General features: G+C 42.0%; 1 protein-coding gene across 8 annotated transcripts; it reads left to right on the top strand.

Annotated features, from left to right (window-relative positions):
• Nucleotides 1-11973: 11973 nt before the first annotated feature.
• HACD2 (3-hydroxyacyl-CoA dehydratase 2) lies at nucleotides 11974-107956 on the top strand. Of its 8 annotated transcripts, XR_002520298.2 has the most exons (8): nucleotides 11974-12174; nucleotides 14729-14846; nucleotides 29343-29361; nucleotides 69873-69961; nucleotides 96555-96676; nucleotides 98866-99044; nucleotides 99937-100067; nucleotides 104555-104658. XR_002520298.2 is itself a non-coding variant. In XM_003894022.3 (7 exons), exons 1-7 carry the CDS (start codon nucleotides 12020-12022, stop codon nucleotides 104635-104637), a joined length of 765 nt encoding a protein of 254 aa, XP_003894071.1. In that variant the 5' UTR covers nucleotides 11975-12019; the 3' UTR covers nucleotides 104638-107956. The 8 variants fall into 8 exon arrangements, 7 of the variants coding, with proteins under 7 accessions (XP_003894071.1, XP_017810704.1, XP_017810705.1 ...); XM_003894022.3 differs by lacking the exon at nucleotides 99937-100067 and having other exon boundaries at nucleotides 11975-12174; nucleotides 104555-107956; XM_017955215.3 differs by lacking the exons at nucleotides 99937-100067; nucleotides 104555-104658 and adding an exon at nucleotides 100087-104548 and having other exon boundaries at nucleotides 11975-12174.
• The last annotated feature ends 13940 nt before the right edge of the window (nucleotides 107957-121896 follow it).

Genomic DNA, 121896 nt, shown 5'->3' with positions numbered 1-121896 from the left:
TGCTTTGGCTGCTGCTTTTGCTATGAATGATTAATTGTTTTTGTTTTTGACTCAGAAGCCTCATTTAAAAGTAAGTTTCTGCAAAATCATTTTTAATGGCTGAATATACTATTTTAAGCTTCCATCATAATTTAGTCAGTCTATACTGCTGGACATTTAGATTGTTTCCAACAGTTTGGAAATATTCATATTGTAAATAGCATTGTGATGAGCTTTTATAACTAAATATTTTTTCACATCCTAAATTCTTTCTTTAGGATAAATTCCAATGGCTAGGTGCAGTGGCGTGTGCCTGTAGTCCCAGTTATCAGCAGGCTGAGGTGAGAGAATCACTTGAGCCCAGGAGTTTGAAGCCAGCCTGGGCAATAAAGCAAGATCCTATCTCTAAAACAGATAAAAATAAAAAAGTTCCAAGAAGTGTAATTGTTGGGTCAAAGGACACACATAATTTTAAAGTTTTGGTATGAATTTATGTATTTCCAAGCTCTCTTCCAGAAAGTTTATCAATCTATACTTTCAATAGCAAAGTGTAAGAACACAACTGTTCTTATACCCCTGCCAACAGTGTTACTGACATTTTGAATAAGGAAGAAGGAGGAGGAGGAGAAAGGAGGAGGAGGAGGAGGAGGAGAAGGAGAAGACATCTATCTCATTGTTTTAATCAGCATTTATTCATAAATGTGATCCGACTTCATTAGTGTGTTCATTAACTATTTGTAGGGAGACTATAGCCTGCAGCTGATCATAGAAAGTCATCAAATACCAAGGCAACTATCACACAGCCTTTCACATGTTTCTCTTCTCTCTCCACATCTGCTGAGGGCTCAGTTCTTCCAAGTTCAGATTCTCAAAGAGACGAATCTGACATAGCCATTTCATATTAGATTGTATCACCAGCCAGTCTAAGTGACCGCTAACTGGAAGTATAGGGTGGAATTTAGAGTCTGAATCCTATCACCTGTCCCTCTTTTCCTCCAGGGTTTTGCATGATAGAAAAACTAGATCACCAGCCAAACAATAATCCAAGTGTCGGCTGTCTTTTTTGGTTTGTTTTTTTTTTTTTGAGATGGGATCTTGCTCTGTTGCCTGCCCAAGTTGGAGTGCTGTGGTGCTACCACCACCTATTGCAACTTCAATCTCCCCAGCTCAAGCCATCCTCCTGCCTCAGCCTCTCACGTAGCTGTGACTATAGACATGCACCACTACATTCAGCTAATATTTTTATGTTTTGTAGAGACAAGGTCTTACTATGTTGCCCAGGCTGGCCTCGAACTTCTGAGCTCATGTGATCCTCCCACCTCGGCTTCCCAAAGTGTTGGGATTACACCGTGCCCGGCCCAAATGTCAGTTGTCTTCATGGTTTGTCATGCACCCAAAAACATACCCTTGAAAAGTTTTCTGATGCTGGCCAGTTTGGGGATGGCAGCAGGGTCACGCCTCACTTTCCTGAATTGAAGATAGCTTCCTGGCCTGGCAGGACTGATCAAAATTCCACCCCAGTTCCCACTGCCAATCACAGGCAGAAAAACTAGAAAAGAGAAAGACTGGTGCACTGCAAAGCAGAAGGAAGAGAAAGCCTGGCTGCCTTTCAGTTTAGTGACTATGCAGAATCCCTTGTCTCCAAGTAAAAGCGTGTCCCTGTGAATTTCACAGATCTTAATTGATCCTATTAATCTTTTCTCCTCCCTGTGAATAGGCAGAGGCCAGATATGTTTATTTCTAATATTCCCTGTGATAGAAGTTTTTCATTTTTGGCCTCCCAGTATCTAAACACACTTTCTATTTGGAAAAAATTCCAATAAAGAAGCTTAAGTGTGGACAAATAACCCCTTTCCCAGATCCCTTGTCTCTAGAATTTGGGCACGGGATCTTCCAATCAGACACTCCTACCTAAGACCTTGATTCTGGAATAACAGAAAGAAGCAAATGGCACTTAGAATCTTTCCAGAGGTGGAAGAGGAAGCAATAAGGGTACTGTCCAATGTCCAGTGGTGGCTGTGCCAATGACAGACGCAGTTGGATACTAACCAGATGCTTCCTGTGTATTGATTTGGTCTCTATTTCTGGCTGCTTAATTTCCCATGGCTCCTTTCCAAGTTCCAAGCCTCATTCTTCAGCTTTTCCATCAATTTTGTGAGCTATTCAATGTCCTTTCAATAAATTCATTTTCTCTCTAACTAACCAGAGTTAGTCTCCGTTATTTAGGAACCTGGAAATTTGGTTAGTACATACGTCTTTTCGTGCCTTTTCTATGAAGACAAAAAGATAAGAAACAGGAGTGCCCACCTTCAGTTCAGAAGTATCCACTATCCTGACTTTTGTGATAAACATTCCACGGTTTATAGTCTTAGCATCTATGTATGTAGTCAGGGGAATGAGAATAATATGGTAGAAAATATGGCCCCTGTCTGTCAACAGGGCTTCCCTGAAAGAGATGGCAGTGACTCCAGTCTCTAACATTCATTTGGCCTCATTTTGAACTTCAGATGAATGGATCATACTGTATATATTCTTTTGTGCCTTACTTCTGTCATTCAATATTTTGTTTATGAGATTCATCCATGTTGCTGAGTAGAACTGCAGTTTGTTCATTTGCATTGCTGTAAAGTATCCCATCATAGGAATGTACCATGATGTATTTACTTATTTTACTGTGGATAGACGTTGTGCTGTATTCAGTGTGGGGTATGATGAACAATGCTGCTTTGAATATCCAGATGGATGTATCCTAGGAGATCTTTAAGGTCATCGACCTGGCAGTTGAATAATCATCACAGGATATATGTGTCTTCAACTTTACTAGATAATGGCAAATTGTTTCCCAAACTGAATGCATCAATTAACCAACAGCAGTCTGCAGAGTTTCTGCCGCATCACACCCTTGCTAACAATTGGTGTTATCAAACTGTTGAATTTTAGCCAATCTAGAGGATAATTAATGGTATCTCACTGTGGTTATACTTGCATTTCCCTAATTAATAATGAGACTGAGCATATTTGTGTATGTTTATTGACCATTTATATTTTCTTCTGTTAAAGTCTTTGCTCATTTTTTTCCAATATGATTGTCTACTATTGATTTGAAAGCTTTTCATATATCCTGGAGGCTAATTCTTTATCAATTACACATGTGGCAAATATCTTCTACTCTCTACCTTGCTTTTTTGCTTATTTCATGCTATCTTTTGGCAAACAAAAGTTCTCTATTTTAATATAGTCAAATGTACGAATCTTCTCATTTATGGTGATATTGATAGTTTTAAAACTCTACACCTTTGAGGTCATATTCTTAGGTATTAATTTCTATTTCTTAAAAAATTAGATATGGGAGTTTTCACTATGTTGCAAATGCCAACACCCGTTCTGCGAATGAGAAGCTAAACCTGGAGCCATGGCAACTTGAGGAAGCTGAACCTCCAGGATCCTTGAAGGGCACACTAAAGATGCCTTCTGGCTTTTAGCAGAGGTATATAAAAGTCCTTCTGAAGGAAAGAATCCCAATGTAGGTCCTTGGAATTTCCGTTGATTTAAATTCAATAAAATAAACTTACAATAAAAAATTACAGGGAGATAAGCCACCATGAGTCAGTGAAAAACAACAACGACAACAACAAAATGATTTAGTCCCCTAGAAACTTCAAATATTGGAATTATCATATAGGGAAAATAAAATAAGTCTGTATAAAATATTTAAGAAAACAAAAGATGAAATACAAAACATAATTTATGTCCACATAAAAACCTGCACATGAATGTTCATAGGAACTTTATTCGTAAGTGCCAAAATTTAGAAGCAACCAAGATGTCCTTCAATTGGTGAATAGGTTAAAAAAAAAAAAAGAAGGTATATCCAGACAATGGGATATTATTCAGTGATTGAGAGAAGTAAGCTATCAAGCCATGAAAGACACAGACAAACCTTAAATGCATGTTGCTAAGTGAAAAAAAAAAAAGAAAAACAACGGAAAGGCAACATCCTGTGTAATTCCAACTATATGGCATTCTGGAAAAAGCAACACTGTAGAGACAATAAAAAATCAATGGTAACTATGGGTGTGGGAGGAGGCTGGTTTGGGATGAATGGGTAAAGCACAAATTTTTAGGGCAGTGAAACTATTATGTACAACGTGCCATGACAGATACATGGTATTATATATTCATAAAAACTCATATAGGCAAGGAACAAGGGATTATTAAAAATGACCAGGCAGATTTGAAAGGTTTGTGTATTGTTTAGGAAGATAATAAAGATACTGATTAATATTAGACTTTAATGAGTTAATGATCCATGCTGTAATTTCTATCGTAACCAATAAAAGAAGAGAAGCAAGATGTACAAATTCCAGTGAGTAGAGGGGGAAGAATTAGTGATTATAAATGCAAAAAAGGAGTGATATGGTTTAGCTCTGTGTCTCTACCCAAATCTCATCTCAAATTGTAATCATCACTTGTTGAGGGAGGGACTGGTGGGAGGTGATTGGACCATGGGGATGGTTTCCCTCATGCTGTTATAGTGATAGTGAGTTCTCACAAGGTCTGATGTTTATGTGTGTGTGGCAGTTCCCTCTTTACTCTCTCTCTCTCCTGCTGCCTTGTGGAGAAGGTGCTTGCTTCTCCTTCACTGTCCACCACTGTATTTGTCCCTTCTCACACAGCTATGAAGAAATATCTGAGACTAGGTAATTTATAAAGGAAAGAGGTTTAATGGACACAGTTCTGCATGGCTGGGGAGGCCTCAGGAAACTTACAATCATGTTGGAAAGGGAAGCCAACATACCTTCTTCACATGGCAGTAGGAGAGAGAAATGCAAGCAGGGGACGTGCCAGATGCTTATAAAACCATCAGAGCTTGTGAGTTTCACTCACTATCACAAGAATAGCATAGAGGTAACCACATCCACGATTCAATTACCTCCCACTGGGTCCCTCCCACAACACATGGGGATTATGGGAACTACAATTCAAGATGAGATGTGGGTGGAAACACAGCCTAATTGTATCAGCCATGATTGTAAATTTCCTGAGGCCTCCCAAGCAATGCAGAACTGTGAGTCAATTAAACATCTTTTCTTTATAAATTACCCAGTCTCAGGTAGTTCTTTATAGAGGTGTGAAACTGGACTAATACAGAAGATTGGTACTGGGAGTGGGGCACTGCTATAAAGATACCTGAATATGTTGAAGCAAGTGTGGAACTGGGAAACAGGTAGAGGTCACAACAGTTTGGAGGGCTCAGAAGAAGACATGAAGATATGGGGAAGTTTGGAACTTCCTGAAGAATTGTTAAATGATTTTGACCAAAATGCTGATAGTGACATGGACAATAAAGTCCAGGCTGAGGTGGTCTTAGATGGAGATGAAGAACTTATTGGGAACTGGAGGAAAGGTCACTCTTGCTATGTATGCTTTAGCAAAGAGACTGACAGCATTTTGCCCCTGCCCTAGAGATCTGTGGAACTTTAAGCTTGAGACAGATGATTTAGGGTATCTGGCAAAGAAATTTCTAAGCACCAAAGCATTCAAGATGTCACATGGCTTTTTCTGAAAGCAAACAGTCATATGCGTTCACAAGGAGATGATCTGAAATTAGAACTTATGTTTAAAAGGGAAGCAGAGCATAAAAGTTTGGAAAATTTGCAGCCTGACAATGCAGTAGAAAACAAAGACCCATTTTCCAGGGAGAAATTTGAGTCAGCTGCAGGAATTTGCATAAGTAACAAGGAGCTGAATGTTAATAGCTGAGACAATGGGGAAAATGTCTCCAGGGAATCTCAGAGATCTTCAGGACAGCCCCTCCCATCAAAGACCTAGAGGCCTAGGAGGGAAAAATGGTTTCCTGAGCTAGGCAGGCCCAGGGCTCTACTGCTGTGTGCAGCCTCAAGACATGGTTCCCTGTGTCCCAGCCACTCCAGCTCATGGCTAAAAGAGGCCAAGGTACAGCTTGGGCCATTGCTTCAGAGGATGCAAGCCCCAAGCTCTTGCAGCTTTTATGTGGTGTTGGGCCTACAAGTTTGCAGAAGCCAAGAGCTGAGGTTTAGAAACCCACGCCTAGATTTCAGAGGATGTATGGAAATGACTGGATGTCCAGTCAGAAGTCTGCTGCATGGGCGGAGCCCTCACAGAGAACCTCTACTAGGGCAGCAGAAAAGGGAAATGTGGGGTTGGAGTATCCATACAGAGTGCCCACTGGGGTACTACCTAGTGGATCTGTGAGAATAGGGCCACTGTCCTCCAGACCCCAGAATGGTAGATCCACCAACAGCTTGCACTCTGGACCTGGAAAAGCTGCAGGCATTCAACTCCAGCCCATGAAAGCAGCCTTGGGGGCTGTACCCTGCAGAGCTACAAGGACAGAGCTGCCCAAAGCCTTAGAAGCCCACCTCTTGAATCGGTATGCACTGGATATGAGACATGGAGTCAAAGGAGATTATTTAAGAGGTTTAATATTTAATGACTACCCAACCAGGTTTCAGACTTGCGTGGGCCCTTTGTTTTGGCCAATGTCTCCCATGTGGAAGGGGAACATTTACCCAATGCCTATACCCCCATTGTATCTTGGAAGTAACTAACTTGTTTTTGATTGTACAGGCTTGCAGGTGATAGGGACTTGCCTTGTCTCAGATCAGACTTTGAACTTGGACTTTTGAGTTAATGCTGGAATGAGTTAAAACTTTGGGGGACTATTGGGAAGGCATGACTGGAACAGCACATGCAAATTCCCTGAGGCAAAAAAGGAGTATTGCTTGATGGAAGACCTAAGATGAGGCCAGTATGACTAGGAGGGGCATGGTGAGTCTGAGGAGGCAGGTAGGCTCTAGCCTATGCAGATTTTTGTATACCACATTAAATATTATATGCTTTATCCTAAGTGTCATCAAAAGCCATTTAAATATCTTTAGGGGGTTGGGTAGAGGAAGGTAGTAGACATTAACAAGCTTGTATGTGAAAAAGATCACTCTGGCTATACTGTAGAGCATGGGTCCCCAACCCCTGGGCCACAGACTGGTACAGGTCCATGGCCTGTTAGGAATCCAGCCACACAGCAGGAGGTGAGCAGCAGGCAAGTGAGCATTACCACCTGAGCTCCACCTCCTGCCAGATCAACAGCAGCATTATATTCTCAGAGGAACACAAACCCTATCGTGAACTGTGCATGCAAGGGATCTAGGTTGCATGCTCCACTTAATGCCTGTTGATCTGAAGTGAAACAGTTTCATCCTGAAACCATTCCCTCTCCAGTACACAGAAAAATTGTCTTCCATGAAACCAGTCCCTGGTGCCAAAAAGGTTGGAGATCGCTGCTGTAAAGAACGGCCTGGAATTGGGCTGAAGTGACTGAAAGAAGATACATTGAGTTTTAAATTGACTTCCAACTGAACAGAACTGTATGCACTCCTGCCTCCTCCTACTTTCCCATTAAGTAGATTATATTGAAAAAAAATCAGTCAAATGAATGAAAGAAGCTTTCAGATGAATGATTATTTGGTTTTGTAAAATGGTTCACTTCTTTATTTCTTTTGCAAAGAAATTGTTTTGCCCTCTGATTACAGTGTGCAAGTTGGGCTCACCAACTTGCACTTTAAAAAATTCAGGAAGGTCGGGTGTGGTGGCTCATGCCTGTAATCCCAGCACTTTGGGAGGGTGAGGTGGGTGGATCACCTGAGGTCGGGACTTCGAAACCAGCCTGGCCAACATGGTGAAACCCCGTCTCTACTAAACATACAAAAATTAACCAGGCATTGGGGCAGGCACCTGTAATCCCAGCCACTTGGAAGGCTGAGGCAGGAGAATTGCCTGAACCCGGGAGGCGGAGGTTGCAGTGAGCTGAGATTGTGCCATCGCACTCCAGTCTGGGGGACAAGAGCAAGACTCTGTCTCCAAAAAAAAAAAAGAAAAAAGAAAAAAAAGAAAAAATTCAGGAAAACTGCCTTGTTTTCCTGAACAAGGAACAGAGGCAACAGAATCTCTAAACAATCTGCAACAATGGTGGAAAAGGATGGGACCCTGACAATTGTCAATTTATATCTCTCACTTCATCTCTTGAGGTCTTGAAACTGCTTTTGCAAGAATTGTAACAGTGAGAAAATTATGACTGAAAGAGATCTGATCTAACCAGCCCCCATCTTGCCTTTGCAAATCAAAGAACATGACCAAGGCAAGTCTCAATCATTTTAGGAGGTTTATTTGCCATAGTAAAGGATGCATGCCAGGGAAGCAGGTATATGCTTATCTCCAAAGATGATTTTGAGGGCTTCAGTACTTAAAGGGGAAAGGGTGGATATTGGGGGAAGATAAATTTTTTTTTTTTTTTTTTTTTTGAGATGGAGTCTTGCTCTGTCACCAGGCTGGAGTGCAGCGGCGCAATCTTGGCTCACTGCAACCTCCAACTCCCTGGATCAAGCGATTCTCTTGCCTTGGTCTCCCAAGTAGCTGGGACTACAGGTGTGCATCACCACGCCCAGCTAATTTTTGTATTTTTAGTAAAGATGGGGTTTCACCATACTGGCCAGGCTGTTCTCAAACTCCTGACCTCATGATCCCCCTGCCTGGCCTCCCAAAGTGCTGGGATTACAGGCATGAGCCACTGCACCCAGCTGAAAAATATTTTAAAATTGTGTCAGTAGATAAAAAGACAAAACAGTTGCATCCTTTTGAATACACAATTTTCATGTGAGGGTTGTGTGGAGGAAATATTCATGCCTTCATCTGGCTCAGTTAATCTGTATTTTTACATAAGATAACATAGACAATAGGGCAGAGGAAGCAATCAGATATGCATTTGTCTCAGGTGAGCAGAGGGAAAACCTTGAGTTCTGTCCTATGTCTCATGCCTGTGAAGACATCAACTTATATTGCCAGGTTGAAATTCAACAGAACTGTTTTAGAGTAAAGATCTTTGGGCCTAAAAGGAATTTACTTGTGGGCAAAATGTGAGGGAAGTATATAGCTTTTATCTTTGTAGCTATCTTATTTAGGAACCAAATGGGAGGCAGGTTTGTGTGACCCAGTTCCCAGCTTGACTTTTCCCTTTGGCTCAGTGAATCTGGCGTTTTCCTTTCTCACCTTTAACCTCCAATACTGCCCTTGGTCATTCCTGGGCTTGGACCAAGCTAACTTTGGAAGAAACTTAGTTTATAGTTTAAGTGATAATAGCCCCTCCCCAAAACTAAACCACTTTTGTAAAACTAATGAAAAGCCACCAGGTTAGAAGGATAAGAGGAGCTTGAATTCTGCTAAGACATAGGCTTCGTTAAGTTAAATAGATTACCAGCCACTATTGCAGAGGTCACAAGATTTGCAGCTCTCCCAATCCACTATTGTAGAACCTAAGATTGGCCTTTTGAGATAACCTTTCAGGCTTCTGCATTTCGGATGGCCTACGACCCCACTGGGACCTTTGACTCTTGGCTCAACCAGTCCTGTGGCCTCCACTCAGAAGCAGGCTCAGTGCAGGAGGACCATTTTCCACATCCCTATAATTGCATTCCCAACCAATCAGCAGCACCCATTCCTCCAGCTTCCTGTTTGCCAAACTGTTTGTGTGTGTGTGTGTTTGTTTTTTGACTATAGCTCTCAGATCTTAGCCAAACTATTCTTGGAAAACCCTAGCCTCTGACTTTTGGGGGAGATTTTGAGTAATAACTCCATCTCCATGACCAATCTCATGTCAATTAAACTCTTTATTGCAATGCCATGGTCTCCATGAATTGATTTTGTCTGTGCAGTGGGCAGGAAGAACGTATTGGGTGATTACAGTGTCATGGATTTAAATACCACCACCCCCCTCAGAACTCTGAGAAAAGATAAATGGCTCTAACAGCTTTGAGCTGTCTGAGCTATGTGAGGTATGCAAAAACTTATCAGGCCCAGAGAAACAGGAGTTTGCCTGGGGGCAATTGTTTAGACATTCTGTTCCTCACCTCACCCATTCTGAGCCTCACCCATTATCTTCATGTTCCTGGAATCTGTGATACAAATAATAGTTTATAGCCAATCAATAGCTAATGTAATTTTAATGTAAATTCTTAGTAAACAACTTAGAAATTGCCTCTTTTTCCTTTAAAAACCCACTCATAACTGCTGCTAATCAGAGTGTATATTTACGGTAACTTGAATCTACACTCCCAGGTAGCCATCTTCAACGTTTACGCTTGAATAAACTTCCTTTCAACTAGATTCTTACCTTTTTTATTATTTTAGGTTGACAACTCTCAAATTTATATTTCCAGCCCATTGGACTTCCTTCCCGAACCTCAGGGTCTAAATCTAATTGTCTATCCAGCCTCTCCACTTGGATGTTTAATAAGGATTTCAAATTCAACATATAAAAAACAAAATTCCTGACTTCCGCCTTAAAAACAGTTTCTTACAAGTTGCTCAAAATGCCTTTGACCTCACACTCCAAAACTAATATAGCCACAAATCTTATGATTCTACTTCTAAAATATGCCCAGAATTCATTGTTGTTGTCATCACATCGATCTCCACCACTCTGGCCCACACCACTATCACCATAGCTGGATTATTGTAATAACTTCCTGATACCACTTCTCACCAACTAATACGAGCATTTTCGTCTGGTTCCCTCAGGGGTCCTTAAGCCCCAGGCTGCGGATAGTACCAGTCCGTGGCCTGTTAGGAACCAGGAGGCACAGCAGGAGGTGAGCAGCAAGCAAGGGAGCATTACCTCCTGAGCTCCGCCTCCCTCAGATCAGCGGTGGCATCACATTCTCAGAGGGGAGCGAACCCTATTGTGAACTGCGCATTGGAGAGATCTAAGTTGTATGCTCCTTATGAGAATCTAATGATAAATGTAATGCCTTTGAACCATCCTGAAACCATCATCCACCCCCCACCACGAAACCGGTCCCTGGTGCCCAAAAAGTTAGGGGCCGCTGCTCTATATAATCCCTGGGAGACTGATGACTTTGTCTCTTTCACTTAGTGCAATGAACTCCAGGGCAACTTTGTGGACGCTCCATAAATACTTGCTGGAATGAACCCATATATATTTTATACTACCACATATACAGTAATACATTTAAGGAGCTGCTTGGGTGTGTAAAAAATTGCAGGGGACGTTTACAAATAAAGAACCTCCTGAAACAAAGCAATGAATGGAAAGTGGGGTCAGCTGGTTGAAGCAGTGCCCACAAGCTGCTCCAGCTTCCCAAAGCAGACAGGTTTTCCACCTAAGCCAACATCCTTTTATTTTTAGTCACTATATCTATAAATCTACTCCCTTACCCCGCACCTCACTCTCAGCCGACAGCCCAATGGGCTTATCCTCTTCTCGCCCTCACGATGAGCGAGTCCATGTGGTCTCAGGCTGGAAGATGCACTTGAACACCTGCCCAAACCTCACGGACGACACTGGATTCTAGGCCTCCTGGGCTTCTCCACTGTACTAGGAATGTAAAATCAAAAGTCAGAAAGAAAACTTCGGAGGTGGAATCTCCAACCCGGCTACGGGTTGGAAGTAAAGCGCACCTAGCAAAGGGCTGGTCCATGCAGCCTCAAGGATTGATGGGAAGTGAATCCACCGTCAACCGCCCTGATTCAAAATGGCAGGATACCGGAGCGATAGTGTTTAGGTGTGAAGGGAGGGCCATTGAAGAAGGGAGAACGAAAGCACAATTGTTTTGATTCAACATGGAGGCGGTGATTACAGGAGGGCGAATAGCGAGAGACGACGCAACATCCAGCTGGCAGAGGCAGCAGGCCTGGCGAGGGTGGCCACATTGAACTAATCCAAGATGGCGCCGAGGTTGTAACCGGGAGCGCGCAAGAGGCGGGAATTACCCTGATCCAAAATGGCAGTGGCAATTGAGGCAAGCCGAGGGACGGAAGCGCCAGGAGCGTCTTTGCCCTCAGCCAAGATGGCGGCTGCCGTGGACCTGTCCCGGCTCCGCCCCGCGGCCCCGGCCCCGCCTCCCCCTCGTCCCTCCCTCCGCCCCCTCGCCTCGTACAGTCCGGCCAGAGCCGCTCGCGCTGCGAGAGCGGGCTTCGGGCACTTGACATGGCGGCAGCGGCGGCGATTGCAGCGGCGAAGGGGAATGGGGGCGGCGGTGGCAGGGCCGGGGCCGGGGACGCCAGCGGCACGCGGAAGAAGAAGGGCCCGGGGCCCCTGGCCACGGCGTACCTGGTTATCTACAATGTGGTGATGACAGCCGGGTGAGTCTGGGGCTCGGGGAGGCGGGGAGGCGGGGAGCCAACGCGGCCGGGGAGGGAGCGCTGCGGCCAGCGGCGCGGCCCGCCGCAGGCAGTGCATCCCGGGCGGGCGGTGCCCGGGACCCGGCACCTGGTCGCTGAGGGCGGCCGAGCGCTGAATCGGCCCCGGTGGCTGCCCGCGAGCTCCCTCCTGCGCTGGGGGTCGAGCCAAGTTCCCAGGCACTGGGGCGCGGGGACGGCTGCCGGGCGCTGGCTCGCGAGGGCCGCGGGAGAAAAGGTGGGGCTGGCCACAGGTGCGGGGCCCGGGGCGGCGGCCGGATGACCTGCCTCGCGGAGCCCATCCCGGGCGACCAGGCTCGGATGGTGAACGGCGCCAGCCTAGGGAGTGGAGGAGCTGTGGCTGCAGGGTGACCATTCATTTGGGCGGCTGTTTTCAAAATCTGGACTGCGCTTTAATCCGAAAGGTATTGGGAAAGAGTTCAAAGTTTTTGGCCAGCGACATAAGCAGAGCTGAGTTTTAGATGAGTTCAGACTTTCAGGATGGGTTGGGGTGGAGAAGAAGCTGGGGAGTAGAAGGCAGAGTTACTGGGGAGGGGGAGAATAGACCCTCGAAACGGTTTTACCCATCTTCTGTCTCCCTCATTTTAGTCCATCCCTTATCCCGGCGGGTTTTTAGTTCAAGCTCTGCCACTAACTAGCTGTGTGACTTTGGATAAATCATCTTATTTCTCTAGCCTCCGTGTTTTCATCTGTAAAACTGAAGGGTTGGGCTGGGTGATGAAGGTTCCTTCAGCTCTGCAATTCTTTATCTCGTCATTTTGGTGAGGAGGATCACAGGATCAGACAATTTGTTATATATTTTTTAAGTTATCTTCATTTGTAATTTTTAAAGAAGTCCTAACATTTTATGAAAAATTTCAAACATACAGAAGAGTTGAAAGAATTGTATAGTGAATATCCATTTTTATTTAGTTTTAAAGTAGGTGATACATTGGCAGGGTTCAAAATGAAAAACATAAGGGAATACAGTGAAAATCTTTCCTCCCACCTTTCCCTTCTACCCAGATCCCCTCCCTCGAGGCAGTTAATTTTGTATATCCTTAAGATGCTGATGCAAGCAAATATGTTTATACATCCCCCTACCCCTTTTTAAAATAAGACAAATGCCAATATATTATTATTTTTACAATTCAGCACCTTGCTTTTTTTTTCAAAAAAAAAGAAAATACATCGTGGGAGGATCATACATGTATTGCTAGTATTAGAAATGGTAAGTGTTGAAACCTAGGCTCAGAGAAGTTGTGACTTGCATGAGATCATAGAACTTGTTAGTAGAAGTTCAGGATCTGGAAATCATTTCTCTTGACTCACAGGTCAATGAAGAACTAGTACAGATACAAGCTTTATATCACATCAGTGGTCACATAGATTGATTTTTAAAAGAACATCCAGGAATCTCTCTGTGTGTATTAATATTTATATATGTAATTCTTGTTGTCTTAGCAAGGGCTGGTGAGGGCATTGGACTGGAGAGGGATTTTAAGGTACATTGGTAAGAAGAAAGAAGTCTATTCCTGAGCAATGAACATAGAGAATGGGGTGGAGGGTAAGGAGTGGTGTCTTAAACCAGGAAGATAAATTGGGATTGTGAGAGCAAAGTAAGCTTTTTTTTTTTTAAAAGGCTGTTAATGGTTATACCAGTTACACCATTAAATAATTTCTTCTTTTACAAACTCTTATTTGATGTCCTTATATGATAGTTTTTGGAAATAGCATAGACCACACACACCCCATTGCCTAGTTGATACTATACATTGATCTAAATCCTTCCAGGAGACATACCTTAATAAAAAGGTCCATTTGTTTTATTATGGAACTTAACAAAACATTATGTTTATTTTTGAGAAGGACAGTGGAACAAAAATATAACATTCATGGCTGTATGCTTAAGTGCTTTCCTGTTTTATGATTTGTATTGATCTGGCTTTCATTTCTGAGTTGATTTGGGGAAATTTGGCTAAAAAACTTTTTTTTTTTTTTTTAACAAGAGCCCTTTATTCTTAATTTTAAAAGGATAGATTTTAAGGTATGGGTAATTGTTCCAGTGAGACAATTATAAAAATAGTTTAAAGGATCTTCTTTCTACCCTATAATTATTAAAAACCCTTTAATTGCACAGGCTGTTTAAAATTTTCCTTTAACTATTTTTTTCTCGTCTTAGATTTTCTTGGCACCTAATTTAGTAGCACAAGGACCATTTTAGCTTATTCCTTTCCTTTTGGCCTTGTTCTCAATAGCAAAGTTGCCAAAAAAAATGAGCTCCAGATGGGTGAGGTGCCACTATGCTTTCACTGAGCCCTCTTGGTAAGGTGCTGTTGGTGTTGCAACATTTCAGTGCATTACAGCTTGGCATTTGAGAGCTATCATCCATAAATCCAGATTACTGATGCTTGAGGTCACCTTTAGCAATATCTTTTATTGCCACAGCTGTTTATTAACCTAAATCCTACTTTTTTTATTTTTATTTTTTCCTGATTGCTCTTTTCTCTTTTACTAGGTGGCTGGTTATAGCGGTTGGTCTGGTCCGAGCATACCTGGCTAAGGGTAGCTACCATAGCCTTTATTATTCAATTGAAAAGCCTTTGAAATTCTTTCAAACTGGAGCCTTATTGGAGGTAGGTCCTGAGATTTATTGTTGTTATTGATTTCCATTGGTATAAAGAGAAACATGCAACTAAATTATATTGAAGTAGCATACCTCCATTGGATTCGTGTTAAATTTTGAAATTTTGCCTCCTCACGTACTAAAGTGTTGATACCTAGGCTTTTTGATGTTCTAGATTGGGTAAAATCTCATTTAACTTATATTACCTTGAATATATTTTATATTCGACTTTGGAAAATCAACTGAAACAAGCTTGTATTAGGATTTTAAAAAATTCTAGGGACATCCTGAGGAAGCACTGGCAAAATCAGATGCTTTCAGGGTTTATGTAATAGAAATAGTGAAGTTGGTGGGTGTAGGATATTGGGAGTGATAGATAGAAGACATAATAGAGAGCCTGTCTAAAGGCATCCAAATTTTAAAAATTTAACAAAAATGTATTGATTTCCCTGCATTAAGGGCAATGTATATCCAGCCCTCTCTCTTGGGGTAAGTATAGATTAGCATTTTGGAATTGCAAGGGACAAAAACCAATTCAAACTATTTTAAGCAAAAAAGGAATTTTCTGGCCTCTGTAGTTGATACAGATACAGGATTAATTTACAAAGAAACTAGCTCAGGAATGAGAACCAAGGAGTTGACGCTGCCAGATTCTCTTGCTTTCTCTCATCTCTGCTTGTCTGTTTCTCTTTGAATGTTGGTCTTGGGCTCTCCACATGGTGGGAAACAGGGAGGGTGTTTATTTTTCTCAGCATTTGTGTCACATAGTTCCCAGGGAGGATTCTGGTTGGCCCTACTTAGACTGTGCCAGTGATGTGAGGTGCTTGATTAGCCAATCTTAGGACATATGCCCATTCTTCTGTCTGAGGGACTATAGACTTTGTTTATGGAAAAGAGGAATGGGGATAGCTTTGGGCTATCAATAGCCGCAGTAGTTCATTATGGTGAAAAACCTTCAGATTGCGGGGAAGATCTGGTTCATTTTGCTTAGCCTCCAGGCAAGACCATCTTGACATTTATACTTTACTGGCAACTTTTAAAACCTGAACTATCGAATGATACTTAAGAAAAAGTCGTTTATCTCGCTGGGCATGGTGGCTCACGCCTGTAATCCCAGCACTTTGGGAGGCCGAGGCAGGCGGATAACGAGGTCAGGAGATTGAGACCATCCTGGCTAACATAGCGAAAACCCGTCTCTACTAAAAATACAAAACTTAGCAGGGTATGGTGGCACACGCATGTAGTCCCAGCTACTGGGGATTCTGAGGCAGGAGAATCGCTTTGAACCGGGAGGCAGAGGTTGCAGTGAGCCGAGATCACGCCACTTGTACTCCAGACTGGGCGACAGAACCAGACTCTGTCTCAAAAAAAAAAAAGAAAAAAGAAAAAAAGAAAAAATCGTTTATCTCATGAAATGAAATGTGATACCTCTACCTTTCATTCTCACTCTTTTTTATTTTCTTGAGACAGGGTCTTGCTCTGTCGCCCAGGCTGGAGTGCAGTGGTGCAATCATGGCCATGGCTCACTGCAGCCTTGAACTCCTGGGATCAAGCAGTCCTCCCACCTCAGCTTCCAGAGTAGCTGGGCCCACAGGCGTACACCACCATACATGGCTAATTTTTAAAACTTCGTGGAGACAGAGTCTCCCTGTGTTGTCCAAGCTGGTTTCAAACTCCTCAGCTCAAGCAGTCTTCCCATCTCAGCCTCTCAAAGCACTGGGATTACAGGCGTGAACCACTGCACCCAGCCCACTCTCACTTTATTTATTTATTTTTTTGAGAGAGGGTCACTCTGTCACCCAGGCTGAAGTGCAGTGGTGTGATCACTGCTAACTGCAGCCTCGACTTCCCAGGCCCCAGCCATCCTCCCACCTTATCCTCCCAAGTAGCTGGGACCACAGGCATGCACCACTGTGCCTGGCTCATTTGTATATTTTTGGTAGAGATGAGGTTTGGCTGTGTCACCCAGGTGGGATCCACTCTCACTTTCTAAATCAGAAAGTTATCCATTTTGCTTTTGTTTTTTTCTCTTAGAAGGCAGAGGAGTTTCTTTTTTTCTTTCTTTCTTTTCTTTTCTTTTCTTTTCTTTTTTTTTTTTTTTTCCTTTGAGACAGGGCCTTACTCTGTTGCCCAGGCAGGAGTGCAGTGGTGGGATCTCGGCTCACTGCAACACAGAGGAATTTCAATAGTGTCCATACTTAGACATTTTAAGTAGGTGGTATGATGAAATGCGCTTCCAGCTGGAAGCCTGAGTACCTTTTTTATTTTAAGTATAATAGTTTTCCCAACTGACTCTAGAGATTTGGGCGAGTCTTTTCTCTCTTATCTACCTCCTTTTCATTTGTAAAATAATTAGGTTAAAGTAGATTTCTAAAGTCCCTTACTACCCTAACCATTTGAGTCTGAGGAAATTTTAACAAATCCTAATGTGAACCATTTTTTAAACTTAGAGGCTTGAACTTTTTTTGGAAGGGGACACTAGTAAATAAGTAGTACTTTCTATCTCAGAGCCTTGGCCAGTATAGTTCCCTCAAGCTACAGAGAAGCAAATTTGGAGTCAAGACCATCAGACTCCCAGTACTTGATATAGTAGGGGGTTGTCCCCAATTGGAATACTTCAATAATTTAAAGGGGTTTCTATCTCTTTAAGACATCATAATATTAGGGCTGAGCACAGTGGCTTATCCTTATCATCCCAGCAATCCCAGAGCTTTGGGAGGCCAAGGCAGCAGGATCGCTTGAGGGCAAGAGTTCGAGACCAACTTGGGCAACATAGCAAGACCTCGTCTCTACAAAAAAAAATTTTTTTTTTTTTTAGCTGGGCTGGGTGGTGGGTACCTGTAGTCCCAGCTACTTGGGAGGCTGAAATGGGAGGCTTGAGCTTGAGCCCAGGAGTTTGAGGCTGCAGCGAACTATGATTGCATCACTACAGTCCAGCCTGGATGACAGAGTGAGACCTTGTCTCAAAAAAAAAAAAAAACCAGCAAAAAAAAAACACTTGGTAATGTTAGAAGTATAATGTTTAAAATTTAAGTATATCTTATGGAAGGTAGGGACATTAAACAGTGTCATACTTTAAAATCCACTCAGGAACCAAGTCTTAGACTTTGAAGGATTAGCCTGTTTATCCTTATAGAATTTTTAATAGGGATTTAGGAAAATATCTTGGATTTTTGGTTTTATCTCTGTTATCCCCGCTAAGAACCAATTAAGTGACAAATCCTGGATTTGATTTTGGGAAAAAGTCTGCATAAGGAAGTGACGACTCCCAGGAACATGCAGGCAATTAACATTGCAAAGGTCAGTGATGGAAGTAATCCCTTGGACTGCGCGTTAGAGCAGGCTTGCTGAAACAACAGTTTCTGTGGTTGAGGAGCTTTTCATTGCCTACCCCATCTATGCTGTGTAATAATTAGATGTGTATGATATTGTTTAATTACACATAAGTTATCCCGATGGGAATTATTAGTGTTGACAGTATATCCTGTTTACAGGAGGAGAAAATGAATCCAGGGAAGGCAGCTACTCATTTATATCTCTTTATGCTAAATGTTATTCTTTATTAGGTTCTGTGGGAGTTTACTTAAAAAGGAAATCGAAATTACTTGTTCTCCAATTTCAAATCTTCTTAGGAAAATAATAACACTTTGCTTTTTAAAAGCCATAAAAACATTTACCAAGCAAGTACAAAGGAGCATGTAGTAGTGAGGTACAAAAGGAAGCCTGGCTGAGTGCCGTGGCTCACACCTGTAATCCCAGCACTTTGGGAGGCTGACATGGGGGGACTGCTTGAGGCCAGGAATTCAAGACCAACCTGAGAAACATAGCGAGACCCCATCTCTACAAAAAATTTAAAAATTAGCCAGGCATGGTAGCATATGCCTGTAGTCCCAGCTAATCAGGAGACTGAGGCCGGAGGATCACTTGTGCCCAGGAGTTCAAGGCTACAGTGAGCCATGATCGTGCCACTGCACTCCAGCCTGGGTAACAGAGCAAGACCCCATTTCCAAAAAAAACAGTATATATAAATAAAATGCTACTCATGGATAAAATGGGATCTATGGATATAAACATTCATAAAATTAATAAAAGCAAATGAATTACTGATATATGTTATGCCTGGATAAATCTTGAAAAAAAGGCATGTGAAAGGAGGCAGATACAAAAAGTCACAAATAGTATGATATCATTTATATGAAATATCCAGAAAGGCAAATCCATAGCGACAGAAAGTAGAGGAATTATTAGGGGATGTGGGAAGAGAGAATGGGGAGTGACTGCTAATGGTACAGGATTTCCTGTTAAGGTGATGATATTGTTCTTGAAATAGTGGTGGTGGGTGCACAACTCTGTGAACATATTAAAAACCACTGGATTGTACAGTTTAAAATTGTGAATTTTGTGGCATGTGAAGTATATGTCAGTTTTTAAAAAACGAGTTCCTCTGTAATGAGCTGTGGATGTTTTCTACTTTATTCATTTTTTGGAGTCCGTGATAGTCATTGATAAGGCAGATGTTATCTTTGCGTATTTGTCAAGTATAGTTAGATTAAAAATTAGTAGATTGATGCAGTTATGGCAGTTTAAAATTGTGTCTGAGAGTATTTGGGTTTCTCAATATCTTTGGTTAACATAAGACTGTAATTATAGCAAAGACACTTTCAAATACTCATGATTGGATATACCTCTGCGATTGACAGTGAGATTTCAAATGGGTTAAAGATTGCTCTGCAAAGAGGTTAACTGTTGAGATTGATACAGACTATCTTCAACGTATTTACATTGCTGTATATGTCATTTACCTACTATTGTGCATCTGGGACTGCCTGATGGACCACAGGAACTCCCTTTCCTTCCCATTCTCTTACAGATCTTTCTTCTACTTAAAATCCCTTATCTACAAAAATGAATAAACAACCCAATCTCATTTCTGATCGTGTTGAATTGATCTAGGACAGGGTCTGGAAAAGTGGTGAGAGACAGCAGACAGCTTTTGTTAGTCTTCTAACCCCACCACCACTTTCTGAGCCCCATCTGTGTGTTCCGGTCTCACTCTTCAGACCTCACCTCACAATGCTCTTCAGATCCTTTAATGAATAGGAAACTGATTTGGGGTATTTCTCTAAAATATATCAAAGTCTTAGGAACTTGCAGTGTCCTTAAGAAGAAAGATCCCTTCTTATCTCCCTGCCAGTTTTTCTTTCTTTATGGCTCAAACACTAACTGATTTTTGCCATGGAGGTATAGCGCTTCAGACTGCTTTTGTAAACTGGTTTGAGGACATAACCATTGTCTGTTATATTTTTCCTTCTTGTGGAAACATTCTGATTTCCCAATAATAATCTCAAAAAGGAACTTCTAAAAAGCAAGCTACATGCATATGTTAGGCTTCTTTTATTCTGGACCCATTTTGAGGAGACACATCTCTAAAAGAGGCTTTTGAAAAGCTAGCAAGAGCAAGTCATAGTGGAGATATCTAACACAAATAGGAATGACAACAAATCCCAGAAAAACCAACTTCTCAAACAGTGTGAAAACCAGAGGAAAACGCTAACTTGATTAAAATTAATAAGTGTCACAACATTAGAAGGGAATAGGGAGCCGGAAGGAAACAGGAACCCACCCACACAGAACTCACTGCTTGGTGACTCAAGCAAATAGAAGCAAATTGATGTGGTATTCAAGAGGTGCAATAGCTAACATCTGTAGAAAGGAGTGTGCTGAAATTAAAAAAAAAAACAACAACTAAAAATATCAGTGGTGGCAATGTAGGGCAGGAAGGAGCCACAGTGCAAGAAATAGGTGATACTGAAGATTCAAAAAAGGCAGGAGTTTCCAATCGCATTCTCATATAAAATCAATTGCAGAACAGAAGTCATAGGGAAATTTTCACAGTTCACCATGTAAAAGAAACGTTACAAAACATTGTAACAGAAAAACAATATGTATAGAACCAGTGTATCTAGAAAACCTGATAAGGGTGTATAAGCTTTCAAAAAGTAAGACTACCAGAAGAAGTAGAAAAGGTTGGAATATACAGCTTATAAATAATCAGGGAGAAAAGTTACAGAAAACTTTGCTGAACTGAAAGGCCACCTCACTATGGTTAGTGAGAGTTTATGGTGTTCCACAACAAAAAAATTTCTTCCCTTCCTTAAACAATTTCCAGCATAAAAGAGCAGATTTTAAAATATAATAGTTAAAAACAACTTGGGACCTTAAACCTGAAAGAAGAAATAATCCCCGTGAAGCTAGTAGGAAACGTTAGGTTCCTGGATAACAGACCATGCAATTTCCTACAGTTGGAAACGTTTTGAAAACACTTAGAAAAACTAATGGAACTTTGTAAGCACCTTATCAAAGAGTATTTAACTTTAATCAGAGTAGTTAGCTGTTATCAAAGAATAACTGTTATATAAATAAATAAAATTAACCAAGTTTTCAAACTAGCACTGTCCAATAGGACTTTCTGCAGTGATAATGTTGGAACGCTGTTCAAAACAGTAGCCACTAGTCACTTAAAATGTGGCTAGTGGGTCTGAGGAACTGAGTTTTAAATTTTATTTACTTTTGGTCGGGAGTGGTGGCTGACACCTGTAATCCCAGCACTTTGGAAGGCCAAGGTGGGAGAATCGCTTCAGGCCAGGAGTTCAAGACCAGCTTGGGCAATATAGCAAGACCTCATCTCTGCAAAAAATTTCAAAAATTAGCCAGATACAGTGGCGCACATTAGTCCTAGCTACTCGGGAGGCTAAGACAGGAGAATCGCTTGAGCCCGGGAGTTTCAGGCTGAAGTAAGTTACGGTCACTCTACTGCACTCCAGTCTAGGGGACAGAGAAAGACCCTGTTTTACAAAAAAATAAAAATGAAAATTCTTTACTCTTTATTTAAGTTTAAATAGGCACATATGGCTAGTGGCCACTGCACAGCATAAGCCTTTAGACCACAGTACAGATTGCAGTGTGATCACGTGGAATCCCATAAGATATTTCAGATTTTACCAGGATAGAATCAAGTGGTAAGGAGGACAAACATAACAACGTAAATTTTGTATCACTCCAGAGTTTATAAATTTTTAAATCGATAATAACGAGAATAGTTATATGCTGATGTTTTCAAATTAGGAAAATCAATAGGGGATAAAAGCATAATTACAGATACTGAAAAAGGCATGGAAGAGTATATATCAAACTGTTACTTAGAGCTTACCTCTGGAGGGGCGTGGTATTTTGGGGCAAGGAGGGGAGTAAAAGATTACCACTTTTAATATACTTCAGTATGTATTTATCACTTACATGAAACATATAATTTTTAAAAATAAAATTCTATATTATATGTAATTGAAAACAAGATGAATGAGGAAAGTAAGATTTTAAAGTTTTTTGATAAAGGAAAACAATAGGTAGCTTAGTTTATTTTTCGATTTAAAGAGAAATAGAGTTTTACATCTACAAATCCTGTTAATTTTTTTAATGACAGGAGAATAATAATAAACCTATAGCATAATAGAGTATAGCAAAAATGCATCATTTTTTATGTTTATGCACATGGACTGATTAAATTTATCAACATAAAAAGATGAAATGATGGTTACTGGTTAAAAACTAAAGTCTTAACAATCTGTTGCTTATGAGGCTGACTTTTAAGTTTACTAAGGGACAAACCAGCTTGCCATGACCGAGTGTCAAGAAAAGCAGGACTACCCAGTTACAGCATGAGATAAAGTTGATTTCAGAGCAGAAGCTGAAAAGAACCTTAGTTCACAATTTGTCAGTAGCAAGAACATGGGAGACACATGTTGGTGAAATCATATGATGAATGAATGATTATCTGAACAGAGAAACAAAATATGTAAAAAGCCGGCAGAAATGCTATAGAAGTTAACAAATAGAATTGTTCTTAAGAGATGTCACAGTATATGTAAAAACACTAGAGACAAGAAATTTGGATATGAAGACTTGGTTTTGCCATTAATTAGCCCTGTGACCTTGATCTTAACCTCTCTCACCCTCAATTCATTATGTGCAGTGAATACACTGGATTAGATGACCTTACATTTTTCCCCACTTTTTTTTTTTTTTTTTTTTTTTTTTTTGAGACGGAGTCTCGTGCTGTGTCACCCAGGCTGGGGTGCAGTGGCGCGATCTCGGCTCACTGCAAGCTCCGCCTCCCAGATTCACGCCATTCTCCTGCCTCAGCCTCCGAGTAGCTGGGACTACAGGCGCCCGCCACCACGCCCGGCTAGTTTTTTGTATTTTTAGTAGAGACGGGGTTTCACCATGTTAGCCAGGATGGTCTCGATCTCCTGACCTCGTGATCCACCCGCCTCGGCCTCCCAAAGTGCTGGGATTACAGGCTTGAGCCACCGCGCCCGGCCCATTTTTCCCCACTTTTAAGTTCTGTGAGACTTCAACATTTCACTATCAGAATATGAAAATTAAGCACATAATGAATTAGTAAATTATAGGGCTGGAGATAGCAAGAAAAGTGAAATTAAGTGACAAAGGAAAAATACTGGTAATTGAGGAACCTTTTTACCTATTTCCTCCTTAAAAATTGGATGTAAAAGGATTTTGAAAACATGTTTGGAGTCTGAGGGAGCCCAATGAATAACCAACACCCCTTTGCTTGTTTATGTTCTAAACATTGAGCAATAACTCAAAGGAGTTACATAAGGATCCTAAAAATCACCTTTATTAGTGATAAGGCTGAGGACATGCTTTAGTGTGCCAGTCAAATGGGTTTGCTAACTGAACTCGACAGTTAGACTCACCACTCACCCTGTCCTGAGCAGCAGCAGACAGGCTGTCTTAGAAGAAACGATGAGAACTTAAGTTCTCTATGGAACCTCTCAGGTGGAGCTGAATTGAGCACACCCCATTTATTCCTCCCAAATTTACCCTCAAATGAGTCATCCTTTCCAGAGGTAAAGTAATTAAAGGAGACCAGTACTATGTGGTGGAAATCCATCCTCATAGAAACCAGAAGAGAGGGGAAAGGTGTTTTCTGCCAGTAATAAGTACTATATATTCATTGTAGAAAAAACTCAGATGCAGAAGAAAATGCATAGCAGTCATAATCTAAAGATAATCACTGTTAACATTTTGGTGTCTATCCTTGAAGACTATATATTATTATTATTGGTAAGTTTTAAGCAAGAATGGAATCATGTATGTGTAGAATACGATAATTCCTAAAACAAATCAAATACGGGTAAATGTAACTCAGATTGGTTATGGACTTCTGCACAGTAAATAAAACGAGTGTAGTGGACATGTCTGTGGAGCTGCCCAGCTCAGCGTGCCCTCTCTGGAATTTGTCTGGTTCTCAAGGCTGGACCCTTAGCAGCTACATCTCTATTCCCTGACTCTGCATCTTAGGCCATAGCTGGCTGATCCAGGAGTGCATAACTGACCCAAAGTGGGCTAGTCAGGTTTTTTTTTTCCTCCCAAGAATTTTGAATTTTGAATTGAAAGACAGAGATGGGGAATCACTATAGCTGGATCACATTAAGTCTGTGGGCTGCAGCTGAGGTCTTGAAAGCTGCTTGGGTTTCTATTCCTTTTGAGATTTGTTAAACTTTTTGGGGCTTTGTTGTTATTGTTTTACCTTGGATTAAAAATGAAATTGAACAGAATGGTTGGTAACCTACAAAAATAATTCCCCTAGTTCAAATTTTAGAAACTTTGAAAAGATGTTTCCAAGTAACCTATTGTGCAAATGGCATTTTGACATTGAGGTTAAATTTTAAAACTAAAATCAGTTTATTGCCAATGGAAATGGAAAGGACGCAAGAGGAGAGAGGAGTTTATGGTGCATGTTTTCTTCTCTTTTTTTGAGACAGGGTCTTGCTCTGTTGCCCAGGATGGAGTGTAGTGGCATGATTGTAGCTCATTGCAGCCTCAACCTCTTGGGCTCAAGTGATCCTCCTGCCTCAGCCTTCCAAATAGCTAGGACTACAGGCACATGCCACCATGCACAGCTAGTTTTAAATATTTTTTGTAGAGATGGGGTCTCACTATGTTGCACAGGCTGGTCTTGAACTCCTGACCTCAAGTGATCCTCCTGCTTTGGCCTCCCAAAGTGTTGAGATTACAGGCATGAGCCACTGTGCCTGGTCCAACATGTATTTTCAAGGAAGATTTTGAATATGGCAAGTCATCTTAAAATTTTTTTTGATGAAATGTGCTTATTCTTGTCCAGTGATTCTTAGTGGACCTCAACAAAGCAGTGCCAGCACTTCACTTCACCACTTCAGGGTGCATTTTGGAAAATTGTGAGGGTATTTCAATTGCCACAATGACTGGAGATACTACTGGCTAGATGTCCTACGGTATGTGAGACAGTCCAACTTCAAGAAGATTTGTTCTGCATCCTCCTTGGCTTCCGCATATCTCCCCAGGCCAACCCCTCTACAAATATAAATGGACAACTTTTTAGTACGTATTAATACTGAAAGATCTTCAGGAGAAACTAAAAAGCTTATTAAGTTAGAAGAAGGTTGTGGTCTTAGTTTTTTGTTGCTGCATAACAAAAATACCACAAACCTAGCGGCTGAAAACAACACTCATCGATTAGCTCACGGTTCTCTAAGTCAGAAGCTGGGCTTGACTGGGTTCTTTGCTCGGGGGTCTCATAAGACTGAAATCAAGGTGTCAGGCAGGCTGGATGATTTCTTATCTGGAGGTTCCAGGGGAAGAATCTGCATTCAAGCTCATCCAGGTTATTGGCTGAATCTAGTTGTAGGTGTGAGGTCTGCATTTCCTTGCTAGCTGTCAGCAGGCGGTCACTCCTTACTCCTAGAGGCTGCTCTCCAGGCCTTGTACATGACCCCCCTGCAGCTTCAAAGCCAGATTGGCCTGCTGAATCCCTCTTGTTCTTTGAATATCTTTGACTTCCCCTTCTGCCACCAGCCAGAGGAAAGTGCTTTTAAAGGGCTCATCTGGTTGGTCGGGTCCACCCACATAATATCTCTATCTTCAAATCACTTGACTTGAAACTTTAATTATGCTTGCAAAGTCCCTACACTGCAGTACCTAGATTAGTGTTTGATTGAATAGCCAAGGAACAGTAATTGTGGGGGATCGCCTTAAGAATGCTGCCCTACCACCATCATTGGTATGAAGCAAGAAGCTTAAGTGAAATGAAGGTATTGTCTCAAAATAATTAAGTAATTTATTCTCTCTGCACATTCTGTTCTGTAAGCATTACAGCATTTCTAGTTTGCATATTTAGTTGAAAAGGATTTCAGCGCAGTAGTGAAAATCATTGAAAATCAGTTTTGAGATTCCTGTTTAGATTTCAATTATTAAATTATTGGAGACACATGAAATGCAGGGATTTCATTGGATTTCTTTAATATAGACTAATATTTCATATTATTGCCTGTGTGTGTGTGTAATGGTATGAAATCTAGGTTGTGAAATGTAAATTTTATTTTGGGATAGCTTGTCTTCTGTTTTGTCCTAAAAGTATCCTCTGTTACACAACGGCTTTATTGCCTCTTGCATTACAGTTTTTTTACATCTAATTCCTCTTCTGTTCCTTATTGCACCATTTAAAGAATATATTTTCAAGATCTTTTTACAGATTGTACACTGATTATATGTCTCAATAGGATTTCAAGGCAGAAGGATGGATTTTCTGTGATACTCTCTTCCGACCCTATCCCATGACATAACCTAGGAGATTATTTAGATTATTTTGACACTTTATAAATAAATAAGACCTAGCTGATTTGAAATAGTATTGTACTCCTTCAATTTCTCTACTTTGACTTTTACTTACTTTAGCATATTATTCCAACTTTGTATAAGGTTACTTCTTTATTTCTATTGTTATCTTAATACTCTTTTTTCCAAGTATGAGTCTGTACCTCTACCTCTGCCCTTTTATTTTCCTATACTTGCCCACAGTGGTTTCTGTTACTCTTATTTTTAAATCCAGACTTTTTTATTATAACTTACTATGTACATCTGACTGCATCATTATGTCCCCATTTACAAGTTGAAATACATATTTTGAAAAATAAATTACTTTTTATTTCTTCTTTGCATATCAATTGGGACATTGTATTTATTTGCTTTTGAAAATTTTGTATAGGTAGGTCATTTTATCTATGAATTTTTTTTCAGAATGGTAGAGGAGGTGTTATAAAAATATATGTGATTAAAAAGGGGAGAGTGCATCTGAGGACTGAGACCTACTACTGCTCTGTCATGCAAAGAAGACATGCTAGCCATTCATTGCTGTGTGTCCTCTCCTGCAGTGTCCTGTTGCTAATCAGCAGCCTGGATGTCTTTTTTTTTTTTGAGACAGAATCTTGCTCTGTCGCCCATGCTGGAGTGCAGTGGCGCGATCTCAGCTCCCTGCAACCTCTGTCTCCTGGGTTCAAGCGATTCTCCTGCCTCAGCCTCCCGAATAGCTGAGACTGCAGGCATGTGCCACTATGCCCAGCTGATTTTTTGTATTTTTAGTAAACATAGGGTTTCACCATGTTGGCCAGGCTGGTCTCAAACTCCTGACCTCAGGTCATCCGCCCCCCTCGGCCTACCAAAGTGCTGAGATTGTAGGCGTGAGCCATCATGCCCGGCCAGTCTGGGCATCTTGCTGCATACATGGATAGACTAGGTTTTCTGGGCCGGGTGCGGTGGCTCATGCCTGTAATCCCAGCACTTTGGGAGGCCATGGCTGGTGGATCACTTGAGCCCAGGAGTTCAAGACCACCCTGGGCAACATGGCAAAAGCCTGTCTATACAAAAAATACAAAAATTAGCCAGGCGTGGTGGCAATTGCCTGTAGTCCCAGCTTCTCAGGAGGCTGAGGTGGGAGGATTGCTTGAGTCCAAGGAAGTTGAGGTTGCAGGGAGCTGTAAGTGCACCACTGCACTCTGCCTGGGTGGCAGAACAAGGTCCTGTGTCCAAAAAAAAAGAGCAGGTTTTCTGTCTAGGCACTGTCATCTGTCTTCTTGTTTCAAAGAATGTTTTTCATTCCTCATTTTGATCTAGATCTTTTAGTTTTCCTCAACTTTGCAGCAGGAGGTGTAGCTTATCATATTTACACTTTAGTATTTACTTAACAGTGTTTTCTGTTGAAAAAGATTGTAAGATTTGCAATGTGGTAGTTATTTTGTTCTCGTGTCAGTTACCAGTAACATTGTGCAGCTTGGTTTGGTTTTTTAATCCAATCTCCCCACTTCCCTCCCCCCAAAATTGAGTGAAATAGTTTTTGAGCACAGAGTCTTATCAGGCTCAGGCATGTTTTAGATAAGCTAAGTCTTGTCAAGTTCTGACTCTGTAGATCTCATAACTAATGCACAATGAAATAATGTGGTACAATGGAAATAAAACCTAAGTTCTTGGTCCTGACCATCATTTACTGCCCTGGGCAAGTTGTGTGGCTTCTCTGAGCCTTGGTTTTCTTGTCTACAAGTAGAGATTTTCTGTCCTGCCTATCTGCCAGGTAATTGTTAGGATCAAACAATATAAAGACTGCTAGAGAAATGTAAAAATTCTGAAATGCCCTACAATAGCTGTTAGGTTATATCATCTAGAAAAGCTTTGGTCATTAAATCAATTTTAGAAGTGGCTTCAAATTACTTTTTTGCCACCACCACTGCCAGAGTTAAAACACTGCTATATAAAGGATGAGTTGGAAGGGGATTTAGAAGGACCTAATTTGCCAGTTTCATGGCCATTGAGATGGAGTGGAGATGGCAGTCTCACTCAAGGCACTGGAAATAAAAATGGAGCAGACAGACCCCAGAATCATCAGCAGGACTTAGAAACTGGTTGTACTTGAGGATGAGGGGAAGGAAGGACTGTTGAACCCCAAAGACCGGGAGGTTGGTTATCAAGAGGCATAATAGGCGTGATGGAAGAAAAGTGTGTGCTTCCCACTGAGGCTGTGTTTGAGTCTCTGCTGTGACTCCCAGATGGAGCTGTCCAGAGGCAGCTTGGCATGTAGGCCCAGATCCCCAGGAGACAGGATTGGATTGGACCACGGAGCCCCTCTGCAGTGAGATCATTGAATGAGGCAAGATGGGAACTGAGGGTGGAACTTAGTAGAATGAATGTCTGCATTGAAGGGCCTGCAAGGCAAGAAGGGCCAACAAAGGCTCTTCTTACCCTGTGTTCCAGAGTCCATGGCCATTCTGTTCTATAGCGTATGGGACATGGAGATGCTGTACACTTACTGCTCTTACAAGTTTGTGCATTTTAAAAGAGCCCTTGGTGTCTGATAAACCACTGAGTGGAAAGAGTAAATCTTCCTCAGAAAATCCTTCAAAGATGCACAAACTAAAAATGAACAAACAAAACTAGCAAGAATTTACATTTTGTTAAATAGCCTGTAACCAAGTTTAAAAATGGAATGTTCGTTTTTCATATTTAATACTGCTGGCAGATGCTGCTCTATTCTTACTGAAACATTAGTTTATACTAAATAAAACTTTAATACTATTGATTCTTACTAATTCTCCTCTTTTTTTCCCCTTTTTTCCTCTAGATTTTACATTGTGCTATAGGTAAGTATGGATTTTCCCCCCTACTACGTACAGTGAATTCTGCTTGTTTAAAAAGTCATAGATAATATGCTTGATTGATTTCTATTGAATATTGAAAAAATGAAATGATTTAGTCATCATATATGGAATTGCTAAAATTAGAGTGGCTTTCAGTTTCTGAAATCATAGGTACTATTTAGATGTTACGACTGAACACTTCATTAAAGGTCACAGCTATTTTGTTCTGTTAATTTAAAAGAGGTGTCTCCCACCTTCTCAGTGTAAGGGTAATAGAAACATTAGCATGTTTATGAAAATGTGGCTGGAATTCTGGTGCTGGGCTGTGTTGAAAAGTCGTTTCTGTGATCACTTAAATGGTATCATTCTCACTCCTTATCTTTCAAATGGGAGTCTTGTCTACCTCCCAGGTGAATATTACATATATGTGAGAGAGATTAGAAAAGTACTAAGTATAAAGAGTTACACAAATGTAGGGGATTTTTACTAAAAGCGAATACAGTATGTTTTCTTTTTCTTTTTGTGGGGAGGGGCGAGTCATCAAATTTTGCTGTGGAATAGAGGCATAACATCTAGTTTGGGGTGGCTAGACCCTTCTAATTGAATAAAAACCAGTGTTGAAAAGTTGATAGATCCCATAGAGCAAGCCCATAGTGATTGCTGTGCACTCCAGGTATGTCTGTCAAAGGGAGGATTTGAAGTTGATACTTATTCAGAAGCACTGAAGGTCTGAAAATTTGAGAACTGCAAATCTACACCATTATGGCCCATCAATTTAATCCACAACTAAAGTGGGTAGTTGCTATATTCAGGGAAACTTACAGTTCAGATGGGCACGCAGGTAGAGAACACCAAACTGTCCACTGTGGGTCTAGCAGAGGTCACTGTGGTATCTGGCTCCATTACCTTCTTTTTTTGTTATTGTTTTAGGGACAGGGTCCCAGGCTGGAGTGCATTGGTGCGATCATAGCTCAGCCTCCCAAGTAGCTGGGATTACAGGTGTGCACCACCATGCCTGGCTAATTTTTGTATTTTTAGTAGAGATGGGGTTTTTACCATGTTGGCCAGCCTGGTCTTAAACTCCTGGCCTTAAGTGATCCACCCACCTTGGCCTCCCAAAGTGCTGGGATTACAGGCATGAATCACCACGCCTGGCCAAGAACCTTGTTATAAAGAATTGCACCTTGGGCTGGGTGTGGTGGCTCATGCCTGTAATACCAGCACCTTGGGAGGCTGAGGCAGGAGGATCATTTGAGGCCAGGAGTTCGAGACCAGCCTGGGCAACACAGGGAGACTCCATCTCTACAAAAAAATAAAAAATGAGCCCCATATGGTGTTGCATGCCTGTGGTCCCAGCTACTCAGGAGGCTGAGGTGGGAGGATGGCTTGAGCCCAGGAGTTTGAGGCTTCAGTGAGCCATGATCACACCATTGCATTTTAGGTTGGGCAACAGAATGAGTCTCTGTTTAAAAAATTAAAAAAAAAAAAAAAAAGATTTGAAAGAATTGCACCTCTACTGGTTTCTCACTTCTTACCTGGGATTATGGGTAGAGCGTCCAGGGACCCCCTCAAATGATGTGCAAAATTTTTTATGTGTATTTCCATGTTTGTTTGGAGGGGCAGGTAGGGAGAGAATGCATAGCTTCAATTAGATTCTCCGAGGAGTTTGTGATTCCCAAAAGGCTAAGAAATGCTGTTTTGGAACCTTTGAATGGTAGATTTGAAAGCGGCTTGGGGGCTTATCTGTCCCGTGGTCTGCTTTCCCAGGAAGACTAGTGACTGGCCCAGGTCGTATAGTTGGTAAATAGGGAAGCTCATTTGGAGACAGGTCAGTCTGACACCTGCCTGATTTCATTTTATGATGAATGGGTTTTAACTTTTGTGCAGTCTTGCACACGTTTCCTTTTTAGTCCTTTATAATTTTGAAATGAAAAATTTTATCGTTTCATAAATGGTTAAATAAATCTTAAGCACAACCTAGCAGACTGGGGGATGTACTTGACCAGAGAGAGTTCTAGAACCTCTCAGGCCTTCTCCACATGACTGAACCCTGCCTCGTTCTTCCTCAACTCTCTTAACCTTCAGCTGTCTCTGTATAAAGCTCTCAGATGTATCTTTTCCAAGTATCTTAGCCGGTTCTGGCTGCTGTAACAAAATACCACAAATTGGGTAGCTTATAAATAACAAAAATTTATTTTTCACAGTTCTGGGGGCTGAGAATTCCAAGATCAAGGTGGTGCTGACAGATTCCCTGTCTGGTGAGGGTCTGTTCCTCGTAGACAGTAGCTTCTTACTGTGTCCTTGCATGGTGGAAGGAGCAAGTGAGCTCCCTTGGGCCTTTTATAAGGGCGCTAACCCTATTCATGAGATCCCTTGTAACCTAATCACCTCCTGAAGACCCCACCACTTAATACTATTGCACTGGGCATTAGGTTTCAACATAGGAATTTTGGAGGCACACAGACATTCAGGGTACAGCACCGAGCATGTGTACTATGATTTTTAGTTAATATTAGTTTTATTTTAATAACCCAAATCCTTTTATCTGTCTTAAAATATACCCTTATATGTCTTTATAAAATTTCTCTACCCCTGGAAATACAGTTTCTGACAAGTATATTTTTTCATTCACACCAAGAAAATTATCGAATGCCTAGCACGTGTGCATACCAGATGCTATTGGGCAGTGGGAGTAGAGAGGTGAGTGTACTCAGACTTAGGTCCAGGAAACCCACAGTCAGATGGGCGTCCCCTAAGTTCCTCTGGTATAGTGCATCCTGAGGACTGGTGTGCACATCACACTCTGCTCAGAGGGTTGGCAGGTTTGCTTCCCCCTCAGACTCTGAGCTCCTTGAGGGCAGATTCTGTTTAATTAAGCTCTGCATCCCCAGGGCCCAGCGGCAGAATCCTTCTTACATCCTCAAGTACCTTGTTCTGTCTGTGCATCTCTTGCTCCTGCCTCACCACCCTGTGCTATCTGCCTTTTCCTTCTCAGTACACAAAATGCTCAGATCGCTCTGTCTTAAAAATCTTTTAACCTGACCATTGACCCTGTATTTCCCTTATACTACTATATAACTGTTCTCCATCCCTTTTCCCAGATTTATGGTAGAGTCTTTCTGCTTCCTCATGCCCATCGATGCCTGAACCCTGCAGTCGAGCATCTGTTCCCCTTGTTCTACAAAAAATCACCCTCTGGTCTCAAGTCAGCAACAATTTCTACTGGATTCTGAGTACACTGTTGGAAGTTCTTGGACTTAGCTACATGGGGCACCGCTGATGATGATTCCTGGAGATCCTGCTCCTTCAGCCTTCATTGTATTGAGCCCCCCGGTATACCTTGTCCTCTGTGGTCCTTTTCTTTCTTTGGGTGCTTTTCTTTCTTTCCTTGTCCCTTAATCGTGAGTGTTTTTGGAGTTCTGTCCTAGCTCATTGCCCTTCTGACTGAATGTACCCTCTGTGGGTGATCCCTTCTCATGGCATAAGATATGCAGACTTCCAATTCCAAACCACACCTGCATCCCAAACACCAGCCCTGTCCACTGATTTCCTGGACTTCTGTTCCTGGGTACACACAGGCACCTCCTCAGCATGACCCACACTCCCAGACTCGTTCTGCCTCCGTATTCTGTTTGTCAGGGCTGCCGCCAGCCACCAGCCGTTCATTCATTCATCCTAGAAGAGAGCTGGTCCATGGTGTCTCCTCCTCTCTCACTGGCATTCCTGTAGCCAGGCAGTCATCAAGTTTTGTCAGTTCAGTTTCCTAAATGTCTTTCAGGTTGTCTTGTTTCTTCATCCCTACTTGGGACCTCAGTATGTCTCATCTGGATTCCCATGTATCTTCCTGAACTTCTGGGCTTATAGCAATAATAATAATAATAATAAGAGCCACCATTTCTTGAATACTTACTGTATTCTAGTGCTTTACATTCATTATCTCATTTATTTCTCATTTTCCAGCTGAGACTGAGGCTTAGAAGGTTTCCTCTCTTTGTTCTTACCACAAATAAATGTGTGAGGTGATGCATATGTTAATTAGCTTGATTTAGTCATTCCACAGTATATTCATATTTCATAACATCACGTTGTACAGCATAAGTATGTGTGTGTGTCAATTTAAAAAAGAAATGTATCATGCCTTGCCAAAGGTCACACAGCACTAAGCCCTAGCCCAGGAGTTGAACCTATGGTTGTGTGGCTCCAAGTCCATGCTCTACACTGCTCTTGTGGGTTTAGTTATAGTACCATTCTGAGCATGTCATTTGCCTACTTAAAACCTTTTGCTGGCTTAAATTGCTTCATGATCTGGGCCCTGCCCACCTCTCCAGTCTTTCCAGTGCCCACTCCCTGCCTCCCACTCCATGCTTGTCTGCACTGTGCCCAGGCTCTGCTCTCTGCCTGGAATGAGCAGCCCAGCCCCTTCAGCTGGCCAGCTCTGTGCGTCTCTTCCAGTAAACTTCCCTACCACCCACAGCCAGAGTAGGGACCCTTCCTCACTCTTCCGTAATACCTTGTACCTCACTCGGTATTATACCTTCCACATTGTATTATGTGTGGTCTGGCATGGCACCCATGTCCCCACCAGCACCGCTGAATATTTTTTAGAGCGAGAGCTGTTCCTTATTGATCTCTGTATCCTAGTACCTAACAGTAAGTACATAGTACCTAGCAGGAGTTTGGTGAACATTTGATCATTATCTTACCAAATTCTAGTGGGAATTTCCAAAACTTATTTCAAAATGATTTCCGTTCCTTAAAGGAATTAGAGAGAACAATAATGAGTAAGCTGTTTCTAGCATTAAGCTAAAGGCAGTGCTTCATTTTTACTTAGATCACTTAAGTTTTGTGGAATGATGGTTTATTTTTCTGTAGCATTCTGAAAGTTTTCATTAAAACAACTTAGTCTTTCAGAAACTTATTTTATAATAAGCCTTGAGATATCTTTAGTTTACATATTGTTGATGAAAAGTATAGACCTGAGTCAGACTTGGGTAACTCACTAGCTGTGTGATTCCAAGAAGTAACTCAATTTTTGTGCTCATTTAATTCTTCATCAGTAAAAGGGGGATAAGAATACCTACCTCACAGGTTGCTGTGAAAATTAAATGGAAAAATGCAGGAAGAACACTCGGCACAATGTCTGAAACATGGCTGTATGGAAAATTGCCCAATAAAATGGTAGCTGTTGTTATTACTTAAGCAACATAATGTCATAGAATATTAAAAGATTATTGTGCCTCTAATGTTCAATATTTAGATATATATAAGTGTAACTCTTTCATATTCTTAATTTTCTTAAATTTTGATTTCTTTGCAAGTGAGCACTTCAGGGCCCTTCATTCTTAGTGTGAGTTGGAGTTGCATCTTGCTCACGGTTGTGGCAATGCAACTTGGCAAATACGGCCTCCAGAAACAATCAACTAAAATCCATGTGAGGGGCTAATTTCTGTGAGGGGGGTCAAGCCATTTGTAGCTGTAAATGAGTTTCCACACCTCAACTTTTTCAAAGTAGGTGGTTTGTTTTTTATTGATAATAGAAGGATGGGATTTCTGAAATGCTGTGGCTGCAGGCCTCAACCTAAGATTTGTAATGCTTTTATAGTTTTATATTCAGTGTTTTTCCTTTTAGAAATGAGAATTTTAAAAAATAGGCCAGTCATGGTGACTCACACCTGTAATCCCAGTACTTTGGGAAGCTGAGGCGGGCGGATCACCTGAGGTCAGGGGTTCGAGACCAGCCTGGCCAAGATGGTGAAACCCCGTCTCTATAAAAAGTACAAAAATTAGCTGATGTGGTGGCAGGTGCCTATAGTCCCAGCTACTTGGGAGGCTGAGGCGGGAGAATCACCTGAACCTGGGAGGCGGAGGTTGCAACGAGCCAAGATCGTGCCACTGCACTCCAGCCTGGACGACACAGTGAGACCCCATCTCAGAAAATAAACAGACACCAAAACCCACCTTGAGATATGTTCCCCCCCACCTCCCCGCATAATACTGCAAAGAAGAGTTGTGGTTTTTTATTCATGTGGTGTGATTTGTGTTGAATGAAGTATTAGGAAGTATTATCTCTTTTCTGTGTTGTCTTCAGGATTCGATTGTGGAAGAGGCATGGGGGCTATGGTTCTCAGCTGATTCTGCAATATGGTTCCCCTCTTTATGGATGGGAATTAGAGGTGGAGGTAGTGGAGCTGAAGATACTCTTGGTAAGATATAACACTGTGCATTTAGTAAACTTTCGTGTCAGAAATTATGCTACCAACATAAATAACTCTAGAAGTTTTCTTTTGATAGAAAATTGTAGCTCAGTCACAGCCCAGAGAGTTATATCTGAAGTTTAGTATTAGCACTTTAATTTCATCAACAGGCAGGGACAAAAGACCTTTCACTTAGGATATCCTGGATTTGTGGTTTCAGATATTTGCTATGTGTGCCAGCTTGCACTCCTCCCTCAAACAGAAGACACTTTATTAAAAATTTTTAAGTGAATTCCAAAAAAAACACAATCACCTTAATATTCATTGGTAGCGTATGGCTCCAGACTGATTTTATTAGGTAACAAAGGTTGCCAGGTAGGAAGCAGAGCAGCCGCTGGGGAGACCCACGTCACTTCCTACCAAAAAAATCTTTCTAGCCCACTAATTAGAGCTGACTAAATCCTCCCTTGAACTGTAACACTCCCTCCTCTGCCCCGCTACTTTGAGAGGGCCAAGCTTTTATCAGTCATTCACAAAGCAATATTGTAAAGGAACTGCCATCACTTATTTTTAAAACCAGACACAGAACCCACCAAATTTTAACAGAAGAGAACTCTGGAAGGAGAGCATCTTGGAGGGAACGGGTGAATTCCTCTAAATTTCTCTCACCTGGAATTCTGCTTTCACACCTGTGCCCAGCCTTCAGCAGCGTGGCTGGGCACAGAAACATTACTGCGTTGTTTCCACTTAGCTGACATTTTAAAAATGAACCTTACCAAATTGTAAGAAAGAGACAAAAGGGAATAATTACCTAAAATACAGACAGTACAGTATAATAACCACTGTCCCCAAAGAAAAGTTTCTGATCCAAAACTCTTAACTCCCATTTAGTTTCTAGGGGCTGGCGCAGCTTCACGTGCCTTACTGGCTCTCTTTGTCTTTTTTTTTTTTTTCCTTTTTGTGGAGAACGGGGTCTCGCTGTATTACCCAGGCAGGTCTCGAACTCCTAGGCTCAAGCTATCCTCCTGCCTCTGCCTCCCTGAGACTTACTGGCTCTCTTTAAGCCTTGTTCTTACCGGGACCCCTGTCACAAATATGGATAACAAACTTTCTTATTCAGATTTTAATACTGTTTTCTGCCTGAGGGCATATTTAGTGGTGGTGATGGCAGGGGGATGGGAGAGAAAGGGATGTAGCCAGGCAAGCAAGCCTGTCTCCCCTGCTTAGAGGCTTCTAAGGCTCACCCCTGGAAAGCCCCTGGGAAGATTGGAGGCCTGGGTGGGAGGTTGCCAAAACCAACCTTCTCCTCCTTTGCAATTAATTCTGCCTTTGTCATTTATTCAAATGTAGTAGTTTTCCAGCATCCTGACAATGGAGCGCTAAAGGTCAAGACCATAAGTGGTCATCTTCTAACTTTAATCTTTCCCAAATCAGTTGCCAGACCAGCTTAGTAGCCTCCCTCTGCCTTGGCTCTGGTTCATTCTGTTGCCTCCTGATCAAATGTTCCCTGCTCCCCTCCAGACAAGGAGAGAATAAGATGCACCTGCATCTTGTGCTCCTGACACACAAAACTTCAGCCCTGTTCTCTGAATAAATCCTGCTTTTTCACACCTCCATAATTTTGTACATATGGTTTCCTTGGCCTGGAACACCAAGCTCTGTTAGTTGTTCCCTGCTCTGTGTGAATGTAACTGAGATGAAGGAAAGAAAGAGAGAAATAGAGCATGCTCATTTGTAGCCTAAGGAGCCTGAGTAGGGAGGGTGGAAGACTTACCCAGGTATACACCACCTGGTACCTCGCACTGTGCAAGCACTCAGTGAGCAGCACCCAAGTACGAGGCAAAAACAATCCCCAAGGATTTCTGTGCCTAGTTGGAGTTCAGAAGGGAAAGCTATGAAGAGAGCCCAGATCAGGGAATTTTATCCTGTGCTGTCCCTGCAGGAACAACTAAGTGTTTCTTTTGAATGGAAACCTATTATTGAGACATTAAGTGCCTTCTCTATAAGATAATATTAACTGGCTGTCCAGTCCATCAGAAATCAACCAAGGGCACACCCTGTTGGAAACATTACTAGTTGTTTGACAAGTCAGGCATCTTCCATCTGGGCCTAGTTTCCACATGTGAAAAACAAGGGTGTTGGACTGAATACATGATGATCTCTATCATTCCTTACAGCTGCTCGTTCTGAAATTCTGTGAACCTGTAAATGTGATGTTGCTTCAGAAATGAATGTCAGTGATCTGAGTTGTAAAAGTGATCTGAGTGATGTAAAAGGAGGGTATGCTAGATGTTTAAATGTGCCGAAGTATCAGTGTTTGGAAATTTCAAGTACAGTAGTTCTACTACTTTTTTCCCTGTAGGTAAATTTTGAAAGTCCCATCAGAATGCAGAATTGAGAGAGGACGCACACACGCACGTTTTCTGTAACAGACATTTACTATGGTCACCACTAGATGGCACCCTTGTATTAGTAAGGAGATTTTTCTCTTAGAACGGGCTTCGGGATGACTTCTAATAAAAACAGATAGTAATGAGTCAATAGCCGAAACTGAGGAATGAGCAAGTTAACCAGAGGAAATAGAAATGGGTGTTTTTCTATCACTGTCTGATGACTTGATCCATAAGATTCGAGGTAAGGAAAAGCTGGAGGTAAGGAAAAACATTGCCCTGAGGAAGATTATTTTATAAATATTTCTTAATTGTAAAGCATAAGATACCTTTAAATCCAAGATGAGTATTATTTGCTTGATGAAAAGGGGTGCCATATTTCAGCAGTTCTTTGGTGCGTTGGTTTGTGTTAGTCTGAAGTCAACCTTCCATCTATTGTTAGCTTCAAAAGCAAGGTTAGTCCTGCAAAGTTGGAAACACCAAGTAGTTACCAAGTTGAGTAAATCCCGTTGAACCAAAAAGTGAAAGCTTGAGTCATCTTTTAGCCAAGGAATCATTTGATTTATGCTTCTGTGGCAGGAGTTGAATGGTTACAATGTGTTAAAAGGGAGCAAGAAAGCTTCGGAAAATTTGTAAAAATTTGTATGACCGTGGTATGTCATTTTTATGGTTCTGTTTCCTTTTCTTGGGAGAGGATTTTTTTTCTCTTCATTCACTGTAAACATCTTTCCATTAACTTTTAAAAATGTGGTTTTTTTTTAAAGCAGTTTCAGGTTCACAGCAAAATTGAGAGGAAGGTACAGACATGTCCCATACGCCCCCTTACACCGCACATGCATAGTCCGCCATTATCAACATCCCCAACCAGAGTAGTACATTTGTTACAATTGATTAATGTACATTGACACATCATTATTGTCCAAAGCCCATAGTTCACTCTTAGCATTGTACAATCGTTGGGTTTGGACAAATTTATAGTGACATATATCTAACATTATACTGTCATACAGAGTGTTTTCACTGTCTTAAAAATCTTCTGTGCTCTACCTGTTCATCTCCCAAATCCCTGGAAGCCATTTATCTTTTCACTGTCTCTATAGTTTTGCCTTTTCCAGAATGTCATACAGTATGCAGCCTTTTCAGACTGACTTCTTTGACTTAGTAATACATGTTTAAGTTTCCTCCATGTCTTTTCATGGCTTGATAGCCCATTTCATTTTAGCACTGAATAATACTCTGTTGTCTAGATATACCACAATTTACCCATTCTCCTAGCAGAGGACATCTTGGTTGCTACCAGGTTTTGCCAATTATGAATAAAGCTGCTATGAACATTTGTGTGCAGGTTTTTATGCGGATGCAAGTTTTCAGCTCCTTTGGATAAATACTAAAGAGCACGATTGCTGGATTATATGCTAAGAGTATGTTTAGTTTTGTAAGAATCTGCCAAACAGTCTTCCAAAGTGTCTGTACAGTTTTGCTTTCCCAAGAGTAATGAATGAGTTTCTTATTCTACATCCTCTGCCGCATTTGGTGGTGTCAGTGCTCTGGATTTTGACCCTTCTAATAGGTGTGTAGTGGTGTATTGATTATACATGACGTAGAGCATCTTTTAATATGCTTATTTGCATCTGTAGGTCTTCTTTGATGAGGTGTTTTGTTGTTGTTGTTTGTTTGTTTTTTTGAGACAGTCTCACTCTGTCACCTGGGCTGGAGTGCAGTGGAGCAATCATAGCTCACTGTAGCCTTGAACTCCTGGGCTCAAGTGATCTTCATGCCCCAGCCTCCCAAGTAGCTGGGACTACAGGTGTGAACCACCATGCCCAGCTAAATTTTTTAATTTTTTGTAGAAACAGGATCTTGCTATGTTTCTCAGGCTGGTGTTGAACTCTTGGCCTCAAGTGATCCTCCCACCTCAGCCTGGTAAAGTATCTTTTAAGGCAGCAGTCCCCAACCTCTTTGGCACCAGGGACTGGTTTCGTGGAAGACATTTTTTCCATGCACTGGGGGTAAGGGGAGGGGGTGGTTTTGGGATGAAATTGTTTCTTTTCAGATCGTCAGGCATTAATTCTCATAAGGAGCACTCAGCCTAGATCCCTTGAATATACAGTTCGCAATAGGGTTCGAGCTCCTATGAGAATCTTAACACTGCTGCTGATCTGACAGGAGGTGGAGCTCAGGCGGTGCTGCTCACTCACCTGCTGCTCTCCTGCTATGCAGCCCAGGGACTGGGGCACCCTATTTTAAGGTCTTTGTAAGTTTAGAATAACAGTCCTTTGTCAGATACTATCTTTTGCAGATATTTTCTCCTGGTCTGAAGCTTGTCTTTTTATTCTCTTTACAGTATCTTTTGCAGAGCAGAATTTTTTTTTTTTTTTTTTTTTTTGAGACATAGTCTTGCTGTATCACCCAGGCTGGAGTGCAGTGGCATGATCTCAGCTCACTGCAAGCTCCGCCTCCCGGGTTCACACCATTCTCCTGCCTCAGCCTCCTGAGTAACTGGGACTACAGGCACCTGCCACCATGCCCCGCTAATTTTGTTTGGCGTTTTTAGTAGAGATAGGGTTTCACCGTGTTAGCCAGGATGGTCTTGATCTCCTGACCTTGTGATCTGCCCGCCTCAACCTCCCAAAGTGCTGGGATTACAGGCATAAGCCACTGCGCCCGGCCAGAGCAGACATTTTTAATGTTAGTCAAGTCTAGTTTGCCGGTTTGTTGGACTTCAGATATTTCAGTAGGTGTATAGTGGTAGTTGTTGTTTTAATTTTTATTTCTCTAATGACAAATGCTATGGCACATCTTTTCATATGCTCATTTGTCATCTTTTGGGGCAAGGTGTCTATTCAAGTCTTCTCATTTTTCAGTTGGATTGTTTTCTTGTTGAGATTTAAGAATTCTTTCTATATTTTGGATACAAATTCTTTATCAGACAGGTGTTTAGCAAATATTTTATCTTGCTCTGGGGCTTGTCTTTTGATTTTCTTAATAGTGTCTTTGAGGAAGCACAGATTTTTAAATTTAATAATGTACAACTTAACCAGATTTCGCTTTCATGGATTGTGCTTTGGTATTGTGTCTAAAAACTTGTTACTGTAGATATTTCGATTACCCTGATTTGATCTTTACACATTACATGAATATATAAAAATATCACGTGTGCCCTGAAAATATGCACATCTATTGTATATCAATTTTTATAAATATTTATTTAGAGACAGGGTCTCGCTTTGTCACCCAGGCTGGAGTGCAGTGTCATGATCATGGCTCACTGCAGCCTTGATCTGTAGGGCTCAAGTGATCCTCCCACCTCAGCTTCCCAAGCAGCTGGGACTACAGGTGCACACCACCACACTTGGCTAGTTTTTGTGCTTTTTGTAGAGATGGGACTTCTCTGTGTCGCGGAGGATGGTCTTGAACTCCTGGGGTCAATAGATCTGCCTGCCTTGGCCTCCCGAAGTGCTGGAATTACAGGCATGAGCCACTGTACCCGGCCTCAATTTATTTTTTAGAGATGGGGTCTTGCTGTGTTGCCCACACCAGTTTCAAACTCCTGGCCTCAGGTGATCCTCCCGCCTCAGTCTGTGATCCATTTTGAGTTAATTTTTGTGAAAGGTGTCAGGTCTGTGTCTAGTTTTATGGGTTTTTTTTTTAACATATAGTCATCCAGTTGTTCGGCACCCTTTGTTGAAAAGTCTTATTCTTTCTCCGTTTAGTTGTCTTTATGCCATTGTCAAAGATCAGGTATTGCTGGATCTATTTCTGGCCCGTCTGTTCTATTGATGTATGTGTTTATTATTTTGCCAATACCAGGGCTACTTTGATTATAAGTCTTAAAATCTGGTAGTAGAAGTCCTCTAACTTTATTCCTTCTTTTTTCAGTTTCGTATGGGTCTTTTGCCTTTCCATACAAACTTTGGAATCTTTTTGTCAACATCTACAAAATAGCTTCCTGGGATTTTGAGTGGAATTGTGTTGAACCTATAGAGCAAGTCGGGAATAACTGACATCTTAACAATATTGAATCTTTCAATCCACAGGCATGCAATATTTCTCTACTTATTTAGATCTTGGATTTCTTTTATTGTTGTTTTGCAGTTTTTCACATAGCAATTATCTGTTTTGTTAGATTTATATGTGTTTTCATTTGGTGTTAGTATAAATGGTATTTTTTTAACTTTGAAATTTTAGTGGTTCATTGCTAGTATAGAAAAAGGCAATTGACTTTCATATATTGACCTTATCTCCTGTGACCTTGCTATACTTGCTTATTAGTTCTAGGATTTTGTGTGTGTATGTTTGTAGATTCTTTGAGATCTTCCATATAGATAATCATGTCATCTTTGAACAAAGACAGTTTTATTTCTTCCTTTTCTTTTTTTTTTGTTTTTTTGTTTGTTTTTTGAGACGGAGTCTCGCTCTGTCGCCGGGGCTGGAGTGCAGTGGCCGGATCTCAGCTCACTGCAAGCTCCGCCTCCTGGGTTTACACCATTTTCCTGCCTCAGCCTCCCAAGTAGCTGGGACTACAGGAGCCTGCCACCGCGCCCGGCTAGTTTTTTGTATTTTTTTAGTAGAGACGGGGTTTCACCGTGTTCGCCAGGATGGTCTCGATCTCCGGACCTCGTGATCCGCCCGTCTCGGCCTCCCAAAGTGCTGGGGTTACAGGCTTGAGCCACCGCGCCCGGCCCCTTTTCAATTTAGTTACCTTTTATTTCTTTTTCTTGTCTAACTGCATTGGCTAGGACTTCCAGTATGACATTCTTCATATTCTTTACTCAATAAGATAGAATTGTTCCCAGCTCAATTTTCTCCCCAACCAATTTTGAAGGCATATACAATTTGTACTTCATTTTTACTATCAGGGTATAAAATTTTTTTTTTTTTTTTTTTTTTTTTTTGAGACTGAGTCTGGCTCTGTCGCCCAGGCTGGAGTGCGGTGGCCGGATCTCAGCTCACTGCATGCTCCGCCGCCCGGGTTCACGCCATTCTCCTGCCTCAGCCTCCCGAGTAGCTGGGACCACAGGCGCCCGCCACTTCGCCCGGCTAGTTTTTTGTATTTTTTAGTAGAGACGGGGTTTCACCATGTTAGCCAGGATGGTCTCGATCTCCTGACCTCGTGATCCGCCCGTCTCGGCCTCCCAAAGTGCTGGGATTACAGGCTTGAGCCACCGCGCCCGGCCTAGGGTATAAAATTTAATGTCTTTTTTTTTTTTTTTTTAAGTTCTTCTATATCCTTACTTATTTTTTGTCTGCTTGACCTGTCTTGCACTTAGAATGATAATGTTGTCAGCATCTCTAATTATTAATGTGTTTCTAATTTTCCTTGCATCTTCTATAGCATTTGCTTTAGCAAAAGTTGTTGCTATGTTATTTGATGCATAGATATTTATAACTGTTATTTCTTCATTGTCAGTTGTGGCTTTGGCATTTAGAAAAGTCTTTGTCAGATTTAATGCTTTTTTTGTCTTAAATCTTACTTTATCTGAATCAAAATCATGACCCCCTACTTTCTTTTGGTTTCTATTTGCCTGATATGCCATTGTACATTCTTTTATTTTGTGTCCCTAAATCATTTTAATATTAGCATAGAGTTGGGTTTTGTTTTGTGAGCCAGTTTGAAAATCTTTCATATAATAGGTGAGGTAAGCCCATTCATAGTTTTTGATATGACAGATATGTTTATCTTACTCTGTTACTTTTATGTTATAATTGCTACATACTCTGTTATGTTTGCTGTATTTGCCTACCTGATGTGTTTTCTTTATTTTCTTTTTTTTTTTTTTCAAAAGATCGGGTCTCGCTGTGTTGCCCAGGCTGGAGTGCAGTGGCTATTCACAGAAGTGATCATAGCACACTTTAGCCTTGGACTCCTGGGCTCAAGCGATTCTCCTGCCTCAGCCTCTCAAGCATCTGGAACTACAGATGTGTACCACCATGTCCAGCTAGTGAAACGTCTTTATATCTTTTTAAATGCCCTTAGTCCTCTGTTATTTAATTTTTTACTCTCAAGCTTGTCAGTTTTTAAAGGTTGTCTTTTAACTCCCACCTATTGCCAATACAACAGTGAGCTTATTCTACTTTCCTCTTTCCCTTCTCCCATTTTTAAACTTATGTTATTTTTAGCTTGTCAGAACATATAACATTTATATATTATTATTCTGCCCTATCTCAACCTTTGTTTTAGTCTTAAGACCACATTTAAATATATTAACTGTTCACTGTGTGTCCTTTTGCCCAAATTTCTCATCACTTTTTCGTTGGATGAAGCTCATTCTCTAGTAGTGTCAGGAACTGTGACATATTGGAGATGTTACCTTACTCACAAGCTAGTAAGTTTGCTTGTTAGCGTTTCATGGATCCTGACAGAAAACATGAGACTCTTGGGCCATATTCAAATATATTGCCATATTACTCATGGCAGAAACAATAGCCAGAACACCCTCTTCATTTGCATCAGTTCTCTATGTCCCACAAATCCCATGGGGATGACACATGTGTGTCTAGATGAATATCTAGATATGCAGTGGTTTGTGTTAGAACACTTGAGGAATCTAGTGTTTTTATAGTAAACAAACGCTCTTTGGGAATCAATGCTACCTTATCCCTCCAGGTTGCTCCTTGAAAACACAAGCCTACGAAATGACCTGGGAAAAGAGCAGTCAGGATCTTGCCTTTTTGGCATACGTAGTAGGAATTAGCAGGAATGCCCAGGGCCCATGGCAGAATGCCTCTCCCCAAAAGAAGATTCCCAAGAAGGGCTGTGAGCATAGTATTCTCTGAGTCCATCCATGTTTAAGACGTTTTCTGTAGCCTTGATATTTAAAGGACTGATTTGCTAGATACAAAATCCTTTTTTTTTTTTTTTTTTTTTTTTTTTTTGAGGCGGAGTCTCGCTCTGCCGCCCAGGCTGGAGTGCAGTGGCCAGATCTCTGCTCACTGCAAGCTCCGCCTCCCGGGTTCACGCCATTCTCCTGCCTCAGCCTCCCGAGTAGCTGGGACCCCAGGCGCCGCCACCGCGCCCGGCTAGTTTTTTTGTATTTTTTAGTAGAGACGGGGTTTCACCGTGTTAGTCAGGATGGTCTCGATCTCCTGACCTCGTGATCCGCCCATCTCGGCCTCCCAAAGTGCTGGGATTACAGGCTTGAGCCACCGCGCCCGGCCAAAATCCTTAGTTGACTTTTTCTTCCCTTAAATTTCTTGAAAATGCTGCTCTATTCTCACCTTGTTTTTATGTTTCCCTTGGGGAGTCTGGTGGAGAACCTAGTTGTCTTGATTATGTGGTCTTTTTATCATAAAACTCTTTTGAGATATGTGGTCTTTTTATCATAAAACTCCAAGGTCTTCCTCTGTCTCTCTCTGTAAATACACATACTTTTTAAAGTCTAATAGTTTTACTAGGATATGCCTCAATTGAGCTTTAGAGGGTGATTTTCCCAGGTACCCAGTAGGCCCTTTCAGTATGTAGATTTGGGCTTTCTTTTGTTTCTGAAAGTGTTATTAGACTATAGTTTTAAATTTTAGTTCTGTTTCATTATTTTGTTTCTCTTTTAATTTAGGGATTTCAAACATGTGTGTTGGATCTTCTTTGCCTCCTTCCCTTTCAACTACTTTATCGCTGATCCCTCTTTGTTTATCATATTTTCATTCTCATGGTTATTTTGCTTTTATTATTCAATTTTCTTTATTACATTTTTATTTGAATCTGTTCTCCTTTGGACACTTTGATATTTAGTCTTCATTTCAGATATAATTTTATCTTTTTCTTTTTTTTTACTGAATTCAATCAGTTTTTCTTTCAGTTCTGCCCACTTTTAGTCCACTTCTATTTTCAGTTTTTGAATTGATTAAACATATAGTTTTTCATAGCCCAAATGCCTATTTAAGGATATTTAATTCAGTTTGGGTTATTGTGTTAAAGTTTACTTTGTGATTGTTTTTTTGGAGGGCATTTTCATTAGCCGAAATGTTTGATCTTCTTTTTCTATTATCTCCTGAAAATGGTTTTGTGTAGTTGTAAACTACTTGCATCTGTTCCTTTTGTAGACAGGATTGGAAGTTTGGGTTGGTTTATAAGATCCCTAGTTTGCAAACTCTGTAATCCTTAAATGCAGTGAAGTATAGTGTCTTTAGTGGATGGCTTTTTGCTTGAAGAGGTCAGTGGGGGAGGAATTACATGCCCCTGATTGTTTTACCTCGCCTTTGTGTTACAGGAATCTGAATTTCCTCCTGCCTCTTTCTCCTTTCCCATCCAGTCACTAGAGGGCACCTCCTCTCCCTTCTTTTTTACTCATTTCTTCCTGAGAAGCAATGCCTTTTTCAGAATGCCATAGCATCCCACAGACTCTGTCTCTTCCCTGTGGTTAGTGCTCCAAATAAGATGTTTTTCAGTGTTTTTATAATTAAGGTAGACTGTCTCTTTCAGGGATGATTTTGGCTCAGATTTAGGCCTTCTGCTCTGTTCTTCTCTCTTCCGTGCCATTTTCCCAAATTCTCCTCACTTTCCACAAAGATTTGCAGTGGGACCTCAGGAGATAGCTGTGCTTAGAATTTGCTGTTTATTGTTTTTACTTATAGGTGTATTGAGTCTGTGTAGTCTGTGTCAATTAATTGTGCTGAAGATGTGGGGTTTGTATGCTTGTATTTGTTACTGTTGATCTGTATAGATTTTCAGAGGATTTCACATATTCAGCTATGTAGATATATTGTGATTTTTAACCAGTGCTCTATTTGTTAAATATATTGGTGGTTTTAAAGTGTGCAGATTATAACCATACTTGTAGCTTAATGTTTATACAGCTGTGATTAATCTCTGGATAAATTTCCGGAAATAGATCAAAAGTTACATATTTCAGAACTTTTACTAATATAGACTTCCCAGTGTCCCTCCAGAAAACCCACAAGTATTTATTATTGATTTTTCTTTTTTTTTCTTTTTTTGAGACAGAGTCTCACTCTGTCGCCCAGGCTGGAGTGCAATGGCACGATCTTGGCTTACTGTAACTTCTGCCTCTCAGGTTCAAGGGATTCTCCTGCTTCAGCCTCCCGAGTTGCTGGGATTACAGGCACCCGCCCCCAAGCCTGGCTAATTTTTGTATTTTTTTTCTAGTAGAGATGGGAATTCACCATGTTGGCCAGGCTGGTCTCGAACTCCTGACTTCCAGTGATCCACCCACCTTGGCCTCCCAAAGTGCTGGGATTACAAGTGTGAGCCACCGTGCCGGACCTATATTTATTATTTATCGGGTTTCTGCTGGGTGGCAGGTGTGGCACTGACAAAGCACTGAGGATACAAAACTCAGTCCAACCCATGCCTGCCCTTAAGCCCAGGAGGTAAACATGAAGCACAGAGGGACAGTGTGACAAATGTTTCGCCCAAAGGGTAAGTTCGAAGAGGTATACGAACACAGAAGGAAGGCCGTAGGGCTTTCTGGAACCCTTTTCCATGATAAACAAGGTCACCTCTGTCCTCCCAGAGTACGAACATCCACAGTTTCTTACCTTACTGAAAACCTGACTCTCCTTGAAGACAGTGCCACCCTTGCTGCCACTCAAGGTGAGTCAGGCTGTTCACTCTGCCACCCCACCAGTCTCTCTCCCAGCTCTCATCCTGCGCCTTAGGCACCTGCATTTGTCCTGAGATTCCCTCACGGATTCTTCTTTCTCCCTGCATCCCGCAAATGGTGCTCCATGGGCTCTGGCCCATAACCTTTCTCTTCCCCTCTGCAGTCTCCCTGTGTGGTCCCACTGTACCTTCCCACGGCTTCAGTGGCTCCCACATGCCACTTCTGGGCCACATCCTTCTCCTGCATCTCTGTCCCAACTGCCCACCTGGACATCTCCACATGGTTCCTCTGCAGACACTGCAGACTCAGCATGTGCAAAAGCCACCTCATCATTGTTCCCTGACCTGCTTTTCTCTGTACTCTGGATCTGCTAGTTGCACTACCAGTTTCCACCTCGTTCCTAATCAGGAACCTACAGCGTCAGCCTTTGTCTTCTTCACCATTTGCCCTCTGCTTCTCTGTCTATCTCTTTTCCTTTCAGGGAATATCATTTCTCTGCCACTTTGTGTTTCTATTCTTTAAAACAAAAAACAAAACCTCTTTTGCCTTCATCCCCTACTTTAAATCTCCCCCTTTTCTCTTCCCTCTTGCCTTTTCTTTCTCTGTATTTTTCTAGCCACTTCATTGTTGCTCATTTTCTCCATTTCTCTTTTTCCTCTTGCTTCTCTAGTGGTTCCTTCTCATTCCCTGTTCACACTCTCCTGAGTCCTCACTGCCCAGATACCAATCTTGATCTTGTTCCTGTTCTTTTTCCTTTAGGGGATTTGAGTTTGGATGGGACAGCTTGAGTCTGGCCATTTGTAAAGCCTGGGGCATGGGAGAATGGGGTAAGCAATGTATCAAATACTTTTTTTTTTTTTAGAAATAGGGTCTCACTATGTTGCCCAGGCTGGTCTGGAACTCCTGGCCTCAATTAATTCTCCTGCGTCAGCCTCCCAAAGTGTTGGGATTACAGCCTTAAATACTTCTAAACTACAATCCAACTTACTGTTTTCTCTTTCCCTTCTACACCAAGAGGTAGACCAGTATTCGTCCTCTGAGCATACCTGGATTCCCAAATGACAACTCTGGGGTGCCTTGAAGACTACAGTTATAATTTTGGGGCAGACCCCCAGAAATCCTCAAACCTGATCAAAGATACCTGAATGATCAGGAAGGAGGGCTTTAGAGGTATGTCAGTGTGCAAGCAGCAGCTGATCTTTGTGGTGTTTTTGTTGCTGTTGTTGTTTTTGGAGACAGGGTCTTGCTCTGTCACCCAGGTTTGAGTGCAGTGGTGTGATCACAGCTCACTGCAGCCTCAACTTCCCAGGTTCAAGCAATCTTCCCACCTCAGCCTCCCGAGCAGATGTGACCACCAGTGCATGCCACCACGCCCAGCTAATGTTTGTATTTTTAGTAGAGACAGGGTTTCGTTATGTTGCCCAGACTGGTCTCGAACTCCTGAGCTCAAGAAATGTGCCTGCCTTGACTTCCCAAAGTACTGGGATTACAGACATGAGCCACCGCTCCCAGCCCTGATCTTGGTGCTTTTCACGGTGGCTTTTCTTCACCGCCTTCTTGAGATGCGGTTCATCTTTATCACTTATCACACTGTAGCCTTGAGAAGTATGACTAATAACTTCAGGAGGCAGTTGAGTTCAGTAAAGAGTATTTTGAACTCCTAAATTGTTCTGTTAATGACGGCTGCTCAGAAAGGAGTCAAGGTCTATAAATAATGGCAGATTAGCACCTTGAATAGACAGCTTGTTCTTATAGATTTTTGGAGGTGGAATATATTGTTTTTTTATTGACTTAATAAAACGAGTATGTGACAATTTAAGGTAGGAATAATCTTTTAACCTTAATATACTCCTTGTTTAATTTTAATAAAGTAAGTAGGGTAGAATTTCAGATATTAATTAGTTCTATTCATAATGCTTTTGAAGGGACATAAAGGATATGTTGTTCCACCCTTCTGCAATGGTCAAAATGGTATTGCTTCCAGAGAGTGAACAAACATATGAGATCATTAAGTAATTACACAATTTATAGCTTATCTAAATATGATTTGATATTGAAAATTTTGGGCTGGGCATGGTAGCTCATGCCTGTAACCCCAGCACTTTGGGAGGCCAAAGCTGGAGGATCACTTGAGCCCAGGAGTTCAAGACCAGCCTGGGCAACATAGTGAGGCCCTATATATGCAAAAAATCAAAGAATTTAGCCAGGTGTGGTGACCCACACCTGTGGTTCCAGCTGCTCAGAGAGGCTGAGTCAGGAGGATTGCTTGAGTCCAGGAAGTGGAGGCTGCAGTGAGCTGTGACTGTACCATTTTACTTTAGCCTAACTGACACAGCGAGACCCCATCTCAAAAAGAAAAAAAAGGAAGTCTGGCTCTGATAAAAGGTTCTGCCTGTAGTAATCTATTTTTGGAGAGTAGTAGTAGTAGTAGTTTTCTATTGATACATTAAAACATATCTTACAACTTAGTTGCTTAAAACAAAATGTTTCCAATCTCTCAGTTTCTGTGGGTCAGGAATTTGGGAAGGGTTTAGTTGAGTAGTTCTGGCCCCATCTCTCATGCAGTTGCAGTCAAAGTGTTGGCTAGGACTGTAGTCATCTGCAGAGTGGACTGGAACTGGGGGATGGCTGTTGACAGGGGGTCCTGGCTCCTCACGACGTGCTAGAGTGTCCCTCGTGACATAGCAGCTGGTTTTCCTCAAGGAAGAGAAGAGACCTAAGAGAGGGCAAGGAGGAAGCTGCAGTGCCTTTTATGATCCAGTCTCTTAAGTCACATACCATTACTTCGGCTTGTTTTCTATTTGTTAGAAGCAAGTTACTAAGCCCACATCACGCCCTAGCGGAGAAGAATTAGGCTCTGCCTTGTGAAGGGAGGACTATCAAAGAGGTCATGGATGTATGTTAGCACCACCCACCACAGGCTTGTTTTTCCTGATTTTTTTCTTCCTAGGTTGAAGGTGGTACTGCTTAGTAGTTAAGAGCATGGTTCTGAAGCCAGACTGCCTGGCTTTGATTCTGGTTCTTCCACTTGCTTACTGTGTGCTTTAGTAAGTGAGTTGCCTTCTCTGGACCTCAGTTCCCACATGTATGCATTGAGGAAACTGGCACCTATCTCACAGAAGTGTGTGAGAAGTAAATTAATTAATATAAGTAAAGGATGTAGATCTGGGCCTGATGCATAGAATGCTCTTAATAGATGTCAACTTTTAGTATTGTTATTGTCATTTGAACAGCAATATAGGCCAGTTTGTTTCTCCCTTTATTTCTGTGTAATCTGACGTAATGCTTGGTCTAACATATCCCGCCTTATACAGGCTCTGGTCATCCTAGTAGGTTGTCCATGGTAGGAGCCAAGTGGGCTGATGACTCTCAGTGCAGACTCCACTTGTAGTGGTACAGCATGCAAGGGCTCTTAGCTTCTTGTTGATACATGATAAGGAATATCCCTTTCCCTTCCAGAACTCCCTCTTGGAAAGGGCTTCCTCCTAAACTTGACAGGAACGTGGTCTGGGACCTGTGAGCTGTGTTCAGTGTTCTTCAGGTTCAGTCACACTTTCAGTCCATAAATATTTATGAAACTTGCTTGGAATTCAAAGCAAAGTAATTCTTCACAGTACTTTATCTACTGTGAAGAATCAAGGGAAATACATATTTCCTAGCTCTTTAGAGTTTATTCACATAACATTTTATCTTAGATCTGGGACTGATTTGCTTAGTTGGTTAGAGTATAATGCTTATGGGTGGGAAATTTTTCCTTAAAATAATCTGTGTGGAGGAAGGCGGTAATCACAATTCCAACACTTTTAAAGGAAAATTATTTATTAAAGGGCAATCGACTATTTATAATAGTTAAGTACGTTCATTAAATACTGCATTTATATCTGGTAGATCTTGACCTGGCATTGAGTTGCCACATTCTTGGCTCTAGAAAGATGTTTTTAAAAGATGTTCATGAATACCACATGTCAAAATGGTAAGAGAAAGCAGATTTTTAAAATTTTTGGACATAATATACTAGTGAATTTTTTTATGAACTCTGTTTTATAGATGATTCAGAAGATTTTTTACCAGAAAAAAATTATTACACCAAATTTCCACCGTATTTTTTTTTATTGATGTCATTAGTTTCCATGACTGGAAAGTGTACTTGAAATAGCTTCTTTTAAAAGTGTTGCCTTGGCCGGGCGCGGTGGCTCAAGCCTGTAATCCCAGCACTTTGGGAGGCCGAGATGGGCGGATCACGAGGTCAGGAGATGGAGACCATCCTGGCTAACACGGTGAAACCCCGTCTCTACTAAGAAATACAAAAAATAGCCGGGCAAGGTGGCAGCGCCTGTAGTCCCAGCTACTCGGGAGGCTGAGGGCGGAGAATGGCGTGAAGCCGGGAGGCGGAGCTTGCAGTGAGCTGAGATCCGGCCACTGCACTCCAGCCTGGGCGACAGTGCGAGACTCCGTCTCAAAAAAAAAAGTGTTGCCTTGTCCTGCACTCTGTGATAGTTTGACTTCTTAAGTCCACCGAGATTCTCTTCAGATATTAAGTTCATTTTCTCAACAATAAAAGGATAAGTAGGATTGCATTTGGTTATGCATACCAGAATTCTGACTACTGTGGCTTTAATCAAATAGGGATTTAATTTCCCTATATAACAAGAAGTCTATCTTTCTGCTCTACTATCCTTAGTGTGGGACTTCTGTCTTTGTACTTGTAGTCTCATAGTTATAAGATGTCTATGATGAGATAATATGATGTCATGTTTACATTCCAAGCAGAAAGTGCAAGGCTTTCCAGAAACTTGGTTTATGTTTCCTTGGTCAGAACTGTGGTAGGTGGCTTCCTCAAGTTGCAAGGCATCCCAAGAAAGCTAGTGTTTTAGCAGGGTACATTGCTAACCCAAATGAGATCAGTGTTCTGTTAGTGAGGCAGAAAGGGACATTGTATAGTGGGTAAGCAACTGGTATTGTCTGCCACAAGGGTTTGGATGGTTGCTCAAGTCCTGAGCCGATAGAGCAATCCATGAGTCCATCCACTTGGCAGTAGCACATAGTGATAGTACAGTACTCAGTGTAAGTAATGAATCGGTTCTATATCTTTAGTGTTGGAATCCAGAAGCAAAAACACAGAGTAGTTTACCCCTAGGTAATATATGTGGTCATAAATCTCAGTAATGACCTTGTACGTGATCATGTTTTCCTCCCATCGAAGTCCTCATTAGTAATAAGGAGTATTGAATAAATAAACTCTTCCAAAAGCTGTTTCCATTTAGATTTTTTAATTATATCTGAGCCAGACACGGTGGTTCATGCCTATAATCCCAGCACTTTGGGAGGCTGAGGCATGCAGATTGCTTGAGGTCAGGAGTTTGAGACCAGCCTGGGCAACATGGTGAAACTCCGTCTCTACTAAAATACAAAAGTTAGCTGGGCATGGTGGTGTGCACCTGTAATCCCAACTACTTGGGAGACTGAGGCAGGAGAATCACTTGAACTCGGGAAGTGGAGGTTGCAGTGAGCTACGATCGTACCACTGCACTCCAGGATGAGCGACAAAGGGAGACTGTCTCAAAAAAAAAAAAAAAAAAAAAGATATTTTTATTATATATATTTTTGGTAAAATGATTATAAATTAGTTGTGTATGAAAATGATTGTTGTATGTTGTTTCAGTGGAAATTGTACCCATTTTTATTTTTAGTGGAATTGGCAATATGGTGGCTATTAAATCAAGTTGTGCTCTTTTTGTTAAAAGTAAAAAGACTTTATTTCTATTTATTTATTTATTTATTTTTATTGAGACTGAGTCTTGCTCTGTTGCCCATGCCGGAGTGCAGTGGCATGATCTTGGCTCACTGCAACCTCTACCTCCTGGGTTCAAGCAATTTTCCTACCTCAGCCTCCTGAGTAGCTGGGATTACAGGCATGTGCCACCATGCACAGCTAATTTTTGTATTTTTAGTAGACATGGGGTTTCGCCATGTTGGCCAGGCCAGTCTTGAACTCCTGACCTCAAGTGATCCGCCGGCCTTGGCCTCCCAAAGTGCTGGGATTACAGGCGTGAGCCACTGCGCCTGGCCAAAAGACTTTCTTTCTAATATAAAGTAACACACGTTGTTTAAAAAAAAAAAAGATAATCAACTAGTACCAAAGTACTAAAGAAGAAGATAAAAAACACCCTTGATCCTATAACCCAGAAATAATTATATTGTTACCATCTTTTTCTTTTTTTTTTTGAGGCAGCGTCTTGCTTACTACAGCTTCGACCTCCTGGGCTCAAGCAATCCTCCCACAGAAGCCTCCCGAGTAGCTGGGACCACAAGCATGCACCACCACACGCTGCTAATTTTTGTATTTTTTGTAGAGACAGGGTTTGCCATGTTCCCCAGGCTGGTCTCAAACTCCTGAGCTCAAGCATTCCTCCTACCTCTGTTACCATCTTGAAATACATTTCTGTGCATAAAAAAAAAAAAATGGCATTTGAAATTTAGAAATTGTATTTGGAATTATTTGTGAACATAGTTTAGTATGAATTAGTATATTGGCTGAGATATCTCTTGACATAAAAATTTGGAAAACTTTAGATAAATAATTCGATTTAAACCTTCAAAAAGTAAATAAAAGTTTACATTTGATTCCCATTATTTATAGGTGGAAATTTTTAAAGTAGCATTTCTGAAAAAAACCTGACATTGATAAATTCTTATTTATTTTGATTTAGCTTCTAACAAGAAATAAAAGCTTTTGCTCTGAGCCTAGGATTTCCTTATTCCTTCTTGAGGCCATTTATTTATTTTGGGGCATGACAATGGAAATATCAGAATAATTGGAGATGATTGATATGAAAAAATATCTTTTTTTACAATGACCATTTAATGTTCTGTGTGGGTTGGGTCTTCTTGTACCTGAAAATTCATTTGCCTATCGCTTTCTAGCTGCAGATATATTCCACCTCTCTAGTTAAATTTAGCTGAGGAATTGTTAGGTGCGGGCTATAATTGCTCTTTCTCTTCTCTTCACTTTCCCAGCCTCTGCAGTACTTTGACAAGCTTCACTCCTCCTGCAAGCAGTGTTTTCAGTGTGTGTCTTTTATGTGCTGTCGACAGGCTCTTCCCATGTTCTGCAGGCCTCCTACTCGGGGAACGCCACCACTGCCACCACCCCCGTATTAGTACAGGGATGGGAAAGCAGAGCTGGGCAAAGTCATTTGTACTTTTAACATCTGTGTGAACAGCCCTCAAGAGGCCCTTTCTTTTATCTTTCTTGGATCTTTTGCCTACACTCAGAGTTGTTACCCCCAAACAGTTCTTGGTGCCTTGATTATGGACTCAAGATTGAAAAAGCCAAGCTTTCCTAAAAGTATGGATGACAGAAAGGGAAAAAAACTGTATTTTTCTATTTAAATACCACTTTAACATTACTTATTAGACAAATAAATTATAAATATAGCAATGGAATTCTTTTTAATAAAAAGAAAAAATGCCCCTATATTCTGCAATTCTGGTCAATAATTTTTATTTTTCTGTGTTTCCTTTTAGACCTGGTCTGTATGCATATCCAGTGTCTACATTGTTATAATTCGAGTGGCTATCATTTGGATTCTGACAGTTTTTTTCCTTTAATATAATTGTTTTTCCATTTTGTTACGTGATCCTTTATAGTGACGCTTTAAATGAGTTTATTTTTTCAATAAGCAATTCATTCACTTGGTATAAAATGCAAAAGCTATAAAAAGGTATGCAGTGGAAAGTGAGTCTCTCTCCCGCCCCAGTGCCCTAGCCATCCAGTGCCCTTCCCCAGAGGTAACAGTTTGTCCTCATTTCTTGTGATATAGTAATATTCTTTTTTTTTTTTTTTTTTTTTTTTTACTTTGATTCTTTCCCTTGATTTACCAGTTTTCGGGATAATGTGTTGGTTTCCCAGAATCCTCTAAAGAAGACCGCTGAAAGTGTGTAGGGTTTCTTTTTCCATGTAAAATGTGTTTTATTGTTTTTTCAAAAAAAAAGTTCAGGGTTTAGTTTGAAATCAGACAGCAATATCTCTCATCCGTTGGTTGTCAAATTGGCTTCAGCTACCAATACTTCATTAACTCTAAAAGAAAATAGCTGTTTCCATTTTGAGGGGGGGGGGAAATCCAGTTTAAATTCGTTTTACATTGGTCTGTAATTTAAAACAGAGTGAGGGCTGGTGTCCTGTTGCTTTATAGAGCCCTCTGTTCATACAGAACCTGGAATGTAATATTCCCAACTCAGGCAGGCACTAATACTGACACATACACACACCCTCCCCCCAAACAACAAGAATCAGAGTGGGTCAAAGGGACAGTGAAGGTTTTCATTTTATTATTTTGTCATCATAATCTCATAGATTTTAACATATTTGATGTGATTCCATCCATTTTAACGATTCTTTCTGATGCTCACATTAGCCCATTCTTGGCCAGTTGGAGCATCTTCAGATTCTCTTCTGAGTCTTTTTTGAAAGGACCCCAGTGATCTTTAATAATTTTCTGCTTTCTGGTATGACAGAATGGTTTGGCTCATCTTGTATTCACTAATACTTCTAAATTACTACAAAATACCTAATAATGAGGTGTATCATCATGTCTCTCTTGGTGAAGAACAGTTTGTTCTCATTTTTAAAATATTAGAAGTAATTTTTCAACCAATGTCTGTGTCGATATATACATTCTTTAGTCTTTGGCTTATGGCCTTAGCATCTCTGTTGATAGATAGATGTTTTAGTCTTTGGTTTATGCCTTTAGCATCCATCTTTATGTGTAATGACTAATTCAAAACATATGAATATTCTTTTAACTCTTAAATAATGTTACCAGTTTCAATTCCCAAAGGATTGTGCCCATTTGCAAAATGTGAGTATGGTTGTTTCAACATAATACCAGCATTTGGGTATTATGATTCTTTTTCAATATTTACTAAGTTACTCATAGTAAAATGTAATAGTTTCTTTGATTTGCTTTATTCCTAATTGCGGAGCTGAATGTAATTCCATATGTTTGTTTATTCTGGCCATTTTTATGGGTAGTGTCTATGTCCTTTGCTCATTTGCCTATTAGCATCTTGATTTTTTTTAAGATAAAAACAATTTGTATTCTCTGTATACTTTAAATGTTAATCTGTTGTCATATTGGTTGCAAGCATTTTACATTGTGAACATTTCAAACATCAGTTGCAAATATTTGATTTTGTCCTATTCATATAAAGACCATTAATTTACCTTCTTAGGGAGTGACCACCAAATGTTAAACGTAAATACCCATTTGTTGTATTGAACTATCTATGTAAGCTTGGCAAGTCACTTTACCTTCTCCCAACCTCACATCTATCACGTGTTGAACTGAACTTGATCGCTTGGATCCTTTCCAACTCTGACAGCCAACATTTTCTTAGTAAAAAAGCACCATATTTAAATAACCCCAGCAGTTCCTTGCTCTCTTACATAGAGAATCTTTCCCATGGATACCTTTTTTTCACAACCTTCTAGTACAGTTAAATATTATCTCCAGTCTTCTTTCCCTGCCCACACAGTATGTTAGAACTCTGAAGAAGGAGCATTACCAATAGGAGTATATTTCTTGGTTTGCTTAAGTGAAATCCTGTGATTGCTGGTTTAGTAGAGTCAAGAGAGAATGACTTATGACTTACTCGCTCAACCTTGTTGTTTATTAGATCTTGTGTTATTTCAACAAAGTGGCTATTGGATTGGGTTTAGCTTTTTTTTTTTTTTTTTTTTTCCCCCAACAGAGTCTCACTTTGTTGCCCAGGCTGGAGTGCAGTGGCGCAATCTTGGCTCACTGCAACATCTGCCTCTCGGGCTCAAGCGATTCTCCTGCCTCAGCCTCCTGAGTAGCTGGGATTACAGGTGCATACCTCCACACCTGGCTAATTTTTGTATTTTTAGCAGAGATGGGGTTTCATCATGTTGGCCAAGCTGGTCTCAAACTCCTAACCTCAGGTGATCCACCCATCTCAGCCTCCCAAAGTGCTGGGATTACAGACATGAGCCATTGTGCCCCGCTGGGTTTAGCTTTTTGAAAAGCTTTGCATAAAAACAATTTCAAAACTATATTGAAACAGTATTTGAAATACTAATTTTGTATTGAATTATGCAATATCAATTTTGTATTGAGTATATTGAAACAGTAATAGAAATACTAGTAAAGTGTTTTTTTTTAATCCAGCATTCAAGGTACTTAAGGATTATTAGTATAAGTTAGCAAAAATTGATGATATATATAATAGTTCAACTGTTTTTTAAAAGTTCAGTTTTGTTTGGCCCTGACAGTTCGACTAATTAAAAAAAAATAAAAAACTGTCTATGATGTGGTCTTGCTGGTGAAATACATATGAACCATTCATATTTCGAGGCTGCAATTAATCTGGTCTAAAACACCTGGTATTCTATAAACAATAAAAATAATAGGATGGGAATTTACTATTGGAATGCTAACTGTAATACAGAGATTTGATTGACTTATAATTGACTCACTGTGTCCTCTCGGAGAATGATGTCTGTTACCTTCACATTTTCATCTTTTTCAAAATGTGACACCCTTTTAAGTTATATTCAGAAAGGAAATATGTGTCATTTATTTCATGTCTATATTTTGCTCTCATTCTGAGGTTAGACTTTCAGAGTGGAGACCTCAAAAGTAAATAAGCGGCCAGGCGCGGTAGCTCAAGCCTGTAATCCCAGCACTTTGGGAGGCCGAGGCGGGTGGATCGCGAGGTCAGGAGATCGAGACCATCCTGGCTAACATGGTGAAACCCCGTCTCTACTAAAAATACAAAAAACTAGCCAGGCGTGGTGGAAGGCGCCTGTAGTCCCAGCTACTCGGAGGCTAAGGCAGGAGAATGGCGTGAACCTGGGAGGCGGAGCTTGCAGTGAGCCGAGATCTCGCCACTGCACTCCAGCCTGGGTGACACAGCGCGAGACTCCGTCTCAAAAAAAAAAAAAAAAAAAAAAAGTCATTCCCTTAAGAGGTCTCTGGGCCCTCTCTTGAAACCAATTTATTATTTTTTAACCGTAAGAACTTCAGTAAGTGGATGAGTAAGATGCTAGTGTGGGTATATGGACAGTTGGCCATCTGAAATGGAGGAAATAGAAGAGAAAATGAATACAGAACATCTAGTGAACTAGAAGACAGTACAGCAAATTCATTAATATATATGAACACGGCTCAAAAAAAACAAGCACCGGGATTTTTTTCCTTTCTTTTCTTTGACAGGGTCTCTGTCCCCCAGGCTGGAGTGCAGTGGCATAATCATGGCTCACTGTAGCCTCAGACTCGGCTCAGTGATCCTCCCATCTCAGCCTCCTGAGTAGCTGGGATTACAGGTATGCACCATTATGCCTGTCTTTTTTTTTTTTTTTTAAGTAGAGACAAGGTCTCGCCATGTTGCCCAGGCTGGTCTCGAACTCCTGAACTCAAGTGATCCTCCTGAAGTGTTGGGATTACAGGCGTGAGCCACCGTCTCCAGCCCAGGTTTTATTTCTTTCATGGGCACTATGAATTGTACAACTGGATTATTTTCTCTCATTGTATTGGTTGTAAAGGAGTTCAGAACCAAGTTTGTGGTCCACCTTGAACAAGTGCACAGGCCCTCTCTGCATTAGTTTAGGTATTAATTTCTCTCATGATTTTAAGTTATTGTTTCTACCATTATTTTCCCTGAGCCTAACTTCTACCATACTTTTTTAAATTTTGTTTTTCTTTGAGACCGAGTCTCGCTCTGTCACCCAGGCTGGAGTGCAGTGGCGCGATCTCGGCTCACTGCAACCTTGTCCTCCTGGGTTCAGGTGATTCTTGTGCCCCAGCCTCCTGAGTAACTGGGACTATAGGCACACACCACCATGCCCAGCTAGTTTTTGTATTTTTAGTGGAAACGGGGTTTCACCATGTTGGCCAGGCTTGTCTGAAACTCCTGACCTCAAGTGATCTGCCTGCCTCGGCCTCCCAAAGTGCTGGGATTACAGGCGTGAACCACTGAGCCCGGCCCCATATGTGTTTTTTATTATGTATTATAGTGCTCTTTCAGCTTTTCTTCCCAAGTTTTCTAAATACCAATGGGGAATATAGTTTCACCCCAGAAGGTTTTGAGAGTAAAGGCAAGGTAGCGTGCCATAAATGAAACACCTTTGGGTCCCCTTTTATCTATTTAATGTAAAAATGGATTTCCCCCAAAGTTTTCAGGGAAAATCAGTATTCCATGAAGATATAATGATATATATCCAATGGGTATATCTTCTGAAGTAGAATTGCTTATGTAGGGGTAAAATTCCTATGAAAAAATTCCTTAAATTTAAATTACTCATACATCACAGTGCAACTTAGTATCGGCTCCTAGTAAGTCTAGCACAGCTGCTTTATTCTCCAGTTGAAAGTGTTCATTCTTCCTTCATTTGAATGCCATATGATATAATTGGCTCTCATTAAGGAACTATGTTGTATTGAAACTACATTATCCAAAGGTAGTGTAAAGAACAGTAACATCACAATCATGCTGAGAGGCCAGGGAGCTAAGACCACCATTCATTCTGGTGCACATATTCACATCGTAAAATGCTGAGTGCAGTTGCCCACACTAAGTTATTTTTCCATTCATTTTGTTTTGGTTGAGTTCATATAGCTGAGTTTGAGTAAGTTGACCACTAGTAGGATGTCACTGGATTGGACACCACTATTAACATCTTTTGGGTATGCATGCCCTAGTTCAAGAAGCACTCTGTACTTAGTTTTGTCACTTAAATGGAAAAGATTTCAGTCTAACCCCACACTTCTTACCAATGATGACACATGAAGTATCAATATACTTGATTTCTTATGTTTCTCCTTTAATATTCATTTCTGTTTCATTACAATTAAGCATGAATATATGTAGTAACACTATCCTTTTAGCACAAAGGAAGTATAATGCCCTTTTAAAGTTTTGTACATATTTCAGAAATGCCAACTTCAGGTAAATCCACAGAACTTATAAATACCATAGTTTTGCTATTGGCTTCAGTCTAAGACAAATTTCTTTTGTCAGAACCCAGTAACCTAAATGTTATGTGAAATGTATTGAATATTGCTTTCTGGGGGTGGTCGGGAGCTGCAACCCCAAGAGACATGGCCAGTTTTCTATGTGCTGGGAAAAAAGAAAAGAGAATTGCCCTCTGTCAGTCCTCTGAAAACACTAGCCATCCTCTTCCCCTGAGTCCCATGGTGTTTGAATCTGCTCTGGCTCCTGTTTTATATCCCATCCTCTATTTTGGTCAGAAATATTTTCTGTTACCCTGAGATTAGCTTGTACTCTAGCAGAAAGTAAGAAAATTCCTGTTCAAGATTAGAAGTGGTTCACTTTTAGAATTATCTTTTTGCTAGTGCCAAAAGTTTAATTTATTGTTAAGAATAATGATTTTTTTTAATTTTGAAAATTTAATTTGTGTTGTTTAAAAGTTTAGGCAATGTGGAAAAGTACAAAGTGGAGTTTAAAATTATTCTAAATTCTATCAGTAGAGCTAATCTTCATTAGTACTAGTTAAATGTCATTCCAGAGAGCATTCTCTTCACATATATATTAATATGAGAAAGAAACAGTAGACAGACATAGCTTATACTATCATGAAAAAGACATTTTTTATTAAAAACGTTGTTCATCAAAAATAAATTATAAAACTTTTTTTTACTCTGTGTGTGTGTGTGTGTGCGTGTGTGTGTGTATTTGTTGTTTTGAGGTAGGGTCTCGCTCTGTCATCCAGGCTGGAGTGCAGTTGGTGCCATCATAGCTCAATGCAGCCTCAAACTCCTGAGTTCAAGCGTTCCTCCCACCTCAACCTGAGTAGCTGGGATTACCGACACACGCTACCACGCCTGGCTATTTTTTAAAAAAAGTTTTTGTAGATGTGGAGTCTCACTGTGTTATCCAGGCTGGTCTCAAACATCTGGACTCAAGTGATTGTCTCACATCAGCTTCCCAAAGCACCGGGATTGCCATGCTGGGCAGCACTATTTACTAAAATATCTGTCTAAGAAAAAAGTTATGAAAATTCTGGATTCCAATTGTGTTTACCTATATTTTCATTTTACATAACATCTCTTAACTCTATTAAGGATATTTAGGCAATACCTCTTAATTCTATTAAGGAAATTAGTATCTCTTCCCTCTCTCCTATTTTTAAATTGTTACTAATTTATTGTTCATAGCATTTATAATATAGTCTATGACCATAATTACCATAATTGTTTGGTCTTAATATTATATTTGAATGGATTTAGTGCCCACCATGGGCATTTTTATTATGACTTCTCCATTCCTGAGTTCTTTATTTTGATTTATTTCATTTGGCTGAGTTTCTGACAGCTTGTGTTTCTCAAGGTCACATAAACATTGTATGTGAAGTTCTTTCACATTTGGTGATGTCCACTTTTTGCCTTATTGTAATACTGAAATGACCTCTTGGGTGGGTATGATATCCTTGAACATACTCTCTTTGCCTCAGACCTTTATAGTGTTGCTTCATTGCCTTCTTACTTTGGATGTTGCTGTGGAGAAGTCTAAACTCAGGCTGAGTTTTTACTACTTTGTAGGTAATTTTTTTGGTCTGGATCTCTGAAGTATTTTTTTTGTAACCAAGCAATTTCTCAGTTTTAGTCATTCACTATCAGTTGTTATGTGGAACAACTGTGTGTTCTTTCAGTGCAGATTTAGTTTTTTCATTTCAGTTTTCTGTTCCATGTTACGTCCCCGACATTGGGGATAACAATTATCCTTATGTTGGTTTGTCTTTGTTTTCCATAATATCTTCCAGTTGCCTTAATCTTTGACTTTCCCCCTGGATGCAATGGGCAGTTTCCTTTTGTTTCCTTGTTTTCTTGTATTCCTTTTGTGTTGTTGCCATGTCTCTTCATCTTGCTGAAGTGTTAGCAGTTCTGTCCAGCAATTTTATTTGCTCTGACAGAGGTATTACCAAATTCTTCCTCCCTGCATTTCAGATTCAGTTGTTTTCTCCTCTGAGCTACAATTTAAGGATTTAAGTTTTTCTGTTTTACACATTTTTCTACACCTTGAGGACATGGGGGTACAGGTTAGGAGAGTGTATGGTTATGAAAGCATTATAAAGCCTCAGTCATTAAAATTTACATATTGATATAGGAAGATCTTCAGGATAGATTTTAAAGGAAGAAAAGCAGGGTATAGAAGAACGTGTATAAAATGCTTCGTTTATACAAAAAATTGAAAAAATGTATATAAATATGTCTTTATACATTCACCTACATATTTGATTTATATACTTTATCTCTGAATGCTAGACAAGGAATTAATAATCGGTGACCTGTGGAAAAGGGACCTGGGCAGTGACGGGATTGGGAGGGAGAATTTTCTCTGTGTATCTTTTTATACTTCTTGAATCTTAAGCAACATGAATGAGCTATGTATTAAATATGTGGGCACTGCTTTCTGTTCTGAGATTTAATTGCCCTGTTGTAGGATTCCTCAACCCTGAAGGAAGTGTCCCTGGTTTCCATAGAGAATTTTGTATCAGTCTCCAACTCAGTGTGGGGCCTGGAAGGCTCAGCATGGATGAGGTGGCTCCTAGTTAGTCACTTCCCCCACTTCGCCATTGCTGTTCAGCCTCCAGTTCTGTCACACTCTAGCCAGAAATTTGTATTTCTCTCCAAATATGGCTCATTAATGAACATTCAGGATTTTGTTGATTCACCAATATTACTTTTGGGGGAAGAGACTGTGCCATAATCTTTCTTTTCCTGACTAACATGTTTTAAAATACATGGCATTAAGTTGTACCTATTCCTTTTTGGTTGCTGCTGGTAATTTTTGTTGTTGTTGCTGTTGTTGTGATTTAATGTTACTACTTTTGATTCAGTATATTTTGTATTTGGTTAGGGAGATTCTGTGATCTAATTTCTCTTGTTGCCATGTTAGCCTACTACACACCTAGGCCATATGGTCTACCTTGTTGCTTCTAGGCTATAAGCCTCTACAGCAGGTTACTGGACTGTACGGCAGTTGGAGCACTGTGGTATTTGTGTATCTACACATAGAAAAGGCACAGTAAAAGTATGGTATACAAGATTTAAAATGGCACTTACCATGAATGGAGCTTGTAGGACTGGAAGTTGCTCTGGATGAATCATTGAGTAGTGAGGGAATGTGAAGGCCAGGACATTGCTGTGCTCTACTGTAGACTTTATGAACCCTGTACACTTAGGCTACTAAATTTATAAAAAATATTTTTCTTTCTTCAATAATAAATTAACCTTAGCTTATTGTAACCTTCTTACTTTATAAGCTTAATTTTTTAACTTTTTTGCTTTTTGTAAAACTCTTAGCTTAAAACACAACACATTGTATAGCTCTACAGAAATACTTTACATCCTTGTTCTATAAGCTTTTTCTTATTTTTAATTTCTTTTTTTGCTCTTTAAAACTTTTTTGTTAAAAACTAAGACACACACACACACAAGCCTACGTCTACATAGGGTCAGGATCATCACTATCACTGTCTTCCGCCTCCACATCTTGTCCCACTGGAAGGTCTTCAGGGGCAATAACACACATGGAGCTGCCATCTCCTGTAACAATGCCTTCTTCTGGAATACCTCCTGAAGGACCTACCAAAATCTGTTTTACACTTAACTTTTTTTTTTAAGTAAGTAGGATTGTACTCTAAAGTAACAATAAAAATTATAGTATAGTAAATATATAAACCAGTTAGTTGCTTATTATCATTATCAAGTATTATGTACTGTATGTAATGTACTGTGCTATATTTTATATGACTATTTTTATATAATGTGCTATATTTTTATATGACTAGCAGCACAATAGATTTGTTTATACCAGCACCATCAGAAACATATGAGTAATGAGTTGCGTTATAATGTTAACAATGGACATTACTAGGCAACAGAAATTTTTCAGCTCCATTATAATCTTATGGGACCATCATCATATATGCAGTACATCGTTATCCGGAATGCCATTGTGTGGTGCATGACTGTGCTCAACTGTCAACCTGGTCTTTGTCAGGTATAGCCAGTCTCCCAACTTCACTAACCTGCCCCATCTGAAGGTTGCACCAGGCAGGGAGGATTTCTAGTGCTGCCCAACTTTGCAGGGCTCAGTGGTTTGGGGAGTCCTCAGAGCACCCTCATTCTGGGGAAGCAAGCAACCAATTGCCAGATCCCCTTTATACAGCTTTTGCTTAACACACATACACACACACACACACACACACACACACACACACACACACACGAAGCAAGCAACCAATTGCCAGATCCCCTTTATACAGCCCGTGTTTTTGCTTCAAAATTTCATTGCCCTTTCAACATAAATTCCCATAACTATTTCTCAAGTTACAACCTTGACTTGCCAAAGATTTGCACTGCTGACAGAGATACCTTTCTGAAACCAAGATGTAATCATGCCATCCTCCTGTTTACAAATGTTTGGTCACCCCTCATCACCTTCAGGAAAAAGTCTTATTTTTGAGAACTATGCTAAAACATATCAGTCATAGCCTGGGAGTGTGAGCTCACCAGGGACACTGTCTTCCCTTTGCATCCCCAGTGTGGAGAGTAGTACCTGGCACAGAGTAGGCACTCCACAAGTATTAACAAATAGTAGATGTCTGGTACATCTTTTTTGAATGAATTTTAGTCCATTGAGAGTTTACTAGTAAGATTCCAGAATCTCTCTGTCATCTGTAAACAACCAATTTAAATAGCCAACAACAAAAATGTCTGTATTTGGGTTTTAACATGCTATGCCATTGTGTTCAAATAAGAAGTAATGGCATATAAATGCAAAAACAGTGGGATTGACTGCAAGAAGTGCCAGAAAGAAGGAGGATCTATCTGCCAGGCACATGCCTGTAATCCCAGCACATTGGGATGCTGAGGCGGGCAGATCTCTTGAGCATAGGAGTTCGAGTCCAGCCTGGGCATCATGGTGAAACCCTGTCTCTGCTAAAAATACAAAAATTAGCTGGGCGTGGTAGCACATGCCTGTAGTCCCAGCTACTTGGGAGTCTGAGGCAGGAGAATTGCTTGAGCCCAGGAGGTTGAGGCCGTAGTGAACTATGATTGTGCCACTGTAGCCTGGGCAACAGAGTGAGACCCTGTCTAATAAAAAAAAAAAAAAGAGAATCTAGTCTGTCTTGTCTATCTATATTCCACATTCTACAAGGATTTGTGGTAGCTCATACACAAAATATCACACTATAGTATGCTTCAAATCTGGCATGAAAGTTTCTGGCTACCAAGTTAAAGAGGGTGACTGAGTTATATAATTCTTATTGGAAAGGAGCAATCTTAACATTGAGCTCTAAAACAAATTTCCTACCTGTATGAGAGGTTTGAGTGATAGGGTGGACATTATACTGTATACTATTCCTATGGCAAATAAGATAATATTAATACTTTTTGACAGTGGTTTTTTTTTTTTTTTTGAGACGGAGTCTTACTCTGTCACCCAGGCTGGAGTGCAGTGGTGCATTTTTGGCTCACTGCAAACTCTGCCTCCTGGGTTCAAGAGATCTCCTTCCTCAGCCTCTGAAGTAGCTGGGATTATAGGCGCCTGCCATCATGCCCTGCTAATTTTTGTATTTTTAGTAGAGACGGAGTTTCACCATGTTGGCCAGGTTGGTTTCAAACCCCGGACCTCAGGTGATCCGCCCACCTCAGGCCCCCAAAGTGCTGGGATGACAGGCGTGAGCCATTACACCCGGCCTTTTTTTGACATTTTCTTATGAAATTCACCTGATAATAATGATAAGCCCAAGCTGGTGATGCCATTTCTATTCAGAGCTAAGATAATAATGGCCCGTCTATGTGGCCTTCTGTTCTTTAGCTTAATTTTAAGGATAGAGCTCTTGGCCTTTTGACTGGTCCTTTTGACTGCTGGCCTTTTGACAGCATTTTGAGATTGTGCTGTCACATGAGGGCCTGAACTGCTGTTTGCTGGGTGACTGGTTGAAGTAGTTGTCTATGCTACAGAGAAACTAAGTGAGAGTTGGTCTGAATGACATGATTTGGGGGAAATTAAGGTGTCTAAGTAGGCGAGTTCACTGGATAGAAATGGAAGGAGCACCTGCAGGCAAGACCAGAAACATCTTGATGTCTACGTCAATTAGAAAGTATGATCAGCTTTTCGTTCATTACGTATTAAGATTTAAATTTACTGCCAAGGGCGTGCTAAGATAGGCACTTTTGTATATTGCTGGTAGAAGTAGAAATTGATAATAAACTTCTTGGAAAGCAATTTCGCAATATATTTCAAGAGCCTTAAAAACATTCATGCCATTTGACCTAGTACTTCTACTTCTGGGAAAATGTCCCAAGGAAATAATCCTTTTTTTAAAAAAAGGTCTAAGCCTCAAATTTTGAGTGTTATTTGTAATGCTTCATTACTTCATTTATAGTATCAAGAAATTCGAGGCAATTTAAATGTCCCACAGAAGGAGAATAAACAAACATGTTCACTCAAAGGAATATCATGATTTAAGCTAAAATCTTTTGAAGAAGAGAAGATAGAAAATTCTTAAAATGTTAAATGAGAAAAGCAAAAGACAATATAAACAGTAGAAGTTAAACTGTTTTAAAATATACTTAGAAGGCTGGTGAGAAATACACTAAATAATAAATATTTTGTGTGTGTGTGTGTGGATACTAAAGCATTTTTAAGAAAAACACTGTTGGCCAGGTGTGGCTCACTCACACCTGTAATCCCAGCACTTTGGGAGGCCGAGGCGGATGGATGACCTGAGGTCGGTAGTTCAAGACCAGCCTGGCCAATATAGTGAAACTCCGCCTCTAACAAAAATACAAAAATTAGCCAGGCATGGTGGTACATGCCTGTAATCCCTGCTACTTAGGAGGCTGAGGCACAAGAATTGCTTAAACCTGGGAGGCAGAGGTTGCAGTGAGCCAAGGTCATGCCACTGCACTCCAGCCTGGGCAACAGAACGAGACTGTCTCATAAAAAAAGAAAAAAAGAAAAGAAAAACACTGTTAATTTATGTATGGCATTTTTGAAAGGGAGACAAATATAAATTTATATTCCCTAGAGAAGGGTGATTTATAGTAGAGAGGGAATAATTAATAAACCTGTGTTAGCTGAATTGCAGTTTTTGCCCCTAGACCTTCTAGTTCCATTTGTTTAAAGTTACTCTTAGCACCTGTAATCCCAGCACTTTGGGAGGCTGAGGTGGGCGGATCACGAGGTTAAGAGATCGAGACCATCCTGGCCAACATGGTGAAACCCCGTCTCTGCTAAAAACACAAAAATGAGCTGGGCGTAGTGTTGCGTGCCTATAATCCCAGCTACTCGGGAGGCTGAGGTAGGAGAATCACTTGAACCCGGGAGGCAGAGATTGCAGTGAGCTAAAATCGCACCATTGCACTCCAGCCTGGGCAACAGGAGCGAAACTCTATTTAAAAATAAACAAACAAAAAGTTACTCTTGGCTGGGCATGGTGGCTCATGCCTGTAATCTTAGCATTCTGGGAGGCCAAGGCAGGAGAATTGTGTGAGCCTAGGTGTTCAAAACCAGCCTGGGCAACATAGCAAGACCTTGTCTCTACAAAACCTTTAAAAAAATTACCTGGGCATGATGGCGCACCTGTGGTCCCAGCTACTTGGGACGCTGAGGCGAGAGGATGGCCTGAGCCCAGGAGTGTGAGGCTGCAGTAAGAGATATGATGGCGTCATGTACTCCAACCTGGGTGACCTGGTCTCTTTTTTTAAAAAAAAAAAAAAGAAATCCTTTAATTCTCAGTTCTTTTATTTTTACTTTTTTTTTTATTGTTGTTTGAAATCAAAGAAATCAAAGGCTCCCTCTATATGGGTGCTTTCCTTACAGGTGCCTAGGTAGTTATTGCTTCAACCTCATTAGCCCCCCTCTCCCAGCAAAATGAAACTTAACATGTTAATAAGCCAAATATAATTTTCAGAATAGGTCTGTTATAATAGAAATATGGAAGAGTACAATTCTGCCATTAAACATTATTTTACAAGAATAGCTTAAAACATAAGCCTTGTTTTGCAGTGTATGAGCTTTCGATCTTCAATATATATATATATTTTTTTTTCTAAAAAAAAGATTGGTTTCTAGAGGAAATCCACAGCTGCATATTGTCCCATCTAAGTGTGATCTGGCTAAATATATTCACTAAATGTTTGACTTACTGATTAGCTTTGTTAGCTGTATTACACAATTATATAACCAGGTTTTGTAATTCATTTATACATTTATTTGCGTATTTATTTACTTTTACTCATTTATTTATTTTGAGACAGGACCTCGTTCTGTCACCCAGGCTGGATTGCAGTGGCACGATCACAGCTCACTGCAGCCTCAACCTCCCAAACTCAAGCAATCCTCTTGCCTTAGCCTCCCTAGATATAGGACTAGAGGTGTACGCTACCATGGTGAGGAGCAGTGGCTCACACCTGTAATCCCAGCACTTTGGGAGGCTGAAGCGGGTGGATCACCTGAGGTCAGGAGTTCAAGACCAGCCCAGCCAACATGGTGAAACCCTATTTCTACCAAAAATACAAAAACTTAGCCAGCCATGGTGGCATGTTCCCGTAGTCCTGGCTTCTTGGGAGACTGAGGCACAAGAATCACTTGAACCTGGGAGGTGGAGGTTGCAGTGAGCCGAGATTACACCACTGCACACCAGTCTGGGTGACAGAGTGAGACTCTGTCTCAAAAAACAAATAAATAAAATAATTAAAGGTGACTTCAGTGTTATAACTCGAGGACATTGGGAGGATAATTGTGCCAGGGCTTGTAATGAACAAAGTGATTTTAAAAATTAAAAAATATTTAAAAAATAGTCTTTTATATTGTTATGCTTGTTGGCAAAATATATAAAAGCTACCTAACTTAACCATTAGATAGTGTATCAAGTCTGATGTCCATGAGCTTCCAGCACTCATTAGACACGAATAGGATTGATTTCTCATCCTTTGTTGCCTATTTGTTTTTAAACCCATATTGTAAAATGAGTCTTATTTTAAAGATTAAGTAGTGCTTTTGCTTTCTCCATCTATACAGTAAGTGTAAAAAATACTGTACTTGGTCAGTGGTTTCTGAGAGGGTTAAGAAAGGCACCTGGATCCCATGGTTTTGTAATACCATTAAAAATATTATTGTTTTTAGGGAGAAAACTTTGTTTTAATACTGACTACATTGAAAACTTAGTCTGTATAGCAATATAGACACACCTTTCAGTTATTCAAGATCATTTTGGCTCTAAACATTTAAATTGTAATGTTTTAGAAAATGTATTATATATTGAAACTTAGTACAATACATTTATTTGTCCATCCTAAAATTTCTTTCAGGAATTGTTCCATCTTCTGTTGTCCTGACTTCTTTCCAGGTGATGTCAAGAGTTTTTCTAATATGGGCAGTAACACATAGCGTCAAAGAGGTAAGTGTTTATATAGACTAAAATAAAATAATGTCAACACTAACAAACACTAGTCAGCTTTTCTGATTCACGTGTTTGTTATGGCTAAGGAGTTCCAGGTCAGAGTTCCAGGTCATATCAATATAGCTGAGATAAAGCTCACATTGACTGTAGGAACTGGGTTAATAGTGGAAAACATACCCCAGATATGCAGTGTTGTTAAAGAGAAGACTGATTAAATGGTGAAGTCCTATAATCCGAGTTCTCATGGAGGTTCAGATGGTGTGGATGTGGTCTGAAACACAGTTATATTTTTCTGATATCTTGTTCATATCTAGCACACTAAACTCTGGGCATCTGCATTTTTGTTTTGTTTTTGAGACGGCCTCTTGCTTCTGTCACCCTGGCTGGAGTGCAGTGGTGCAATCACGGCTCACTGCAGCCTCAGCCTCCCAGACTTGAGCAATCCTCCCATCTCAGCCTCCTAAGTAGCTGGGACCACAGGCACGTGCCACCCCGTCCAGCTAATTTTTTTGTACTTTTTGTAGAGACAGGGTTTTATCATGTTGCCCAGGCTGCTCTCAAACTCCTGAGCTCAAGCGATCTGTCTGCCTCAGTCTCCCAAAATTCTAAGATTTCAGGCATGAGCCACCACACCTGGCCCAAGTCATCATTTTAAACCTATACAGTAGTTCCCTCTTATTCAAGGGGAATACACTCCAAAACCCCCACTGGATACCAGAAACCGTGGATAGCACACAACCCGATTGCTGCTGAAATACGTTTCTGTTTATGTCTTCCACCCACAAATGTAATGCCTTTTACATATTTACTAAGCATTTATCATGCCGTGTGGCCGCAACTTTTTTTTTTTTTTTGAGACGGAGTCTCGCTCTGTCACCCAGGCTGGAGTGCAGTGGCCAGATCTCAGCTCACTGCAAGCTCTGCCTCCCGGGTTCACGCCATTCTCCGGCCTCAGCCTCCCGAGTAGCTGGGACTACAGGCGCCCGCCACCTCGCCCGGCTAGTTTTTTTGTATTTCTTAATAGAGACGGGGTTCCACCGTGTTAGCCAGGATGGTCTCGATCTCCTGACCTCGTGATCTGCCCGTCTCGGCCTCCCAAAGTGCTGGGATTACAGGCTTGAGCCACTGCGCCGGGCCTGTGGCCGCAACGTTTGCAGTCTGAGGTTCACCAGCAAAACTAGCACAAATTTATTTTTCCTTCTTCACAATTTCACAGATAGAAGATTTGTTCCTACTGTAGGTCTTAGCAACTTCAGCATACAGTTTGTTTTGTTTCGTTATTAAGCTGAGAACTTTTACTGTCTCGCTTCAAGGAAGTTCTTTATGGCTCCTCTTTGGCGTATCTGAATTGCCAGCATCACTACTCTTGCATTTTGGGGCCGTTTTTAAATAAGGGTTACTTGAACACAAGCACTAATAACCAAGTTAGCTACTAAGTGATTAACGGGCCAGTAGCATATACAGTATGGATACACTGGAGAAAGGGAAGATTTGTGTCCTAGGTGGGATAGATTGGGACAGCATGAGATTTCATCATGCTGCTGAGAACAGTGTACAACTTAAGAATTAAGAATTGTTTCTTTCTGGAATTTTCCATTTAATATTTTTGGACTGTGGTTGACTAGATGTAACAGAAACTACAGAAAGTGAAACTCCAGATAAGCAAGGACTGTGATATTTCTTCCTCCCATACTTTTGTGTAGATACCATTTCCTTTTCATTTTAACCAACAACTCATAATTTTATCTTCCAATAGTCTCCAATGACCTAAAACTTCTTCCTAGTAGTAACTCATTTACATTCTTAAATAGGTAAGTATGTACTTTCAGTAATTAAGTGCTAGGTACATGAAGTCAAAATATTGTTCACTATGAAGTATCCAATCACTTTGCCAATATAGTCAGATATTGTCTGAGTGCTAATCCACCAATTGATAGATTCTTCGTGGGCTCTGCTTCCTCCGTTCCACTTAGTGACCACTCCTTGGCTTATGAGCACATCTGCCAAAGCAGGTAGACAGGTACATCAAAAATGCCTTACAACTCAAATCAAGCAATTCTATTAGTCAAGTTTTTGTTAGCAACATTTGCCAGGATTTCCTGGGTAGATCATTGAAACTGGTTGGCTTGCAAAGCTATTAAATGTCTCTGTAGGTACAGGGACCTGGTGTCATCCTCCACAGCCACACTGCCTGCCAGATGCAAAGGACTTAACACATAACAGACGGTTTCACATACATTATCACATTTGAGTTTTACAGTAATTTGTTATGTACTCATTACATTTGCGTATTCAGAATTGTTTCTCTGCAACCAGAGTGACTCAGTTTCTGCTAACATTAACATATCATTTTATTTACCTGCTTAAAAAAAAGAAAAAGAAAAGGCATATCATTTTCTGAAGAATTTAGTACAGTATATTTTATTGTCTTCCCATCGTCTCTTGGATCCTCTTGTTTTTACATATGCACTGTTGATGACTTACTCTTCCCATTGTAATTGGACTTCAGCTTTTCTGCTGTCCTAGGATCATAGTTCTTTTCTCCTCATTCTCTTTTTCTTTGCACAGAACTCCTCATTCATGGTTTTGTTTAGAGCAGTAGGTGCCCTCCATCCCTGCCCTGTGTCTTCAACAGCTAACGTGAAAAGCCTGTTGCTGTGGCCCCTCAGAGGCCAGTGCTTACTATCTGTCACCTTGAAAAGCCTGTTGCTGTGGCCCCTCAGAGGCCAGTGCTTGCTATCTGTCACCTGTTCCCTGGCCCCTTCTCTTGGCCAAATGCTATTTTTCCTGCCTTGGAGTTTCATATTAGCTATAAGTCAATTTGTTCTGTACAACATCACATATGACTTCTATTCTTCGATTTCCTGAAGCATCTTAAAAATATCTTTATTTTCCTTAATATTCAGCTCTGCTTACTTTAATGGTGGGAACTGTATAATTAATGCATAAGGAAATTGACCGTAGAAATAACTGCTTAATCACATATATGTCGCTTTCTTGTAGTAATGTTCAAATTATTTTCACACTACTATCATTTCTTAGTTTCTTTTTACATCATATTCCCCTCTAAAGTGAACAAGAATTCTTCACTTTAATCACATTACATGTGAATTTGGACTCCTGCTCCACCCCGCTGCCCTGCCCACTTTCTTTGCTCATTTCCCTTGTTTTTCTGTACCTGTACATGATGTGCTAGGGTGTAGCCTATATAACCTTTTCAGACTAGACTGTACTTTTTTCACATGAGGTATATTTCCTTTTAAGAAGCCCTATGGGCCGGGCGTGGTGGCTCACGCCTGTAATCCCAGCACTTTGGGAGGCGGAGGCAGGTGGATCATGAGGTTAGGAGATCGAGACCATCCTGGCTAACACAGTGAAACCCTGTCTCTACTGAAAATACAAAAAATTAGCCGGGCGTGGTGGCGGGTGCCTGTAGTACGGCACTGGCAGGCGCCAGCTACTTGGGAGGCTGAGGCAGGAGAATGGCATGAACCCAGGAGGCGGAGCTTGCAGTGAGCCGAGACCGCACCACTGTACTCCAGCCTGGGTGACAGAGCGAGACTCCGTCTCAAAAAAAAAAAAAAGCTCTGTGGGACATGCATCATTGATTGCCATTTTAATTCTCTACGCAGTGGAATGCTAGTCACATAAATGTCATCATGTACATTGTGAAACTAAAAAGTGATCCGATGGTGTTCTCTTATGACATATAAGGATCCACCCATCAACTAGTGTGATACCTTGATCAGCAGGATATTAATGAAAAAATTTGAATCAATACACAGAAGCAAGAAAAGAAAAAAAGAATTGTGATCTGGATGCTCAAATGCTTTTCCTTGACCTAACATAGCTAATAACCCATCCACCTTTTTCCTTTCCAAGAGACCATATAGATGAACAAACAGAAGCTCTGGCAAAACAAGTCAGCTGTGTCCCGCCCCCTTCTGGTTTGATGCTGGGCTTTGTGACACTGAATTAACCATTCTTACCAACTTTTCAGCAGGATGCTTACAAAAATCTTGTAATTAGTGTTTAAGAAAGTAACCTCCAGTTTTTTATAATAGTATTGGTTTTTGTTTCATATGTTATAGTTTACAGAGGGCTTTATTAAAGTATGTTATGATCATTCTCTCTTAACAACCATGCCTTGAGATAGGTAGGTTGTAGCCTCCATTTAGAGTTTGGAAGCTACAGCAGCAAAGTGACTATTGCACACCCAACAAATGGCAGCGTCAGGATTGGATTCTAAATCCCAGGTCTTTCTGCTGCATCAGAGCTGCCACCTTCTCACCCTTTAAAAACATGATGACGGCCGGGCACAGTGGCTCACACCTGTGATCTCAGCACTTTGGGAGGCTGAGGCAGGAGTTCAATGCCAGCCTGGGCAACATAGTGAGACCTCATCTCTACAAAACAAAAAAAAGAAAACCTGACGTAAACATGATGTTTTTAACTGTTGTTGTGCTGACTTCTCTTACTCCCCTGTGGAGTGGAAAATGCCTGCATAAGATCCATAGGTGCTTTTCCTCCTCAGCAGTTCCACCATGCCATATTCATATTAGGATATGATTCTCCTGCTAAATTATCGGTACATCAGATGTACATATCAATTGTGGGCCCTAGGCGCTTATCTGCAACACATTGCTTCTCTGTTTTTTTACTGCTCAAGTGCTCTGAGATGAATCCTTCCAATTAGCCTTTCTCCTTAAAAGTTCTAAGACTCTCTCAAACTAGGATGTATGCGCTATTTGGACCAGAATTACCCAGAGAGCTTATTAAAAACGCATATTGCAGGACCCACCTTACACTTGATACAGAATGTCTGGGAGTGGGACCAGGGAATCTGAATATTTATTAGGCTTCTCAAATAATTTTAAGAATTCCAAGGTTTGAGAAATGATCTAAGATACCTATGTGTTGTGCTGTAATTTTTGTGACATTCCCTTCTTGATTTTAATTTACTTTTCTATTTAGTTGACTTGAAGCCTAACCCAATCTCAGCATCTCTTTTCTAACTCCAAGAGCCATTGTTTCATTCTTGAGGAATGAAAGCCTTAGAGTTCCCTTAAACTGCGAAGCAAAGGTACTGTGGAATTTCTGGTGCTCTGTCCAAAATCCAGCGTCTTTGCTGAAGACTAGGTAAGAGGAAGCTTGAGGAGCCTGCCTTAAGGCAGAGGAAGATCTGAAATCATTGCACTGAAGAAGCATGACTGACCTTGTTTTTTTTTTTTTTTTTTTTTTTAAGAGAGAGACCCAAGGAATCAAACTGCCTCACACTGGGGTGGAGTTGCTGGGAAGGGTCTGTAGTGGGCATGTGCTTCATGCTGTGGGCCAGAGCCGTCAGGGAGATCTCCTCACAGAGCCGTCAGGGAGATCTCTTCACAGAGCCGTCAGGGAGATCTCCTCACAGAGCCGGGAGATCTCCTCACAGAGCCGTCAGGGAGGTCTCCTCACAGAGCCGTCAGGGAGGTCTCCTCACAGAGCCGTCAGGGAGGTCTCCTCACAGAGCCGTCAGAGAGATTGCTTCACAGAGCCGTCAGGGAGATCGCTTCACAGAGCCGTCAGGGAGGTCGCTTCACAGAGCCGTCAGGGAGGTCTCCTCACAGAGCCGTCAGGGAGATCGCTTCACAGAGCCGTCAGGGAGATCTCCTCACAGAGCCGTCAGGGAGATCTCCTCACAGAGCCGAGTTATTCCCACCTGAGGAAACAGTGCCAACATCTCTTCGTGGGATTCCTCAAAAGTATCACCTCACCTGGACAGTTTTATTCTTTTCTAGGTAATTAGGACTCAGTATTCTAGAACATGGAGGCTTAGCACCGAAAATTTAGGTGAAGAGTTGATGAGTTTGAGCTTTAATATTTACCTTGTGACTTAAGATGAAGCACTTCAACTTTCCGAGTCTTGTTTTTCTCATCTGTAAAATAGTAATACTGATATCTGCCCTGTCTGCTATACGGCAGTTTTTGTGAAGATGAAGTGAGAAGGATATATGAGAACAAGGTGGCAGTTATCGAGAAAGAACTCAAGGTCTCCAGCATGCAGGTTTTCACTGAGCAGCTCCTGAAACCCTTACAGAGCAGCCAGCAGCTGCTGTGCAGAGGAGTGCCACTTCCTTCAGAGAGAGAACAGTTTTCCTTTCTTCCTCTTTCCCTCCTCCTTTCCACTCTTGTAGAAGCCAAAACACCAGATACATAATGTCCTAATGCTCCCGCTCCCGATCGTGTTTTGGTTGTTGGGGTTTTTCCTCCCTGCTGGGTCCTCCAGCTGGGTCACAGTGTGCTCGTGTTTTTCCCGCCTCTGAGGCCGCTTCCCTGGTTGGCGTGTCTCCTGTGACCGCACGCCTTCTGTGTTATCCCTGATGGCTGTGTTGTGGACTTCCCAGCGTGCGCCATCTGTGAACATGGTGTCATGGTGAGGCAGAAAGGCAGCTTCTTACCCCCATCATTCAGATGAGGAGATGAGATGCTGTGTCAGAGGCATGTCATTTCTTCCTTGGCCCCTGCGCTTGGATCAAAGCTGTGCCATCCTGTCGTCTAGCCCCAGTGCCCTGTCCACAGTGACATTGCAGCTCAGTTAGCAAAGGCCATTGAGTTACATTCAGTATCCTTTGTCCCCCCTAAAAGCTGAATATCTAAAATCCTCCACCCTACTCCATCTATTTGATTACTTTCTATTTTAAATATTCTTGTGGGTGGATTTACATCACCTTCGTTTTAAAATCGGCACCTCTCTTAAAGGTAAAAAAAAAAAAAAAAAAAAAAAAACCTCCTTATTTGATTGTTAATCAGACACTATCAAACTTGAGGCAGCTCCTAGATAAATGCAGCAGCACTTAGTGGCATTTCCACTTAAAGATTGTATTGCTTATCTCATAGCTAGCTGGTTCCTTTTGCCGTTACCTATATTTAGCATAGATGGTTTTGGCAAAATCAGAATGTCTATTTTTCTCTCAGTGTTTTTCTGCCTGTCCCTTTCCAACATTTTCCTTGTACTGTGTGTAAAGATTTTATTTCAAAATATTGAAAAAATATTTAGATCTTTTAGGTTCAGTGTAGATTCACTTCTCTCTCTCTCTTTTTTGGTTTTGTTTGTTTGTTTGTTTGGAGACAGGATCCCGCTCTGTCATCCTGTCATCACCCAGGCTGGAGTGCAGGGACACAATAATTTCACAGCAGTCTCAAACTCCTGGGATCAAGCTATTCTCCAGCCTCGACCTTCTGAGTAGCTGGGACTACAGGTGCACACCACCACACTGAGCTAATTTTTATTTATTTATTTATTTATTTATTTTTGTAGAGGTACAGTCTCAAACCATTGCCCAGGCTCTTTTCCAACTCCTGGCCTCACACAATCCTCCTGCCTCAGCCTCCCAGAGTGCTGGAATTACAGGCATGAGCTACCACACTGGCCAAGAGTGGGCTCACTTCTGTCATCCCATGTTGCATCTTTCCCCCGTTGTCTTAGTTCCTTTATAGCCCTTGAAAAATTCCACCAGAACTCAGTTGTTGTTTAAAATATAGTATCCTCTGATGATAATTTAGTTACGTGTAAAAGAAAGAAAGAGAGAGAAAGAAAGCAAGCAAGCATCTTCTTAAACCGCAGAAGCCAATGTTACCACCACTTTATACAGTACTTTATACAGAACCTCTTTGTCAAGTAATAGTTGGATAGGTTCCAAGCACAGCAAAACCAGGAAATTGATTTCACTTGTCTTTAATGTTAATCTTTTTCCACTCTGGGCTTGCCTCCACTGCACCTTGTGCCCTCCTCCCCATGGTGACTCTGCGCCTACAAACACCTAGACATGGGAAGCTTCTCAGGGCCTTTTTTTTTTTTTTTTTTTTTTTTGGCTCTCTTACCACAAGGGCTAAAATCTGATATGCACCATTCCTAGTTGTCAATTCTCATGTGAGAAGGGACGTTTATACCAGAATATATCTTAATATATTCTGCACAGTTATCTTAATTTGGGGAAATCTCATTCAGGAGAGGAATGACCAGGTCCTGACCTAGTAGCCCCAGAGAAAAATGTCCCACTGTCCTGAGGTTCCCCTAAGACTCAGAGCTGTCCCTGCCCTAGCCTACCCCATTTCAGACTGTCCTGGCAGACTCCAGTCCCTTCAGGATTGAGCACTGATCAACTTCTTCCTCTCTCTCTGTCCCAGGACTTCCAGATTTTAGGTTTTTCAGTGCATTTAGCACTTTGGTTAGCCTTCTAAAATATTATACTAACCCCCTCTCATTTAATTTATCTTCTGTATGTATCCATGGGGTCTCCTACATTACTCCTATTTTTGATGGTGAAATTTTCGACAAGCTTGTTGGAATACATTCTCTTCGAGCATAAGATGTGTCTATACTGTCGAGTGGTATCTTAACATATGTATTGATGCTACTTTCCAATAGTGGGAAGCCTCTTTAGAGCTAAATCTGGTTACTTGCAGTTCTGGGATTAACAAAGATGCTTGACTTTTCACTTTAGGAAACTGTCATGGAAAAGGAATGAGAGTGAAGGAAGAAAAAAATCATTACCTTGGGCTTAAAATAGTAGTTCTCCAAATAAGCACATGAGATTTCCAGGCTAGAAGCCTGTGTGCTTTTAGCTGTGGTTATATGTGATCAGCTTAAATTAATGAATAACATGGGGGAACAAGGCTCTGTGTTCAAACTATGTTGTCAAGTTGTATTATCAGTGGGCAGTCACCAGTAAGTGAATCCTGACATTCAAACCAGCTTTCATCCATGACTTCAAAGTGAAATGAATTAAGGTGCTTATTTATTTCAAGACAAAAAAGTAACTTTTTAATACCATACAGTGATGGAAAGCTGTTGGTTACCAACATGTTTCCTGTGGGTATTTCTTCTACCCCAGCACTATCCAATAGAACTTTCTGCATTGCTGGAAATGTTCTGTGTATCTGCATTCTTCAATACAGTAGCTCTTAGCCACATGTGAACACTTGAAATACAGTTAATGTGTCTGAGGAATTGAATTTCAGTTTAATTGTATTTTAAATAGCCACATATGACTAGAAGTTGAACTATTGGACAGTGTAGCTCTGGCTATTCAGTATGACATTATTTATCATTCTCTCGATTTCAGGCAATTTGATTTTCATATATTTTATCTTACGTGTATGTAAAAGACTGTACAATTTTAAAGAAACAAAATTTATAAGGTATGTTTGGTATGTTGTATTCCTTAAATTAAGGGTTTTTTTAAGTACTCTAGATTAAACTGTCATAAAAAATCCTAATTGCAGGTGTGGGAAGTGGTGTTGATGGGGTTCTCTTCATGCACTGCAGAGGTAGCAGTTGGTTAAATGGTGAGTCAGGAGGCCATACAGGCCTCACCTCTCAGAGGGCTGCAGCTTGGCCTCTGCAGTGGATTCACCTGCTAAGTTTGCCTTTGTTGGAAACCATTTCACATGCCTTTTCTCTCCTGTTTCAGTTAAAATATGCCATAGGAGTACAGTCAGCATTATTATCCCACTGAGTTTGAAGATTCTCATTTCTCACTGTAAAAGTGAGGTGATTGGCATGCATCGTGAGCATGTTAAACTGTATCAGCAAAGCCAAGAAAAGTTAGAAACTATTACCTGTAAACTACTTTTAAGCAGATGTGCTCTACAGTACAATAGGTGGCATTTTTAAAGCATTGATTAATATTCATTTGAAAACTTGCGGGAGGAGGAACTCTCTTATTACCTGCTTCTTTGCCAAAACGTCAGTCCTTTATGTAGTGTAGCTTTTTCAAAATAAATCTATTTTGAAATACTAATAGGGGATATCAGAGAATTTAATTAAAAATACATAAATATGACAAGAATACCAGTACCTACAACCCCTTGATAGTTGTCCCGCACAGTGAATTCAGTCAGGTAACTGATCTCATTGGGAATCTTAAAGACCATAGAGGAACGTAAAAAAATTATCCCCCATCACTCCTGTGAAATATCCATACAGTGTATTTCCATTTCTTCAAGGAAGAGAGTTCAGTAACCTTTTTAAACTTACCCGTATCAAGAAGCCCTGCAGTCAAAACCTATCACTGCAAACTGAGATGCATCACAGAAAAAATAAAGCATATGACTAAGCTGTCTGCATTTTCCAGAGAGAGGACTCTTTCCAAGTCTGGAGTAAAACCCTGGTGTACTTCTGGAATTTGTAAGATGTGCCTTGGTGTACATGTGTGGATTTGTGTGTATGCACGCTAAGGGCATGCTTTGCATTTTATAGGGGAAGAAAAACTAATTACTAGGCTTGTTACACTAAAGATTTTTAACTTTTGTTTTCTTCAGAAAAACTAATTATTAGGCTTGCCACATTAAGAGTTTTAGCTTTTGTTTTCTTCAAACCATAAATGTTTGTTTTTTAGCAGGACAAGTTTTGGCACCTTCTCCCTCTCACATCTTCTTGCTCTGGCTTTTTTTTTTTTTTTTTTTTTTTTTTTTTTTTAGACGGAGTCTCACTCTGTCATCCTAGAGTGAGTGCAATGACAGGATCTCGGTTCACTGCAACCTCCACCTCCCTGGTTCAAGCGGTTCTCCTGCCTCAGCCTCCCTAGTAGTTGGAACTTATAGGCACGTGCCACCACGCTGGCTAAGTTTTGTATTTTTTAGTAGAGATGGGGTTTCACTCTGGTCTCAAACTCCTGACCTTGTGATCCGCCTGCCTTGGCCTCCCAAAGTTGCTGGGATTACAGGTGTGAGCCACCGCGCCTGGCCTTTGCTGTGGCTTGTTACCAGAATAACCCAAAACGTGAAAATCGTGAATCTCTTTTGCCTTCTGCATTGGTGCTGTCTTGTTAGGTCAGGTTTAAAGAATCTTTTGCCAAGGTCATTGCCTTAAAGGAAAGTATGTTCAGAGCCTCAAGTGTAAAAACTAATCAGACTTTTAAATAACTAAAGTTTTTAAAACTTTAGAGTTTTCGAATATGTTGCATGACATTTGTGTAGCACTTTATCATCTGTAGCAGAGGCTATCTGTTGGCGGCAGAGGTCTGTCCCACAGGATTTTAAAAGAACATAGAAGAAACGCATGGTGACTGGAGGGTGCATGCCATCTCACACAAGAAGTCAGTGTGCACCTCAGCTAGAGATTACCAGACAGATTCAGTATTGTAAAATCTAATTTTTTTAAGAAAAGGCAGAAATCTAGATATTTAAAATGAGAAATCTCCTAATTTTTAAAAACTGGTTCAAATATTTTTAAAGCACTGTACAAGCCCAAACAGAACATCTACGATCAGGGACCATAGGTCACCATTTTGATACTTCTGCTCCAAGAGATGGTGTTCATAGCCTTTTTCCCACCTTTTGAAATTTTTGCAATTATCACACTGTCATAGAACAGAAAGAACCATGACATTTCACAAAATATATTGCCAGTTTCATGTTCTTTTGACATTTCAGCTACCTTTCTGTCAGTGGCCTCCGGAGTGTTGGGTGGGCACAGTGGGACACTGCATTTGGAGATTTGGGGGCAGACTGTGGGATGAGTAGGCCCCAGCTCTTTCCTTGGGGCCACAGTCACCAATTGCTGAGAATATTGTTCTCTGGGCTGTCATTGCTGGAGTTAAAGGACTATCACTTCATAGAATATTTAGACTAGATTAGATGTATGATGAAGGTTGGGATTAAATACGACTTGGGATTAAATATGACTCCATTCTGATGCAGTGTCTGTGTTTGAATTGGGTTGAAGGTAATAGTTGCATGAAAGCTTTCCAGTTAATGACATGCTTTTTGGAGGTGAGCAAATCAAACAGGACTAAGGAAGAATATTGGGAAAGACTAGCAGCTGGTGAGATCCTTAGACATCTCAGAGTTGGTACACGTATGTTAACCTTCAAGTAGAGGGAGATATGGCATCTTTTAAACAACACTTAGGCAACAAAAAGCAAAACAAGAACAACACAAAGCATTTCTTCGTAATGAAGCCTAAGAGGCAGCCATCAGGTTGTATGGAGTCTCAGCAGTGACTAGCATAGATAGTAGGATCTCAATAAATTGAATTTTTCCCTTCATGGAATAATAATGGTAACTCTTAAAATGGCAAGGGCTTTGCTAAGCACTTAATATGTTTTTCTGATGTCTCCAGTTTACAAATGAGGAAGCTGAGGATCAGAGAGGATAAGTAACTTGCCTCAGGACATGCAGCCAGGAAGTCTGGAGATCTGTTTGATTCCAGAGTTGTACTCAATTGGAGTAGAGGCCAGTGGTGGTGAAGCTAGGCTAGTTGGCTAGTTGAGGTACCGACCATCCTTTCTTCATGTTTTCCAGAAAATAGGCTGAACACATAGGAACCATTAAAATTGGACTAATGGGAACATTTTAGCATTCAGATCTGCATCTCTGGCCTTGTCATAAATGCAGAATCAATCATGTATTGCTTGTTGATTGCATGCTTATATATTTTTTCATTGCATGTTCAGAAAAGCTTACTTCGTGACCAAGAGTTGTTTTGATAGGCCAGAACATTTAACTTGGCCATTATTCACATCAGAAAAGTAGTTCTCAGTTATTGGTGTTGTAATGGTAAGAACTTTTTAACGAGTTTCCTTTATCACTGTAGGATTTTCTTTTTAATCTGGTTGGGTGTGGTGGCTCACACCTGTAATCCCAGTGCTTTGGGAGGCTGAGGTGGGAGGATAATGAGGTCAGGAGATCGAGACCATCTTGACTAACATGGTGAAACCCCATCTCTACTAAAAATACAAAAAATTGGCCAGGCAGGGTGGCAGGCGCCTGTAGTCCCAGCTACTCAGGAGGCTGAGGCAGGAGAATGACATGAACCCGGGACGTGGAGCTTGCAGTGAGCCAAGATCGCACCACTGCACTCCAGCCTGGGCGACAGAGAGAGACTCCATCTCAAAAAAAAAAAAAAAAAAAATCTATGTTGCACATTAGTCTCTCCTTTAAAGGGGAAGAAATATTAATATTTTTATAACTCACATTTAGGAATAGTATTTTGTTTAGCAGCCACTTTATCGTGGATTTTTAATAAATTATAAAGGGCACTTTATACATAAAATTGTTGTGTCAAAAGACTAATACTAGACCCAGCGCAGTGGCTCATGGCTGTAATCCTAGCACTCTGGGAAGCCGAGGAGGGTGGATCACTTGAGGTCGGGAATTCAAGACTAGCCTGGGCAACATGGTGAAACCCCATCTCCACCAAAAAATACAAAAATTAGCCGGGCGTGGTGGCGCATGCCTGTAGTCCCCAGCTACTCCAGAGACTGAGGCAGGATAATCACTTGAACTGGAGAAGCGGAGGTTACAGTGAGCTGACACTGTACCACTGCACTCCAGCCTGGGAGACAGAGCAAGACTCTTGTCTCGAAAAAATAAAAAGATTTAAAAACCCTACATACTCATTCAGATACCTTTTTTTTAAAAAAAAAAAAACCACCATGTTTGTATCTATTACTATTGCGTTTCAGTATCAAGGATGAAATTCCTTTTAGATAAATAACCAAATGACTAACATTTTTGTTCAAAAAAGCTTAATCAAGGTAAAGGACCAAGATTGCTGTCAGAACTGTCCTGTTCTCCAGCCCAAGCCCTCAGCTGTCGGACCAACTGGCACTGCAGCCCCTTAGGAGCTGCCCTCCCACCCAAGGCTGTTCCAGCCGAGTCAGAGCACATTTGCTGAGACTACAGATGGGTTGCTGTCTATTATTTCTTCATTCCTGTTCATTCAGCAAATATTTATTTGGTATCTTCTGTGCCCCAGGTATTGTGCTAAGCACTAAGTAAGACACACGAGAAAAGGAGGGATGCAATTGCTGCCCTCACAGGGCTTCCAGCCTAGTATGAGTCAAGCAGAATCCAGCAGACAGCAAACACCATATAGTGGGATAACTGCTAAGGCAGAGGGATGACAGTGCTGTGACCACTGGGTCATTTCTCAGTTGCCCAGTTGAGGGCTGAGTAGGCTGTTCTGGTTCCTTAGGAGCTGTTCTAGTCTCCCAGGCCCCGTGGTTCCCCTCAGGGAGTGGTCTGCAAGTTAACACATTAAAGCACTTAGAACAGTGCCTGGTGCTTAGTAGGTAAATCTTAGCTACCTACTGGGTATAATGTAACCTAATCTTTCCCCAAAAATTTAATGACAAATTTCTGTATAACTGTTTTGAATTCTGTGTCCTGAGGTTTCTAACAGAGATATAATTGGCTTTTCACACAGAACTGAGTATGTTCTTTATACATACTAAAGTAATTTCACAGTTAGCTGGTGAAAATTTATGCATAATTACTTTTATCATTCTTAAGGAATAATTAGCCCTGCTAATGGGAACTATCATTATCTTAATCATCATTATTATCCCAATCTAAAGCATTTATTAAGAATTTTATTTTGCCTTATAACTAAGCTAGCCCTTCTTCAAAGCAAGTTTGTGACCTTGCCTTTGGCGTGTTTACACTCTAAGACAATACTGATGCGGAGGCAGATTGGGGCCAGCGTTCAATCTGCTGTTCCCTTTCAAGTTACCTTCCATTTGTGCACCCTTGTTGATATGTTTTCTTATAAATGTTATATCTTTGTGGTTATAAAGCCCACCTCTTCCAGCAGATCCTGAGGTCTCACACCCAAAATAATGTTTAGAAAACCACATAATAGTTATATTTCCTTCTTATTGTATCCCCAGAGTGGTTGCTTAGTATTTAGGTGATTTTTAGAAAATAATTTTCTCTGAAGTAATTTCAAACTTAGAGAAAAGTTGCCAGAGCAGTACAAAGAACTCTCATATTCTCTTCACTCAGATTCCCCAATTATTGGCATTTTACTTCATTTGTTTCGTTTCCTATTCTCTCTGTGTTTTTTGTTTTTTTGAGACAAGGTCTCACTCTAGTGCCCCAGGCTGGAGTGCAGTGGCGCAATCTTGGCTCACTGCAACCTCCGCCTCCTGGGCTCAAGCGATTCTCCCACCTCAGCTTCCTGAGTTGCTGGGACTACAGGCGCTTGCCACCAAGCTCGGCTAATTTTTGTATTTTTTGTAGTGACAGGGTTTCGCCATGTTGCCCACGCTGGTCTCGAACGGCTGGCCTCAACCAATCTGCCCGCCTCAGCTTCCCAAAGTGATGGGATTACAAGCATGAGCCACCATATTAAGCCTCTCTGTTTTTATATGCATTATCATTTGTTTTTTCTGAACTTTGAGAGCAACCTGTGTGTAACATCCTATCACCCATGAGTACTTGAGTATGTGTTCTAGACACTCCTATATCACCCACATAGAACTCTCCAAATCGGGAAATCAGCCTTGATACAACACTACTGTCTAATCCAGTATGCTCCATTCAAATTCCACTAACTGTCCAAACAATGTCTTTTTTCTGCATTCCAGAATGGAGAAAATATTTAATCAGTATCTTCTGTGTTCCAGGTCTTGTGCTGAGCACTGGGATTCATGGGAGGAGACACACGGTTGCTGTGGTATTCCCGCCACATCCGTGTGTTGTTTCTTTGTCAGGTCTCTTCAGACTCCTTCAGTCTGGACGATCTCCTCAGCCTTGCCCTGTCCCTCATGACCTTGTGTCAGTTTTAAAGAGTACAGGCTGTAAGTTCTCAGCCTAGGTCCATCCAGCATTCCCTCATAACCAATTCAAGCCACGCTTGCTCTTCTCAGGAGGCACGCCATGACTACCCTTCCCACCCCTGGTGACATTGACCTCTGTCACCTGCTCCTGTTAGTATCTGCCGGGTTTCTCCACTTCTAGTTCACCTCCTTTTTATTAATGAATATTTTGTGGGAATGACTTCTGCCTATGTCAGCCACCTCTATGATGGTTATCAAATGGCCACTGTCTATTTCTGTCATTTCTTTTATACATAGGGGTTGGCATTCTTTAAGAAATAGCTTTCCCTTTCTCCCATTTATTTATTTTATTTATATCTGTTTGGACTCATGAATTCCTGTATAATTCAATGGATTATAGTCTATTATTTATTTTGATGCTAAAACTATCTAGATTTGGCCAGTGGGAGTTCTTCCTCCTGGTCCTCTTGACTTACTTCCATCATCCATTGAGTATTTCCTTATGATCTGGCACAAAAAGATTTCCAGACTCATCTTGTACTACCCCAGCCCCAGCCCTGGAATCAGCCATTTTGCCAAAGAGCCCTGCCTGGTTCCTTTTAGTAGAGGATGGTAACTTAGGATCCAGGATCTGGGTAGATGAGGTGCTCACTGCTACTGAGATGTCATTGCTTCTAGACCCTCTCAGTAGAGAAAACTTGGGTACATATACATATACATACATATACACACACACGTACACACATATATACTCACACACATTTACATCTAAAAGTATTTATATAGCTGTGTATGTGTATAAATCATGGATTCATAGTGATCCCTCCAACCACAGTCTAATACCTTAGTGTTCTTTCTGGCATTTTCCCTTCCATGTTTGTTAGTAACCTCCTCCAACAGCAAGAAGCCAATTTTTCTTAATATATTGATTTTTTTGCTCAGTTTGCTTGTTTGCTCCATGTGACTGGTTTTCCAGCTGCACTGGCTATCTCTTCCACCTGTCACCTCTGTCTCTCCTTCACCACTCCCATCCTCAACTGCCAGGCCTCTGGTTCATACCTGTGTTAGCCCACCACCTTCCCTCACCTCTCCATGTCCTGACCACCTTGAGTTTTCAGCCACGATACTGTGTCTTCCACATGGGGAAGGGAAAGAGGTGATCTCAGGTGAATCTTATCCAAAGACATATTTGAGATGATTGGGCTGATCTCTGGAAAACCAGAAGCTTGCCTAGGGAAGTATTTCATTCTTCCTTTTTTCCTGTTTTCTTTTTTTAATTTTGGTATTTATGAGTTTCTTTTCATTTTGAATTGAAATCGTATTTTGTATTTCAATTTCTGCTTAGCAGAGATAGAAAAGAGGAACAAGCTTTCGAGATAAATTTTTAGGGGTCTTGACAATAAGTTAAATCCAGAAATAAACAGGGCTCGTCTTAGTCCATTGGTGCTGCTATTAAGGAACACCTGAGGCTGAATGATTTAAAAAGATAAGAGGTCTGTTTGGCTCATGGTTCTGCAGGCTGTATAGGAAGCATGGTGCCAGCAGCTGCATCTGGTGAGAGGCTCATGCTGCTTCCACTCGTGGGGGAAGGTGAAAGGATCCAGCCTGTGCAGAGGTCACATGAAGAGAGAGGAGCCAGGGGATAGTGAGGGCTCTTCACCAGTGGTACAGAAACTAACAGTGAGAACTCACTCACCCTCTCCCCAAGTTCCACCCCCAGCATTGGGGATCAGATTTCAACATGAGGTTTGGAGGGTCAAACATCCTAACCATAGGTGGACTGAAACAAAAAAGAAATGATTGTTAGCAAAACAAGACTCAGGGAAGAAGATTCACATTAACTTTAGGTAATTCATTAGTGTTTGTTTCAAGTTCTTATGTTGTATTTTAACTTGGGTCATTGATGTACAACTAGAAGTCATTTCATGGACATATTAAAGATACCTCTGGGTGCTAGTGACCTGTAGTTTTTTATGCTTTACTCAGTCTTCTCGGTGAACCTCTTCCACTCAGTCCCTGAAGTTCAAATCATATTCTCTATTCCCTTTTCAGAGGTAGGCAACATTTGTTGGAGAACTAATGTCTTTATTGACACTAAGTAAACATCACATTTACCTTATCTGTTCTCTAGGCTCTTCTTGCATAGGGTTCCTTCCAAAAGTTACTGATTTTGAAAGATAGTTGTTACCCCATAACAACGTGTGTGTGCGTGCGCGCGTCCGTGCACACATGCATGTGAGACCCCCAAGCCCAAGAAGACAAGCCAGAGCTGCTCAGGTTTAGGAGACATACCTTGGGTTCAAATTCTGTAAACCTCACTTTACTCATCTGTAAAATGGGGATTCAGTGAGGTAATATATGTTAAAAAGTGCTTGGCATATAGTAAGAGCTCAGTAACAATTAGGTATAATTTTTGCTGCTGTCACCATAAATATTAAAAAGAGACGCTAAAAAAAATTTAATGGGCAAAGGATTTGAATAGATATTTTTCCAAAGAAGATATAAAACAGCCAATAAGCACATGAAAAGATGCTCAACATCACTAGTCATTAGGGACGTGCAAATCAAAACTACTATGAGATAACACTTTACACTCATTAGGACAGCTATTATTTTAAAAAACCAAAAAAAAAAAAAATACAGCAAATAAGCAGTGGAGAAATTGGAACTCTTGTTGCGCACTGTTGGTAGGATTGTAATGTAAAATGGTACATCCACTGTGGACAACAGTTTGGCAGTTTCTCAAAAAGTTAAACATAAAATTACCATACGATCCAACAACTCCACTACTAAGAATATACCCAAAAGAACTGAAAGCAAGTACTTGAACTTATATACCAATGTTCATAGCAGCATATTCATAACTGCCAAAAAGGTAGGAACAGCCCGAATGTCCATCAACAAATGATAAACAAAATGTAGTATATACATGCAATGACATATTTTTCAGACAAAAAAAGGAAGGACATTTTAATACATAGATGAACCAGACATAGAAATACACATGCTGGGCCAGGCACGGTGGCTCACACTTGTAATCCCAGCACTTTGGGAGGCCGAGGTGGGCAGGTCACATGAGGTCAGGAGTTCAAGAGCAGCCTGGCCAACATGACAAAACTCTGTCTCCACTAAAAATATAAAAATTAGCTGGGCGTGTTGGTGGGTGGCTATAATCCCAGCTACTCAGGAGGCTGAGGCATGAGAATCATTTGAACCCGGGAGGTGGAGCCGAGATTGGACCACTGCACTCCTGCCTGGGCAACAGAGCAAAACTCCATCTCAAAAAAATAAAGGCACATACTGTATTATTCCACTTATATGAGGTACCTGGAATAAACAAATTCTTAGAGATAGAAAATAGAATAGTGGTTACCTGTGGGCGGTGAGGGGAGGATGTGGAGTGATTGTTTAATGGGTGCAGAGTTTCTATTTGGGATGATGAAATCCTTCTGGAAATGGATAGTGGTAATGGTTGCACAATATGGTGAATGTACTTAATTCCAACGAATTATACACTTAAAATTGTTAAATGATAAATTTTATTTTATATTATCCACACACGCAAGAAATTACTGAGATTTTTAAATGACAATAACATGAAAAACCTGCCTATACATGTTCTTACAAGGTTGCTTTTTCCCCCTATAGTGTCCATTGGTGATAGACGTTGACTCCCTTCTCCCCACCTCCCCACACAGTCTGTCAAAGAAATGTTGCAGGGTGACATTTGTATGCTAAAGAAGTCACAGGGGCCAGGCGAGATGGCTCACCTGTAATCCCAGCACTTTGGGAGGCCAAGGCGGGCAGATTACAAGGTCAGGAGATCGAGACCATCCTGGCTAACAAGGTGAAACCCCATCTCTACTAAAAATACAAAAAAATTAGCCGGGCATGGTGGTGGGCGCCTGTAGTCCCAGCTACTCAGGAGGCTGAGGTAGGAGAATGGCGTGAACCCTGGAGGCAGAGCTTGCAGTGAACGGAGATTGCGCCACTGCAGTCCAGCCTGGGTGACAGAGCAAGACTCTTATCTCAAAAAAAAAAAAAAAAAAGAAGTCAAAGGTTGGAGGGGTTAAATGAATCTATAATTGAGGTTGGCCTATAGGCCAAATCTAGCCTGTGATTTATAATAGTTTTTATTTTTTTTGTTGGTTGGTGGGTTTTGTTTTGTTTTTTAGAAACGGTGTCTTGCTCTGTTGCCCAGGCTGGAGTGCAGTGGTGTGATCACAGCTCACTGCAGCCTTAACTTTCTAGACCCAGGTGATTCTGAGTAGCTGGGACTATAGGCACACGCCACCATGCCCAGCTAATAGTTTTTGCATTTTTTAAAGGGTTTAAAAAACAGTGATGAATATATTACAACAGCCACATGTGGTACAAACCCTCCCTAAATTATTTACTGACTAGCCTTGTACAGAAGAAGTTTGCCAACACCTAGTCTAGAGCATTGCTATGGACTGAATTGTGTCTCCTCCCACAAAAAATTCATATCTTGAAACCCTAACCCCCAGTGCAATGGTATTTGACAATGAGACCTTTGGGAAATAAGTTTAGATGAGATCATGAGGAGGTGGAGCCCTCATGATGGGATTAGCACCCTTATGAAAAAAGATACCATGTGAGGACACATCTAGAAGGTGGCCGACCGCAAGTCAGGAAAAGAGCCCTCACCAGAAACCAACCATGCTGCCATCCTGATCTCAGACTTCCAACCTCCATAACTGTGAGAAAATACTTTTCTCTTGTTTAAGCCCCCCAGTCTATGGTATTCTGTTATGGCAGCCTCAGCAGACTAAGACAAACGTACGGTTTTTCCAAAAGCAAACCCTAGCCCTACCCTCTTAGATCTTACCAAATCTCTTCACAAATGAAAGGGGTTTTAAGAAGAGGAAAGAATGCTTGCCATAAAGCTTGGTTAGAGAATTTCTTTGGAATAACCAGCACAGTAAGCAGCGGGTTCCAAAATGCTAAGAAGAATAGGGTTTCTACAATAGTGGTTTTCTTATGTGGCACCATCTGTTTTTCTTTGACTGTAATAAAAATGACAGCTTTTCATGTACTGATACTCCCTGTGCCTTTTAAAGTCAAACATATGATGCTATTTGTGTGTAAAGGTTTTTCTCTTGCACCCATTTGTTTCTCCAGCTTGAATTTCTATGTAAACTCCCTTGGCTAAATTACACAAGCCGCCTACACCCAGCCGCCTCCTCCCTCGCTTTAGAGCAGGGGGTGGAAACCTTCCGTCTGCAGCGTGGAGTATCCAATACACAGCTCACTATGCCAGGCAAAGGAAGATTCCCTAACAGGAAGGGCTTCATGGTACCCACTCCCCGATTTGTGCCCATCTTTCTGAACATGCAACTTCGAAACATGGCTTTATGGCATTTTTGGCAACCTATCCTAAACCTGGCTTTTGTCTCCCTCTTCTTAGAAATCCTTGGTAAATCTTCATCATCTCCCTTCTCCCTCTTTGCTCTAAATGTCCCTTTTCTCTTAAAAGGCAACAATATGTATTAAAGAAAACTCCTTTTTTTTTCTTTTTTTAAGAGAGGGGGTCTCACTATGTTGCACAGACTGGTCTCGAACTCCTGGGCTCAAGCTATCCTCTCACCTCAACCTCCCAGATACTTTTTTATTAAATAACTTTACAGAAGTATTATTTACAAAATTCAGCCATGTTAAGTGTGTAATTAAATGGTTTTTAGTAAATGTACCAAGCTGTGCAACCATCACCATAATCTAACTTTAGAACATTTCCATCACCCCAATATCATCCCTCATACCCTTTTAAAAATTTTTTTTTATTTTTTAAAAATTTTGTGGGTACATAGTAGGTGTCTGTATTTATGGGGTGCATGAGATGTTTTGATATAGGGATGCAATGTGAAATAAGCACATCATGGAGACCTTATGCCCTTTTATAATTAGTTCCCACTCCCAGCCCCTGGCAACCACTAATCTACTTTCTGTCTCTAGATTTGCCTTTTCTGAATATTTCATATAAATGGAATCATATAATGTATGATGATTTGCATTTGGCTTCTTTCAGCATAATGTTTTAGAGGTTTGTCTATGTTGTAGCATGTGTCAATATTTCTTCCCTTTACGTTGCTGAATAGTATTCCAGTGTACAGGTATATCTATCAGATGTCATTTATCCATTCACCAGTTGATGGATATTTGGGTTGTTTTCACTTTTCAATTATGACTAATACTCTACGAACATTTGCATTAAAATCTTTAAGCAGACTTATTAAACCTCCTTTTTTCTTATTTTAAGAGACAGGGTCTTGCTCGTCACCCAGGCTGGAGTTGAGTGGCACCATCATAGCTCACTTTAACTTCAAATTCCTGGGCTCAAGCAATCCTTCCACCTCACCTCCCAAGTAGGTAGGACCACAGGTGTGCACCACCACCCTGGCTACTTTTTAATTTTATTGTAGAAACGGAGTCTCACTATGCTGTCCAGGCTGATCTCAGCTCCTGGCCTCAAGTGATCCTCCTGCCTCAGCCTCCCAAAGCACTGGGATTATAGGCATGAGCCCCTCAGCCATAAACCTCTTATTCTTGATAATTAATAAAATCATATGTTTATATGTTTCTAGTTATAAATTCAAAAAGCAGCTGAGTAGAACTTCTTATAATCCAAATCCTTTGCCCCTCAGAAAACCCCTCCTAAGCTAAATTAGCTTTTCTTACTCCTGTGAGGCTATTGATGACTCACTGGCACTTAATAGAAAGGAGGCTCCCCACTTACTATAAAAATGTTCCCAATTGTTGCTTTCAAAATAGAAAAGTGGCCAGGTATAGTGGCTTACACTTGTAATCTCAGCATCTTGGGAGGATGAGGAGGGAGTATCACTTGAGTCTAGGAGTTCAAGACCAGCCTGGGCAACACAGTGAAACCCCATTTCTACAAAAAAATAAGAAAAAAATTAGCTGGGTGTGGTGGCACGCACTTGTAGTCCCAGCTACTCTTGAGACTGAGGCGGGGGGATCAGTCCCAAGGAGGCTGTCCTGGGAGGTTGAAAGTTGAAGCTATGGTGGGCTGTGATTGTGCTACTGCCTTTCAGCCTGGGTAACAGAACAAGACCCAGTCTCAAAAAAAGAAAAAAAAAAAAATGGGGAGGAAAAGAAAAATATAAGTTATCATCTGATTTAAGGGGCATTGATTCCACACATCCCTGTGTCCAGACCTGTGTCAGGACTGAGGAAGCCAAATGATGAGACCTGGGCCCTTGAAGACCTTGCCATCAAGCAGGGAGTAATAGCCAGAGAACTGTTCACATTTCACATGCTCAGCAGTCAGTAATGATGACAAGAGAGCTTGTCAGTTATTCTCTCCTCTCTGGCCTTTTGGATGAAAGAAAAATTATTTTTAAGAAGCATCAAAACTTCTACCCATTTTTTTCACCAACTAGAAAAATTTCAGCTCATGCAAGGAAGTCAGTATTAGCCAGCGTTTCACGCCTTGCCCGTGGAGGGATCATGGGCACACACCTTTCCAAAGAACAGCAGCAGCCCTGGACGCCCCAGGCCAGCTCAGCCCCCTGTCCTTGGTAGGACCTTCCTGGGCAGTCTTGGTTGGGATGTGTCCAGGGCCTACAAGCACACGACTTTTTTGCGGTGGCCTATGTGATTAGTCACTTGGTTTGTTACTCAGTTTTTCTTAGGTTGAACCCAGCATTTTACTCCCTGCCAGTTTTACTAGTCTCATGTCCATCTGCCTCTTGCTTATGGTATCCTTTTACATATTTTAAAGTACTTACCCTCTCTTTGTATCCTTTTACATATTTTAAAGTACTTACCCTCTCTTTCCTTTTCCAAAGTCAGCTCTGCTAGTTGAGGAGTTCTTCTAGCAGACTCTGTTCCCTAAGTGGGGTCTCATCTATTCACAGTGTAGTACTTGGGATAAGACTGTTAACATAGCTGAATCCTGGAGTGTTGTTTGTTTGAACAGCCACTTCACACCCTGTTGGCTCCTGTGAGGCTTATGGTTCACCAAAGACTCCAGATCTCTTGATTTCATAAGGTGGGTCTTCTCCATTCTGATCTGGAGTCATTTTGTTGTTGCTAAGTCATGTAATTACATTTAGACTTATTAAATTTATGTTACTGAGGGCTGTTTGGAGGGTTTTTTCATTTATTTTTTATTGTGGTAAAATATATATAACATTTACCATTTTACCACTTTTAAGTGTATAGTTCAGTTGCAGAAATACTTTCCCATTGTTGTACAACCATCATCACCATCCATCTCCAGAACTTTTTTAATCCTCCCAAACTGGAACTCCATACCAATTAAACAATAATTCTCTATTTCCCATCTTCCCAGCTGCTGGCAACCTTCTGTCTCTACTTTTTGTCTCTGCCTCACCCTAGGTACCACATATGAGTAGAATCACACAGTATTCACCTTTTTGTGACTGGCTTATTTTACTTAGCATGATGTCTTCAGGGTTCATCCATGTTGCAGCATGTGTAAGAATTTCCTCCCTTTTAAGGCTGAATAATACTCCACTGTATGTATATAATAATACTCCATTGTATGTATAGACCACATCTTGCTTATCCATCCATCAGTACACACCTGGGTTTCTTTGCCCTTTGACTGTTGTGAATAATGCTGCTATAAACATGAGTGTACAAATATCTCTTCGAGTCTCATTGATCATACTGGTTTTAACTGCCCGTTTTGTGTTATTGGTTTATAATTATCTATAAATCACATAATGTCAATCTCTTTATCCAAATCCCTTCTTGATAACAATGTTGCATTTCCTATTGATTGGAAGATATCATTTTGCACAAAATGGTCATTTCCTGCATCCCTAGTATTTTAAAAAAGACTTATGCCATCGTCTTCACAGCTAGACTCTGGGAACAGACTGCTTTCATACTTAGTCTGAGTTTGTCATAGTTCTTTTGGCTAAGATCTAACTTGGGGATGGATGGGAGGTGAATAATAACCAACCTCTAGGCTGGGTCAAAGCAGGAGGTTTGGGGGGGTTTCAAGTTTTGTTTGTTTGTTTTTGCCTATTTGAAGGTCACTAAGACTACACAGAAACTATCAGGCACCTTAAAGAAGGCAACTGAGTCTCGGAGTAACCCAATTAGGACTGAATTCATTTACTCCGCAATTATTTATTGAGCTCTTACTTGTGTAAAGCACAAAGTGTTTTTGGAAAACAGAAGATGAACAAAACACGTTCCCTGCTTTCAAGATGTTTACAGTACAAAATATCAAAGGAACTTCCTATTATAACCCAGAGCTCTTTAGGCAAGGCTTCCACTCATAACTATAAAAACATATCTCCTTAAGATAAGGAGGATTATAAAATACATCAAAAAGCAAAGTGTGCTTTTATATTTATATTATATTTTGTTATAGATGGATTCAAGTAAGGATTTGGAGACAGACTGAAAAATCTCTCCATGAAAGCTTTAGAGGTGTTTGGCTTTTGCTTTACTTTGGCTAATATGAGAGCACCAGGAAAACAGAAAGTACTCTTGCTCTTGACAGTATGAAATTCTTCTTATTTTTAGAGAATAGTAACTGTGCATTTATGAAATTCTTTGTCAGAGCAATTTAGTTAATAGATATGTAAATGACTACTTATTTCATTGTGTAGGTGGATCGCTCCATGTACACTTTCTGAGGAAGAATATAAGTGCTAAAAACTATTAACATTGCAAATGGAAAGAAGCAAAAGTTAAGGCTAGAATGCCATTCCCTCGCTGTATTAGGTATTAGGAATGGGACAGAAAGTCCATCTTGTCAAGATTTGTTCGGTTTATGGGGTGGGATTTCTTATTTATGTCCGACTCTTGGACTGTTTTTTTTTTTTTTTTGGATATATGGAGACTAATATGAATTAGGGTGCAAGGGTATTTCTTGTTGATTTCAAGCACAAAAGTTCATTACAAACCCAGCTGGGAAGGGATTGGGGGAGGTGCTGAAAGTTAAAGCCACAGCAGTAAATTTTCAATACAAGAGAAAACCTCCTTAAAAATCACCTAGGGGCTCTTTTAAACCTTTATTGTTTTTTTCAGCATAAAAGCAACTTCAGAGGAGGCTGGAGATTTCAAAGCTCTCTGGCTCTAACTGCCTCCTGGGAACAGTGTGGAAGCTTCCCTAATCATAGAGGAGTTAATGCAGGCCTCCTCTGGGGGAAGAAGTCTCTAATGGGAGGAAATAAATGGGCCCTTGCCTTGCAGATGGTCCCCAGCCCTCCCCTCACTGGAATTCTTCTGGCTCTGTGAGCTAGCCTCATCTTCAGTTGTGCTTTTTTTTTTTTTTTTTTTTTTTTTGAGACAGTCTCACTCTGTCACCCAGGCTGTGGTGCAGTGGTGCACTGCAGCCTCCGCCTCCCGGGTTCAAGCAATTCTCCTGCCTGAGCCTCCTGAGTAACTGGGATTACAGGCATGTGCCACCACACTTGGCTAATTTTTTGTATTTTTAGTAGAAACAGGGTGTCGCCATGTTGGCCAGGCTGGTCTCAAACTTCTGACCTCATGTGATCCACCCACCTCAGCCTCCCAAAGTGCTGGGATTACAAGCGTGAGCCATTGCACCCAGCCCAGTTGTGCTTTAATCCTTACATTCCCCTTTTCTGAAATTGTCTTGAGTTCGCAGCTGTCACGCAAATCAAGAAAAATTCTTGGTAATGGATCCCAAGCTCTCCACCACTTTGCCCTCCCACCTTCCTTACCTAACTGCTGTTGGCTCCCACTGACATCAGTCCACATTCTCCGCATGAGGCTGGCAAACCTGCAAAACTCCCACCTCTCGTGTTTGTTACCCTGCCCTGCTGCTCTCGCTCCTGGTGACTGAGGCCCTTCGTACTTGGCCCTCATCTCTGGAATGTACACAGCTGTCATCCTAGGCCCCAGCTCCTTTACACACAAGCTCTTTCTGCTGTACAGGGGCCCTGAGGATAGAGACCAGCAGCTGTGCCGACTCACTCCCTGGCTCTGCCGGGTGCTGCACACTGTCTTCATTAACGTTATCTGTGTGGTTTTTTTCTTTTGTTTTCCTCTTCCTTCAGGTACAGAGTGAAGACAGTGTCCTCCTGTTTGTTATTGCCTGGACGATCACGGAAATCATCCGTTACTCCTTTTATACATTCAGTCTGTTAAACCATCTGCCTTACCTCATCAAATGGGCCAGGTAAAAAAGCACATGGAATGAAGGCTCACTTTTGAAATGGTCTGTCATTGCATTTACCTTATATTGCCTAAATATTGCCTCCAAGTTTCTAAAAATAAAATTGATACAGGGGTTGGGTAGAAATCTTGTCTGTAGATTTCATCAGAATAGGACTCTGTACTTAACTTTGACTAACGGAAATACTGTTTTAAGGTTTTTATATTTTACTTAAATTATTTTAATTGGACTCAGTTCTTTTCAATTAAATTATACAGTATTTTCTTTTTAAAAAAAATTTCATCACTGGCCGGGCGCGGTGGCTCAAGCCTGTAATCCCAGCACTTTGGGAGGCCGAGACGGGCGGATCACGAGGTCAGGAGATCGAGACCATCCTGGCTAACACGGTGAAACCCCGTCTCTACTAAAAAATACAAAAAAAATTAGCCGGGCGCGGTGGTGGGCACCTGTAGTCCCAGCTTCTCGGGAGGCTGAGGCAGGAGAATGGCGTGAACCCGGGAGGCGGAGCTTGCAGTGAGCTGAGATCCGGCCACTGCACTCCAGCCTGGGCGACAGAGCGAGACTCCATCTCAAAAAAAAAAAAAAAAATTTCATCACCAAGTAGCAATCAATAGAGATTTGCTGCAACATCCCTTTTTTGTCCATATCATCACATTTTACTGATGAGCTTCTGCCATTGTGATGGGTGTTTTTGGACCGAGTCCTATTCTCCTAGTCTCAATTTTGCCAAGAAGCTGTGACTCTTAAATTAATTTTTAGGTAATAACAAGCATTACATGGCAGTTTTAGTGTATCGCTGTTATTTTGCTTTGTTTTTACAAGTAATGATGACTTTGGTAAAAGGCTAGTAGTTCATCTGCTTACCTTAATGAGTCCATGAGACAGTTGTAGGCAGTTTTCTGAGCTGGGAAAGACTTTGAGGAAGAGTGACAAAGCACAAGGATCCAGTTGTCCCTGGAGCTGAAACGCCTTATTTGGTGGAAGGAAAGCAGTGGTTCCTAGACTATTTATGAGTTCAGTAATTAAATTAGGGACATAATCCGATTGTTTCCAACATTTCGAGTATGGGAACTCCTTCGTTATTTTTATTGTTTTTCTCATTTGCAATGAACATTTTTATTAGGAAAGGGGAAGAATGGGAAACAGAGCAGTTACTAACCAACCTGGACAGCCACTGTGAAAGCTGTTTACCCTGATTGTTAGGGAAGTCTGTTGACCAAGCCCTGATTTCACTGTTGGAGAAAGATTCTTTCGTCCACTGTTCTCCACGGCCTCTGAAAGATTTTTTTCCACCATCCTACTTAGTGTGGCTAAAATTGGCAGTGGGGAATATGTCTTCCCTTCCACTTCAGAGATCTTCAACACAATTCCTGTACACAGAAGTTTGTAGTCTGTTGTACATTGTGAGCCACAAACAGCCAAAGGCTGTTGAAAGTCTGAGCTGATGATTCCTTTAGCAATACTTACAGCGGCTTACAGTTCCATAGGGCAGTGACTGCTCTCTGAATTCTTTGAGGAATGTGGAGAACTCATTTTTAAAGAGAGAAAAATTATGCAGATTCCCCTCCCATGTGACGATAATCGTAATTGTGGGGTGTTTTGATTGGAAAATTACATAGTAACCAAAAGCTATTATGAATTTTAAGTTTTTTTAATTGCATATATTTAATTTTTCACAATAGCACGTACAAACATTTGAAAAATAGTAGCAGTATACAGATGTTTGTGCTATTTTTGTTGTTGTTCAGTCTTTGCGTGTGGTGTGGAATTCCTAGACCACATGTTCCAACACCTCCGCCACTACCACCCCAACCCCATCCCAAGACCCACAGGGCAGGACCCTTCAATATAAACAATATAAACCATGACTCAGTTCCCCTACTTTACCAGCATTTGGCATCACTTTAGTTATTTTAGAGCATAATTTTGAAGAGTTGTTTATTTCGTCAGACCAAATTTTGAGACTGCCTGAACAGACTTTATTTTGTCATTAGACCATTTGGAAACATATACCTGCTGTAGGCTGGTTTCAAAAACTGGCTTGTAAAACCTGAATCTGAATAGCAGGTATACAGGAAAATGTATAAACAATCATTTTCTAAAAGACCAGGACTGATTAGAAGGGTGGGAAGTGCAGCTTCCTCCTAAAGCTGACTTTGAGCCTCAGTAATGAATATTTTGTTTTGCTTTAGGTACACACTTTTCATTGTGCTGTACCCAATGGGAGTGTCAGGAGAACTGCTCACAATATATGCAGCTCTGCCCTTTGTCAGACAAGCTGGCCTGTATTCCATCAGTTTACCCAACAAATACAATTTCTCTTTTGATTACCATGCATTCCTGATTCTAATAATGATCTCCTACATTCCAAGTAAGTAAACAGTTATGCATATATTTAATTATGTTTTAAAATTTGGCTCTACAATAACTAGAGTTAAATATCTTTGACTGTTTTTGCACTATATCCAAGTAAATGTAAATCTCATTTATTGGGAATTCTTCTTGGTTTTTTTGAATGCTGACTATCAAAGGGAATTTTTTCCAGTAGTAATTGAATAAAGATGAACCCTTCTCAATACAGTTGCCAAAATGCAGCCCTTCTCAGCATGTGGGTTTGAAACTGAGTACAAGGCTAGGTTAAGTATATATTGGGGAAAGTACTGAATGGAAAACAAAAAAGCCATTAAAGGCCTTACCTTGATTGTAGTTTTCTCTCTCTTAAGAACTGCTTGTTACGGTATTTGAAAAACATGGTAAAAAGACTTTTGCATTGGTTACTATATCGAAATAGACATTTAACTTCATTTTGAATTGATTGATAGTTAACTAGAAACATAACAAAATAATAATAGATTTATTTTTTTCCACATTTTTCATTTTCTTGTTGAGCACTGATTGGGACACAGTGTTCTCTTCAAGATGGTTTTTAATTATTTTAATAGTACTGCTGAAGATTTAAGTATATGGATAATCAAATGTGCCTATCAGTGTATTCAGTGACAGAGAAAAAGACACGTTTGATGTCTCTGTGAAGTGAGCCCTACTTTCTGAGGATGAAGAGTTTAGTCCTATGCTGGAATTCTGATGTTCAATTATAAATCCTATGATTGATTTCTGCATACCAAAAGATCTTCTTATAACCAAGGACATACAATGTTAGTGGTTCTTCTCATTTAGCTATTTCTATAACCATTGTAACTCTGAATCTTATTTTAATCTAGAAAAGATGCTATATTCTTCCCTAAACCCCAGGTTAAATTCAGACAGGGTTGGACTTCTCTTCATTCCACGGCATCACCAGAATGAATCATCCTAACAAAGTGACATGCTTGTGTCCCTCTGTGGAAAATTGCATTTCATGCTTTGTGAGAAAAAAACTACATCTAGATTTCATGTGAGTGTTTATCTTGCAGAAATTCTTGGATACAGTTCTGCTTCATGATTCATTTTCCACTCTTTATTCATGATCGAGTCCTCCTCTCTAGTGCTGGAATCATAGCAACCAGAGGCCATCTCTCTTCAAATGTAAAAAGTAGTTGATTTTCCAACAGACGATAAATGTGAAATCATCTAAATGTTTAAGTAATAAAAATTAACTAATAGTTTTTCACCTTTCTAATTTTGTTTTTTTTAAGAGTTTCATTTTCCAGTCTCTAGAGCAGCAGTTCACAGTTGCAGTTTTACCACACTCAGAGTAACTAACACATATTATCCCAGTGGGCACCACAGGCTTTATTTGAATTCACCATGGTCAAATGAATAGGAGACATGTACCATACTGGGTGACTGGGAGAGAGGCAGGGAGGTTTTTATGAAATCAGATCCATAACAAGCTGCTTCCACATGGACAAAAATCTAGGAGTTCCTACCTGAGAGTTCCTGCAAGACTTCCAACCTCTCTAGGAAGCAGGGCTTCCTTCCAGGAACTACTCCCCAGGGCAGCCTCCATCTGTCTGCATGTTTGTCTCTTTGTGCTCTGGTAGCCAACCAGTGCTGAGCTTTGCCTCTTCCTTCTGAGCTCTTGGTGTAGTGACAGTGCCTGGGTACCACATGCGGCCTCCATGACGATAGCGTTCCTGAGGGAAACCCACTGCTGTGAGCTCAAAAGAGATAGAGGAAAGAGAAGACACTGACCCCAGAGCCAGTTGTCTTCTAGAGCAGCAGTCCCCACAACCTTTTTGGCACCAGGGACCAGTTTCATGGAAGACAGTTTTTCCCTGGGCAGTGCGGGGGATGGTTTCAGGATGAAACTGTTCTACCTTAGATCATCAGGCATTAGATTCTCATAAGAAACATATAACCTAGATCCCTTGAATGTGCAGTTTACAACAGGGTTCACACTTCTGTGAGAATCCAAAGCCACAGCCGGTCTGACAGGAGGCAGAACTCAGGCAGTAATGCTCATTTGCCCACCACTCACCTCCCGCTGTGCAGCTCGGTTCCAACAGGTAGGGGTTGGGTACCCCTGTTTTAGAGAGTAGGAAAGGACTCTCCTCCCAACAGAAGTCTGCTTTCTTTACCTTAAGTAATTCCCCCTTGCAGTCCCAGCCTCCTTTTGGTAAGAGAACTTGGCTCAGTTAAAGTCTAACATAATTTCTTTTTCTAAGGCAGCTTACCTCTTGTAGACCAGGGAAAAAGGTGGATCTCAAATAATGATTAAAAGATTCCCTGCAAACCTCGGACTCCTCCCCCAGGTTCAAGATGGCACACAGACCACCTCTCCTGATGCGAGTCACCTGGTGCCTGCTGGCCTCACTGTGCTCTGGCCTGAGCCAGCAGCTCTGGATGTCCTCAGGGGTTCAGGTTGTTACTGTTGAGGCCAGAGTGTACAGTTCATTCTGGCCAGCTGCACGTTTCCAACTTTCCAAAGCTTTATATTTATCAGAAGAAAATGCAGAATTAGGAGGTTGCTGTTGACATGCAGTCTCCTTTAACAAATTTGGTTTTCTTTCTACAAGGTAGTGTTATTTTAATCTTTAATGGCAAGTTGATGATACACATGTATTATATAAAGTAACACCTCCTTTTCATGGGCCTCATCCATTGTTGCGTTGTTGCACACATAGCCTAAATTGTGGCTCATGAGACTTGGCCCCAGGAGTTTCCTCATATTGGGGTGCCTTGGCCAGGTGCTCCTGCCCTATTCTGCTGTAGTTGCAATATATACAGGATTAGTACAACACAGTCCCTGCAGGACTCAGTAGATGTCTACGGCCTGTTTACATTCCACCCCCAAATTGGTGAAAATTGGTTATGGGGGAGGGAGCCAAAAAAGGGCAAGATACATTGATGAGGGGTGAGGACCTGGAGAAGCTGGCACTTTCCGGGTTGTCAGTAACCATAACCACACCTCTGATTTTTAGAGCAACCAAGGAGACTTGGCCCAGGCAGAGAGTGTATCTGGTGCTCTCGCCCTCCACAGTTCTCTCCCCAGAGGGGAAGAGAGCCCCAAGAGGGCTGGCCATCTTCTTAAAGAAAGGAGGGCCCAGCAGCACCCACACCCCGCTGACCCCCAACACACAGGGACCGACACACACACGTGCCCAGCAGTGTCCCCATTCTGTGTCCCCTGAACTGGGAGAACAGAAGGTGGAATTCTCAATAGCCTGTTCTCAGGTTGAGGGGTTTTTTCAGTGCTATTCCTCAGTGTAGCTCATGTTGTTAAAAGTAGCAGCCATGCATCTGGAAAGCTTTCAGTGTCATGGTCGGGTTCAGTCTGAACATGTAGGTGATTCAGATGGAGACAGAATCACAGTTCTGGTCAGCCAGAAGGCCACTGCCTGAACTGTGGAGAATAGGCCAGGCACCCTAGGCCCTTGGCCTCCCATCCACATTCCTTTCTCTGGGTACTGAGGAATCTCTGGGAGATGTAAAGGAGTGAAAGCACCATCATCTGACCCCTCTGGTAGGTGGCAGGCCCTGCCCATGGAAATGAACGTCTGCATGGCCATCTTCCTTGAACTGCCACCAAGGGCTTAATGCATAACTTCCAGGTCATTATTCTCCCCCGGGCCATCTGAGCCAGCTGTGAGGCTGCAGCTGCCGGTTGTGTGAACACAAATGCAACCAGTGGAAGGTTTTGAGCATGCCCAGCTCACAGTTTCCCTTCGCTACAGTAAATCTATAGAAATGGGACTGGCCCCACATTTTTAAACAATTACAATTAACATTCCTTATGGTTTAATTATATCTTGACTTCCAGTTTTTAGATTATAGAGCTTGTCAGATTTTCTGCCTTTCATGCCAAAATAGTTCTCTGCCTATTGAATTATGTGTTTAAGTGAGGTCTTTCCTGTGAACAGCGTCCTGCCTGGCAGTAGCAATGGCGTGGACGGCAGCCCTGTTCCACATGCTGCCTCCTCTGCAGGTTGGCAGATCTTTGTCACACATGCACTGGTGTCCCGGCGTGCTTTGGGAGGATCATTTGAAATTTGGCCAGCTTGGAACCCATTTAAAAAGGAAGAAACTTGTCAGGAGAGAGTTGGGAGTAGTAGAAATTATCTTCCAAAAATATGCGTGACCGTCTGAAAAAGAGAGACTGGGCTGGGCTTGGTAGCTCATGCCTATAGTCTTAGCACTTTGGGAGGCTGAGGTGGGCACACCCCTTGACCCCAGGGGTTCCAGACAAGCCTGGGCAACATAGGGAGATCCCATCTCTACAAAAAATGCAAAATTAGTCAGATGTGAAATGGTGTGCACCTGTAGTCCCAGCTACTCAGGAGGCTGAGCCGGGAGGATTGACTGAACCCAGGAGGTCCAGGCCATGAGCGAAGATCACAGCACTGCACACCAGCCTGGGTGACAAAGCAAGACCCTGTCTAAAAAAGTAATATCAATAAAATAAAGATTGGAGCTGTTGGAGAGATGAGGAGAGGAAGGGTATTGTACAACAAAGAGCATTTCACCTGGAGTTGTTTACACACAGTAACCTTGTGAAGTCTGGGTGGCTCAAACTGGTATTTCCTAGAGGGACACTATAGGCATTTTGGGTGGGATACTTCTTAGTAGTGGGTACTGTCATACATTGTGGCATGTTTTAGCATCCCTGGCCTCATATGCCAACTGCCAGTACCCTTTCCCTTTCTCCCTTATTTCCAAATAGTCAAACTATCGAAATAGTTCCAAATAGTTCTGAGGGAGGCAGTACCACCCCATTCATTTGAGAACCAGTGCTTTTTGAAGTATTCTGTGAAATGACCAAGAACAGAAGAATCCCCAGTGCCTAAGACACTGGCTTGCATTTCATAAGGCCTTTTTTTTTTTTTTAACATCCAAACCTGGCTTAGTTGTGTTCAAAGCAAATGTGGCATTCCTCCTTCTCCTCCTCAAGTCTTTACCCAAAACTACTTCCCAAGAGAGGTTGTTCTTCCCAAAGAACCACCTGTCCTGGGACCAGATGGGGCTAGGCTGAGGGTCAGGAGCCAAGAGCCTGGTCCCAATTCTGTCCGGGACTTACTATGAGACCCCAGGCAAGTTGCTAACCCTCTCTGGAGCTCAAATTCCTCCTCTTTGAAATAGGAATAATAACTTCATCACTAGAATTCTTCACCTGGTTGTTGTGAAGTTAGTCAGAATAAATGTGGAGATAATACATGAAAGAATATTATTTGGCTGCTGTGTGGCATCGAGATAGGTCATGATAGTGACAATAGTGTCTGTCACTGTATTCCACACCACTTTTTCCCTCAGCTAAAGCAGGAAAAGAAAGATGGTAAGTCTCTCTGTGTTTTTTCTCCCTTTCCCCAAGCCCACTTTGTTACCTTCCTTGGTTGCTGGATGAGAAATTAGTCAGAGGGTTAGAGAGGACCTCAAGTTCATATGCTTTAAATAGAGCATGGAATTTTAAACCATCCTCTTAACCAACTTTTCTTTTCTTTTCAGTTTTTCCCCAGTTGTATTTCCACATGATACACCAGAGAAGAAAGATCCTTTCTCATACTGAAGAGCACAAGAAATTTGAATAGTTCCTGCTTTCTGCACCTCCCACCAAAACAAACTTTTCAATGATCAAAAAATGCTGCAGACTTTTTGAGTTCCCAATACGTTTCATAGAAAATAAGTAAGAACTATTTTTAAAATATTCAAACAAAACTAAAACAAAAATCCAGTGTCACGTGGGCCTGAGATTTTATTTTAGAAAAAGATTGTTACATAAAACACCCTAGCCAGTTCATCTCAGCATGCTCTTTCAACCAGAAGTTCCTAATATTTATGATGGCACTAGAAAGGGATTTGACATTTTATGTCCTTCTGTGTCCTTCATGTATCTGATCAGTAAAGACCTGTAACACTAAGTACTTGAGAGTTACAGTCTGAATAATGAAGTCGTACCAACTGAATAGCCCAGCTTGCAGTATAGTTATGTTTCAGTCTGCAGTGTGTTTAGCATTCCCTTGTCAAAGTGCTTGACTGCATGCTGGAAACTATTTGTATTTTTGAAGCGGCAAACTCTGTTCTCTGGAATGCTCTGAAGTTATGGCTGGGACCTATCCCCTCATATCTAATGAATGAATTATAAAATGTATATGCCTATGAAGCTTCGGGGTAGTGCCTATAATCAGAAAACAACTTAGAACCCTTTTGTTTGTTTTAAATTGAGTCATTACTGCCTGCCACTAAGAAACGTGCTTGAATCTAATAAGTATGTGTATACCGTAAAGAATATATCTTATCTGGAGCTCAGCCTCAATCATATCTTAACAAAATGACAGGTCTCAGAAAGGGGGAGCTCAATAGCTCATAAGCGACAAGTCCTTTTCACAGCACTGTTCTCAGAACACCTCTGAGTAACGTGTTTGCCAGTAGCTATTCTCACTGATGCACTGATGACCCTGAAGAAGCTGATCCAGCCACGTAGGAATGGAGGCTCTGTTACTGAAAGCACATGGAACGTGTTGCTTTAGAAAGGTAGTCAGAAAACATTCAGGAATAGGTTTATACACCATTATTGTTTTATTTTTTAATTTTCATTCGCTCTTTTGTTTGGATACTTTTGCTAATTAAGGTCCTATGTTAATTTCCACCAAGCTATAAGTCCATAGGCAGTAAAACATTCCACTTGGGCCATCATGAGCTAAAAGCAGTATCATCTCCGCGTGTTGGAGCAGCCAAGAAATAGTTTGGTCCTACCGACATTATCTCATCCATGCCACATCCTCATATGATTTAATTGCTCAACCATGCGTTTAAAACTCCTCAAGAAAGGGCTGGTACTGCAACTGTAGGTAAACTGAAAAAAAAAATAAGAAAGAAAGAGTTGGATGAAAATGTGAAAGCCCGAGTTTAGATGTCCATTAAGTATTAAATAGCACAGTATCTTTATGGAGCCTTTTTTCCTCCCCCCCCCCCTGCAGCTTTTTTTTTTTTTTTTTTTTTTTTTGGGGGGGGGGTTGATGTTGAACTTTAAGACTTTAAAAGTTTAGCTTATTGAGTAGTTGTCATTTAAAGTATAATTGCGAATATCAGAAAACTCATACTGGAAAACTAAATTTTTTTTTTCTCTTTTGAGACGGAGTCTCACTCTGTTGCCCAGGCTGGAGTGCAGTGGCGTGATCTCGGCTCACTGCAAGCTCCACCTCCCGGGTTCATGCCATCCTCCTGCCTCAGCCTCCCGAGTAGCTGGGACTACAGGTGTGTGCCACCACACCCGGCTAATTTTTTTTTGTATTTTTAGTAGAGACGGGGTTTCACCGTGTTAGCCAGGATGGTCTCGATCTCCTGACCTCATGATCTGCCCGCCTCGGCCTCCCAAAGTGCTGGGATTACAGGCGTGAGCCATTGTGCCCGGCCCCTGGAAAACTAAATTTTTAAGTGCTTATTTTTATAGAAGTTTGAAAATTTAATGCAGGCAGGTGTGTAATAAATTATTTTTGAATTTCAGCACTCAACTTGGGCGTGTTGAGATTAGAATCTATTCTTGTATTTGATAGACAAAATATGTGGGAAAGATTTTTTCATGCCTTTTCTCTCGTTTTATTCTTCCATAATGTATTTCTACTATAAAATAGAATCAACTTGGGTTATATTTGTCATATTACTTTATTCTGTTAGATTTTTTCAGTTGTTTTTGGGAAAATTCTAGAAGTCAGGATGAAAAATGCAGCTTTTCCAGGGTTGCTGGACTGGGGGTTTTATTTGGGCCGCTTTATTATAATTTGTCACTACTTATGAAAAACATTCTGTTGCAAACAGTGCTGTTGCATTGAATTGAACTTTGGCAATGAGAACACAGCACACAGCTCCCTTTTCAAAAAGGGTCTTAACCCCAGTGTGTATTTTTGTACATCAACATTTAGAATACTTATGGCAGATAAGTAAGGCATGTCACTGTGTCCTTCAATAACCTCTCTAACTGGTTTCTTTATCCCTAACATGAATTCATTTCTCCTTTGAAGTCATTTATTCTTTTATAAATTGAAAACAACCACACCACCAAATGTCACACCTTCTTAATAAAGTGTGAACAAGGAATGTCATGTTTTTGTGGGTATTTTGTCAGACTTAGCGGTTTCATTTCAGGGCATAGTCAAAGGCATCATCTTCCCAACTACCCACTTGATTGTGTGTTTCAGATCCCCTCCGTGGGGGCCTTCTTCTGACAGAGAGAATTCTTTGAGGTCCGTAGTAGTGCTTTTGTCGGCAAAGACTGCTAATCTGCATCTTGCTGCGTTATGTTTGCTGAGGTTGGGCTCATTCATTTAACATGTACCAACCGTTACCTAGAGGCACCATGGAGAGTTAGTCATGGAATAAAGCACTGGCCTTGCAGATGAAAAACTGTCTCCAGAGCAGACTTCTGACAGGAAAGGTTTAGGTGCTGGAGAGTTGAAGAGGTATAAGAAGAGATCATGCCCTCATTTTTCACTTATTTTTTTGGTTATTCATTTATAATAAAAGGTTGGCATTGATGTGGTCCAACCTGCAAATTACTTGCAGTTCTGAGTTTCAGATAAAACATTAAATTCAATACATACTGCTCCTTTGAAATTTGGGTAAAAAATTATACAACCGTATATATAGTCATTTTTGTATTTTTTCTATGTTGTGAAAACCAAAATTGTAATTTTATAAGTCTTTGATTCACTAAAATTATATAATTTAAATGTATTTTTTGTATATTTAGAAATAAGGAGTCCAGAGACTATGCTTAACTTTCTATGCATGCATTTGAAAGCTGTTTTTACCTGATAATGTTAATGTGGTAATAAGTTGTATTCATAAAATACTGATCTGTGTTGCATTTCAAAATAAACTGATGTGTGCTCTGCCTGGATTTGAAATACCTACCAGTGAGTGCAATGATTTTTCATAGTCAGTAGGCCTGAATGTGGTGTTTCAGGAATATGGGAGAATTTCAGTTCAGTTACGGACTCCAGCTCTTTAACAATTTTAAAATCTAATTCTGCTATTCATAATGGTTCTGCACTTACAGGAAAGACAGACTATATTAAGAGGTTTCCAAAAAGTCCTTCCCTGCCAGTCAGTCTTCAGGCTAAGCCAGTCTGCAAGCTGGCTGCAGAGGGACAAGGGGTTCCTCATGCAAGTGACCAGAGAATCTGAGATATTAATCAGCACAGGGTTGAGGACCCTTGTCTTATAACAAGCCGGGGTTTTGTTAGTGTAACTTTTCTTTTTTTGTTTTGAGACAGAGTTTTGCTGCTGTTGCCCAGGCTAGAGTGCAAAGGCACAATCTCGGCTCACTGCAACCTCCACCTCCCAGGTTCAAGCGGTGTTTCTTCCTCAGCCTCCCAAGTAGCTGGGATTACAGGCGCCCACCACCAAACCCGGCTAATTTTTTGTATTTTTAGTAGAGACAGGGTTTCACCATGTTGACCATGCTGGTCTCGAACTCGTGACCTCAGGTGGTCCACCCACCTCAGCCTCCCAAAGTGCTAGGATTACAGGCATGAGCCACCATGCCCAGTCTGTTAGTGTAACTTTTCTAACAGAAGTTCAGTGGGGAGATCCTGTTGCCCAGCACTGTTCATCTTATATTAAAGCAAGATGTGGTGAAGTTCAAGTACTTCATCCTGAAAATGCTTCCAAACACAGGAATCCCAGGAACGGCCCCCCTCACTCAGGCTGGCAGTAAGAAGTGGTGGGAAGGACACTGCCTTGGGGTGTCCTCTGCTGGGTCACAGCTGATCTAGCTCTAGGCCTCCAGTGCTGGGTATGTCCTAGTTACTTTTCCCAGTGACCTCTTGATCATGGTGCCTGCAGCAGTGATGTGCTCCCCATCTGAGCCTGCCGGCTCTTTCTCAGATCATCACCACAGCCTAAGAGTGTGGTCTTTGTTCCAAAGGGGAACACTTCCCTTCTAAATGCCGTCTGATTACGGTCTAGATGTTCCCAGCATAGAGGTTAGACCACCTCTCTCCTCGTGTAGAGCCTATTCAGCTTCAGAGGTTGGCTTTTTCATTTATGAAAAAAGTATTGCAACTGAAACTGAGGAACAGATGGTAAAGTTAATAGTACAGGCTACTCAGAAAACACAACTTTTACAATGTTAGCATGGTAATGGGAGACCAGGGCTTTCCAATTTGTCATTGTCATATTTTGTGGCAATTATGTGTACTATGTTAATATAAGCCTTAGCCTGGACGAATTAGCATTGTTATAATTAAGAGACCTACTGTTACACAGCATTCCAAAAATACTGCTGTGTTTTTCTGTTCCCTTTAACAAGAATGAGGACTAGCTTTGCAATTCCTTTTATTATTGAAAGGAAAAAAAATCCCAGCCTCACAAATAGCCTGGCTCTTTGTCATACAGTTTAATGGTGAAGAAACTGTTCTAAGCAACTATTACCAAAAATAGCCATACCTATTAACATTTCTCTGCCTATAACAGAACCAGATTAGAAGAGACAGCCATGTGGTTATTTGACCAATACTTCTTTTAATTCAAAGATATATTAGTGCTATGAGGGCAAGTCTCAATACCAAAAATAATCCTTCCCACAAAAGGCAATTCACCCTAAAATCTCATTTGGTGAGCAAAAATAAGAATGTGAAAGGCTGTGTATATAAGCACCCAGTGCCCATTTCATAAATATTTTTGTTTGGAAGTCACGCTTTCTGCTCCCTAATTTCAGAGCTTCCAGACTTGTTACCACGACAGTGCTTTCACATCTATCTTTGGCTTTGGGTGGAGGCAATCCAGATGTGTTTCCAGATGCTGGCTGCACTTGGTTAAAGCCAGGATCTTAATTTCTCCCTCGGTGTTGTCGTAGCCAGACTTTCCCGCTGGGGGGCAGCACCTCACAAGCAATCAGGGCCTTAAGAGCCAAAGGAGTTTGGAAAACGGCTTCATCCCAAGGACATGGCAAGGGACAGAAGCCCTCTAATGAAAATCGGTCACGGATCTTTTATTGTCCATATAAAGCAAAGAGATTTTAAAGCATATTCTGGAGGAGTACAGGAAATAACACTTTTTTTTTAGAGCAAAGAAACCAACTTGGGTGCGTGCTTCGAGGCTCAATCTATTTTCTCCCAGCTGCAGAGCCCTCCTCCCCATCACAGACCCTGCAACTACTTGGTTTTGAAAAGCAGAGTGCTTTTGGAGCCGGCTTGCAAAGCAGGTGTCAGCCCTCCTATTTCATGGAGAGCCTGCTTGTTCGTATTTGAAACATTCGGGGAGGCCAGTTCCCACTCTCATTATGTCTCTGGATATTTTTGGAGGGTGGCCTGGGCCATGAGAAAATGTCAGGCCACCTTATAAGGCGGTGTCTGGACCGAGAATGCTTGTCTGCAGCATGTTCAGTCTATCTTGTGGATTTCAGTTAACTTGACTCTTGGACTGTGAGTTTTCTCACAGATTTAAAATGCCTCTGTTCATGCCACAGATTATTCTCTCTCTTCAACAGGCTGAAAATCTTCCTCAAGAGAGAGTTGTTTAAATGACAACCACTTTGGATATACCAAATAATGTCCTTCACTAACCACAACTAGTTGATTGTGCCTGGGCTGATAGTAATGTTCAAGTGATTTGTTGATTTAATGAATATATGTTAAAGTGGAATCTACAGACTCTTAGTTCCCAGTGATCCTGGGAACATGGGCATGTTAGGGAGAGGAGTCTATGGTTTAAAACACTGAAACAAAAATTAAAGTTTTCTCTCCGCTAAATGTTTCAGATCTTTCTGTATATGAATGCAACCTCCAAGAGGAGTGCTAATGCAGGATTTTCCAAACCTGTTTTTCACCTTTATCCTTGAAACGTCTTCAGGGCTAAAGTTCTTTGAACACACTTTGAAAAATACTAATCTATCGGTGGCAGCTGTCCCCATCAGGGAATACTGACCTATCCAAGGGGAAAAATGAGAGGTGGGAGGTTTAGCCTGGGCTCTAGGAAGATTTTTCCTTGTTTCTGTTCTGTTGTTTCTAGGGATCTTTTTTCTTCTTTTGAGATAGGGTCTTGCTCTATAACCTAGGCTGGAATGCAGTGGCATGATCAGGGCTCACAGCAGCCCCAACCTCCTGGGCTCAAGCAATCCTCCCACCTCAGCCTCCCCCATAGCTGGGACTACAGGTGTGTACCACCACACCTGAATAATTTTGGAGGTTTTTGGTAGAGCTGGGGTCTCATTATGTTGCTCAGGCTGACCCCAAACTTCTGAGCTCAAGCCATCCTCCTGCCTTGGCCTCCCAAAGTGATGGAATTACAGGCGTGAGCCACCATGCCCAGCCCCTTGGGGCTTTAAAAATATATAGAAATAGGCCGGGCGCGGTGGCTCAAGCCTGTAATCCCAGCACTTTGGGAGGCCGAGACGGGCGGATCACAAGGTCAGGAGATCGCGACCATCCTGGCTAACACGGTGAAACCCCGTCTCTACTAAAAAATACAACAAAAACTAGCCGGGCGTGGTGGCGGGCGCCTGTAGTCCCAGCTACTCGGGAGGCTGAGGCAGGAGAATGGCGTAAACCCGGGAGGCAGAGCTTGCAGTGAGCTGAGATCCGGCCACTGCACCCCCCCAGCCGGGACACAGCAGCAAGCCCCCTCCCAAAAAAAAAAAAAAAAAATATATATATATATATATATATATATAGAAATCACCATCCTCAAATAGGTAATTGAATTATTAGGCTGAGAACCCAGGTGTCGGCAGCACTAGCTGGAGGCTTCCACTTGATGTGAACTTGTCTGAGCAGACTGGGCTGGGACTGGCAGCAGCTGTGGTGCTGAGATCAATCTGCTGGGCCTCACCCTGGGACTGCCTGCGTAGGACACTATGATTCCCTTTAAACTTCATCTTTCAGTCTCTTACTTACTGTCAGCTCAGGATATTACCCCCAATTTCACAGAGAAAACAGAGCCATCAGATAGTAATTCCTTCAACTTTTTTTGTCACCAGATCTATAAACTTGCCCATGCTGGGATCATCCTTTCCTTTTCCTGCTGTTAGAATGGATGGGGTGACCTTTCACCAAAACTAATCCCTACCTTGTGCTCCAGATGGTTTTATCTTTCCCCTCCTCACAGACCTCACTCTGTTGATTCTCCCTCTCTCTGTACTTCCTCTTGTCCAGCAGTTCCCATGTTGGCCTTGACCCCATGTCCTCCCCTACTTCCACCTCTCTCCTGTCCTCTGGAAGAGACACCTATGAAGCACTTCTTTTTTTTTTTTTTTTTTTTTTTGAGACAGAGTCTTGCTCTGTCACCCAGGCTGGAGTGCAGTGGCACAATCTCGGCTTACTGCAACCTCTGCCTCCCGGATTCAAGTGATTCTCCTACCTCAGCCTCCCCAGTAGCTGGGATTACAGGCATGCACCACCATTGTATTTTTAGTAGAGACGAGGTTTCACCATGTTGGCCAGGCTGGTCTTGAACTCCTGACCTTGAGGGATCCACCCGCCTCAGCCTCCCAAAGTGCTGGGATTACAGGTGTGAGCCACCGTGCCCGGCCCACTTCTGTCTTTCTTATCTGGCGCTCTTGCTATCTCACTCTAGCCTGGCTTTTCCTATCTACCCTCTCTGTTCAAGGTCACTAATGACCTTGTTATGAAAGCCAGTGCACACTTTTTAGTCCCTGTCTTATGGTTGAAGTTGGGGTGCAGTCCTGCTGGATGTTAGAAATAATGATACGGTTTTGGAGTAGACTGAGGGGCCCAACAATGCCCAGTCCCAGCCCAGAACTCTCATTTCTCCTCGATGCATTCCCAGTGGAGTTGTATACAAAAGAATCAATGGAAAGCAAGCAGACTAGTGTTGCAATTAACTGGCTTGAGCCCTAGGGTAGGATTATGCTAGTCTGGGCAGAACCTCATAGAACACTTCTGCTTCCTAAACCAGTGAGAGGTAGTGGCTTAGGCACAGGAAACTGTGAGACCTGCTCAATTCACCTCTCACCCAATCCCATCCCATTCTCCATCCCAGCACTTAGCTCTTATCCACTGAAATGGGGAGAAAGGCTGCTCCGACACACCCTCAGCTCCAGGACAGAAAGTCATAAAGATTGAGTGCATGTGCCACCATGCTCGGCTGGTGGGGCCTGGGCCAGGAAGGACAGGAAAGCATCCAAGAAGACAGCCGATCCTGCTCCACTTACCACTTAGGAAGAGAGAGAGAAGAGGGAACCAAAGCCCTGTGCACAGACCTCTTAGTGCCCATTGGCTCCATCACTCCCACTAGCAAATACAGCTCTATCACAATCTCAGAACTGAACATTAAGATCCACATTCCTCTTCCTTGGGGAGGAAAAAGATGTGTCGGAGAAGAATGAAGATGGACTTTGGAATCCTTCCCAGGAAGCCGACATCTTTCCTTCCCATCAACCGGCCATCTTTCCTGAAATGACCTTTTCTTTTGAGAGCCTGATCTTTTGGTTTTCTCCTGCCTAAACCAACCTTTCTCTGTCTCCCCTGCCAACCCCCAACTCAGAGGTTCTCAGACTTGAGTGTGCACCTATGGCACTAGTTAAAATCAGATTCCTGGACCTTCCCCAGGTCTTCTGAATCTGAATCACTGGAGACAGAGCTTAGGGTTCCATTTTTAGGCACACTTCATGGGTGATTCTGATGCAGGGGCTTATGGGTTAATTTGGGGGAACATTGCCTTAAAGGCGCCTGATCCTGAGGGTTTTGTTCAGCATCTCCTCTCACTTCGAAAGCCAGGCCCCTGACCAGTGGTCCCCACAGCAGATCTGGCCCGTAGATGTATTCTATTCTGCCCACATTGTATTAAAATGGAATCAGTTATAAACCCTTTAAAACTGAGAGACATCCTGTAACCATCTAAGAAAAATCAGAAAGCGAGGCTGCAGGAGTCCACACTCCTACCTGTCAGGCATCCACAAGGACCAGGGGGAGCTGCCGCACTGGATGGAGCACTAGGGAAAGGGTTGAGCTCAGGCCCCAGTGCTTCCTGTCCAGAGAGTCTGGTTCAGCCCTGTCCTTGCCCAGCCGGCCTTGCAGACTTCTGAAGCAGGAGCTGGAGAGGAGCAGCAAGGCTTCCGTGGCTTCCAGCTGCATCTCCATGCTGGTGGTTCAGGCCTCGGTCTAGACCTGCATCATTTCAGACTTCTGCTGGCCATTGCCACTGAGGTATTCCATGAGCACCTAAGGCTCAACCTATCCAAAATGAAGCACCCTCCTCTTCCTCTGCCACCAATCTTTTCTTCCTCTTCCTCTTCCTCCCCTCTTCCTGTCTCCCCCACCTCACTGAATGGCATCCCACCCTCCAGTTGCTCAAGAACTTGGGAGTCACTTTTTCTCTTCCGCTCCCTGATTGGCCCCCAGCCCCCTTCACTTTGAATCAGTAGCTAAATCCTATTGATTCTTTCTCCTGAGGATGGACTGAATCTATCAAATCTATCAACTTCCCTCCTCCACTGCCTCCTTTCTTGTCCAAGCCACCATCATCTCTCAGCTGGATGGTAGCTAAAGCCTCCTAACCAGCCTCTCGCCTTCCACTTCTGGTCTCCCAAATTCATATTCCATAGAGCAGCCAGAATCAACTGTTAAAAACGCAAGATGTAGCCAGGCGTGGTGGCTCACGCCTGTAATCCCAGCACTTTGAGAGGCCAAGGCTTGAGGTCAGGAGTTTGAGACCAGCCTGACCAATATGGTGAAACCCCATCTCTACTAAAAGTACAAAAATTAGCCAGACATGGTGGCACATGCCCATAGTTCCAGCTACTTGGGAGGCTGAGGCAGGAGAATTGCTCGAACCCGGGAAGCAGAGGTTGCAGTGAGCAGAGATTGTACCATGGCACTCCAGCCTGGGCATCACAGCAAGACTCTGTCTCAAAATTTAAAAACCCAAACAAAACAAAATGTGAGATGATCATGTTTTTTTCCACTTAAAAGCCTTCAGTAAATGTGTTGTTCTTGGGGTAAAGTCCAGACTCCTGAACATGACTCAAGACCTTCATCGAACTGTGCCTGCCTGTGTCCCCAGCCCCTCCACTCCCCATCCTGAGAAAGCCTATCAGGCTCTCAGGGTGCTTGGCTCTCACATCCTGGCCTTTGTACACCACATTCCCTCCACTTGGAAGACTCACTCCCCCTCCACCTTGCTAATTCCTTCTCATCCTTCAGGTGTGGCTGGGGCCCCCGTCTCCAGGAAATACCTGCTCCAGGTCCCAGGACTGGCTATGGTGCTCCTCCTAGACGCTCCCACAGTGCCAGGGTTGTCAAAACAAATATGCCCAGCTAAATTAGAATTTCAGACAACAATGAAGAATTTTTTAGCATAAGTGTTGTCCAGCAACATGTTTAATAATTTGCTGGGTGCAGTGACCTGTAATCCCAGCACTTTGGGAGGCTGAGGTAGGAGGACTACTTAAGCCCAGGAGTTCAAGACCAGCCTGGGCAACACAGTGAGACCTTGCCTCTACAAAAACATAATAATGTTTTTAAAAAACACTTTAGGCCAGGCGCGGTGGCTCACGCCTGTAATCCCAGCACTTTGGGAGGCTGAGGTGGGCGGATCACGAGGTCGGAAGATCAAGACCATCCTGGCTAACATGGTGAAACCCTGTCTCCACTAAAAAAATACAAAAAATTAGTGGGGCGTGGTGACGGGCGCCTGTAGTCCCAGTTACACGCTGAGGCAGGAGAATGGCGTGAACCCGGGAGGTGGAGCTTGCAGTGAGCTGAGATCACGCCACTACACTCCAGCCTGGGAGACAGAGCGAGACTCTGTCTCAAAAAAAAAAAAAAAAAAAAAAACACTTTAAATAATTTGCTAACTTGCTCTGTGACAATGAGCATGTTTCCCCATCACAGTCCTCGATGCCGCCTCTTACCTGTTTGCCCACCAAGGACAGAAAGCTCCCCGAGGGTAAGGACTTCTCCAGGCTTGCTTCCCACTGTATTCTCAGGGCCCAGCCTTTCACTGGGGGTTGGGAGATGTCAGGAAGCTCATAAACAGATGATTAAATCAGGTAGTTTAAGGGACTGTGAAGAAACCTAGAAAGGCAATGTGTTAGAAAGTATGGTCAGGTGAAGTCTCTCTGAGGAATGATTCAGGATTTGAACCAGATCTCACTGACCCGAAAGCCCACAACTGTTTCCCTCCACCAGGGTCAAGCCTCATTTGTGGCAGAATATCATATGGGTTGCCCACCAAGGCAGCCTCTCAAAGGTTGCAGAAGTTCCTTAGAGACTGGAGTCCTCTCTGAGCCCTTGGGGCTCCTGAGAAGCACAGTGAATGTGATAAGACGTCGAGGTGCTGGGACGACCCCCGCTCCTGGAGCCCAGGCTGCATTCAGAGCACTAGGCATCTGAGCTCCACATTTTTCTGGGACCCAGTGTCATCCTCAGGTACTGGTCATTAGCAGAGCTGCTGGCAGCTCAGAATCTGCTCACAAGATTCTCACAGGCCTCCAGGTCCTTATCTGCAGAAGCCTGGGACCGAGCCCCCTCCCCAGGGCTGGGTTGGGTGGGCCATGCCAGGGGCACCTCTGCCCACAGCCTAAAGCCTACATTGCCTACATTTCTTTGGGTCATTGCTGCCTCTTCTTCCCAGCATTAGGGCAGCTCATCAAGCCCCAGCTTTCCCTGAAAGCCCTTCTGGGTCCAGCAGCAGACCCTGAGCGCTGCCTGCCCACAGCTCGGGCTGCTGTGCCTCATGCCCAAAGTAAGCTGAAGAGCAGCCCCACCTGCTCCATGGAAGACTGCCCCTACCCCCTACAGCACCCCAAGCCTCCAGCCCACATCGTACCTGAGGCAACTATGCCATACCAGGCCTGGAGGAGGCCTCAGACTGGCATTGTCACCTCCAGCCTCCACTTGTACAGAGTTGGAAACTGACGCCAAGAGGATAGGGGCCACTTGGCCGGGCACAGTGACTCATGCCTGTAATCCCAGCACTTTGGGAGGCCGAGGCAGGTGGATCACAAGGTCAGGAGATCAAGACCATCCTGGCTAACACTGTGAAACCCCGTCTCTACTAAAAATACAAAAATTAGCCAGGCGTGGTGGCCGGCGCCTGTAGTCCCAGTTACTCAGGAGGCTGAGGCAGAAGAATGGCGTGAACTCAGGAGGTGGAGCTTGCAGTGAGCCGAGATCGCACCACTGCACTCCAGCCTGGGCAACAGAGCAAGACTCCATCTCCAAAAAAAAAAAAAAAAAAAAAAAAAGAGGGATAGGAGCCGCTCCTCATCCCCCCACCACCCCACCCTACAGCCTGCAGGATGGCGTGCAGGGCATTTCAGGGTAAGTCAAGTAGGTAACTTCCTACTCCTCCAGGGACCTGAGCTTGCTGCCAAGGCAGGCAGAGTCAGGGCTGCCCACACTGTGCTCTCAGGAGGGGACTTTCCAGGCGATTGTGGATTTAGGGAGGACCCTCCCAGGCCCTGAGGAGGATGTCGTGAATACTGGCATGAATACGCTTGGAGGACACAACCAGGGACCATTGTTTCAGGCAGCCCTGGGAGGGCCGAGGGCAACAGAAAGAGGAAAGTCCACCAGGAGTTTCCAGTAACCCCTCTGGAAGCTCGTGCTCGCACAGCTTAATCTGGGCCTGTGAGGGTTTCCCAAGGTTCCTACATGTATTTACCTGAGAACTGATATCTCTGGGCACCTTCTAGAAGGCCCAGCTCCTGCCTCAGCCACTCTCCTCCAGTCAGAGCAGCATCCTGAGACGCAGCCTACAGATATGGAATCCAAGGGCTTGCCCAGCCTCCTGTCAGGAATGTCAATCCCAAGCCAGGTGGCTGTTTGGCTTGCCTGGTATATTTAGAAAAGTCAGGCTCCCTGCTCCCTTACAAAGTGTGAACTGCACCTATCACATGGAAATGTGATTCACTCCTCAGCAGCCCAGCTGAGCGGCTTCCACCGCCCCCAAGCATCCCTCCTCCCTGTCTCCCTCAGCCCTCTCTGCACGGGTATCCTCATATCCTCCGGTGGAGCTGAAGGCCCTGCCCCACTGTGACAGGGAAGGGCTGGTAGAAGGCACCTTGGCGGTCAAAGGCAAACGTCCCTTTTGCATCTTCTGGTAGCAATGCATTGGTCTTACCCTGTTTCCTTCTCTCTGGAAATCTGGATGTTTCTTCCTCAGAGTCCTCAGTTCTCACCTCCCTGACACACACACACTCTGCCTTCCTGGGGTCTTGCGAAGGCCTGGATTGGCTCGCAATGGGACCATGAACCCCTCATGTAAACAAGTGGCATAAAGGAGAGGTTGTATCCTGGCAGCCAGTAGGCTTTTTGTTTTTGTTTTTCTTAAAATGATATTTTAAATTGTTTTGGTTACCAGCATTTTAAACTTATGAGAGTTCACATTTAAAACAATTAGTTTCCTGCTTCTCTGGAAAGAAGATGTGGCACTCCGGCAAGCCTGGGCCTGGTTCCTGCATGCCTCGGCACACCCGCGGGAACTGAGTGGAGGCTGTCCCCTTTCTCCAAGTGGGTTCTCCAGGTCACCTCACCAGGCCTGTGTGTTCATTTGAGTTCCCTGCCTGGGCCTTGGAGATTTCTGGATTTAGAGCTCCACATACCTAGGGCCTTCCATTCCAGCAGAGATAGAGCAGACACACCCCTCGTACCATAGAGCCTCATTTCTCCTTTTCCTCCCTCAGGTTCCTCATTCTCTTCACTCTTCAGTCTTCTGAGTTATCTCCCTTCTTCTCGCACCCCTCTTGAGTACCCTATATCATTGGCTTGTGTGGTTCTATTTTTGCCCAATACCAATCTCCCAGCCCTTGCCTGGTTCCTTGGAGACAGAACCTCGTGATGCTTTGGAGTTGGGCCTGAGTTCGACTCCTGCTCCACTTTTTGTCTTCACCACTTTCCTGAGCCTCTTTTACATAAAAAATAGAGAGAAAATGATACCTCGTTTGCAGGGTTGCCCTGTTCCCTAGCTCATGAAATGGTCAAAGACAGAGTTTGTTTCAGTGGAGAGCAGATACTGTGGCCTCCTCTCCTGGCCCTGCAGGAACCTCAGCCACTTCCCCATTCTGTGGTCTCAGGACATGGCACGTGTGCACAGGCTACCCCCAGTGGGGCCCAGAGGTGGCGACACCTCCAACCCTTGAGGACAGGAACTCTCCTAAGTGACAAGCCTCATCAGGCTGCTAGGCACTAGTCAGGCCCAGGCTGGGCTCCACCCAGGAGTCACCCAGGATCTCATGCCATGCCTCCCCCTCCTCCCTCCAAATCCCCAAAGCCAGGTGTCTGCCCCTGCACAGGACCACAGGGGATACTGCTGATACTGCTCAGCATGTATCGTGCCAAGCACTGGTCATATTTTTCACATGTTAACTCCTAAAATTCTCCCAATTATTCTACAACATCAATACTGTGAGACTCCCATTTTACAGAGGAAGAAACATGAATGGTTGAGGAAAGGTTAAACAACTGGCACGTAATCACCCAGCAGGTGAGTGGTAGAGTCTGGCTATCAAGGGAGGCTGTGGAGTTCCAGAACTTACACCTTTCATGACTGTGCTAATTATACTGCTTTTCCTGTAGCTCCCAGGCCACAGTGCCCTGTGCTGAGCATTCAGCCCTCCTCTCGCCATCTTGAATCACTCTCAGCTGCAGCAGCCCAGCCTGGCCCCCGAGCTGGTTACCCAGGAGTACCACGTGATGGCAGAGCCCAAACAACGCCCACAATAGGCAAACGCCTGGCGATAGAACTCCCGTTTGAAAGTCAATCTTTTGATCACACAGAGAAAGTAAGTGCTCAACAATGAAATCCTCTTCCCTTTGTTGTCACAAACATAAAGCAATCCATTCAAGTGCCCACAAAATGATAAAATCCCCACATCTCTCTTCCTCAATTTTGCCATCTTGCTCAGTGCTAGCCTTGAGGGCCTGATACAGCTCCTTCTGCACCTGCAGCCTGGGTCCCTTTCCCTGGGGACTAGCGGGCTCCTTCAGCCCCTCCTAGGGACACTGACACCAACCTGACAGTCACAAAAAGAATTCTCAGAACCAGACACAATGGAGCTGTGTTGTTTTCTTGCTTGGACCCTGGCAGAAATGTAATAGTTATCCTGGGAGGGGAAGGCATGCCAGGCAGGGACCAGTAGATGGAGAATCTAAGCAAAGAAGGGAGGAAATCTGTTCACATTCTGCCCTGACAGGAATCCAGTCCTCCTCAGCCCTACAAAGGCCCTGAGCTGGGCAGCTGGCCCTCCGCGGGGGCAATTCCCACTGAGAGGTTGGTGGAGCTGCTCAGCTCACTCGGCCTTCTGGAGCCCAGCATGTCCCTGTGGTCCATTAGTTCCCAAGCCCAAGCACTCAGGCACCCAGGAAACGTGATATGATTTCTTTTCCACAGGCTTCCAAACCTTGCCCGCCTTCATCCTCGGGTTCTCCAGGTCCTGGCTGCTGCTCTCACCTCCCATGAGAGCACCAAGTCTCCTTCCTGCTACCCCCAGACTTGACTTCCCTAGAAAAAACAACCAGTCCCCAGCCGTCTCTTGAGAATCAGGACAAAGGAACGAAAACACAAAAACACAGCGGAGACACAGAAACATGCCCCTTGCCCAAGTCCTGCCCCCTGGCCTGGCCCAGCACCATCCACCTGAAAGCTCTGCCTGCCCCAGCACTGTCCATCTGAATGGTCCAGTGGCACTGGAGGTGTGGACCAGCCTGACAGGGAGTCTCTCTTCTTCCCAACAAGACAGGCAGCCAACATTGCTGCTGGCCTAAAGCCCTTAGACTCCTCCCCAAAGCAGGAACCCAGCCTTTTCCCATCTCTCCACTTAAGGGGCTCCCTCAGCCCTAGGACTGCCCCTACTGAGTGACTCCTGAAGTCAAACTGTTGCTGGTGGCCCAGGCACACACCAGTGGGAGCAGCCTGCTGTTCAGGGAAAGTATCATCAGCTCATAGGGTTCTTGTTTGTAGTGCATTAAGGCAAGTCTGGGGCCTGGTTCACTGGGTCATTGATTTTTACCCTGGGGAAAGAGGGTAGTCTTACCCTTCCTTGATGTGGAACTGAAAGACTTCTGTTGTGGGGAGGGAGAGGAAGAGGGGGTGACCATTCACAGTGATTCAAGCCAATGATTCTCCAGAGGAGAGCTTGTTCTATGGCTTCTGAAAGTAAGCTATGGGCAGGGACACGCTACCTCTGAAGGCTTTAGGGGGAACCCTTGCTCACCGCTTCCAGCCTCTGGAGACTCCAGGTTTGCTTTGCTTCCAGCAGCTTCGCTCCAGTGTCTGCCCCTCCCTTCACATCGCATTCTCCCCTGTGTCTCTGTGCCTTGAATCCCCCTCTCCTTTCTTCTCTCTCATGGGAACATCAGTCATTGCATTTAGGGCCTACCCTAAATCAAAATTATCTCATCAAGAAATGAGATTATAATCTCATGATAAGATCTTAAGATCTGAAAATGAGATCTCCATCCTTAATTATATTTGCAGACCTTATTTCCAAATAAAGTCACAGTCACAGGGACCAGGGGTTAGGACCTAGACACATCCTTCTGGTGGGAACAAAACTCAACTCACTACACCCTGTTTCCTCCTCTAAAAACGAAGACAATAACATCTGCCTTACTGCGTGGTTTCAAGGGTTACATGGGTCAGCACACAAACAGTTCTTAGAACAGCACCTGGTGCTTCATAAGTGCTCAATAAATGTGAGCTATTATTATAATCCCTCTGCCACCTGCCAAACTCCTCCTCACCCTTCAAGATGCAACTCAATGAAACTTGCTCGGAGCTGTCTCCCAACCCCTTTCTTCTCACCCAAGTGAAAGCACTGCCTGCACATCTGCTTCCGCGGCCTTTGTAGACGCCCCTCTAGCATGGGCGTCGGGATGAGCTGTATA

Source organism: Papio anubis, chromosome 2, assembly GCF_008728515.1.
Source record: "Papio anubis isolate 15944 chromosome 2, Panubis1.0, whole genome shotgun sequence".
NCBI lineage: Eukaryota > Metazoa > Chordata > Mammalia > Primates > Cercopithecidae > Papio > Papio anubis.
The sequence above is the reverse complement of the archived record's forward strand: the minus strand, read 5'-3'. Positions and strand labels throughout refer to the sequence as shown.

Coding starts and splice junctions, on each gene's coding strand:
- HACD2 (XM_003894022.3), top strand. CDS start 12,020: ATGGCGGCAGCGGCGGCGATTGCAGCGGCGAAGGGGAATGGGGGCGGC. Junction 12,175..14,728: donor AATGTGGTGATGACAGCCGG/GTGAGTCTGGGG, acceptor CTCTTTTACTAG/GTGGCTGGTTATAGCGGTTG. Junction 96,677..98,865: donor TACCTCATCAAATGGGCCAG/GTAAAAAAGCAC, acceptor GTTTTGCTTTAG/GTACACACTTTTCATTGTGC.